Source organism: Perna viridis, chromosome 10 (assembly GCF_037379345.1).
Source record: "Perna viridis isolate PV_CMFRI_1.1 ecotype Kerala chromosome 10, ASM3737934v1, whole genome shotgun sequence".
NCBI classification, from domain to species: domain Eukaryota; kingdom Metazoa; phylum Mollusca; class Bivalvia; order Mytilida; family Mytilidae; genus Perna; species Perna viridis.
The window spans coordinates 23952691-24074586 of record NC_142454.1 but is presented as its reverse complement, the minus strand read 5'-3'; the positions used below and the strand labels follow the sequence as shown (position 1 = coordinate 24074586).

General features: G+C 32.1%; 1 protein-coding gene across 15 annotated transcripts; it reads right to left on the bottom strand.

Moving 5' to 3' along the window:
- Positions 1-8028: 8028 nt before the first annotated feature.
- Positions 8029-86155, bottom strand: LOC148605054 (inositol polyphosphate-4-phosphatase type I A-like). Of its 15 annotated transcripts, none has more exons than XM_088551228.1 (26): positions 86034-86155; positions 83160-83246; positions 79745-79925; positions 78399-78463; positions 76072-76153; positions 75304-75513; positions 67481-67525; positions 66618-66739; positions 65548-65664; positions 64418-64497; positions 58251-58268; positions 50595-50676; positions 49129-49331; positions 45696-45753; positions 44524-44668; positions 39877-39984; positions 38810-38830; positions 36673-37172; positions 36079-36330; positions 35180-35421; positions 26944-26979; positions 25744-25884; positions 24085-24182; positions 23496-23605; positions 9483-9637; positions 8029-8303 (listed from the first exon to the last, which is right to left on the bottom strand). In XM_088551228.1, the coding sequence occupies exons 3-26, from the start codon at positions 79857-79859 to the stop codon at positions 8171-8173; spliced, it is 3138 nt and encodes a 1045-aa protein (XP_088407354.1). In that variant the 5' UTR covers positions 79860-79925; positions 83160-83246; positions 86034-86155; the 3' UTR covers positions 8029-8170. The 15 variants fall into 15 exon arrangements, with proteins under 15 accessions (XP_088407354.1, XP_088407358.1, XP_088407360.1 ...); XM_088551232.1 differs by having other exon boundaries at positions 44548-44668; XM_088551234.1 differs by lacking the exon at positions 44524-44668 and adding an exon at positions 43949-44051.
- Between the last annotated feature and the right edge of the window lie 35741 nt (positions 86156-121896).

Below are 121896 nucleotides of genomic sequence, written 5' to 3'. Positions count from 1 at the left end.
TTTTGAGTTCTGGATCCATTTAGGAAACTTGAGGGGACTTATGTGACTTGCTTGCAAGCTAAACTTAAAACTTTTTATGCATATTTTTATTTTAAAAAGAAACGTAAATTATTAAATATACAACTTTTTACGAAAAACACAACAGACTGACCAAACAATAGAATTTTAGCCTGGCAACATTATTCAAGGGCATAAAGCACAAATTTCACAGTTTTAAGCAATTATAAACATCATGCCATATATACACTCAATTCATAATCAGAATTAATTATTAAGCTCAAACAATTCAAAACAAAAACTTTGGAAATAAATGTATATTTATATTAAAGAGGTATGGAACTTTTGTATAATGAACAATATATGGAACAGTCATATCTAAAAAAACAAAGCATGAGTGGATCATTTAGGAGATACACCGATGACTGACAGTCTGTGTATTTAGCCATTAACCCTATGTACGAGATTAGTAAATATTGGTGAAAGCTAGCAAAAGTTTATGAAAGTTTATTTGAATATATAAGGAAACTTGTCAATTGTGGACTGAAGCTAGTATCTGAAAGATTTTTCGGCTCAGACTGGACTGGTTGTCCATGAGTCAGAGTGATGTGTCGGATGGACACGCCTACCTTTGCGCTTACCTCGTGAGCTGACACAATGTTCAACTTAGCTAACTGCACTGGTACAAACCACGGTCCATTTGTTAGATCAAATGTCAAACTAATGTTTAAGAATTATTTGTCACTTAAAACCAAACAACTAATCTAAGGCAATTATGTCAAAACATTTCAAGGGCAGATAACTCTATCAAAAACCTCATTTTTCTAAGATTCTACTGAAAATTTTCTGAGCAAAGCCAGTGATACAGAAATTAAATAGTGTTATTTTCAAATAAAGAAAGTATCCTTGAGTGATATTACATTGTCAGATCGGTGTGTTTTTGACATGCATGTATCTGATTTTTCCCATTTTGCCTGATTATTACAAATACTTACACTTTATATTCACTAGATCTGAAAGCATGAAAACAAACCAATGAAAATAAATGTCTACGAACTAGTCTCTTCATAATAGAATATATTCTAGGAGAGTGTTAAACCGAAATTAAATAGCTGCGTAATTGAACCAATATTTAGGTACACAAATTGGTTTAAAGTAAGCCATAATCAAACTTGTTAGTATTTTAAGGTTCAAAGCATTGCAATCATGTTTGAAAGTATTTGAAGTTGAAGTTTATTTTTTAAGTAGCACTCCAGCTCTGAATCATGCAAAATGTGATTTATGGGTAAAAAGCCTACATATTTTTATTTTTGATATTTTGTTTGAATTTCCGTAGTAAACAGAAATTCACATTCAGTTTTTCATATATCCCGTGTTCTTAGGAGATAAAAATTATATAGAATGCACTGTAGATTTCAAAATTAAGGGAGATAACTCGGTAAATGACACTCAAATACAATAGAATCTATTGAATTTTCAATGTTGATTATCTCCTTAGAGCAGGCTGATTTGAATGAATAGTTATAAAATTCATAGTATAGACCCATAGAAGAACTTAATTACAAAAATAAAAATATGTAGCCTTTTTTGGGATATATCATATTTTTTAAGATTTTGCATGATTCTTATCAAGACTGCTACTTAAAACATATTATTCAAAGTGTAATATTCTCAACGAGTTTTGATCTAGATTTAGAAATGTCCGATCTTCTAAATTTTGTTCAACGTTTTTTTTTTCAAATTAATGAAAATTAAATATTTGTATTTATTCATGCTCGGCATGGACCTTTTTCCTATTGTATATTTGGAGCTTCTGAGGACAACTGAAGATGATCACATATAATTAACTCTTCTTATGATAGAATATTTGCTGAACTATCTAAGTTACAAGAGAACTCGAGGACATCGATAGTAGGCAGGTTCATTAAACACCCATTCGAATTTAATTTCAATTATTGATTGTGAAGGATACAGTAAAAAGATCATCAAGCGTGGTGAAACAGACATGTTGAACAATTTACATGAAAACGAAAGTATAAACACATAATATATATCATTATCAACTAAACATTTATAATGCATTATCTAAAACGTCGATCCTGGTTGATTGAAAATATCAATTATATAAAAAAGTTATAATCTATTTAATATTTCATCGTTTTTATTGAAGAAATATGTTCCATAATAGTGTTCACAGCCATAATGAATGAAGGAAAGAAAGCACCAATTCCTAAGAAATTTGATGTATAATTTCTCTTGAATTTGAATACGTCCATTTGAAAAAAAAAGTTTTACAATCTATGTCTCGACACAACAATGAAAACAGTATATACATATATGACAATAAGATAAATTATTTCATTATAAACAAGTATTGCTTGTTTAAAATTAGTGAATGTTAAATCATTAATTGTAACCAATTGCTAGAAATCAAATTAAAAAATGATAAAATTCTTGTAAATTGTCAAGACATATTCTGTACTCGATCTTCTAAAGGATTGACAGTAAATTTTAAGGGGGTAGACCGAGGGTAAGGGACATAATTCTTGAAATCAGTGATATGTTTGTATCATAAACAATTTCACCAAAGCGTATCAAGCTTTCGTTTGAAACTGAATGAAATCAATCCAAGTCACTTTGATGCTTGCATGAGATTGTGGAAAATACTGATTAAAAACGTTCCAATGATTTTTAAGAGTTGTGTCCCTTACCCTAGGTCTACCTCCTTAAATAAAAGAAATTGTAATAATGATGCGAAATGGTAAAAATCCGATTCACGCATGTCAACATCCCATCACTCTGACAATATAATTTCACTCAATTATGCTTTCTCTATTTGAAAAAAAAAATCATCATTATTTGCTCTATGCATCACTGGATTTGCTCAGAAAGGTTTCAATAGAATGCAAGAAAAATGAGATTTTTGACCGAGTTGTGTGCTCTGAATTGTTCATTTTTAGTGTATTTCAAAGAAATGATATTTTAGTTTACCAAAATGATATTGAAAACCTTGTATTTTTCTCCTAAGTTCTAATTGCGCAAATTGTCAAATGGTAGTTTTTACATACCATATTTCGGCCATTGCCTGATTCTAACAGAGACTGACACTTCATAATTTTCAGATATTTGTATTTTGCAGCTGTAGACAAAAAAGGAAATAGAGGTAACAAGGTAAACCTTGTAATCATTCAGAGCATGCTTATAAAGTTGTACCAAAAAAAAAGACTTTTTGAAAAATAATAAATGAAGAGAATTTGTCAACTATAAAGCAAACCTCCATCACAAAAAGAAATCAGTTGCTCCTTGAAACACAGGCACAACATTATATATGATTGGTATTTTTGCATTCAATAGCTGCAAGTGATTCAAGAAAAGGTCGTAGAAATCATTTGTTGTGGAATGTAAGATCTGTCGGAAGAATTGACTAGGATAAATCGGTATCCTCAAACCGTTCCATGCTTAATAATACATACATGCATGAATAATTTCGTTTGAGTAAAAAGATTAAACGACGTTGACCTTGATAATGTGTTAAATGCAGCTCACCAATAACCGTACAACTTCATATTCTTTCATTTTAGAAAGAGTCTTGTAACATCATTTACAGTAAAAGTACATGTTACACGTCACGTAAATGAAAGCTTAAGCATAAATGCATGTGGTTTCTATGACTTCTGACTTCTTTCCATATAAAATAATTGGAACCCGATTACCTATTTATCAAGACAAAACCACAATGTTGAAGAACTGAGTCATAATTTATAGAGTACAAGAAATGGACCACAATGCCGAAATATGATGAATGATGCAAAATTGGACTATTGTAGTTAAATAATTATATTCAGAATAAGGCAAATACATGTGATTGATAGTTTACATAATGAAAGTGTCAGCAAAATTAGTTTGTAAACTTCGTTTTTGGGAGTCCAGGTTACTTATAATATCATAGTTTCATGTGTGTTTTGTATTTTGTTTATATGACTTAATTGCTTTTGACTTCATTCCTATTCCCGTCGAGGAAAATAGAGCTGCTAACGAGTCCTCTCCACAGATTTCTGTTCTGGGCTGATTGTATTGCCACCATCCATGTCAGCAATCCCATTCTGTCCCTCTCTCTTTCCGCTATTTGTCTCCAGGTCCTTTGGCCTTTCTCTTTTACGTTTTTCTGCTGGTGTCAATGTTAAGGCAATCCGTGGGCGCGCATTGGTATTCATCCTTAAAACGGCCTTTCCATCTTAATTCGACGAGTAATGGGTTCACCTTGGGCTGTATCTCTCCAATTTTCGTTGGGGATCTTTTCAGGACAGTATATCTTGAATATTTTTTCTAAGACAGTTAGAATGTGTCAAGCAAAGTCTCGTCACCCTTTATCATTTTCCATGTCTTGCATCCATATAATAGTATAGATATAACGTTCGACTTGGGTTTTATTTCTGTCCTTCTGTTGATTCTTCTGTAACTCCGTACTTTGTTTAGCTTGAAAAATGCTTTTCGTGCATATCCTAGTCTTTTGTGCTTTAGAGAAAGGCAACATCATCTGGAATTCTATATCCTCAAGTTTTGTCATTTTCCATCTTATACCAGTGTTGTTATCTGTAATGGTTTGTCTCATAATCCAATCAATGATGAGGAGGAACAAAAAGCATTTGCTTTTCACCTGATTTAATGTCTAACCATATATACACACTTGTACCATCAACAAATGTACATCTATTTCCTACGTACATTATATTGACCATCTTGATAAGTTTGTCCGGTATTCCATATATTTTCATAATCTTCTATAGTGTTTCTCGATGGACTATGTCAAACGCTTTCTCAAAGTCAACAAAGAAGATTGCTCCAAGATGTTTCGGGTAACAAACATCTGGTAGGTTGTCCCTCGTCCAGCTCTAAAACCAGTCTATTCATCTCGTAGCCTTTTGTCAACTGCTGGGGTAATTCTTTTCACAATTATTTTGTCCATTATCTTTGCCGTTGTTGCAATGAGGGTTATTCCCCGCCTGATTCCACAATATGTTAGATCTCCTTTTCAGGCTATCTTTATTATGAGACATTTTTTTGAAGTCATCTGGGGCTTTTCCATTGGTCCATTTTTTTTCTAAAAAGATGACGTAATTCTTTTACAGTGATTTTAATGTCAACTACTAGCATTTCCACTGTAATGTTATCCACCCGGGCGCTTTTCCCCATTTTATTTACTTCAGACTCTATTCAATGCCAACCTGTGCAAGTCGATCAGTGTTTATGTCCAGCTCAATCAGATTTTCAAATGTTTCTGGTAGGTATATTGGGTCAGATCTTTTCAGTACTACATTGAAATGTTCTTTCCATCTGGATCTAATTTCTCCTGTTTCTGTTAAGAAATTTCCATCTTTATTCTTTACTGAATCGACATGTTTTAGTGTTTCATTGCATAGAAGTTTGGTGATGTTATGAACACTTTTTATATACCCAAGTTTCTGCCTGGGACCGCAGGGTACCCAGTAAAAATCTACCATCTCGAAGAGGACCCAATTTCTTGGACGCATAGGTCTTAATGCATGAGGCAATAATCGGCTTTCCCTTTCACAGCAAGCTGCTAGCCAATGGCGTGTCTGAAAGGGTAACAGACACATAATTTTTGTTTATGTATATATTATTATTATTTCTTGCTTCTGTCTCATTTTTGGGGTTACAGTTTTGTTGATCAGATTATGACATTTCTCTAATTTCTAGCAAATTCAACTATTACTCGATCCAATTTGAAAATAATGAGAATCTAGCATGCGAGTCATTTTGAGCTCGACAAGTGATTGGCTTGAATATCACTATTTATTTCCTAAAAAAAGTGTTTTTTCTTAACAACGTTACACTTGAAGTTTTGAAGAATTTGTATAAAGTTCAAACTTCAAAGTTCTTTTTTCAAAGAAATTTGTCAAAGGTACTCTTATCATAAAACCATTTGGTCCATAAAATATGACGTCTAGTGGACCATGTCTAGATTGAACCACTTTTGGGCTTTAAGGGGTAGACCTAGGGAAAAGGACACAACTCATACAAATCATTGGAACGTTTGTATTCAGCATTTTACATCAATCTCATGTAAGCACCAAAGTAACTTGGTTAGATTTAGACAGGCTTTCGGTTTACCAAAGTTTAAAATACATTAACAAAATTTCAAAAAGTGTCTATTTTGAACAGGTTTCCAGATTATTCAGGTGTTCTGTTTAGAAGGTTTCACTTTAGTATATAAATATTATTGTGTAAATGTACGCTGGTTTATAATACATGATGTATTGTCAGTATTTAAAAAGAGTAATTTATTAGCTATAAACTCCATAATGACCACAAATATTGTGTGATATTCAAAATTAGTTATGTAATAAAATGCACAATTTTTTAGCTATGAACTCCATAACGACCACAAATATAGTAAAATACTAAATAAACTTAAATAAATGTTTCCTAATGCACAATATTTGAAATGCACAAGAACAAATCACTTGCATGATGCACAAAATCCAAATGACACTTCTGATAATACAGGGTTGAATGTTATATTTTCAGGTGTTAAGTAGTACTCCAGTTAAGAATCACACACAATGTGACACATGGCTGGAAAGCCTACATATTTTTATTTTTGATATTTTGTTTTAAATGCTTAAGTACACAGAAAATATTAGTTGGCTTTACATAGAAACTGTGTTCTTAGAAGACAAAAATTGTATAGAATGCACTGTAGAATTCAAAATTAAGGGAGATAACTCTGTAAATGACACTAAAATTCAATAGAATCTATTGGGTAATTCATCTGGATTATCTCATAAGAGCACATAGATTGGAATGAATGATTATAAATTCACAACTCGGCGGGTGTTTCTAGAAAAGCAGAGGACGCTTACCCTACCGGTAACTTCCAATTGTCAAGTTGAAAGCTTAAATATCTGTACTGATTGTGGAAATGTAAGTTTTTCCATGAAAATTAAAATTATCAGAATTCCTATAACATGGAATAGCTAAAAATTTCTTTATATATGAAAAGATATCATCTGCCTTATATAACCTCTAAAATGAGACTGTTACGACAAGTGAAGTTTCTAATTTGTAATGATTCCTAAAAAAATATCCCAAATGAGATTTATCATTTTTCAAAGTGTTGAACAGTGTTTTAGTTCAAAATTTCATTATTTTTGGTATCATCCATTACAGTATCAGTTTTAGCTAAGAATATAAGATTGTGTGCACTTACTTGCTTAAAATTCAACCAAAAAAAAAAAATATGCATGTTTTTCCCGATAAAAGAGGATGGGGTATTAGTTAAAAAGGACAACACTAACAATTTCATTGATAAAACAATAGTTCTATCCACATCATGAAACCACTCAAGGGAGTGCTCTCTTTAGACAGCTGGTAGCATTTGGCAGGTGGTCAATAAATATATCCAAGCTATCAAGAAACAATCCTTCCTGATGTTTGGAATGTGATAGCAGGTGGTCAGCTAATGGGGGTAGTTAATTCTACAGGTTTCATTGTATTGTGCTGATACATTTGGAGTTAAGTGAAATTGTTATAACTGTTATTTAGTCCAATAATTATAAACATGGAACTACTTTCAGTGTCAGTCTCTGTGAGAATCATGGAATGGAGCAGGTGGAATATGGGATGAAATACAGTGTTTTTTTTTGCTAGTTATTCCATCAAGAATCAAGGAATAAAAGACAAGATTTCTCATTTCTCTGGTAAATTATGATTTCATTGAAATAAACAGCAAATCATCATTTCAGGGACTAAAAACTCTGCCAAAAACCTCAATTTTCAAACAATTTTAAGAAAAAATTCCCAAACCTTCAGTGATGCAAAGATTAAAAAGTGATCAATTCAAAAAGAGAAGTATTCTTTGAGTGGCAATTTATATCAGATCAGTAGGTCTTTCATATTCATCTTTTAGATTTTTTTCTACTTTCCCTGATTCTTTTAAAGACTTGTACTTAAATGCTGAAAAAAAAAATCTGTAATCATTAAGCTCTCACAATAGGTCTATGCACCACATAAACAACAATTAATTTTTTACTTGGATACTAACAACACTATAAAATCACAAAGCATTTCACAGAACAATGTTCATTATCATCGGAAAAATGAAAGCAAGCAACAGAGCTAGTAGAGCTGATACAATAACAAATTTGGCTAGTCATCCAGCAACATTTCCGTAAGTTCCATTTGGAGGTCGGTACAGTTTGGGTACATATAATAATTGGAAACTGTTAAAGGCATATTTCCTTATTCCAATGTTTTTCAGCGTATTTTCTCTCCGAACACCTTCACTGAAAAAGAAAATTGCAATAATGTACTTGATGAAAATTGAAAAAAAAAATCATTTTTTTAAAAAGATATTCATGTGAGTGGAATGTTTGTTATTCTAAATGCTACTTATGAGTGGAATGTTTGTTATTCTAAATGCTACATATGAGTGGAATGTTTGTTATTCTAAATGCTACTTGTGAGTTGAATGTTTGTTATTCTACTTATATTTCAATATAATTTAGCTTGATGACAAATTAAAGAAGACATTCACATATGAGCTGACCAATGGTAGATTGGTACATTTGCTCCAATCTTACACTGTGCATGCCGTAATCTCACACTGCACCTTATACATCATCAAATCACTATCAAAATATGACAAAGTTAATGTCTCCATGATTTGCAATTTCATAGGTGATCTCCTCATATCTGTTAACCCTCCCAAATTTTGGGCCTTGCATCATAAAATAAAATATAACATTTGTAAGAAGTTTTTGGTTAAAATTACTATATTTTCTTTGAAAAATACTAAGTAGTTGAATTTAAAAAAAAGGTTTTTGTACATACGAATCTCCAACATGAGACAGTGTCAATAGGGGAGAATCTCTCATATGAACTGTTCAAAAGGTTAAGTAAAAGTCTTTGTAAGAATCATGCAAATTCTGTAATAAGTGATACACCCCAAAAAAGGTACACATTTTCATTTCTGTAATTACGTTGTTTTGTTGGTCTAAATGATAAAATGTGAAATCATTCACTCCAATCTATCCGCTCTTAGAAGATAAATCACAATGAAAATTCAATAGTTTTTATTGTATTCTAGTGTCATTAACAAAGTTGTCTCCCTTAATGTTGAATTCTATAGTAAATTCTTTATATTTTATATTATATCTCCTATGAACATTAGTTACATGAAAAGCAACAGGTTAACTTCTGTTTACTATAACATTTTAAACAAAATATCAAAAATAACAATATGTAGGTTTTTCAACCATGAATCACATTTGCATGATTATTACCTTAAAAGGTAACTCTTCTGCTAAGCAATGTAATGTCACAGTGTTGAGATTGCAGAAAATATTGGTGTCAGTTTCTTCCTGATTATATAATACTTAATTACTGAATTACTGGTTAATCTTTTATTTAAAATAAGCTCAAGGCATGTGTGTGCATTGTCCTGTTTTCAATTTTAAACTAACCTTCTAAAACAATCTAGGGCCTGTGTAAACACATGTGATGCCAGGTCGTGGTCCTGTTGTAATATATAAACTTGTTCTAATGTCACTGACATGGCAGTTCTGTCTTTAGCACTTTTACAACTTGTGAAGCGACATCCTTTTAATTTTCGAGTAATCTATAAAGACAAAAAATAAATTGAATTAATTAATACTGATGAGAATTGCATATCCGAAAAGAATAGTATCAGTATTTAAACAATTTTTTAATTAATGTTTCATGAAGGCTTTGAATTGATATCAAAGCGAAACTTTTGTACTAAGAAGTTCAAATGAGGGGATTTGTGAACAATACAATGTCAGGGACACCTAAAAGATAAAACAATGTCAAGGAAATAAAAAAAAGATAAAACAATGTCAAGAACACCTATAGGGAAAAACAATATCATGAACACCAAAAGAACAAAACAATGTACTGAATATAAAAAAAACAGAACAACAAGACAATGTCATGAAAACCAAAAGTACAAAACAATGTATTGAATATATACATATATATAAAAACAAGACAATGTCATGAACACAACAATGTACTGAATATAAAAAAACAGAACAACAAGACAATGTCATGAACACCAAAAGAACAAAACAATGTACTGAATATAAAAAACAGAACAACAAGACAATGTCATGAAAACCAAAAGAACAAAACAATGTACTGAATATATATATATATATATATATATATATATATATATATATATATATATATATATATATATATATATAAACAAGACAATGTCAAGAACACCAAAAGAACAAAACAATGTACTGAATATATACATATATATAAAAACAAGACAATGTCATGAAAACCAAAAGGACAAAACAATGTCAGGAATACCTAAAGGAAAAAAAATGGCAAGAATACCAATAAGAAAAAACAATGTCAGGGACATCAAAAAAGACAAAATAATATCAGAGACATCAAAAGAAAAAAAAATACTGTCAAGAAAACCTAAAGGACAAAACAATATCAGGACACCCAAAAGACAAAGATTTAATCAAACAACACAAAAGGAAAAAAAAACAGGAACAACCAATACACAGTGTAACCAATACAAGAAACTGAAACACTGGTGCAAAACCCAACTGTTTTATATTAAATATATATTACATTTATGACATTTCATATGACATTGCAAAGAGAAATTCACAAACCACCAATGCCCAATGTTTGGGAGAAGGATGGCACAATGTCTTCAAAATGCTGTGACTGACAGATTGACTGAGAAAATTTGACGGGCCTGTGATTGTGATGGTGGACGGAACTTAATTGCTTTATGCACTACTATACAAATAAAGCATAAATTTATTTGACACCCATTATTTGCCCTTTAATGAACTCATTGCAGGATAAATATAAGTTGAATGTTTGATTGAAAGGATGATGGGCACCCATAGTACATTAAACTATCCTTTGTCTTTGGGTTAAAGACCTTATACACATACTGAAATCTTACAATAGATTTCCCCTTGAGAGAGAAAGTGGTCTGTGCTTTATAACATAAATTGTTGTTGATATACATAGGTTCAAAAGTTTTTTTTATATTTTTAAATCATTGATCTGGTCAACTTGAAGTTAGCCTCTGCTTGCCCTTGACCCAACACAGATGTCAGACCTCTGAATTTTAAGTCCAGGGACATGTTTAACTGCCAATAGCCCTAACAATGATCAAAATCCAACCCTTTTATTCTATAGATGGTACATACAATCATAAATTTTATTGAATTCTTACAGTAAAATTTGGTTTTGTGGTTAATAATTTGGCTGCTGCACCTCCTTCTATGGATACATAGGACACAAGTATCCTTACCCAGAGCATCAATTAATTTAAGTGACAACTCCTCACTGTACATGTGTATAATAATGTTTTGGGGCTAGCTGCAGCCTGCCCTGTGGTATGAAGATTTCCTCATAGTTCACTGAAGACCAATGGGTGGGCTTTGGCTAACACTTTCATCCTGGTTGGGTTATTGTCTCTTTGATATATACACCATACCTATTGTCATTATATTATGTATTCCTCTTGACCCCCTGTCAAACTGAATTTGAAAGCATTAACATGATTTAAGGGGCAAATCTAAAATTTCATTTTATGTTCAATTTTTAAACATTTTTGTATAAAATACATAAGAACTGGGTCAGTTAGCTTCAAATTTCATACATAAAACTTGTTATAAATGAAACATATAAACCATGTTTCATGAGAAACATATATTCATTTAAAAAGATTTGCAATTCGTATTTTTCTCTTTGCTGAATTTCAAAAAATTAATAGGTTCTCACACAAGTGCAAGAAATCCCAGATCTTCAATAGATGACAACTGTAAGAATGTATTTCTTCCATTTTACTGCCAAAACCTCTAGTCAGTGAGTAATTTGCATAAAATATGTTTTGCATTACTGGGCGCTGTAATCACAGTAATCACCCTGAAAATTCCATTATACAATAATTAATTCTTAAGTATTTGTATAATTTGAATATCTTAACATAAAAATTGTCATTCAAAGATGTCGACCTGTGTAAAAAAAAAAGGATTAATTTATTCATTGACCCTCTGAACTTTACTGGACTACTTTTACTTTGGGTATAGTGACTGACTATTTTACCAAGAACAGACAGGGTCATATGCACCTGTCTCATAGAAAAACAACAAAAAGGAAGAAACTTATATCTGATATCTGTAGTTGACTGAGACAAAAAGGGGATCATTATGAACTGTGCCCATGGAAAAAGGTTAAAATACAGAATGTAGAATGAATTCTTATAATGTTCTGGTAAACTTTATAATCTTCAGAAATGCTATCCCATCCAAACTTTCTTCATTTTTAATTCTATCCTAAAATATTTATATAGAAGAAAAACAGAGAGAGAAGCACAGACTTGTGAACTAAACAGATTTAAGACAAATACAATATACTCACTCCCCTGGAAAGGTCAGATGTATTAAATATGAAGGGAAAAAATTGTACACTTAACATGTCTGGAAAACTGTGAAACACTTTATTATAACTTATTTTTAAATTATTATTAAACTGTCCACCTGCAATATTATTAAAAGTGATTTTATGAATAACTGTGAAAAATAATCAAGTCAAAATATAATGGCATTTCCAATAAGTCAACAAAATAAATTTGGATTGTGATTAAATTTATGACATTATAGGTTTATTAGAAAGAATGAATATGGTCATAGAACTTAAAATTTGAAATTGAACATTTTCTATTATGCTCCAAAATCTACGATATTAAATACCCAATAAGAATCAAAATATTAAAAACCTTAAGAATTAAGTTTTTTGATCAAGTTGAAACTTTTGTCGACCACCATATAAAAAAAAAAATGCTTCACAGGGGGCAGCCTGATATGATCGTAGACGTCAAATCCTGCATTGTTAGGGCAAGTATGGACACAACATTATAACTTTACACAGCTTTGAATTTCGATTATGGTTAGATATTTGAAACAAGATAAAAGTTTGACCAGGACCAAAGTGTTGACTTTTGGCCCTTATTCTTAAATGGTTTGAGTCAAAACCTGCACAACCAATCCTAAACTTCCTGTGGGGATATGGCACCTTGTGGTACAATTTCAAGCAATCCATTCTAGATATAAAAAAAACAACTTTTTTCTGGACTCTTTGGGGTTCTTATTCTATCTTGGCTCAAGTCACAACAAAAACAAAAATTCAAATCCATTCTTTTAATGATATGGCAGCTTCTAGTAAAATTCATATTAGATCCATTCACTTATACGAACATAAGGAAAATGTTTGTTTCAGGCCCCTTTTTGGCCCCTTATTCCTACAATATAACCCTCAAAATCAATCCCAGTCTCCTTTGGTGGTATGGCACCTTGTAATACAATTTCAAGGAGATATATTCACTAATAGTCAACTTATTATTTGGACATCAGGAAAATGCATATTTCTGGCCCCTCTTTACCAAAAATCAATTGATGTCTGACATTATGGTATAGAATGTGTGGAACAATATCATAGACATTCCTATGCTTTTACTGCAGTTATATAGTGAAATTCTATGAAATTGTTGTATTGCAGTCCTTGAACGATTTGAAAGATCGATAACCGTTGACTGGTTGATCGCTGACCGATCAATGACCGATGGCCAGTGACCGATCTGATTGCAGTTTTTGTTATGTAAAATGATGGAAGATCTGTTTTAGATAAAAGAAATGTAAATTAAAAGTATAAATATATTACATTATGTAAATATTTGTGTTAAATTGACAAAGAAAACAACAAAAATTGTAAAATGCATTGACCGCTCTGTGGTCACGTGATGCGATCACCAGTTAAATGGATCGGTTTGACAAATCGATGACTGACCGGAAACTGATCGGTGATCGATGACCGATAGCAATGTTTGTTTCACCGATCAGTTCAGGTACTGTAAGCCACTTTTCAGCCCTTAATTCTAAAACAATTGGGGTCATAACCTACAAAACCAAAACGAACCTTTCTTTAGTAGATTGTAACCTTGTAATAAAATTTTAAAAAGATCAACCAACTAATACCCAAACTATTGCACAAAAATCAAGTTTCTAAGGACATGGTAACAGTGCCACACTAATTTACGATGACAAATTTACTGCAGCCATATAAAAACAGAGTCCTGAATAAAAAGTTCTGAGTTAGGTTTACAAAGAAATCCAATTTTCATGAAATCAAATGGTTTAATCATATATCTGGATTTGATTCAATTTAAAAGCAGGGACAATTTCTTAATAAAGTCCAAGAAGTAAACCAGAAATTTAGTAGCACTCCATCTAAGAATCATGCAAAATGTGATTCATGGGTAAAAAGCTTACATATTTTTATTTTTGATATTTTGTTTGAAATGTCATAGTAAACAGAAATTAACATGTGGTTTTTCATATAACCCGTGCTCTCAGGAGATAAAAATTGTATAGAATGCACTGTAGATTTCAAAATCAAGGGAGATAACTCTGTAAATGACGCTCAAATACAATAAAATCTATTGGATTTTCAATGTCCATTATCTCCTAAGAGCAGGCAGATTTGAATGAATAATTACACATTTCATAGTATAGACCCATAAAACAACTTAATTACAAAAATAAAAATCTGTAGCCTTTTTTGGGGTATATCACATTTTTCAGATTTTGCATGATTCTTACAAAGACTGCTACTTAATAAGTGTATCAAAACCTTCATTACAAACCATTTCACCAAGTTTCATGGAAATTTTTTGGAAGTTCTTTTTTTTTAATGATTTATAAAAATCAAACAAGAGAGCTCACATCAAATGAGAGACAAAATATATCAGAGTTGTGAAAACTGGTGGAAATGGTTTTGAATTATGTGTGAAAAAAGGAAGGACGGACAGACAGACACAAGTGTACCATACTACACCATACTATATCCAGTCTGAGAGACAGGGGTGCAAAAAAACTAAACAGTTATATGCAAATAAGAACGTCATGACATAAACCTAATATTAATGGAACTGATTGACAATAAAAAAAATAATATATGATTATAAAATTACAGCTTCTGACCCCTTAAACCTTGTGTTCCTTACAATTGGGGCCAAAAAAAACCCCCAAAAATCAATGCCAACATTTGGTGGTATGGAATGTAGTATTAAAATTTCATACTGACTCCTTTGGCTAATACAGTGAAACATAAATAAACAGAACTCTGAATAATCTGAAAACCTGACTAAACCAGACATTTTGAACAGTCCCTTCATATCAATTTAAATGTAAATTGAACCTTGTTTAATCATACACCTGTCTAAAGGAACCAATTTTAAAGTCCAAGAGAGGTTTTACTGTGCTCAAGCCATCAAGTGAACACTAAGTGTATAGTGGTGATGATAAAAACAATGCTTTTAAGTACCAATCCATATAAAATTCAGGCACTGCCCATATTAAAGTGATTCATGGAGAAGAAAAACCCAATGAACAAACAATGCTTTGTCAATCTACATATGCTATGTTTTTACATAACAGCTGTCCTTTATTCAGATCTGTACTATTGAGAAAATCATACAAATCAAACAAAATCAAGAATAATAGTGCAAATTTCATGTACAATTTATATAAATTTTATCTTAAAAGTGCAACACCCAAATGAAGAACTGTGACTGGTTATTTGGTCTGTAACTGATTCTGAATAAGAAATAAAACTGAATTGGGTGAGTTTTTGACATGCATGAATCACCTTCTGTCTGACTTTTATATACTGCTACTTAAAGGATACAGACTGACATTAGAAACAATTCACGTGATGAAGTCCAACCCAATAGCCATTAACACATATGGTATTATCTACCGGTAAATAGACTGAAATTCCCTGCCTTGGTCCTTCACATGAAACTGTTTATGTAAAACCAGTCCCAAGAAATGACCTTTGTTTTCAGGAAGAGTCAATGGATAGGAACTTATTACAAAAAAATATTGCTCCATGAAAAGCAGCTTGACAAGACAGTTATTATTAACATTTTTTTCATGCTACGCACATCATTTAGTCTTGAGATTACTTAAACATCTAATTCAACACAGGTTTTCCACATAGTACGAAAATATATTAACATAGGGACAGAGCCATGAGTGATGTTCTATACATCATAATATAACAGGTACATAGTCTGCAATATGAATGGCTCAAAATCATTCTGTCCAAAATGAAATAATTTGTAATTGATTGCTAGAGCTTTTTACGCAGGCACAGAACAGGTGATGTACGAAGAGTCGCATTTAAGAACTGAATGTTTCAATTTTTAATGTTTCATCAGCTTGTACAAGTGTTGACTATAGCACATTTCCAATGAAGTGCTAGTGAGCTTCATGTCCAAAATGTGTGACCAGTCAACGCTTTTACCCGTACATGCCAATGAAACATCAAAAATGAAATATTCAATTCTTCTAATAACATTTCATATGTTATTCTTGTTTTATTTCTACTCTATTTAAATATATACGTAGAAAATAGGCAATACACAGTGTAATCAATAAAAGAAGTCCACCTAATTGTGGGTGTGGTCTATGTAAAAAGCTCAAAGATATGTTTCATCGACTCACGAAACATCCCATGTAAAGCTGATTATCAAATGAGATAATCGTTATTTCCATAATATGCATAATTAATGTAATTATATCCCAATCGATCGAGATATCACCAATAGCAACATAGTGGTGCATAATCAACAAAGTCCTTAAATGAACAAGCAACTCATAGCAATATGTCTCCAGATGTCACAAAAAAAGAAGTTGAAGTGCAAAAGTCCTGGCAGCACAAGATGATCAACTATAAACAGTAAAAAACGATCTTACATAATTTGAATAAAATGTCAAGAGGTATTCCAAAGAGTGGCATCCACAAGTGTGACTGGACAGATGGATGGACACCCCTAATTCTACGTCCCCTTCCATGTAGCGGGGGAAGGGGGGGGCAAAAAAAAGAGGAAAAACAGCTACATTCCTCATAGGCAAAGACTAAGATACTATTATTTACATGATAAAGACAAATATATTTGGTCTGTTTTCAGAAAAAAAATTTTCAGCAGTTCTTTTTCCAAATTACATGTAACTGAAACTAGCAATCAGAGCTAAATGCTAAAAACTATGCGAGCCAGTTAAGTTAGGGCCACTTAAAAAAAAATGTCATAATTGTGATGTCCTAAATCACAATTACAATATAGTCATATAAGAGTAATCAAGGGAACCAAGATTCTAGTGGTAATCAAAAGAATGTAATCCAGGGACAAAGACCAGACATGGAAAACAGACATACACAACAAAGAACATGAAGTAACTAAAATCATACATACAAAGTAACAAAAGGAAATGAGCAACTCTGACTCCACTAAAAACTGGGAGCATGGACCAGGTGCATCGGTAGGGTAAGCGTCCTTTCTTTTTAAAGAAACACCCGCCGAATTGCTCATAAAAAGTCAAGTCCAGGGTAGACAAACGAGGAAAGGAAAACTATGACACATTGAATAAATCAGTTTTCATGTGTTTGGTAAACCACAAATGTTGATTTTCAATGAAAAGGAAACTTCCAATTCATTTGTATGATAGAGTTGTCAGACCCACAAATTCAAGAATCCATGAATTGATAACTTTTCCTTAAACCAAGAAAATAGGTACCCACTAATAAATGTATTTTTACACTATATAAGTACCATTATTTTCCTGGTTTGTCAAAATTTCATAGATAACTTTGGAAAAAAGTTCATGAATAATTTTAATTTGTGGCATGACCAGATTGCTTAAACAACATAATATGAACCAGTGACTCAGTTCTTTCCGGGCAGTTCAAATGAATCAGTTCTACAAAAGTGATCTTTAATTCAAGGATATTTTGAGGGGGGGACATGTGGATGTATATTATTACATCACTTAGTCTTGAATGCATAGCGAAAATATATGGGAAAAATGTCCACGAGACTTAAGACTTAGTAACAGTTAACTTCTGATAAAAGGGACCCTGTTGATCAAGCCTAGAAAAAAACCATTCATACACATTTATTATCTTAGAATTATTTCTATTGACTGTGAGTTTAAAAAAAAATACACCATTTTTTTGTATGGTAACCCTCAGTAAGTCAATCAATGTATAGACATTATGTAATGTCAATGAGGTTTGCAAATCAACTGCTGTGTTACAGCATATATAGGTTACAGACCACCAATTCAACCAATGAGCATTTGGAACGTACGCAAAAATAGTCCTACGCAGAAATTACCCCTGTTCCTCATAGTGCTGTGAAAAAAGTTCTCATCTTATTTTAAAAATTTAAACAGTTTCTGAAAGGAAAAACATTTCTGTACATTTTATAGGTGCATTTTGCTTCTTGTGATGTGAAGCCTAATCTCCATAATGATTTTTAAATATACCCCTATCTTGTGAAAACACTGGGATTTCCCATGCTATTTATAGACCCTTCACTTCCGGTGACCAGTACTGCACTGCAAGTCTGCTAACCCCACATGCCATTCTGAGGATTGTGAGCTGACATATGTAGAATCATGCTGATATATAGTCATCTGCAGGTTAAAGTTAAGGTAAAGTCCAGAGAAGCCATTGAATATTGTGAAATTAGCATAGAAGCCTATGGGAAGTGGAATTAGTGGTTTTTAGCCTATAATATACCCATCCCTTTAAGGCCTTTTGTATTTAAAATCAACTATCTCTGAACTCAAAGACAGTGAAGCATGAAAAATAAAAGGAAGTATCCTTTTTTCATTTCATTTTAAATCCTTGAATATTTTTAGAGTCATAATATTACTGAAGTTGCTAAATTGATATACATTTTGCACATACAATGATACGGTAACAAATAAAACTGTGCAATATTTAAAAAGAAAGTGGTCATACAATTAGGCATTATACATGGACAAGGCAAGGTGTATAGAGGGCAGTTCTGGACAAATCTGTGGATAAGGCATATCAGGATAAATCAGGATTCAATATCAGCTATAACAAGTTATATTATTATTAACATGATAATTATCTTTGACACATTGATTGTAGAAGTGAAAATTATAGTCCCAACCAGTCATGACCGTGAACTTGATGGAACCAAAAGACTTAATTCTACTAATTGGAACAATTGATAAAAATTATTTACAATTATCACTGTTTTGAAGAAATGATGGACTAGATTTTTACTATTACTGTGAATTAGGACATTTATGCAGCAGTTTTATTTTCCCAGTTATAATTCTCTATAACACAAAAATTAAACTGTCACAAAAACTTTTTCTTCCCAAAGATTATACTACAAGGGAAAGGGTGGTAGATAGAAGACTGCCACAGGAAACTGACTTCAAAAATCAGTAAAGAAAAGACAGTATGAACATTTCCCTGTAAACAACATATACTTATCTTTTTGGGGTAAAACAGCTCTTCGTGGTAGGAAAACCAAGATTTAAAAGGTTTTGAGACAAAAAATATAATATGGCCATCAAAGAAAGATTTCCAAATTTTCAATGAAGAAAAGGATTGTAACTCCTGAACAATATTCTGTATACAACGTTTTTAGATTGTTAAGTGTCAGTCCCTGTAAGAATCAGGCAGTAGGTGAAACATGGTATGAAAAAAAAAACCCATCTATTTGTTAGTGTAATTTGACTATCAAGGAAAAAGGATAAGATTATCCATATCATGCTGGACCTTTGAGTTACAATTTCATTGAAATGCACCAAAAATGAACATTTCAAGGGCAGATAACTCTATCAAAAACCTCATTTTTCTAAGATTCTACTGAAAAATTTCTGAGTAAAGCCAATGATGCAGAAATTAAATAGTGTTATTTTCAAATAAAGAAAGTATCCTTGAGTGATATTACATTGTCAGATGTGTTTTTGACATGCATGTTTCTGATTTTTCCCATTTTGCCTGATTCTAACAAGTACTTACACTTAATATTCAATATATCTGAAAGCACGAAAACAAAACAATGAAAATAAATGTCTACCAACTAGTCTCTTCATAATAGAATATATTTCAGGAGAGTGTTAAACCGAAATTAAATAGCTGCGAAATTGAACCAGTATTTAGGTAAACAAATTGGTTTAAAGTAAGCCATAATCAAACTTGTTAGTATTTTAAGGTTCAAAGCATTGCAATCATGTTTGAAAGTATTTTCAAGCAGCTGAAGTTTATTTTTTAAGTAGCACTGCAGCTAAGGATCATGCAAAATATAATTCATGGGTAAAATGCCTACATATTTTTATTTTTGATATTTTGTTTGAAATGTCATAGTAAACAGAAATTAACATTTGGTTTTTCATATAACCTGTGCTCTTAGGATGCACTGTAGATTTCAAAATTGAGGGAGATAACTATGTAAATGACGCTTAAATACAATAGAATCTACCGTATTTTCAATGTTGATTATCTCCTAAGAGCAGGCAGATTTGAATGAATAATTACACATTTCATAGTATAGACCCATAAAACAACTTAATTACAAAAATAAAAATATATAGCCTTTTTTGGGCTGTATCACATTTTTCAGATTTTGCATGATTCTTACAAAGACAGCTATTTAGACATTCATCAGAACACCTGTTTTTTAAGCAGTGCTATTAAAGGACAAGACATTCTAAATGTCCTTAAACTAATATTGACAAAAATTCAAAATGTTAAGTCCTAGGAAACTAAACTGGTAAATTCAATTACATAATATACCATAAAAGGTACATTAAATACCTGCATATATAGTAGAAGTGTATATATTGATTTTTAATTCAAATTCATTGTGGTGATTCTTGCATGTAACAATAGACCTTTTAAAATACAACTGATAATGAAATTCAGGCAATATTTGATAAAATCAAAACATAATAGCAGAAACTTCACAGATCATGATATCACAAAAGATTAAAATAAATAATATCCTCAGTTTTTTCTACAACATTGTAAATTTGAAGATAATGAAATCAAACTTTTTACATTCTTCTTTCTCACTTATTGTACAGTTGCAATAAAAGGCACACAGTACAAAACTTCAATTCTTAAAGATATGTGCTGATGTTCCTGGTTGAGATGGCACAGCAAAAGTGAGAAAAAAATCTGATTTTAGTTAAGGTGACCAAGAAAAATTCAACAACTGTTGTTGTATAACCTTAGATTCTGTTAACAACCAAATTTTCTGGCAATAAATATAGATTCCCCTTCAGTAATGAGTTGTTTAAATTATTTCTCCGATTGATATCATGGTAAACTTAAAATTTTCAGTGAGCGTGTTAAAATTTTAATTTTACCACAGAGAGTGGAGAAATAATTTATATCAAGAATAGGCTTAGGTTCAACCACAGCCTGATTATAAGGTAGACAGGTGCTTTTGAAAATACATGTAAAGATTACCAAATATTATATAAGGTAAGTACAATTAAGGTATATCTTGTTAATCTTTCTACCAATCAGGAAGTGGGATATTCTTACAGATATTTAATATCAATATTAAAAATGGTCATGTCAAAATCAGCCATAAAGGCTCAGGAAATTCTTCTTTGTCAATTATGCAAGGTGGATAAAAGATTGAAGTGGAAGTGCCTCGAATGTCAGCTGCTCATGTGCAACAAGTGTGATGAAAAAATCCTTCCAAAAATCAAAACTGCCAAGAACCATCAAGTGATAGATATTAAGGATATTGAAAGATATGCCCATCTAAATACTGAAGCAGACTTTTCAAATGCCAAATGCAGGCAACATGAGACTCAGGTATGTTGTCTTCATTGCTCATCATGTGAGCAACTGGTCTGCCCAAAGGTTATAAAGGTCATGACTTCACTGAGATAAAAGATATCTACTTGAAGAAACTTGAGGGACTTAAAGAGAAGTTAAGATTCTTAAAACCCAGAAAACGACAATAGAAGAACAAAGAAGAAAAATTGTAAAGCAGAATACAAACGAACTTGAAAAATGTGAGAGTTTTGAAAGAAGTTCAAGATCAAAGAGACAAATGGAAAGTAGTTGGAGAAAACTTTGCAAAGGATATGTTTGCAGAAGTTCAAAAAAGAAAAGATGAGATAACTCAAGAATCCATTACAGATAAATCAGTGCTGGATGAAATTAAATATCAACTTGAGAAAAATGAAGAAAAGCTGGTGAAAATGCTAGACAACCAAAACACACCTTTTTTCACCTTGAAGAGGAAATGTCTGTGTTCCCTCCTCTTAAATCTGATCCAATGCTACAGTTTACTCCAGCAAATATTACCCAGAATACATTTGGAAGACTTGCAGAGAATGGAGAGAAGGGCGAACTGGTGCAAGGAATGAAAATACTGATGAAAAGAGAGTCTCTCATTGAACTGAATCGGTATCGTCATTTAGCTTCCTTAGAAAATGGAATAATTTACATGTGCGATGGCTATGAAGATGTTGAGATAATGTGTAAGCTAAATGAGAATGACATTGCAATGCAAATTAAACTCCACTGTAGAGTTGCAGGTATTCAGTTTTACTGCCAGAGCTCAGTTTTGATAGCTGATGGAACATCAACTCTGAAAATCATAGAAAGTAATGGATTAATAAAAGATTCCATATATCATGCCAATCCATTTTGTATCCTAGCAGCTCATGTCACTATGAATAACAAGGTCATAGCAGGAGCAATACGTACTATAGATTCATCAGCTGCCGCTGACCGCAAGATTGTTATGAAATTTGACAAAATGGCAACTGGAAAGGATATGGGAATATCATAAGGATTTAAAGAATATTTTCACTTTTCCTAAGTATTTCGCTACAACCGACAATGGAAATATGTTTGTGGTTGACTGGCTTTCAAACAAAAAAGATGGAAGAGTGGTAGTGTTGAAAGATGATGAAGGGACACTCAACACATATACTGGGCATCCATACATTCATAAAGAAGGGACTCTATTCAATTCATTAGACATTAAAACAACTCCCTGTAATAACACTATCATTTGTGATTATGCTACTAGTACTTTACATCTCCTTAACAGCTCTGGAGACTTTCTGACATACTTTGACACAAAGGCTATTGGTGTAATTGACCTCTGCAGCATCACATTTAGCAAGAGTGGTACATTGTATATAGGAAATACTCCAGAAAATCAAAGGCAAAAGGCTCCAAAAACTGGAAAAGCAAAGTTGTTTGAGCTAGAATTCAACAAAATATTCCGAAATATTCTTTCTGTGTTTGGAAAGAAACTTGAAATCAGAACATGAACCTATTTGTGACTCAACAAATTTGTTCATACTCTCATAAAACATTCACTAAGTGGTCAACAACATAAAAAATACAAAAAAAATGCAAAAAACAAAAAACAAAAAAACAGACCCATAGCAAATTACATCACAAAAAAAAAACATATCATCTCATTCTACTTTTTGTTTCATTTCCAGTCAAACACATATCAAATTTGGTGAAATTTTCAATCAATTCTTATTTCTATTTTTTTTCTTAAAGCATAGGACGAAAGTATAAAAACAACATACCTCTGCAGCCAGCTTCAAAACTTCTATATTCTTGCTCTTCTTGGCCATCACCTGATACTGCAGTTTCTTCATTAAGTCATCCACAGTCCCTAGTCCAGTTCTACCCTCATCTGTAATATTTTATAGAAATTTATATTATCTATTTTGGTCATAACGAAGGAACCTTATAATACTGTGAAAGTTCCTATATTCGTGGATACCAATTTTCATGGTTAAAGGAAAAAATGTTGAATTCAAGATAGAAAAAATGTTGAATTCAAGATAGAAAAATTGAAGTTAGATCCAACAGCACTAGCAGTTTCCTGTTTATTACTTGATTTTAGAAACTATTTTGTGTTTATGGGGGTTAGTCATGCCATCATGACTAAGAGGGTTAGTAAGGTTTACCCTGCCTTCCGTTAATCAATTAACAGTACACTTTAACCATGCTTGTGTGACCCATCATAGTAAAGATTATTTTGAAAACGATTCCCTTAATTCAAAATTCCAAATAATTCCATATGCAAATGATATCTTGCTTTAAAAAAAAATCAATATCTGTTTTTTTAGTAAGAAGTATGTGAGTTTTGTAGGCTTGTTATATCCATACCTGGGTCTCCTATTTTACTTCTGTATTTCTCCACATATTTATGTAGAAAACCATAATTATCAAAGTTCAGCTTGTCTTGTAAAGATGTATCACCAAATCTAAAAAAATACACCAGAAAAAAAAATCATTTTGTGATGTTTTGTGAAACACATGACATTAAAAACATCTTCACACATGACAACATAAGCATTCTGCATTGTGATTTTTTTTATTATGTCAAGAATGAATTTTTTGAGAAAAACCTAAATCATGAGTGCTAAAAAAATTTACATTAAAAATTTTTACTTTGGAAGTTTGAGTCAGTCGCATGTTTTAGCAATAACAAAACAAAATGTTGCAGACTAAGTTGTGCTAAGAATACCTCCACTCAACCATTTATGTCAACACAGTAAAATTCATCTTGCAAAAGCAATACACAAAATATCTATGCATTCTCTCCAATACCTAAAATATTACCAAGCAGATCAGAAACAGAAAGTTAATAAATGACAGACCTTAAAATATTTGACAAAGTTCAAGAGTAATCAAGGGAACCAAGGTTATAGCGGTAATCAAAAGAATGTAATCCAGGGACAAAGACCAGACATGGAAAACAGACATACACAACAAAGAACATTAAGTAACTAAAATCATACATACAAAGTAACAAAAGCAAAAGAGCAGCTTGGACTCCACTAAAAACTGGGAGCATGGACCAGGTGCACCGGTAGGGTAAGCGTCCTCTGCTTTTCTAGAAACACCCGCCGAGTTGTTCATAAAAAGTCAAGTCCGGGGTAGACAAACAAGGAAAGGAAAACTATGACCCGTTGAATAAATCAGTTTTCAAGTCATCATGCAAAAAAAATACAGCAAATATCTAAGCATATTCCTATCAACAGAAATTAAGAAATCTGATATGAAAATGTTCATTATGCATCATCCGAATCATTACTAAGTTGATAGGAAAACAGGAAGTAGATGAGTGAGGTATCTGAAAAGAGGTTACACAGTAAAAGTCATCATGCAAAAGCAATACACCAATTATCTAAGCAATCCCTCTATTAGAAGCTGAGAAATCTATTACAAAAATTTCATTTTGTATCACCTAAATAAATCAATAAGTTGTTCAGTAAACAGGAAGTAAATGTACGAGGAAACTGAAAAGAAGAGACACAGTACAGGTATACCAAATATCTAACTATTCTTCCAAATAAAGCAGCGATATCTGCTGCAAAAAATTGTAACAGACGGGCGGACAGATGGACAGACAAGGCGATTGGTACACAAATATTGCAATAATTTGTGAATATGCAGTATTGCCCTGAGCCCAAAACATGTCTTACATGTCTACCTTACCTATCAGTACAGTATTGCCCTGAGCCCAAAACATGTCTTACATGTCTACCTTACCTATCAGTACAGTATTGCCCTGAGCCCAAAACATGTCTTACATGTCTACCTTACCTATCAGTACAGTATTGCCCTGAGCCCAAAACATGTCTTACATGTCTACCTTACCTATCAGTACAGTATTGCCCTGAGCCCAAAACATGTCTTACATGTCTACCTTACCTATCAGTACAGTATTGCCCTGAGCCCAAAACATGTCTTACATGTCTACCTTACCTATCAGTACAGTATTGCCCTGAGCCCAAAACATGTCTTACATGTCTACCTTACCTATCAGCTACAGAAGCTTGTTCATTGATGCCAATATTGAAAAATACTGAAGATACACTGATTAACTTTCCCCTCTGCAAGGGTTCAGGTAACATCAGGAATATGTCTTCTTTTACTGGCACTGATACACATATACAATGTCTGAAAATAAAAACAACATTAGAAATAAACCATATTTTGGTGTGTATTGTGCACAATTTATTACACAAAATCTCAGTATATACAGACAGCAAATTATGCTTTAAACTACTATGTACAAAAAAGTTTTTTTCACTGATCTGGAAGGGCAAAATACCCTGTGACACAAACATGCACAATACACATCAACATACAGTATACATGTTTAGCAATACTATATACCCTTCAACAATGGAAAGCCACAGCTAGATTTTTACTCAGATATGAAGTAAAATTTTCAGAAACCAAGTCCTGACTTTGAGAGTTGGTATATAATCTATTAAGTGGAACAATTAAACAATGAAATACTTCTTCATCTAAGAATTGGGCAAAATGTATATAAGGTGTTTCACATAAAGGAAAAAAGGACAGATATTTTATTGCACTAACCAATTAATTATACCTGATAACCACCAGAAATAACCATCAAAGTGTTTGTAAAATTTGCCTTTTTAAGATATTGATAGGTCAAATTCAGTTGAAATGCACTATAGAAAAATGGCAGGAAAATTTTCCTGCACTTTTTCCCTATATAAGCAGTCACAAAATATCTATGTCATAGATGCTGCAGGATAAACTTTAATAGCTTTTTGATTGTTTTCTTGATGAACTGAAATATTTTAGGCAAAAATGACTAAATTGGGGAAAATGATGTGCAATCCATTGCCTGATTCTTCCACAGAATGGTACTTAACACACTATCATTAGATAACTATGATATCTAAGATATGTTGCTAAATTGAGGAAAAGTTTGTTAATACACATTAATTAGGTTACACAGACCTTGTTTTCTGAAAAATGTTACTTCATATCTGAGTAAACTATAGCATGTATATAGCTGTGGCTTTTAAACCTTATCATTGGGTGTGTGAAGTTTGGGGATCTTAAACTTGTGCAAGTGTTAGAATCTTAATGTCTGAAAACACAGTAGTAATCAGTAAAAGACATGCATATATTGAGATAATAATCAATAAAATAATAAAGCATCTGTACTAATAAAAATCTATGGTAACTTTAAAATACCTTTGGAAATCTGGATAAGAACCACACTTTAGTTTTCTGAAAAAATAAAATTAAACACATGATGACTGAAATATATACAATATCAAGGTGTTCAGTTCACAGATTAAAACATACTGAAACAGTTGTAAAATGAAGTTTAGACATAGTTGGTTTTGAAAGGTCACAGGTTTATCCAGAATTCATTTATGACTGGTTGCCAGTTCATTAAAGGTTCAGTAGACCTATGTGGCTAGTTTGTTTAGGATTCCAAGTTTGTTTCAGAACGACTTAATAGGTATACATTGCCAGTTCTGTTTTGAGAGGTCACCAGTTTAATAAGTTTCAGAAAGTTTGTTCAGATTATGTTAAGACAGGTTGCCAGTTTGGTCAGGTTAAGTTCTAAATGATTGTCAATTTGTTCAGGTTCAGTTTTGGAAGGTTGCCAGTTCATTCAGGTTCAGTTATGACAGGTTGTCAGTTTATTCAGGTTCAGTTTTGGAAGGTTGCCAGTTTATTCATGTTCAATTATGATAGGTTGCCAGTTCATTCAGGTTCAGTTTCAACAGGTTGTCAGTTTATTCAGGTTCAGTTTTGGAAGGTTGCCAGTTATTCAGGTTCAGTTATGATAGGTTGCCAGTTCATTCAGGTTCAGTTTCAACAGGTTGTCAGTTTATTCAGGTTCAGTTTTGACAGGTTGTCAATTTGTTCAGGTTCAGTTATGACAGGTTGCCAGTTTGTTCAGGTTCAGTTTTGGAAGGTTGTCAGTTTATTCAGGTTCAGTTTTGGAAGGTTGTCAGTTTATTCAGGTTCAGTTTTGGAAGGTTGCCAGTTTGTTCCGGTTCAGTTTTGACAGGTTGTAAATTTGTTACGATGAACATCACTCCTGAAGTCAACAAATAAAGATGAAAACCATTAAAAAAAAATGGTTAAAACAAAAGTCATTTGACGCACTGGTTTGCCAGGTTCAATGCGGATATTTAGGTAGGAGTTTATAATATTCCATATGACAATTGGTTTGATGGTTAACCATAAATTTGAGAATGTCAGTGTTATCATTTCACTTTGTTATGGAAGAAAATAAGTAAGCATGCTCATATACCCAACATGCCCCAATATTGGACACTGAGTTCAAGGAAGTATGCGATCCAATATATCAGGATGTCTGTATAAATTAATTTGATGGCTACATACATCCACTTCCACCCATTAAAAAAAAACTGATACAAAACAAGTGTGGAACCAAGCCAACAGGGATATATCAAGGATTTTAAAAAATGTAAACCTAAATCCCCCATCCTGAAAGTGGACCACTTCAACAAGAGAAAATTAATCTCCTTTTGGTTTTTTGCAGGTAACAACTGCAAGTACAATGAGACCTGCCTGAACTAAACCTTGAATTACCCCCCCTCCCCCCCCAAAAAAAAACAAAACAAAAAAAAAACTGCTTAAACCAGACACCTTTAACAGTCCTCTTGTATCAGTTATAGGTATTTTGAATATTAGTAAACTGAACACCTATGTATACCAAACCAGGTCAAAGTCCAATAGGAAATGGACCAACTCATATCTGTACAATAGAAAGGCAAGAGTACTCGTAGATGGGAAGCATGGCCAAAAAATACTTCTAAAACAGGGTATACCACAGGGAGGAGTATTGTCACCAACTCTCTTCATAGTCTGTATGAATGACCTACTTCCAGAGCTACCAAATAGTGTACAATCAGCACTCTAGGCAGATGATCTTGTTCTCTGGTGCTCTGAAGAGTATGCAACTACTGCAAGGTACAAGATACAAACAGCATTAGATATGGTGGTCAAATTGGCCAATGAGTGGTGTGTCACTGTCAATAGAGAGAAAACAACAGCAACCCTTTTTACACTCACACTCTCACCTAAAACCCAATCTGTCAAACTGACCATGGATGACATCCATATCACAATGAAAGATCAGCAAACATACCTTGGTGTAACCTTCGATAAAAGACTTACATGGAAACAGCATATAATGACAGCAGAAGCCAAAGCCAGGCGAAAACTAAACATGATGAAAAACAACTTGCTGGTACACACTGGGGTGCTAATGAGAAAGGTTTGAAATCTGTCTACGAAGGAAATGTACTCTTACATCTAGAATATGGCTCTAGTGCTTGCTGGTACACACTGGGGTGCTAATGAGAAAGGTTTGAAATCTGTCTACGACGGAAATGTACTCCCACATCTAGAATATGGCTCTAGTGCTTGGATGACAGCAGCTAAGTCTCACCTTCAGACTCTAGATAAAGTCCAGAATCAGGCACTCCGCATCATCACAGGAGCCATGAAATCAACACCTATTGCTAGTATGGAGGAAATTACAAACATACCACCATTAAGTAAGAGAAGAGAATGTAAAGCTATGATACAGGCCAGCAAATATCAATGCTTACAAAACCACCCAATGAATGAGAGACTGAAACAACTATCCTCAGGCAGATCCAGCTTCACTCTAGAAACAAGAGCATTGCAAAGAAAACACCAAGAACATCTACCTAAGCATGTCAAACCCACAGATTTTAAAATGAATGACAATCTATGTGCAGAGAAGGAGGACAATGTACCCATTCAGACAACAGTTCTGTTACTCAGTGCCAAAAATGAACAATCAAACATCGTCAGAAAAACCGTTACAATGAGCATGGTGGGAGAAGAGTATAAATCAGAATTGTGGGCAAGAGTTTACACAGACAGTTCAGCCACAAATGCGACAACTAAAGGAGGGGCCGGTATCTACATAGAATACCCAAATGGAGTACAACAGTCAATGGCAATACCAACAGGATTACATTGCTCCAACTACAAAGCTGAAGAAGAAGCACTCATCCATGCGGCAAATTACATCAAGGAAACTGCAGAAAATATGCAAGTAGTATTCCTAACAGATGCCCTCTCCGTAATACAAGCACTGACCAACAACAAGCTACCACAACTTGAAAGAGCTATTTATTCCATCAAGAGCCTTAAAACTGCCATACAGTGGATACCTTCACATTGTGGAATCAATGGAAATGAAAAAGCAGATAAGCTAGCAAAGGAAGGCGCTCAACAACAACATGAAAATCCTGTCTGCTACACAGAGATGAAGACCATTATCAAGTCTCTGCACAATACCACTCAGAAGCCAACTAAAAAGATTTGAGCAAACTACAACCTTCAGGCTCAGGACAGGACACAACAGACTCAACCAACATCTGTACAGAGTTTTGAAGGTCATACCATCACCTATGTGTCCCTGTGGAGAAGCAGAGCAGAATACAGAACACTTTCTGCAGACGTGCCAGTTACACCAGGCACAGAGAGAGATTATATGGGATAAACCAACCCCCATTACAGAGAAACTGTATGAACCTGTAGGAGACCTACAAAAGACGGCCAGGTATGGTCTATTTTGTTGATGTTTTTTTTCTTTTGAAGATGGTACAGTCCCTGAACCAATTCGCGCAACAATTTGATGGATTGATGATCGGTGACCGATCTGATCACAGTTTTGTTATGTAAAATGACAAATGATCTGATAAAAATAAAACAAATGTAAAATAATTTTGTCAATCGATGTTTGAATCTACTGCATTATGTATATAATGTGTAAAATTGACAAATAAAACAATGGAAACTGTAAAATACATTGACCACTCCGTGGTCATGTGATGCAATCACAGGTTTAATGAATCGGTTTGACGGATCGATGACTGATTAGTGACTGATGACCAATCGCAATGTTTGTTGCATGGACCAGTTTAGGTACTGTACAATTACACTCATAGTTAGGCCCATCACATTTAATAATATTTTGTCCATATGAAAGATACAACATATCTCTAGTATACAGCATAGTTTAGGTGACAGACAGTTTGTCTTTAGTAGAAAAGAAGATGGGATTTTGAATCCTGATGTGTTAATCTAGCTTGTGTAGGATGTTGTATTGAAAATTTCACAGTATTTGAGGAGGAGATCTTACAGACTTAAAAATCTATTTTGCAAAATAAGTGTAAATTATATTGCAAGTTTTGACATCACAATACGTTCACACTTTGATATTTCAAATCTTAAAATAAACATGAAGTTGTACAGTGTGTCATGCTAGTTATATACCCACTCATACAGAAAGTTAATATCAGACAGAAATCAAGATCCCTTACAATGTATGTCCAATCTATACTAACACATATACAAAATTTGAAATCAATCCATGCAGTGTAAGGTGAGATTTTTGTGTTGAAAATTTTTCGTTTCATATAGTAATAGATAGGAAAGTCCCAGATAGATTTCGCACAGCAACCAAAATTGCTTACAAAACACACCCCATCTATATAAAGTCACACACCAAATATGAAATATGTTCAGCAGGAGCCAATATTTTTGTGAAGATAATTTTGACGGAACGACTGCCCGATGGACAAGGTGATTCCCCTAACCATTTTTTCTTAAATATAAACCAGCATAACAGACAGCTGGAAATCAGATGCCAAATTACTTAAGCTGATTATAAGAATAAGTCATAATACCTAATACATGTTCCAGGAATTAAGTGTCAGTCCCTGTAAGAATCAGGCAGTAGGTGAAACATGGTATGAAAAAAAACATCATTTTTATTTTATTATTTGAATATTTTCACCATCAGAATCAATGAAAACAGACAAGATTTTCCATATCATGTTGGACCATTGAGTTAAAATTTCATTGAAATGCAAAGCAATGAACATTTCAAGGGCTGATAACTTCGTTAATAACCTCATTTTTTAAAGATTCTATTGAAAAATTTCTGAGTATATCCAATGATGCTGAGATCAAATAATGGTCTTATCAAATAGAGAAAGCATTCTTGAGTGATATTTTATTGTCAGACAGGTGGGGTTTTGACATGCATATTTCTGATTTTTTTTCCCTATTTTGCCTGATTCTTATAAATACTTACACTTAATAAAGAAAAGGATATATGTGTTATATAGGACAAGTTTAGCAAAATATTATGGTTTATTACATCATAGACAGATTAAAAACTGATATAGTCTACAAAACAGGGATTAATATTGAATCAGTCTGAAGACATTTATTTTGCGACTCAAATAAAAGTTATAATGACTACGTGAAGGTTTAATTAGCGTCTCTCACATTTAGAAAATATCAATCCATAGATTTCTATGATTAGTTTACTAACTTTCACTACAGATTAAAGAATCTTTGAATATCTAATGAACATCTGAGCAATGCAGGAATTAATGAAAGAGGTCAAGGGTAGAATAACAAAACAACAATTAAAGTTTGTTTTTGCATTGCTTCCCCAAATCAAAGGGATTTAACTCCTACAAAAATCAGTGGATTAAAATTCCTCATAATATGCAGAACTACATCATGGGCCCTCATCATCAACAAAGTTCAAAAACTTTGGTGCAGTAGTTTGCAAGGACTTGAACTTACAATTAGGGATGGACAGACTGACAGACTATCAAAGGTGTCTCCCTACCAAATTGGGGTGGGGGAGAGACATAAATATTTCCACCACCATAATATACTTTACTTCCTTTTTCTAAGGAGGGTGGGTAGTCAGAATAGGGGATATAGATCACATAAGAATGTGAACAAGCAAACCCTCATTTCTTGTAAAAAAAAACTGAAAAAAATGACAAATATCTTGTTCTACATGATAAATATTTTAAGAAAAGCATAAAATAGGCAATTTTGCATTGTAATACAGTTTTGTAAGATCCCAGAAGTAAACAATAAAATGCAGATCGGTCTCAGGATTTCAGTATGTTCTACATTGGAAATTCCAGAAAGCATAATGAAACTAGAACAAGACTTACAAACCCTATAAAAGGTTCAGAAAGCAACAAAGGGCATCCAAGAAAAAATGAGAGATGAACAAATAATCAAACAAACATCTCCATCAAAAGACACTTCCCACTTAAATCCTTCTTATTTTTAAATGAATACTTCCGTTCTTTTTAATGGACAACTGGGTAAAAGTTACTATTTTTTGACAGATTCTATCTGATTTATTAACCGATGCAGCTAAACAGGATTCTGAGTCGAACAATTTTATGGTAAAAACGCTCAAGAGTATAATATATAATCAGATTACATGCCTTAGTTTTTACCCAACCATCTCCTGTAGTCATGTTAGTACCCTTGTTTGGACTGACCACATCATGTTTTTATTCTGTTCCCTATGTTAACAATGCTTTTTTTAAAATTCAGAATCAGGTGTGTCTGTATGTATATAAGAGGTTTTTGATCAAACCTAAAAGACTCAAAAAAAATATTCCAAAATTACGGGGAAAAATTTCCCTGAATTTCCACTAGTAACATGGGAATTAAGTACACTGATAACTTTAAAGTAAGGCCAACTAAAATCAATTTCTCAGTTCTCTGATTCTCCACTGACTCACCTGAAGGTGTTATTTTATCCATTTAATTACCATACCAATAAAGTAAAACCAAAAATACACCCTTGTCATTTTATGTGGATCAAAATAAAATGAGTAAACAAGAAAATTTGTGAGTAAAGCTCAATTGGTGATACCCCCGCTTTCTTAACAAAAAAAAAGGATGCAACGTAAGTAATCTAAGCATTCAGATGTAAAAATAAAATAGGAGGTGCTCAATGGCATCATGTAATAATATTTGTGAAATTTTCCTCACATTATGTTTCAGAGGTTTTAGAGGAGTTGCAGATTGAAGAAAGTCCTGCCTTGGTCAACAAAAGACAAAATCCATACTTTAAATCAGGAAACTCCAAAATTTATTTAGATGGAAAAAAAAAAATAGGAGGTGCATAATGACATCATGTGATAAAGAAGCTTTGAAAGGTTTCAGAAGAAATACGGATTAGTACAGGGAATGGACGAATCAACAAACGAACAGATGATTAGACTGAGAAACCAGACATTTACATTTAATGGCATAATGCAAAAAATACAAAACTTAAGACCAAAATATATACAAATTATTTTAGGATTTAAGGAGGACTCCAGCTCAAAATCAAGCAAAATTTGATTCAAGGATGGAAAGCCTACATATTTTTATTTTTGATATTTTGTTTAAAACGCTTAAGTAAACAGAAAAAATGTGGCTTTTCATAGAACCCTTGTTCATAAGAAATAAATATCAAATAGAATGCACTGTAGACTTCAAAATTAATGGAGAAAACTCTGTAAATGACACTAAAATACAATAGAAACTGTTGGATTTTCAATGTGGATTATCTCCTAAGAGCAGTCAGACTGGAATGAATAGTTATACATTTCATCATATAGACCTACAAAACAACTTAATAACAAAAATGTGTAGACTTTTTAGGGTGTATCACAAATTACAGAATTTGCATGATTCTTACAAAGACTACTACTTAACAAGTAAAACTAGACAAAATCACCAAATATCATAAATCATTTTACTATAAAGCTGATCTTTTTTATGCCATGATTTCTCCAATGAAATGTACATCGACAGTTTGGTATTAAGTGTAAATGCTCAAAGAAATAAAATTCTTTTTCTAGACCAGTGTTCTTAAAAATTATGCGACAGAATGTCACATTTACAGAGGTGATAAATATGGTATTATCACTTTATTAGTTTTTCATATATATACATTTTTGTAAATCTTGGTATCAATTACAAATTTCCTGTGTAATTTTCAATCAATTCTTGATTAGTGTGATGTCAATTACATTTTTATTACCATGTAGTTAACCCTCATTGCACAAAGATAGAACTGGTCAATTTATTGTAGAAGGTAGAGAAATTTTTTATTGTGGAAGAAGAAAAATTATGCAGTAGCATGTCACATTTACAGAGGTGATAAATATGGTATTATCATACCAAATAATACTATTTGTACAAGCTTGGACAATTGGATTACCTCATTTGAATGAGACAAAATAGTATAACTTAATTTAATGAGGTTTTTAATACTGTGAAGGTACTTTTATTCCTGGGTACCGATTATCATGGTTTAGGAACAATATCAGTTTGTGGGTTCTTCAATGTGTGGTTTTGTATCTCTATCAAACAAACAAATGAAAAATTTCCTTTTCCTTGTGAACCAAATTTCGTGGTTTACCAAACCCACAAAAAACATGAAAATTGGTATCCAAGAACAATACTTTCACAGTGAAGTGAAATTTTATACCATTTCAAGAGATTCTTGAGTCATCCAAGACAAAATTAAGACCTAAGAAAAATTCTGTTGTTATTTCATGTACTTTGAACTTTGACCTACCCAGAGAGTGATAAAACAGGTTTTTCATCAGCATGCTCTTCACACTTTAATCTGAACACAACCTGTGAGAGATCATCGACTGCCACCATCATGTCTTCAATCATACCACTCTCATCGCTATAGCAACTGAGCAAACCTTCAAACTCTACCAATATCCCTATACTGCACAACTGATTGAGGAAATTTGGGTTAGAACCAAGCACCGTTAACTTTGTCATAAATCCTGTAATTAATGAAGTCACCTGAAAAAAATAATTGTAGTAAAAATCAACAAATGTGCTTCAGCTCATGCTTATACACAGGCAAATATTTTTCACGTGAAATTCATGTACTAAACACAAATTTCATGCGAACATTTCGTGTGAATTTCACGTGAAGGCTCAATTCACCCGAATTTCACGTGAACTCTGTCACTTAGTTTATTTGCTCAATTCATGTGAAATTCGTGTGAAAATCATGTGAAATAATTTTGCCTGTGTACCAGTTGCAAATGCTTACTTCTTGACAAAAAAGAAGTCCAGTAAAAAACAGGATTAGGACCTATAACACAAAACCTTATACAACTCACTGTATCAATACAAGACACATTAAAAATCACACACATGTATATACCAAATTTGAAATTATTATCTCCTGCAAAAGGTGAGAAAAATGTTATCAATATTGATTTATGAAAAAAAATGGATGGACAAATGGACAGATAAGGTGATTGCAGTATAGAATCCTCTTACAAATGGAGACATAATTTTATATTAAATATAACAAATGTTTTCCTTAGTAGCACAAATTTACTGTCACACATTAAACTTCATACAGAACTTTATTTTAAGCTTAATAACATGCTCCTAATGAGGTCAAAAATAGAATGTTGAATTAACATATCAAACACTTATACTTACAGCATGAGAGAAGCATACATCTCTTCTGTACTTCACAGTATAGTTTAACTTAGAATGGCCTTTATTTTCCATTATATTTAGGAATGTCATGAAAGTAACCGCCCTGTTGTACAATACAGTGGTGGTAGCCTTCAGCTTTTCCACATCATTTCTTATACTATCAAGCCATTTTGTTCTGTTCTCATACTCTAGACTATCTATAAGAGATGTCAAGCACACACAGGTGGCTTCTGTGTTCACTCTACTCAATTCCTGTAAAATATAAGAAGCAGTTAATAATACAGAGCCTCAATCAGTTTAAGCTCGTAAGAATATGAGGTTGTTTAAAGATTGAAAATATAAACTATACTTCATAATTGAGAGAGGAGCACTGACTACCAATTTCAAGTCTTTTGGATGACTGCCTATGTCCAAAACAATACAACCTTCACTTCTGGTGAGCATGATATCAGATGATCACCGAGGCAGTGGCCAAAATTTGAGAAATAACACAAGCTGACAAAATTTTAATATGTGATGTAAAAAACTCCAGTTACTAGTCTGATACACTAAGAATATCACAATCTATGACCTTTCTATTTACAAATACCATACCCAAGGTTCTAATGAAGGATTCTTTTTAAAATTTGTTCCACTAAGGCATTTTGAATCACAAAGCTCATCAACAGGATCTGTAGAACTTTCTCCACAAGAATCTCGATGACTTTTGGACAGTTCAATAGTCTTCTGATACAATATTTCTTCCTGTACAGCATTATACAATTCCTCCGCATCCTGGAGCAACTTATTATCACAGATATTCACCAGGTCTTTCACAAGTTCCATAATTTGTTGGGCAACAATTTGTAGATCATTTATACTCCCATTTATAGCAAGATCACACAGTTTTTGACATTCTCTGTCTATATTTGTATTATGCTTATAGATATTGTTTATCAGTTGACAGGCCTTCTCAAGTTTTGTATTTCTACTCAGTGTCCCATCAGCACTGTAAAATTCTTTCTGCTGTTGAAGCATTTTTGCAACCCCTCCATTTTTATACTTCTGTGCATAAGCTGTGAAAGCTCCAACAGTCACAACATCGTAACAAGATGCTGGAAATATATTAAACAACATGATATGACTATTTGCAACCTTTGTACTACCCTACATTGCTTTGTCCTTTAAAACTTGAAAAAAAATACATAACTAAAAGTAAAGGTCATTAAAGGATACTTCCCGCTCACCGCTCAAGTAGTAGAGAATCATCAATTTAGTCTAAAATCAATTCCTATAATATGGAATACAAACTTGAAGTTTCTGTTAAAAATTTTGAGTGGCTGTGATAAGTAGTTGCAGAGAAAACTGTTAAAAAACAAAAAGTTGTGGACAGACGAACGGACACCAAGATCACTATAAACCTCCAGCAATTAGGAAGCATGAAAAACATGAAAAATGCTTGTGACTTTTAAAAAGTTCCTACAAATCTATTTTGGTAATAAATTAGAAATTTATCATTACTCTCACAGAAAAATACTCCTGCCAAATACTTTACATTTCTTTCAAGTTATTATATCTGTCTCTAAATTGGAAGAAAAAAAGTATGTTTTTTTGTGTCTTTTAAGAACACTGAGACAGAAGGAATGTTCAATTTCTAGGAGACCTAAAACTGTAGAAGATAAAGTTTTTACAACAGATCATTGAAATGTTGACTAAGTACTAAAGACAGAAAGCATGACACAAAATTGGCGTAAAATGGAAACATTGACAGATCGACAACACAGTGAGGACAGACATAAGCTTTGTGGTAATGGGTATTAAATACAGTCAAACCTGATTTAATATACATGTAACCTACATGTAATTTTCTTCAATATAAGTTTTTATTTAACAGTTTTAATTTTCTTGATTTTTAATTTGTCAAATAAATAATTTCATGGAAATTGATATATCTGGGTTTTCTAAAAACTGTAATACACACTTTTCAAATTACGAATAACATTTTGTTTTATTGAATAGTTTTAAAATGAGACTCTGATTTCTCTTTTGATTTTCCATGATTATTAAATGTTCTTGCTGTGATATGGCCATGGTTGCCAAAACAACATTAAAAACAACAACAACAATCAATCAATCAATCAATCAGTCAGTCATTTGTTGTGAAAGGATTTTCAAGCTCATCCAGTTAAAGTCCATTTTTTATAACAACTTTGTTTCACTATTTGCTGTAATTTCTCTCAATATATTGACCTCTCAATCCAGCCATGTTCTTTAATTTGCTTCCATAAAGTTAAATTTTAATAAGCATAAAAGATATTATTGTTAAAGACTGCAGAGTATTCAATTCAGTAACAAACTGATAATTTTACATAGAGCTATTCCGGTATGCAGAAAACAAAAATATGCAAAACAAAATTTCCACAGTACATACATTCACTTAAACTGAAGAAATATCCCTTTTCTCCATACAGGACAAAAGTTTTTATACCAGTATCCCTTGGGCAGGACAAATCTCCTATTTTCTACCTAATGTATTAAGTTAAGGGTGGCATAATCGTATAATGATTTTTTTGTTTTTGTTATTTTGGTTTTGTTTTCAATTCTTTACTTCCACACAAGTGTTAAACCTATTATATAGTTTCATATTTCTTTTTTAAAATCTTTTCTTTATTAGTATACATGCATTATTTTAATAAGCAGCTAGCCTACTACAAGTGACGAGGATCCGAATATCAGCTAATTTTATACTTACTTCTGTTGAGTTTTTGAGAAACTAAAGAGCAATGTAATTATAAAAGCAAGTAAGTCCATATATCACCCTTGAAAAAGATAAGCAAACATTCTTAAGGCTAAAGTTCCATTTATTCTATGTTTGTTTATATCAACTCATTCAAGTATAAGTTCATCCAAGAATCAGGCAGAGAGCAAAAATTCCACATTTTCTTGTATACTTTCTAATCTTATATGTAAATATACTCAGTAAGTTCCAATAAGGATACATTTAATAAAAGTTATTAAGTAAAAAAAAAAGTTGACAAAAAGTGACTTGTTATGTGGTGAAATGAAACAGTGGGAAATATTTTTCATTAACAGACCTTACTTTCTTAACATTAAATGCAATTCTAATTACATATACTATTTTTATCATTCATGAGACTTTCTTACCGATATAAAGCTGTTGAAAAATTTTCAGTGTATTACTGCATGATTCTTAGATGAACCTGTGCTTAAATATGCACATGTCTAGGACTGTTTCAGGAATATTGGTATTTGAAGGGTGGAAAAGACTTCTTGAGTGTACATGAGAAAGACTGCTTTAAACGCTTATGAATATTATAAGAAAAGTAGCATAGCGGAAGGCAAAAGCCTTGAATGCCAGCGAACTAAACAATTCAATAAACATTCATTCTTAAATGAAATCACCTAGTTTTATGTTGACATGGATCTGAGTAAGACATATTTATCAAATTCCCATGAATTCATTAAGATTTTGTGGTTCAAATACAAATTTAACTTGACAAGAGTGTCGGTTTATGACATTGACTTGATTTGGATAAAACCTAACAGAACTGGACTATATAAACATTATAGAATAGTTTTCTACCAATTTCTATACAATAAAAGGCAAGCTTTGGAAACCTATAACAGGGCACAGTGCTTTCAAAACTGCTCATTTATCTATTTCTGAACAAAGCTCTAGCTTTTTTTCAGATTAGTTTCTGTTAAAATATGAAGCTACCTTCCATTTGCAGAATTTTTAGTCACTGCAACTATAAAGAACCAGCACCAGCAATACACCTTTCATAACTTTTTACTTACTGGAATCATCTTGTTCATTTATCACAGTCATTCTTTGTAGATGAAAATTCAGGGGAGCAAACTCTAACTCCTTATCTCCCTTTTTAGCACTGGCTTTAAATGTTGGACCTAGAGTAAAGCAAGCATGTAATTCATTAAATTCATTAAAATAAATAAAAACTTTGACAATGTGGAAGGCTGAAAAACCTTCTCTTAGTTTGTATGCACAAAATAAAGTATACCACTAATTTTAATAATCAGAGTTAGGCACAGCCCACAACCGAGCGTCACACTTTTCTTAAATTTGTAAAGGCATTGAAAAAGGGACAATGACTAAAAGGGATGAGACATGATCCATAAATGGTTATCCATTTTTCTTTTTTATAATAATTCAACGTTTAAGATCAAGATACTGTAAATAATTCTTTTTTCCATTTTTTCTTTGATTTTGAATTGCATATTTCAATTTTAAATAAATTTAAAGGCTACTTTCACTTTGAATTCACTTCCCTGTCTGATACTTATTCCGGTTTGACTGAACATCTATTATTAGCCTCACATGTGATGCTCGGTATAACCAAAAATGTAATGCTAGATTGATAATCTAAGATTTGTTACATATTTGTTTCAGCAAGAATCATAAAAAAATAGAAATAAGTGAAGAAAAAAATATATCACTACCTACTTCTAGTGAAAGTAAGCTTCAGGTATTTTATTGATGGAATGAACGATGATTTTTCAAATAAACTTTATTAGTATATGATTTAGAGGTGTAATTTATAATAGAATGTGTTGGCTAAATAAGAGTTTATGGAATATTTAATTCATTCCATTGATATTTTTTTGCCACCAGAAGAAAAATGTCACTAAAATATCTTTATGACCCCATAGGTGAATTTTAATACTTGGATGCAGTCTAAACATTTCCATAATAAACATATATTACCAATCTGACCAAAAATCTTTCCTAGCATGATTCATACAACTACTTTTTAATGTCCCCTTTACAATATTAATTCTTTTGAATACAAATATACAGAACTCTGTAGAAAAAAACTGTGTACACTGTACATTGTACAAGTTCTCTGGTAGTAATTCACATATGCTTCATTATCAATGCAGTGCTGTTAATTTGTACACACAACTTTTAGATTAATCATCAATGTAAATATTACTACAACAAAGCTAACATATTTAAGAACAGGATGATTAGTGATAGATGCATGTCTGCACATAGCAGGCTAATCAACAAGATGCTACATCAAGTTTGGCAAATCAAAAAATGAAATAAATAACAATTTCGTCATGTGTAATGAAAATTCCTAATTCTGCATTATTATGTCTAGTCAGTGCTGAGGCAATGCAGACAAATACAGTGGAAGCATTATTGTTCCTGGGTTTATCAATTTTTGTAATTTTTAAGGATTTTACAAACACAAATTTTGGTTCCTAACAAAATGGAAAGGAGAAGAGCGATAAAGGATCTATTTGGCCTAAAATTCAACTGAAAATAAATCATAAAGTCTTAAATGATTCAATTGTGAATTTAGAGACTTGAATCCATCATAAATGAGAAAACATAAAGACTTCTGATATTTCTTGCATTGAAAAGACAGAAAAATTCCTTGAAGTTGACCAATATTCAGATATGCCGTCAACTTTTGTTATTTTTTGTCACTTTTTGGTCATATTTTTGGCAAGATAATGGTGTCCACATCCAAGAAACAACTTCATATTTAGAGAATACATCCTTTATTACACAGTTTATCATATGTGAAAATATATAGATGTTTCTCAGGTGTCGACATAGTTTTCTGGATGTAAATATGTCAGAAAAAAAAAACAATAAAATTTACAATTCTTGGCAGTTTTGCTTAATGACGTAAAAATGTTGTACTATTTTGATGACATTACAATGAACTAATGCCAAAAAATATTATTTTTCCTTATTTTCACATATTTTAATATGTTATGAACAGCTTTAATGTTCTTACAACAATTTTGATATTTTTTTGAGACAATATTCATAGCTCAATGTGTCTACACCTTTCCAAAACATTTGTAAGATATACTGTAAAAGTACTAATTTTCGCCATTTTCGCAATGGACGGAACACTGCGAAAAATCGTACCCGCGAAATAGATTTTTAACACTTTCTAATACTAACCATTTTTTGAACCCGTGAAAATTGATACCAGCGAATATGTTTCATTGACATAAACCATGAAAATTATCAACCGAGAAAATCAATATGTTTTACAGTAGTTGTCAAATTCAAGAATCTATGAACTAATATTTGTTTCCCTTAACCGAGAAAATTAGCACAGATAAAAGTACAACATATTATTTTCACTACCAGTTTTGTATTAGAGAATTACTGTTAACTGACCTTACTTGAATCATGAATTTTGCAGTGGAAGGGAGACAATCCTGGTGTATTTCATTGAACAAATATAATACCTTGATGGCAATAGTGTTAGATAAAAACACCAATAAATGGTAATCCTCTAATATAGCTTATGTTTATGTAAGTAAGTAGCAGTCTTTCTAAAAATCAGGCAGAAATTGATTCATTAATGTTAAAAACCCACTGAATAAACTTTTATTTCTTGTTCAGAAACAGTTATAGACCACATGACCAGTCACAGTGTATCATTTGGTTTTTGAGCTTTTGAGATAAAAATTTTATGCATTGTACATGAAATTGGCATTATGGAAGAGTTATCGTTCTTGACATTTGGTTGATTTTAGTGGGAGATGAATGTGTGATTTTCTAAAAAATGCAGATCTGAACGCAGAAATGATTATTATTATGTGAAAGTATAGCATATATTGATTAAAAAAGCATCATATGTTTGGTGGGGTTTTCTACACCAGGAATCAACTATACCATTGGCAGTGTCTGAATTTAATGTGCATTGGTACTTAATTAACAGGTTCCAAAAAATACATAATGCATATATATAAACCATGCTTAGCATCCAGATGTATATACAGACATGCTAATTATCAATTTGCTTACAAACATTATGCAATTTGTTAGATAACTGCAAAATATAGGTAGCATACTTTAAATATATAATCCTTCCTTGCAAGCAGTTGATTGATGTGAGAAAAAAAAAATGAAATGTGCCAAAATTTACTATTTTATTTTATGTCCTTATTTGACTTTATTGCTTATTTTGGAGGAATGTCATTGTACTGTTATCATGAATTTTATTACCATTGTTGTCGGGACCTTTCAGAGCTTACTTGAAGGTGTGTTTACATTTATTGAAAACCTTCGGGTGATCTCTGTAAGTATTTGTTATTTTTATAGGGGTTATATGATGGTGCATTTGTTGAGTTTCACCACATCTGTTCCCTTTTCTTTTTTGGCCAAACAGAATTTTTGTGATCTCCATTTGTAAGTTAGCTTACATTACAATAATACAGGCAAATTTTTTTTTAAAAACAGAATCACTAGAGAATTATTTGACATCTCTACCATATCTGCTAGCTTTGCAAAGTATATTTTAAAATCTAAATTAGGTATTTAAGTCTAATGCCTTAACCAGTTGGCCACCCTGTCCCCATTTGACATTTGACACAAGAAATTTTGTAACAAGTATTTCTTTTTCTACAAAAGACATGTGTGTACCTTGTGCACAATATCACAATGTAATTAATTCAAAAATTTCAAAATACAATGAGACCTGTCTATACTAAACCCTTTTGAACTGGGCAATAACTCTAACAAGAAGACAACTTACAACTTTGACCCAAGGAAAGTCACCTCCTTTTTACTCTTTTCCCATAGTTTTTGAAATATATCTTGAAGTGACTTTATCACTATGTTCTATCAAAAGACACAGTGGCCAAGTTTTTTAAAGAATCAAAAATACTAAAGTACCTTTTGTGCAGGAATTATAGGGAACATTCATGCCATCTTTCATTAAAATCTGTCAAGGAGTTTCAGGAAAGAAAATGTTTGAAGAAAAATTTACAGACGATGACAGGTGTCAAGTCACATGACCCTTTGGGACAGGTGAGTTATAAAAAGTTCAATGTTTTTTTGTTTGTTTTTGAAGTACACAAGTACATAAAAAGTTACCTTTGAATGAAGAAACACTTTTGTGATGCTGTTCATATAACATTACCAAGTTCATGCAGTTATCTGTTGTTTCTTGACATGCACGTTGACACCTGGTGGGCATCTATATCAGGGGAGATAATACTATGTTAAAACATGACCACAGGTGTATGATTATGTGCTTCAAGTATAAAAATATGTGTAAATTAAAACCACACATAATTATAAATTAGTTTAAAACACAGAGCTTCTATCTTTTACCCTAACTCACTGTTCATGAATAAAATAAAAACACTTTTTTAACACAGCATTTAAAGATTGCAGCTCAAACTGCTTTAAAACACCATTTGTGTTATTGGAATTATTTATTTTATTTCAAGAGAAAATCAAATTAACACATACTTTACAATTTGTATGCATTGAAGATAGGCAATATGGAACATTTATCATTTTATTGCCCCCCAAAAAATCATGTTTAAAATTTGTACATGGGAGGGGTAAAAAAAAACTAAAAATAAAAATATCATCATACCCTAAAATATGCATTATTAAAATAGTAAAAGAAAAAAGCCCAGTGTTTTTTGCATACAGCGTACATTCAAACAGTGTCTTGTTTTTACCAATACTATGTACTGTGTCCCAGATATCAGCCAAATAATTGAAGGCTTTCGTATAATCTGTTACCAAGGTAGCACAACCGTCTATTGAGGTCACCTGTTCATCACCATACCAGTAACACAGCTATTCATAAAATCATTTTCTTCCATCACTAATTTATTTCATATAAACAATTACAAGAATGTAAATTTTGCAATGCATCTATCTTTGTCTTACTATAAACAAATGATACAGAGAAACATATTTAAGGATGTAGACCTAGGGTAAGGGACACAACTCTTTAGAATCATTAGAATGTTTGTATTCAGGCTCTTTATATCAATCTCATGTCAGCATCAAAGTAGCTTGGTCAGATTTCATTCTGTTTCAAATGAAAGCTTGAAAGACTTTAGTGAAAATGAATGTGATACAAACATATCACTGATTTTATGAGTTATGTCCCTTACCCTATGTCTACCTCCTTAAGTTCAGCTTGTGATAACCAAAGAAACAAAAAAGAAATATATTTTGAATGCTACAAAATCATAATTTTTATAATCATCCATATTGACAATAAAATTACCTGTTAATTTTTATTCTGTGAATATTCAGTGATGTACATTTCTATGTGACATTTGTTACAATGGAGTAAATTCTGAAATTTACAAGCTAAACCCCTGATAATGATACATGTTTTTTATTGGTTAACATGAAGTTTCATGTGATAATATGCTATGTATACACCCTAATACAGATTGGACAGCAAACAATAACACTTCCAATATATGCCCCATCTATATATAATCAAACACCAAATTTGAAAAAAAATCCATCCATTGGAAGTCGAGATTTTTGTGATGAAAACAAATTCTCTATCATCATACACAAAAAAGCAGTCCCTTAAAACAGGACATGAAATCAGACAGCATTCAAACTGCTTACAATGTATGCCCAATCTAAATAAAGCTACACACCAAATTCGAAATTAATCCACCCACTGGGAACCAAGATAATTGTGACAGAACTCAGTCTCAAAGGTGGACGGACAAGGTGATTTCAATGTACAACCCACGAAAATTGAAAATTAGCAAAAAGATTCTAGGATTATGATTCAATGACAGGTCCCTTATCTTAAAAATACACTTTATGGAAGTTCTTTCCTTAATATTACCTGGCCCAATGTCTTCAGCTGGTTCACCATTGCTTTTTCTTCTTCTATCAATAACTTTCTAAAATACAAAATTTTGGTATTTTCAAATGTAACACTTTATCATTGATATACCTCTACTCTAATTAGATAATGAAGAACCCTAAAAAAAAAAGACATAGGAGGGCCTATTTAAGAACCAATAAATATTTTTTGTAGGCCCGAAACATACATTTCTTTCTCAACATTTGTCAACAAACTACCAGGAAACCAATTTTCTTTGTCCTGACGGGACAAGTATTGGTTGGTCAAGTTGATCCAGTTTTAAATAAAACTGAAAAGCAGTAACGTATTATCCTATTCTCAATACCAAATGTATTTCAAAAAATCAAAAATATTTTTCTGTTGAAATGGACACGATTACAATACATTTTTAGTGTGATAATATGATTTTTCACATACAGCATTTTTGTGGTTGCAAACTTTCATTATTTGCTCTATAAATATGGGTATCAAATTTTTGCAGTCTTCATTTATCGCAACCTCAGATTCAATTTAATTTAATTATATGTACATATACTGTGTGACATTTTCCCAAACCATGTGTTATTTAACAGAAAGATTATGAATGCCCTGACGTTCATTAGTTTCAGAAACAGTTGAAAAGATTGGTTATGGATATATCAAGAATAAAATTGTTCCATGTATTAAGGATGAACCCTGCTCATGTTCAGACATTTTTGTCAAATTTTTGAAATCCTCTGGTTTTACCCATTTCATAGCATAGCACTTTTCTTTTTATATTTTCATTAAAAATAAAAAACCTTAGTGAGTGTGCTCACATACCCACACGTCCCCATGTTGGATACACAGGTAAATTTGTTCATAAGAGAAATACATGTAGAAGGACCCTGATAAAAAAAGAATAAGAGTATTTTTTAAGGCTTTAAATCTTTATCTTCTAACTAAATTCTGTTACTCAGAATGGCAGCTTAAAACTCTACAATATGACTTCTTTGATTATAATTAATCCATAGTAAATATCATTGTAGCAGAACAAAATATATACTTGACCTGTAACTTATCATGGTTAACTTATATATCAAAAATCATGTCATAATCTGCAAGTGTTTAGTAAAAAAGTCTGAAAAACAGTTATTTCTGTGAATTTAGCTAAGTTCAAGGTCCGTAATTTCAGTAAAAATCAATGGAGCGGAACCAACTACAAACTTGTCATGTGACTTACCATGGTGAATTTATATACTAAAAATCCTGTCAATATCTAAGTTTAAGGCTTGTAATTTTGGTAAAAATCATTGGAGCAGAATGAAACGTAAACTTGACCGGTAACTTATCAGGGGGAACTTATTTACTGAAAAACATGTCAATATCTGCAAGCATTTCAAAAAAATTCTGGAAAATTGAAGATGGACTGACAGACTGATGGATGGGTAAAAAATATGATACCCTTCGCAATGTTGTTATCTGAAAAGTTTTTATGAAATTCTTTTTGATTTCTTTGGGGTTTTCAGAAGATAAACCAACTAAGACAAAACCTATAAAAAATTCAGAGAAATACTTTTCCCACCAAAATTTCAAAAACTTATATCTAAAAAAAAAAACACAGTGACCAATCATTTTTTTTTTTTTTCAAATTGATCAAGCACGAAAGATCTTAAAAGATTTCACAACCCTTTGAAATCCTTGTTATTTTTAAACAGAGCGGCAAACGAAAACAAAATATCTATAACTGAATGAAATTGTTTCATGTATTTACAAAGTACCTTCTGACAGAATGCAATTCTTTCATTTACATAATATTTTTGAAGAACAATATCAGTAATGATATACTGAAAACATATTAATTTTGGCTACCTACTAATTTTAGTCACTTTCCTTTAAGACAAGAAATTAGTTTTTAACACTACTTAACAATTATCATTTTTTTAAACCACAAAAATTGATACCTGTGAATATGTTCACCTGACAGATTCAGTGAAAATTAGCAACTGCAAAAATTAAGTAGCTGCCTTTGTAAGAATCATGCAAAATCTGAAAAATGTGATACACCCAAAAAATGGCTACATATTTTTATTTTTGTAATTAATTTGTTTTATGGGTCTATACTTTGAAATGTGTAATTATTCATTCAAATCTACCTGCTCTAAGGAGATAATCAACACTGAAAATCCAATAGATTCTATTGCATTTGAGTGTCATTTACAAAGTTATCTCCCTTAATTTTGAAATCTAGAGTGCATTCTATATAATTTTTATCTCATGATAAAACAGGTTATATGAAAAACTGGATGTTAATTTCTATTTACTATGACAATTCAAACAAAATATCAAAAATAAAAAATATGTAGGCTTTTTACCCATGAATCACATTTTGCATGATTCTTAGCTGGATAGCTACTTAATACATTTACAATATTCACAGACCAAATCACATTAACCTTATGAACAGATTTGCTTGTTTCTAAGAAGTGTTCAATATCCTATGAAAGCAGTCCGAAACCATTTTTGTAACACCGAAAAAAAAGTCTATAGATACGGTCTAAGGGAGATAACTGTGAAATATCTGCACTTAAATAAGGCAAGTTTTTGTTTTTGCAATTATCTAACCTATTCAACGGATCATAGTTTTCCTTCCCTTGTTTGTCTACCCCGGACTTGACTTTTTATGAGCAACTCGGCAGGTGTTTCTAGAAAAGGAGAGGACCCTTACCCTACCGGTGCACCTGGTCAATGCTCCCAGTTTTTAGTGGAGTCTGAGTTGCTCATTTACTTTTGTTAATTTGTATGTATGATTTTAGTTACTTTATGTTCTTTGTTGTGTATGTCTGTTTTCCATGTCTGGTCTTTGTCCCTGGATTGCATTCTTTTGATTACTGCTATAACCTTGGTTCCCTTGATTACTCATTCTGATAGTCAAATTTATAATGGATTTCACTATTTTCAGTCTAGATATTATGAATGGATTTATAATAAAAAAATTACTCCGTTTATACTTATTGAATCGTGGATTGCTGACCAATAACATTAATGACATCACAGTACTAAACCAGCGGTTGATTTCACAAAAAGTTGTAAATGTGAAATAGATAGAAACTAGTGATAAAATTCACAATTAAAGTTTTTCATGAAACCAACCATCTTTGTCCCTGGATTACATTCTTTTGATTACCGCTATAATCTTGGTTCCCTTGATTACTCTCTCAAATAGACTGAAAATTAGAACCTAGACAAAATGTCCTACTATTTATTTTAAAAAGTTTGCACTCAAGAGCAACTCTTGCAATCAGTACTTTGACTTGATTTAACAATGTTCAAATATTCTGAATGTGCCTCTGATCATTTTTCATTACAGCTTCATGAAATTTTTAAATCATATACAATTATACACCTAAATTAACCTGAACACCTACTCCTTTTTTTACCACAGAATACATACATCAACTGCAAGGGAATGTCAAAAGTCAGCTTTGCCTCAGCCATATATTCATGCACCAGCAGCTTGACATGCCCATCGGAGGTATCAAATCTAAAAGTTCTTGTAATAAAACCATGGTATAATGGACGTAGCGTGTCAACTTTCTTTGATCTTCGTCTTGCTGGTGCTCTGTTCATCTTCTTATCACTCTTACAATCGTCGGCCTGAAAATAAGAATAATATTACTTTGTAAATATGCCAAAAACTTCAAGCAGTTTGCAGTTTTAAGCATAAAACACTTAAAATCATGTACATGTACTCTTTTTTCAAATATGGATAGGAAATTTTGTATATTTTGGTATAATGATTAATGATTTCAATCAAATGAATTACTAATTTATAATTTATGGGCAGATAACTCTGCTTTAAAAAATCTTTTTTTTTCTATTCAATTGATATATATTGCTGGTTTCAAATTTAGATAAATTAATGGTGGGTCTATGCCATGCATACAGGGCTTAGATTTCTTTAAATTCATAGGTTTTTAAAAGAGATTTGTACCTATATAACTTAGGATATACCCTTATCAGTAAAAGTATTGATCTAATTAAAAATCAAGCATTACTGGTCAGTCATCTTTTTTGGGGGTGTTTCTGAGACCTTATAAAAACTCTAAATAAGAATTAACATACAAGTTAAAGTTACCTGAAAACAAGAAGGTTTATTTTCCTCTTGATATTAAATACAAGACTTGGAACCTACATATTTAAACAAGTTTCATGGAAATTTGTCAAGAGGTTTTGAAGATACTGAGCAAAATGGTGACATTATTTGGTATAGTAGTGAAATTAGATGCCAGATAAAGTATAAGCTTTCATCAAAATATCCCATACCTGAAGCTTTAAACTATACCCTTCCAAAAGCATGAAGAAGAATACCAACCTAGTCATGAAGTTTGCTAGATTTTAAATAAGGTTGTTGGTGAATACAAAGTTTCATTTTTGCATGCTTCGAACCTTTTCAAATGTTCCTCTTGGGATTACTTCAAATTCAAAGCTTTTTATGCAAGTGTTTCAAAGCTTTTCATACAACAAGTTAATGATTTTGGCAAAAAGGCATTTAAAAGGCTCGACATATACACCGATAGGTTTAAAGACAGTCTTGCAGGAAGGCATTATTTTTGGCATTTATATCATATACATGTGGGAAAGAGAATAATAGTCTTCTTATAGTATGGGAATTTCATAAACATGATAAATGAATAAAATTACTAATATGTTAAGATATACTGCATATTTATAATCTACTGGAAATTGTACTATAGAATTTTCAACATCACTTAATAAGTGAAACTTCTTTCTAAACGTGTATTTTAACACCTATACAAAATACAACTTTAGATTAAAATCATATTATTGAAAAAAATAAATGTTTATGAGAATGTATAATTGAATCTACAGTAAGTAACTAAGCAAGCATATACATACAGTGCCATTATGCAGACAGATACTAGTGTCATTTACCCAAGCCATGACCTTTACTGTGCCACAGTCAACTGGATCAGGTCCTCTGCAAATAGGTAAAAATTAAAAAATAAAAGAAAAGCAATTAATCTAAGCCAAAACATGTATGGTATTTTTAATATATTATTTTTGTGTAAGGTTTTCCATATTGGCTTAGTTATTGGTCCCAGGCTAGCCATATTGGACTGAGGCATAGCAAAGTCCAATATTTATAACCGAGGACCAATAACTTGGCCAATATGGAAAATCAATTATACCTTTATTGACTAATTAGTCTAATACGCTAGGCCAATATGGATTTAAGCAGTCCAATATGACGTATTGGATGGGTAAAAGTCGTATTGGACGGCCAAATCCTGTATCGGCGCCCTTTTGTATTTTGTATTGTATTGGCAGTTTTGATCATATTTGGGCTAATATTCGAACGTTAGTAGATAATACTTTTTATTAAAACTGTATCTGAATAATGAGTCTTAAAGTTGAGACAAAAATATTTCAGGGAGTCCATTAAGGCTAGAAGTGATGTTCTGTCAAGATGATCATTACTGGCATTATTGACTAACGTTTGAAAAATAGCCTATATATGACCAAAACTGCCAAAACAAAATACCATAGTGGGCCAATAGAGGATAAAGCCATCCAGTACAGTATTTGGCTATCCAATACGGCTTTTATTTGTGTAATATGTCATATTGGCCTGGTTAAAATCAATATTGGCCTAGGCCAATATGATGTATTGGACTAGTTAGTCAATAAAGGTATAATTGCATAAAGTTTTCCATATTAGCTGAGTAATTGGTCCTTGGATAGCAATATTGGACTTCAGCTATGCCTCATTCCAATATTGCTAGTCTGGGACCATTAACTCAGCCAGTATGGAAAACCTTTCCCAATAATATGTCACCATCAAGATGACAAAAGTTGTCATTTGAAATTTCTTATTTTGTTTAGTATAGCCGTAATAGCCTGAGATAAATTAAAAGGCAGACAGAAAAATGAAAAACAGTTAATATATTCCACAAAATAACTTTTTTATTGTTATTATTCAATTTGTTGACTAATGAATGGAAGGTCATACAGCAATACACTGAAATACCTAAAGATAGATGTGAAATAGATAGAAATGAATACCTACAATGTGTAAACGACTAACCATGATTGAAACAGCGATAGACACCCCCCTAAAAAAAAAAAATACAACAACAACAAAAAATCAGCATCCCCCCAATATATATATAAGTTCAAATATATGATAAGAAAGATATGGATTTGACATGATAGACTATAAGGTAAATTATTCTATATTTCTAAGAATTAAGTTTCATAACTCAAAAATGTAAAATCAGATTAATACAAAAATCAAAAGGGATATTTTAATATCACACTGTGTTTGGTTCAAGAAAACTTGGAAAGAGAAACAGAATTTTGAAAAGAGCACAATAAACACCTGAAAAAATAGCAAAAAAAGTGTCAATTTGAAGATAATTCTAACATACTCAGACAGCAAATTAAATGGGCTCCACTACATATATATAAAACCAAGGGATTATACAGATTATTCACAATATATCAGTTGTGAAAAAAAGATAGAGAGAGAAAATAAAAAACTAAACTTACATTACCTGCTAATCGATCAATATACCGGTAGTAACAAATGGAAGGAAACGTGAGATGGTAATGTGCTAATAAGCTTAAATAGAAAGCTGAGGACAAGCACAGTCAATTAACTGTTTCTAGCACTGTAACTAGTAATACATGTACATAATTTCCTGTTACAGGAAACCATTAATGTATAGCGGTAATCATGGTTTTGTCATAAAAAAGATTATAAATATCTCATGTAAACAGTGATCATGCATTCTTTTGATTTGATAAGATGTGTTTTATCTGAGTTATTTATACACCGGGCACGACAACATGCAATTGTCAGCACAGACACTGTGAAATCTGTCGTGGTTTTGTCATAAAAAAAATTATAAATATCTCATGTAAACAGTGATCATGCATTCTTTTGATTTGATAAGATGTGTTTTATCTGAGTTATTTATACACCGGGGCACGACAACATGCAATTGTCAACACAGACACAGTGAAATCTGTCGAAACTGTTTGTTTGGTTTAGACAGGTGTTCTGTTTACACAGTGTCAATATACATTTAAACTGATACTAAAAGACTTCTACATCATTAAGGTATTTTACTGCTCAGATAGAACAGTATTGTAGCAGTGCAAGCTACATATCACATATAATCTAAAGGGCATGGAAATGACACACTTGGAAAATTGATAAGCACATTATTAATAAGGTATATTTTTTCATTTTCTGGGACAATTATGTAAAAGTATTTTTAATTCATAACTTAATTTGTACCATGCTCATAAAAGATGCTTTGTGCTATATACCCTTCCAAAAAACCTATGCGGAAACTTGAAGGATGAGGTACAATAAGGCCCATATTTATCCTCCCCTCATTAGAAATTTGATATGAAGTTTTTTTTCTGTTTAGAATGAGAAATAAGAGATTTAGTATGATATTTTCAAGCATATCATTTATCAATGATTGAAAATATGTCCAAATTTGATAAATCTGTGCATTTTTTTTATTGATTGATTGATTATTGGGGTTTAACGTACGAGCAGCAATATTTCAGCTATATTCAGTCAATTTTTTTTTATTAGATGTGGTGAAATTGGACATTTTTTTTTTAACATTTTTTTTAATTTTTGAGTGCCTCTGCCAACTTGACCCACACATTTTGTTTATGATTTCTCAATGTCACTTTGATAGGAGTCCAGATAAGTTAAGATATCCTTTTGTCTCATTGATAGATACCTTTAAAAAAAAAAAAACTTAGCATTGAATATTGGCATTTTTCCTAATTTTTTTGGTTTTTATAATAATATTATAATATTTATTGGGCAAGTATATGGAGAAAATAAAATAGTTGTTGTTTACATATTTTGCTAAAAATCAACAAACACCACCAAAATAGCTGTTATTGTAGATGGCACTGTGCCAAAGCAACAGGTTTGCCCAAAATGTTCCCTATACACCAGAGTAGCTTGATTTGTTTTCCCGTTGATGAGTATCTATGGGTTATACACTAACAACACAAGCAATATCAACTTAATTTCGAATACTGGCCTGGCCGAAGATTCTTAAATGCTTATAGAGAATTGATATCAAGTAGCAGTCTTTCTAAATATCTAAATATATATATAGAGGGTCACATGACCAGTCTTAGTTTTACATTTGGTTGTTGAGCTTTTGAGATAAAAATTATATAGACTGTACATGAAATTTGCATTTTGCAAGAGTTATCATTCTTGATTTGGCTACATTTGGTTGATTTTAGTGGGAGATGAATGTATCATTTTCTAAAAAAAATGCAGATCTGCATGCAGAAAAGATAGTTATTATGTGAAAGTATAGCATATGTAGACTATAAAAGCATGGTTTGTTCTTCACTATGAATCACTTTACCATTGGCAGTGTCTGAATTTTACGTGGACTGGTACTTTAGAGGTGTCTAGCTTAGACAGGTTTATTCAGGTTTAACTGTATCATCATATTGTATATTTTCAGAACCTGTGCAGTGATGTACATTTCCTATCTGACACCTGACACAATAAGACCAATTTTGAAATATACACACCTGTTGATGTTATCTAACCACAGTTCCTTTAGTTCATATCTATACTTTTGTTGATATCTAACACTATATTATCGTTTATCTTTCTGACATACTGTTTGGTGTTGGAATTCATTATTATGTTACTCCTTTAAGCATGTCCTTAGATTTTTCTTAAAACATATCAATGTTTCCTGAAGTCATATTTGTATAATAAAATGTGTAAGTAGCTGTCTTTGTAAGAATCACGCAAAATCTGAAAAATGTTATACACCCTAACAAAAAGGCTACATATTTTTATTTTTGTAATTAAGTTGTTTTATGGGTCTGTACTATGAAATGTGTAATTATTCATTCAAATCTGCTTGCTCTTAGGAGAAAATCGACATTGAAAATACAGTAGATTCTATTGCATTTGAGCACCATTTACAGTTATCTCCCTTAATTTTGAAATCTACAGTGCATTCTATGTAATTTTTATCACCTGAGAGCACGGGTTATATGAAAAACCACATGTTTATTTCTGTTTACTATGACATTTCAAACAAAATATCAAAAATAAAAATATGTAGGCTTTTTACCCATGAATCACATTTTGCATGATCCTTATCTGGAGTGCTACTTAATATTATGCAGCTTGATACAACCATAGATGTCAATCCTGAACAATTAGGGCAAGTATTTACACAACATTCTCGATAAAACTCTAAGTTCTGATTTAGATTGGATATTTGCCACAGGCAAATGCTTGTTTCTGGTCCCTTATTTTGGCCCTTCAGACCGTAATGGTTCAAGTCTTACTCCCAAAAATCAATCTCAGCCTTTTGTATATACTGATTAGGTGGAACAATATCTTCTTAAGAAAATAATTTCCTAGATGTATATAGATTTAAACAAAACAAATGTATTTTTTTCAATATGAATTTTCCTGCAAATTTTATTTGGTTAAAATTACTTCTCATCAATTATAAAATATTGTTGAAAGGATGAAGATTTTTGACTTCTAAATGTGTTAAATAAAACATGCTTTACACATTTAAAGCTTCATGACACATTTTGCCAAAGCTAAAATTTTCTTATACCAAATTTATAACTGAACAACTTTGAAGGCCAAAAAAAAGTCCCTCAAATGTTCATTTGATTTAAATTCTAGATCTTAATTTTATTTGTAGCGATGATAGAATATTATCAAGTTGAATAATTGCCTAATTGAAAGAGATTTTAATTTATATACAAGGAATTACATATGGACTATATTCTGTGTATTCGTCCAGAAACAATAGGGAAGTTCCTGATATAAACCCGATGCATATGGTATTATGATTCTAAAGAAACAAAAACCCCCAAATGAATAGGTCCCAAAAACCAATACTAAGTCTTCTCGAATTTGGAACCTTGTATTACATTATTATAAAGATACACCAATTAATATTTAATCTACTGCATGAAAACCAAGTGTTTATATAGATCACATGATGACACAGAGTGTATATAACATGGTAACAGTGCCACACTAATTTACCACTACAAATTTACTGCAGCCATATAAAAACAGAGTCCTGAATAAAAACAATTTAAATACATAATTACTTTCAGCATAACTAGGTTTACAAAGAAATCCAATTTTCATGAAATCAAATGGTTTAATCATATATCTAGATTTGATTCAATTTAAAAGAAGGGACAATTTCTTAATAAAGTCCAAGAAGTAAACAAGAAATTTAGTAGCACTCCAGCTAAGAATCATGCAAAATGTGATTCATGGGTAAAAAGCTTACATATTTTTATTTTTGATATTTTCTTTGAAATGTCATAGTAAACAGAAATTAACATGTGGTTTTTCATATAACCCGTGCTCTCAGGTGATAAAAATTGTATAGAATGCACTGTAGATTTCAAAACCAAAGGAGATAACTCTGTAAATGACGCTCAAATACAATAGAATCTATTGGATTTTCAATGTTGATTATCTCCTAAGAGCAGGCAGATTTGAATGAATAATTACATATTTCACAATATAGACCCATAAAACAACTTAATTATAAAAATAAAAATATGTAGCCTTTTTTTGGGGTATATCACATTTTTCAGATTTTGCATGATTCTTACAAAGACAGCTACTTAAGAGATCGGACAAGAATAAAAAACAAAACATCTCAAATCTGATTAGAAACATCAATTATATGATGTTGAAAATTTGCATACAAATTTACCCTGCAATACATGTGTATATGATATATACTGGGTAATATAGTTTGCTATGAAGTTGCAATAAAAAATTGTATACATAAGCTCTGGCCAGGGTTTCATTAAAGATCTCAAATTGAGATTTTCCTTAAATCCTTGAGTTTTTCCCTCAAATCATCAATTCAAAGTGATTTGATTGGTTGAAATTTGAGTTGAAGAAATCTAAATTTGAGATTCTTTATGAAACCAGACCTGGTTGTTTATACCACTGTTTAATGTTAGTTTATTGAAAAGAAATTTAATACTGGCTAAAAACTACTTTAATGAGATACCAATTTTAATGGTTTTTGTCAAAAAAAAAAAAATCAAATTCCCAATAAAAAGAAGCATTTCTATTTAAAAAAAACTGTGATGTTTTAATTCATTTAAAAGATTCAAACAGCCAAAAAGATGAATTTTTAAACACCACATAAATAGGGCATCTTATGGGACTTAAAATGATACCTATCACATGGCAAATAGGTTTTGGTAGTAAAAACAACACGAAATGACCATAACTTAAGTGTAAATGATTGAATCAAAATGAAACTCAACCTTGATAAAAAAATAAATAAATCACGGAAACTCCATTTTATCATTGTTTTATCATGGGTTGTCTATTTATGTCGCATTGTTTTACCCCGAGTGATAGTGAGGGGTTAAACAACCACATAAGTGGCCACCCTGTGGTCAAACAATGATTAAATGGAGTTTCAATGATATTTTTAGATTCTAATCGTACTAGTTTCTCCATATTTTTGAATAGACACAGCCAATGTGTTTCATAAAATGTTGGTCATGTGTTTATCACTTTTTTACCATGGCTATGGTCTAAAGAGCTTTGAAGCGTGTCATATTAGAATCTGTATTTGAAGATACTGTATATCAATACAAAGGTTGAAAAAGATCTTTAAATATCTTCTAAAGTTATGATATGGAATTATCAAGGTACATGCAACTTTTCAGAGGATATCATATAAGTACCAGTGCACATAAAATTCAGACACTACCAATGGTAAAGTGATTCATGGTCAAGAAAAGCCCATCAAACAAATGATGCTTTTTTAGTCTACATATACTATACTTTCACATAACAACAACCTTTTCTGCATTCAGATCTGCACTTTTTAGAAAATCATACATTTATCTCCCACTAAAAGCAACCAAATGAAGCCAAATCAAGAACGATAACTCTTGCAAAGTGCAAATTTCATGCACAAAGTATATAATTTTTACCTCAAAAGCACAACAACCAAATGAAAAACTAAGACTTGTTATATAATCAGTTACTGCTTATGGACAAGACATAAAACTAAATTTGGTGGGTTTTTGACATGAATGAATCACCTTGTGTAATTTTTAGGAAGACTGCCACATTATACATTGCCACTTAGTGTGACAGCAAAAATAAAAGAACCAATAAACTGATCAATAAACTAACTTAACCACTACTGTGCTATAATGAGTAGAAAGAATAAATGCAGAAAAAACCACACCCACAATTTATACTGTAAATTTGGAATTTTTGTAATGTTTTTATTATTTCAAAATATTGAACTGCAAGGTTCCAAAACACAATAATTAAAACTCATGTTTATATGGAAATTCATACAAATTTTTCATACAAAATTTTGATTTTTTTAAATACAGCAAACTTTACAACAATATTTTGGTCTAAAATTGCAATTCATAAATTTACAGTATTCTAAACACTAAACAAAAAACAACACATCTATAAAGTGCAAATAAGTTACCACTTACAGAAATCTTACACATGTACTAGAAGATAAGGAAATTAAAACAAAACTATAAAGATAAAAATAAAAAAGATATCTATCTAAAACAATGTTTTAAATGTAGAATCCATAAGAAGAGCAAGCTGATTATGGAAATTTCTCACATGGAAAGAAATTTCATAGTAGATGAGATAAAGTTGTAGATTCTGTTTCTTTATCAAAATACTTAGGCATCATTTGGCATTTGTGTCAAGGCATAAATTCTAGATATCATCTGTCTAATACATCAACAGTTGTAAAGGAAGAACAATGTTAGAAAGGTCACAAGGTCGCTTTCGACCAATGAGACTTTATAGGCAATGTGATACAATTTCACAACAACCAATCACCTCTTTCTATTTTGGTCAATCAGTGCCTGAGAACTCAAATCTCTCTAGAGACAAGAAATTGTTCTCACATGATCAAGAAGTGTGAAAATCCATAAAAAATAAGTGAAAGTTTCTTCCCCTTTTCTGCCAAATTTTTTAACCTCCTGACCAGTGTGAGATAAAGAGTTCCACTGAAGACAGACTTTCATGTTTTTGGAAGATAAAAAGTTCAAATTCCTCATTATCAATATGAGTTCTTTCAACTTTATGACTTTTAAACAAAAATAGAGAAATAATATAATCCCAAACAGCATTTTGTGTCATACTCTATTTATATACCCTCAATAATTGAATTTTCAATTTCAAAATATTTGGCAAGCCTTAGGTATTCCATTTGAAAATTTAACTATATAGAGTGAAGAAATGGCATTTACTAGTGTAAGATTAATTTTTTTCAGTGTACTCATGAATGAAACATAATAAACAGAAACTGTACAACAAACAAGAGGCTCCAAGGAGCCTGAATCACTCACCTGGTTAAATTTTTACCTTTTAAGGGCAATAACTCTAACAAGGAGTTGTCATACAATTTTGACTCCATTTGATTCATTGGACACATTTGTAAGCCTTATAATACGGATCATTTCAGCAATTGAAAGCTATTGGTCAAACCTAACAGATTTGGAGATGTACGCAAAAATCTGCTGTCTGACCCCATTGTTCTATTTTTAGAAATGGCGGCAATGATTTTTCAGTGATCGAAAATCGGTCATTTCATTAAGGATATCCTATACAACAAAAATGCCAACTTTCATTGAATTTTGCAGAATAGTTCCTGAGGAGCAGATTTCTAATAACATCAAAAACAGCTAAAAACGTCCAAAAAGGGCAATAACTCCAACATGGGTCAACAGATTTTCACCAAATTTTGACCACACATAAATCTCATCATGCTGAACACTTTTACCCATGTCAAATTTGGCTAAACCTAATGGTTTAGGAGATATATGTGAAAAAACTACTGTCTGACCCCTATGTTCTATTTTTAGTAACAACGGCCATGTTTTTCATCGGATCAAAAATCCCCACATCAGTTCAAATCACGATACCCCAAGAAATATTCATACCAAGTTCGGTCCCAATTGGTTGGGTGGTGTCAGAGGAGAAGATTTTTGAAAGAAATAACATTCAAAATAGCAAAAAAACGTTGAAAAAGGGCAATAACTCTGACACGGCCTAGCATATCAAAATCAAAATTTGACCACAGATAGATCTCATCATGTTAAACACTTTTACCACATCAGAATTTGGGTAAACCTAATGGTTTAGGAGATATATGCGAAAAACTACTGTCTGACTCATATGTTCTATTTTTAGTAACGGCGGCCATGTTTCTCGATGGATCAAAAATCCCCACATCAATTCTATGCACAATACCCCAAGGAACATTCAAAGTAAGTTTGGTTCCAATTGGTCAAGTGGTGTCAGTGGAGAAGAGTTTTGAAAGAAATAACATTAAAAATAGCAAAAAATGTTGAAAAAGGGCAATAACTCCAACATGGCTTCATAGATTAAAATGAAAGTTTGACCGCAGATAGATCTCATCATGCTGAACACTTTTATCCCCATGTCAGAATTTGGCTAAACCTAACCGTTTTGGAGATATATGCAAAAAACTATTGTCTGACCCCTATGTTCCATTTTTAGTAATGGCGGCCAGGTTTTTCGACGGATCAAAAATCCCCACACCAGTTCTATGCAGGATAACCCAAGGAACATTCATACCAAGTTTGATTCCAATTGGTCAAGTAGTTTTAGAGAAGAGTTTTGAAAAATTGTTAACGATGATGACGACGGATGCCAAGTGATGGCAATAGATATACAGCCATATGTGCCACACATAAGAATCATATGTATTAGTTAACCTATAAATATTTTTTTTTTCACAAGCATACGTTTATCATATGAGAATTATCAAATGTTTACCATAAAATTATCATATGTAGCACATTTGATTGTGTAAATGATTCATAAAAGGACGTAAAAAATATGAAGGCAGATTATAATAAGATTTAAACTTGATTTAGACAGACCACACTGTATTTTAAAAATAGTTTATCAAACTTGATATTGTCATGATAGAGCCTTAATATTGAAGAATTAGATGGAACAACCCTATCATTTTTTGTTGGGTACAACAATGTACAATGAAATTCCTGTAGGAACATAACTGACAATATTTTAACATACTAAACAACAAAGATATTATTACATTTTTGAAATTTAGGACAACAAACCACAAACTACCAATAGAAAGCGGCAGATGGCAAAATATAGAGTGTAATCAACGAACATGCCCTGTATGCAGAGAGGCCATTGGTGACGAATACCACTACCTGATGGAATGTCCAAATTTTCAAAACGATAGAAAGCTTTACATTAATAAAAAATCAATATCTAACTGTAATATTTTAAAATTTAGTGCTGTTATGAATCAAAAAACAGCAATCCAAACTAAGAAAATTGTGCAAATTGATTAGAATTATAAATGACACTCTAGATTCTCTCTGATCTCTAAAAAACTATGATTATGTTTCTCTCCGCAACTGTACAACTCAATGCAATTTGTAATATGTTTTTCTGCATACCTTTGTACTACATCGGTTTTATCAGAATAAATTACATATATATATACATAATGTTACTCGCTTTGTCATTCTATGTACATGTACATGTATAACTCATAAAATAAGCTGATATAAAGCAGTAACTGAAATTTCTTACAACATATGCCATGTGAAGTCACATCCAACACTTGAAATATTTCCTTCGATTGAAAGTCAAAATAATAGCGATGAAATTCAAAGAGATGGATACGGTCATTTCAATGCACGAGTGGAAGTATAAAAAATCATCAGTTTAAAAGATTTTAAAGTGAAATATTCGAATAATTTTTTTGGGGGGGTTACTTACTGGACTCAGTATTACTATAATATTCTACAAGTACCTCTCATGAGCAGCCATTTTCCAGCAAGCGGAACATCTACTCAAAAAACAATTGAAGTACCAAGACTCATTTACATTCATAGCCATTTTAGAATATGCTGTCAATATTCAATAAACCATTTAAAATAAACATCATCACGATCATAAGCCACTGAATAAAAATCCACGAACCACTTATAAACATGACCATAAATCACTTTATAAATTTCCATGAACCACAAACCACTTTATAAACAGAGAAAAATCACAATAAATAATCAGTGATGTTTATCAACAAACTCTTAAATGATGAGGATGTCAATAGTTACAAAAAAGGGAAGTGACATCTACTAGATTTTAATTACTTTTAATCCATTTTAATACAAAAGACTAGAAGTAGATTAGTTGATAATGTAACCACTCTTAAGTAAAGTCCTGTTGTTTTACTCTGGTCAATTCAATTAAACAAGAGGCTCCTATTAGCAAACAAATTCAGCTGAAAAACAGTTAAGGAAGGATAATGTATGTTTATTAAAAAAAAACAAAAACAAAAAAAAAACTAGAGGCCCCTAGGAGCACAAATTCACCAGACAAAATCACCTTGATGAATAATAAGGTCTTGTATGTTTGTTGTATGCATAGTAAATAAATAAACAACAAGAGGCTCCTAGTAGTCTGAATGCTCAGCTGACAATCACTTGATAAATAATGTCCTGTATATTGGATGTATGCAAGGCAAATAAATCAAACAACTAGAGGCTCTCAGTAGTCTGAATGCTCACATGACAAACACTTGATAAATAATAAGGTCATATATGTTGGTTGTACGCATGGCAAAGAAATAAACAACAAGATGCTCCTAGTAGTCTGAACACTCACCTGACAAACACTTGATAAATAATGTCCTGTATATTGAATGTATTCAAGGCAAATAATCAAACAACAAGAGGCTCCTAGTAGTCTGAACACTCACCTGACAAACACTTGATAAATAATGTCCTGTATATTGAATGTATGCAAGGCAAATAATCAAACAACAAGAGGCTCCTAGTAGTCTGAACACTCACCTGACAAACACTTGATAAATATTGTCCTGCATATTGAATGTATGCAAGGCAAATAATCAAACAACAAGAGGCTCCTAGTAGTCTGAACACTCACCTGACAAACACTTGATAAATAATGTCCTGTATATTGAATGTATGCAAGGCAAATAATCAAACAACAAGAGGCTCCTAGTAGTCTGAACACTCACCTGACAAACACTTGATAAATAATGTCCTGTATATTGAATGTATGCAAGGCAAATAATCAAACAACAAGAGGCTCCTAGTAGTCTGAACACTCACCTGACAAACACTTGATAAATAATGTCCTGTATATTGAATGTATGCAAGGCAAATAATCAAACAACAAGAGGCTCCTAGTAGTCTGAACACTCACCTGACAAACACTTGATAAATAATGTCCTGTATATTGGATGTATGCAAGGCAAATAATCAAACAACTAGAGGCTCCAAGTAGTCTGAACACTCACCTGACAAACACTTGATAAATAATGTCCTGTATATTGGATGTATGCAAAGCAAATAATCAAACAACAAGATGCTCCTAGTAGTCTGAACACTCACCTGACAAACACTTGATAAATAATGTCCTGTATATTGAATGTATTCAAGGCAAATAATCAAACAACAAGAGGCTCCTAGTAGTCTGCTGAATGTGCACTGGGCAAACACATGAATCATTAATAAGTGATAACCTGAGGGAAAATTTGAGCTGCAGCAAAGTGGACAATAAATAAAGACTTAAAGTTGATTGGCTTTCAATCTTTTACAGCACTTTGTTACTTTAGGAAATTTGTTCATCACTCGTTTATGAGAGCAAGTTTTATAAAAATGTAAAAGAACATATAACATTTAGATTTGGGGGCCAACATTAAAAATTGAATTATTTCCCTTTGTGTATAAGGTCAATAGAAAGATATGTATGGAAAATATTCTAATTTACAAGAACAGACCATAGCTATATAATACATAAGTTTTAATGCTCTATAAGCATAAGCTTGAACATTTTTCTCCCCAAAAAAATTTTCTGCAAAAAGGCAATAAATTTTTTAGGTAAGCCCATTTTATTGGGTCTATCAGAAATGGGAAAGCAAACAATGTTGCAACTTGTATGTTTGGACCTGATTATACATGACTTTCATGTTTTCCATTTACACCATTTCCATTTTCTGGTGGAAACTGGTTTACGGTTTTATGCTAGACAAAGATAGGATAACAGATTCCAAAGCTACAGGAACAGTTATAGTTAAGAAGAAATATGCCTCCGAAAATAAACATATCTGAAATGCTTCTATAATATATGCATCATTTCCAAATTCTTTGTAGTAATTTTATGTGGAAGTATTATAGTTCATGGGGTACCAAATTTCATGGTTTTCATTGGTTTTGTAAACTACAAAATTTGGTTACCAAAAAAATGGAAATTTCCCATTCAATTGTATGATTGAGTTGTCAATTCCACAAATTCAAGAATCGACAAACTGATCATGTTCCCCTAAACCACGAAAATTGGTTCCCACAAATAAAAGTACTTTAACAGTAATTAAGTTTTAGTACAATTGATTCCCATTGCAAAGTCTCCAATCTTATGCTTGTTAACCCCAGTTGACCTCTATGTGCATGTAAATAAAGAAATTCACAGAACAGAAGTGAATGTTAAAGTTGTCTATTATATATGAACAACAATCACTCATGAAACAACATCAATCACTCATGAAACAACAACAATCACTCATGAAACAACCTAAAAGTACAGACAATTGTTAACTTACTGCAGGGGTAATTTCAGTTCCATTTGAGGAGCAGTTAAAATATCTTGTACAGTGAAAATTACTTGGCCCATCTGGGACATCTGTGATAAAAAAAAGAATCATATTAGTAACAGTTAATATTCTGAAGGGCAATAAGTCTTGAATACTAAACAAAAAACCTTCATTTTATTTTTGACCTATAAATCAGTCAATAATTTCTAAATACAATACAGTGATCTATTCAAATGAAATATATGTCTTATATATATATTTATTACCAAATTTAAAATCCATTACAACAATACATAAACAAATTCTACAAATTAAAAATCCAGAGGACTAAAAGTCACAAGAATTTGACAAACCTACAAAACTGATAATTACAAACAGAAGTACCTTCACAAATGAAAACATGACATTCCTGTCATTCTTTCCTTGATATGGTACATACCGTTACAGTCATTCTATCCTTGACATGGTACATACCATTCCTGTCATTCTTTCCTGGACATGGTACATACCTTTCCTGTCATTCTTTCCTTGACAGGGTAAATACCTTTCCTGTCATTCTTTCCTTGACATGGTACATACTGTTCCTGTCATTCTTTCCTTGACAGGGTACATACCTTTTCTGTCATTCTTTCCTTGACATGTTATATACTGTTCCAGTCATTCTTTCCTTGACATGGTACATACCATTCCAGTCATTCTTTACTTGACATGGTACATACCATTCCAGTCATTCTTTCCTTGACAGGGTAAATACCATTCCTGTCATTCTTTCCTTGACATGGTACATACCTTTTCTGTCATTCTTTCCTTGACATGGTACATACCGTTCCAGTCATTCTTTCCTTGACATGTTACATACCGTTCCAGTCATTCTTTCCTTGACATGGTACATACCGTTCCAGTCATTCTTTCCTTGACAGGGCAAATACCATTCCTGTCATTCTTTCCTTGACATGGTACATACCGTTCCTGTCATTCTTTACTTGACATGGTACATACCTTTTCTCTCATTCTTTCCTTGACATGTTACATACCGTTCCAGTCATTCTTTACTTGACATGGTACATACCGTTCCAGTCATTCTTTCCTTGACATGGTACATACCGTTCCTGTCATTCTTTCCTTGACATGGTACATACCGTTCCTGTCATTCTTTCCTTGACATGGTAGACTGTCATCTTGATTCTTGTGTTCGTATCAATACCTGAGGCATCACCAAATCCTATTGTCTTCAGAAACTGGGGGTTATTGTTCCCCTGAAATAAACAGTATGACTTTTTTAATCCAATTTATTCTCACACATGTGAACATAGTAAGGTATTTATTTGTTCACTTTTCCCTTTTTATTTATTTTTTGTTTTGTAGTTAGGTTTCTGTCTAGTGATTGGTGGCTAAGTGCAATAAAGTTAGTATGATATGATAAGTTGAATTCTTTTACTCCAGCCATTTTTCATAAAAACCAATGAAGATGGGATGCACTTCCTTTTGTCTTTTCACTGCATCAAATATGTAATGAGAATGATTTTTATATTGTTAATATAAAATTTCAAATCATGAGGCAGGTACTTTTTGTTTTTATTTTAACATTAAAATGGTGATAAAATTGACAATGAGACAAAAAATAGAAAAACGGAAGGCCTGAGAACCAGCAAATCATTTTCAGTTGGCCTAAGTAGGCAATAATTTTATAATATGTAAATTTGGAAATTATTAACTTTATTTTTTCATGCATATCTACATATGATGCCCAATCTTCCTATAAAATTTCATCAAAATATCTTGTGCGATATAAGAGTAGTTGGGCTTACAAGGTTTTAACATGTAAAACCCTTAAATTGGACCCCCTTCCTAGTCCTCTGACACTGACTATAATCCTTCATGCACATCTACATATAACATCAAACCTTCCTGTCAAATTTCAAAAAATCCTGTGAGTAGTTTAGGAAGAGTTGCACTTATAAGAAATGTGGATACAATGTGATCCCTACATACCTTCCATATTTGCCATTGAGCATAGATACAAGGACAAACAGATGGACAAATATGGCTAGTCCAATAAATTTCCACTTTGTTACATAGGGGTATAATAATATTATAAAAGGAGCAAATACTAAGACCGGCTCCATGTCAATATCAATATGTCCCCCACCCCACCCCAAAAAATGGGGAGAACAGCACTTTTCTGAAGTTCGAATACTAATTTTCTCACCTCTACAACTTCTGTATGACTATGCTGGACCCAGGTCTGTTGAACTGGTGGATTAACAGTATAAATAACAACCAGTGGATTTGGAGGGGAACCAGAGCTGTCATTCCTAAGATTCTCACATGCTGCAAAAAAAAAAAAAATGTCAGAACTTTTCAGGTATAAGCAGATGCCCATACAACTACTTTTGTGTGAGTTTGTTAAAAACCATTTTTAGAGGAATTCATTAAATCTATTACACAAATTGTTTTCTTCTTTTTTTTAAATTGACCCATATATGAACATGCATGATACTTACAAAATAGTACCCTAAACATTCAGCCTATGGTTATGATTGATTGATTGTTGAGGTTTAACGCCCGAGCAGCAATATTTCAGCTATATCCAGGCGATGACAGGAAATGGAGGATAAAATGAAAATGAAATAATGAAATGATAATGAAATGAAGAATGGGATGGGACACAAGGACAATGGGATCGACAAATTTTGATTGCCACTGGAAATAGGGAGAGGTGGGTAGGGTCGGGAAATTTAGCCTCCTGTGGAGGAGCCCCGGCCACGATTCTGAACACTATTTAGTCGCCTTTTACGATTAGCTTAGTTCTGCTGCGGGCCTATTCTTTTGACACCCAGACCCACGCAGGGCACCTGATTGTTATTAGAACTATTTATTGCGAGATTGTCTTTTAAGTTGAAAATGTGTTTTAATTTTCATGATGTTCAGAAAATTTCCAAATCAAAATCTTAAAAGTCCAATAATAAGATATTTTATTATTGTTATTTTAAGTCAGTCATATTTCTTGTAATAATAAAAACTTTGCAACTGATATTACAGTATCAAATGATAAAAATAAATAAATCTTACCTAGACAGATTTCCATAGCTGGCTCCTCAGAAGCATTGGCATTACCTGAAAAAAATATATCTGCATCAATATAAACATGATAAAAATATTCATGATTTGAGAAAATATCATTCATTCAATATCATGACTTGTAGGGAACAAGTTATTGTAGTTTTGCTTGTCTAATCTACCCCTCAGGATATTCCAAATCACCTGTCTAATCCATCCTCTGAGTATTCCAAACTACCTGTCTATTCCAACAACTGGGTATTCCAAATCTCCTATGTAATCTAACCACTGAGTATTCCAAATCACCTGCCTAATCCACAACAAGTACTCCAAATTTCCTATATAATTCAAACCCCTGAGTATTTCAAATCACCTGTCAAATCTAAATCCTGAATATTTCACAATATTGTGTAATGCAACAAATTCTGTCAGCCCCAAATTTGACAGTTTCATCGTTTTTTAATCCCAGAATCATTTTTTCTTATCATAACTTTCTAGTCCAAACTTTATAACATTGTACATTAGACAGAAAACACTTTAGTTACTATGGCAACATTTCCTTCTTCATTTCCTTGTGTCAAAAACTGATTGTCATATTTTTTACAAACAATATTCAAAATTTGCTGACTTAGAGAAATATGAAATTTTGCAAGACAATAAAAAGCATTACCCATGAATAACTAATTATCCAAAGCAGTATATCCCAAAATTTATGGTACTGAAGTATTGGTAAAAGTCTTGAACATTGTATGTATCTTGTTTGATAACATATAGAATGTTAATAAATGATACCATCCAGGGACAATCAACATGTATATGTATCAAGCCACTCTAGGAAGTATCCTGAAGGAAAGTACATTTATCTATCTCTTAACTTCAGCACTTAAAATTTCTTCCTTCATAATATTTGTAAATATAGTACAATAAATAAAGTTATATGACTCTGACATATGCAAACAAACAAATAGTTTTATATAAGTGCGTGTGTTCCTGTCAGAATTACTGGAAATATTGTGGGAATACAGTGGGTTTTTTTAAACAGCATTTTTCACATAATTTTCGAAATATGTATCATTAAGAAACTATTTTTGTCTCAAGAGGAAGCAAAATAACTGAAGAATTAACCACAGCACATAAACTTTTAACAGCTCTGCCAAGCCCCACCTAGAATGCAACAGAACAACTGCCAACAACTGTGAACAAAGATGGTACATGTATACAGACCTTAAGGTCATTATACCAAATTAAAACTGTTTGAAGCAATTCAAATAAGAAGTTCTTGCAGTATGATAAACATGAAAAAAAAAAGATTATTTCAAAATGTAAAAGTTCCATAAATTAAGATTAAAAAAAAACATTGAATTGAAACCTATTTATACTGACCTGGATGTCATTATAACAAACAGCTGTTTAAAGCTTGACACAATTTAGAAAAGACTTTTTCGAGATATAGCCCACATGAGAAAAACAAACCCTCCCTCTTTTTTTTTAATTTTTCTTCAGCTTCTCAAACAAATATTTTCATGAAAGCCTACACCTGAGAAGAAAAAGCATTTACAGACACACTGACAGGAAATCTATAAACTCATATTTTGCTGTTGCAAAGATATGAAAACACAATACAAATGTATTAAGTACTGGAATCTGTAAGAATCAGGCAAAATTGAAAAAAATAAAAAAACACAAGAATTTGACAGTGTTTGACATAGTTTAAGGTACATAAAAGACTAATTGAAAGTTTGTTCGTCTTTGAAGTTTCAGAGAACACAGAAATGGGAGTTCAAAGTTATACTCCTTGAGACATTTAGGTTTTCCGCACGTACGATACAAAAATGCACACTAAACCAGTAAACGCTCACCAAACACACGATAAACAAATGCTTCTATCGTGCATTTAAACGAACACTCCTATGGCGTGTTTAAACGCACGATAAACGAATGCTTCCAGTGTGAATTTAAACGCACGATTAACAAATGTGCTTATCATGCATTTAAACACAATACATGACACATGATAGACGAATGATGAAAAAAACAAATATTTATGAAGAACGTAAAAATAAAAAATAGAATGAATGAAAATACAAAAATAACAGCAAGAAATATAAAAATAACAATTGAAATAAGAAAATAATGAATGTACATAAATAAACAAATGCTGCTATCGTGCCTTTAAACGCATGCAAAACGATGTGTAAACAAACAATAAACGATGCATGAACGCTTAACTGGGAAGTCAACGTTTCAAGGAGTGTACAATAGAATGATGTCTCACTTAATGCTATCGAGTCAAATGGCCACTCCTCTATATAGTACCAAAAGCACGCTGAACCTAGTTCTACGCAATTTTAGTGCACAACATGTGTAAATGTTGATCAAAGTTGTCAACATAAAACTGAGAATGTGTAGTTTAAATCAAATTTTTAACTTAATAATTTGTGAATAATTTGCCGCCATGTTGTCAGTTAGCAGAAATAGTAAAATTGTGGATTTTTATAACTATAAATTCAAGAAAATTTTGTGGAAAATCTTCTACTATAATCGTAACATCAGTGTACTGATTTCGAAGCCTTACTTTTTAAGCTTTGCAATGGTATGTGACTTTAAGTTGTCATTTGTCCTGGGAATCCTCAGTTAAAACATATATGATTTTAAAGTACACATTCTCAGCTTTATTTTGACCACTTTTAAATGGCCACCCCCCCTTATGTAGTACCAAAAACACACTGAACCTAAACATATGCATTGTAAGTGCATCATTTGTGTGTATTATGATTAAAAGTGGTCAAAATAAAGCTGAGAATGCGTACTTTAAAATCATATATGTAATTAACTACAAAAGCGTATGAATATTGTTTACATGTGTGAGTAATTTGCCTCCATGCTGTTAGTTAGCAGAACAGGTAAAAATGTGGATTTTCAGTATTATTTATTCGAGTAAATTTTGTGAAAAATTTCTACAATCTCATACCATTAGCATAATGATTTTGGAAGCCTTACTTTCCAAGCTTCGCAACGGTATGCAACTTTAAGATATCATTTGTCCTGGGAATTCACTGTGAGACTTTGAAAATTACTTTTTTAACATGTAAAGTAATGGAAACGTTAGAAGTAGTTAGTGAGACCACAGGGGAAAAGTGAGTCATCTCCTATTGATGATGAAATTGTAATGCATTTAATATATAATTTATACTACAAATTACTAATAATTAAAACAATTAATGTAATTCTGCATTTCAGAAAACATTTTTGAAAAAGATATCATGGAGGCTTATGTGTGTTTTTTTTTCCCTATGATTCATCGAATGCCTGATTCTTATAGAGAACAGTACAAAACAGTAGATCAGTAACATTGTAATCCAATATTTATAATGTAAATCATAAGATGCTTTCATAAAAATGGACAGTGCTCTTGAACTTGAAAGTTTCTACAAGAATGAAAAAGTTATAAATACAAGTGTATAATCTAGGCTATATTTTTTTCACAGAACAGATTTTTTTATACATCAAAGGGATAAACATGAATATCTCAACAAATATCAGAATAACAACAAAAAAATGAACACAAAAATAATACCGTCAATCATTATGATTTCATCAAAAATTGAAGATTCAATGCAAAGCAATAGCTTTTTTAGTGTAATGTCATAGTATAGTAGAAATTTGTGTTAAGAGAAATTGATACAAAAAAAATACTCGATACCCTTCACATCATACTTTATTAAGTACTTTTCTGACTAAGAATCAGGCAAAATGTGTATAAGGTAAAAAAAAGAATGGCTCGATATAAGGAAAATAATTGTGTCCTCAGTAAACAGGAAGTTGTCATCAAATTTTTCTGAAAATATATCCCACCACATGGCGTATCTTCAGAAAGGATGTGCAAAAATTTCAAGCAGCTGTGAAGATTAGTTGGTGAGAAAAATGTGACAAAAAACTGTTACAGAATGACACACAGACTAGGGAAAAACATATCCCCTCTCCTTCAGAGCTGGGGAATAAAAACGCAGAGATATTATTGCATTATTTATACCTTATAACCTCCAGAAATACTGTACACAACAAAGTGTTCATAAAATTAACCTTATTCAGATACTGATAGGCTAAGAGTAATCAAGGGAACCAAGGTTATAGCGGTAATCAAAAGAATGTAATCCAGGGACAAAGACCAGACATGGAAAACAGACATCCACAACAATGAACATAAAGTAACTAAAATCATACATACAAAGTAACAAAAGTAAATGAGCAACTCGGACTCCACTAAAAACTGAGAGCATGGACCAGGTGCACCGGTAGGGTAAGCATCCTCTGCTTTTCTAGAAACACCCGCCGAGTTGCTCATAAAAAGGCAAGTCCGGGGTAGACAAACCAGGAAAGGAAAACCATGACCCGTTGAATAAATCAGTTTTCATGGTGCTGATGGATACACCATAACGATCCACGAGTTCATGATGACGACCATAAAACTTCTGTAGTGATGACTTTTGGAAATTTGGAAATCTATGAAAAAATGGTGAGAAAATTTTCCCACATGTTCTCTATATAAACAATATCTACATTATAGATGCTCCTGGAATAATATTAATAATAATAAATCTGGATGAACTTAAATAGCTTTTCAGATGTTTTCTACACGTATTGAATAAACTGTAAAAGGATCAATTTTTGCAGTGCACTTATTTTCATTATTTTCATGATGGACAGAAAAGTGTGAAAAATAGTATCCGCAAAACTAATTTTTTAACACCATATAAGGCTTATCAATTTTTGAAACCACAAAAAATTGATACCCACGAATATGTTCACTTGAAAATCCGTAAAAGATTGGCAACAACAAAAATTAATACGTCTACAGTATTTGAGCAAAAAATTACCAAGTCAAGAAAATGATGTGCAACCCATTGCCTGATAGTTACACAGAATGGTAATTAAAGACCTATATGTTAATGTAATAATGAGTACATTGTATTATAAATGTATATTAGAATAAAATACTTAGCCAGATCTAGAGCTCAATGAGCAGTGTGGAGCTATATCTATTTAAACAGATCTAGTGCTCAGTGAGTAGTGAGGAGCTGTATATATATATATATATATAACGGATCTGGAGCTTAATGAGCAGTGTGGAGCTACATCTATAAAACGGATCTAGACCTCAATGAGCAGTGTGGAGCTACATCTATAAAACGGATCTAGACCTCAATGAGCAGTGTGGAGCTACATCTATAAAACAGATCTAGACCTCAATGAGCAGTGTGGAGCTACATCTATAAAACGGATCTAGACCTCAATGAGCAGTGTGGAGCTACATCTATAAAAAGGATCTAGACCTCAATGAGCAGTGTGGAGCTACATCTATAAAACGGATCTAGACCTCAATGAGCAGTGTGGAGCTACATCTATAAAACGGATCTAGACCTCAATGAGCAGTGTATAGCTACATCTATAAAAAGGATCTAGACCTCAATGAGCAGTGTGGAGCTGCATCTATAAAAAGGATCTAGACCTCAATGAGCAGTGTGGAGCTACATCTATAAAACGGATCTAGACCTCAATGAGCAGTGTATAGCTACATCTATAAAACGGATCTAGACCTCAATGAGCAGTGTGGAGCTACATCTATAAAAAGGATCTAGACCTCAATGAGCAGTGTGGAGCTACATCTATAAAACCGATCTGGAGCTTAATGAGCAGTGTGGAGCTACATCTATAAAACGGATCTAGACCTCAATGAGCAGTGTGGAGCTACATCTATAAAAAGGATCTAGACCTCAATGAGCAGTGTGGAGCTACATCTATAAAACGGATCTAGACCTCAATGAGCAGTGTGGAGCTACATCTATAAAAAGGATCTAGACCTCAATGAGCAGTGTGGAGCTACATCTATAAAAAGGATCTAGACCTCAATGAGCAGTGTATAGCTACATCTATAAAAAGGATCTAAACCTCAATGAGCAGTGTGGAGCTATATCTATAAAACGGATCTAGACCTCAATGAGCAGTGTATAGCTACATCTATAAAACGGATCTAGACCTCAATGAGCAGTGTGGAGCTACATCTATAAAACCGATCTGGAGCTCAATGAGCAGTGTGGAGCTACATCTATAAAACCGATCTGGAGCTCAATGAGCAGTGTGGAGCTACATCTATAAAACCGATCTGGAGCTTAATGAGCAGTGTGGAGCTACATCTATAAAACAGATCTAGACCTCAATGAGCAGTGTGGAGCTACATCTATAAAAAGGATCTAGAGCTCAATGAGCAGTGTGGAGCTACATCTATAAAAAGGATCTAGACCTCAATGAGCAGTGTGGAGCTACATCTATAAAACGGATTTAGACCTCAATGAGCAGTGTGGAGCTACATCTATAAAACGGATCTAGACCTCAATGAGCAGTGTATAGCTACATCTATAAAAAGGATCTAGACCTCAATGAGCAGTGTGGAGCTACATCTATAAAAAGGATCTAGACCTCAATGAGCAGTGTGGAGCTATATCTATAAAACAGATCTAGACCTCAATGAGCAGTGTATAGCTACATCTATAAAACGGATCTAGACCTCAATGAGCAGTGTGGAGCTACATCTATAAAAAGGATCTAGACCTCAATGAGCAGTGTGGAGCTACATCTATAAAACCGATCTGGAGCTCAATGAGCAGTGTGGAGCTATATCTATAAAATGGATCTAGAGGTCAATGAGCAATGTGGAGCTACATCTATAAAACGGATCTAGACCTCAATGAGCAGTGTGGAGCTACATCTATAAAACGGATCTAGAGCTCAATGAGCAGTGTGGAGCTACATCTATAAACGGATCTAGAGCTCAATGAGCAGTGTGGAGCTATATCTATAAACGGATCTAGAGCTCAATGAGCAGTGTGGAGCTATATCTTCATCTATTAAACCGATCTGGAGCTCAATGAGCAGTGTGGAGCTATATCTGTAAACGGATCTAGAGCTCAATGAGCAGTGTGGAGCTATATCTACATCTATAAAATAGATCTAGAGCTCAATGAGCAGTGTGGAGCTACATCTATAAAACGGATCTAGAGCTCAATGAGCAGTGTGGAGCTATATCTATAAACGGATCTAGAGGTCAATGAGCAGTGTGGAGCTACATCTATAAAACAGATCTGGAGCTCAATGAGCAGTGTGGAGCTACATCTATAAAACAGATCTGGAGCTCAATGAGCAGTGTGGAGCTACATCTATAAAACAGATCTGGAGCTCAATGAGCAGTGTGGAGCTACATCTATAAAACGGATCTAGAGCTCAATGAGCAGTGTGGAGCTATATCTATAAACGAATCTAGAGCTCAATGAGCAGTGTGGAGCTGTATCTATAAACGGATCTATAAAACCGATCTGGAGCTCAATGAGCAGTGTGGAGCTATATCTATAAACAGATCTAGAGCTCAATGAGCAGTGTGGAGCTATATCTACATCTATAAAATGGATCTAGAGCTCAATGAGCAGTGTGGAGCTACATCTATAAAACGGATCTAGAGCTCAATGAGCAGTGTGGAGCTATATCTATAAAATGGATCTAGAGGTCAATGAGCAGTGTGGAGCTACATCTATGAAACAGATCTGGAGCTCAATAAGCAGCGTGGAGCTATATATCTATAAAACAGATCTAGAGCTCAATGAGCAGTGTGGAGCTATATCTAGAAAGCAAACTCAAAACTAAGCAGGACTATAGAGTGATACAGATAAACCAAATAATAGCCTCCAAAATAAAAACCAGAAATAGCACACTCCCACCTCGAGTCATAAAAGATTACCAATATCAGTGTTTGTTAGAAGTAATAAAATCCTGAAAAACCGCACCAGACTGTGTCTCGAATGCCATTCCTGTTTCTGTTGGTGGAGGCTGGGACACTGGGTCTCGTCCTGTCTTGGCCTGTATTTGTTCTCGAAGACTCTGTAGCTGCATCTTGAGACACTCATAGCTGGACAGATGTAAAATTTGTATCCATTCATCTCGGTCTTTTTCTGTGGCACAGGCAAAGCGGTATGTGGGCTCTTCTCCTTCAAATACTACCAATTAAGAAAAAAGAAGTTGTTAAACAATGGTTGAGCTTTGCAATGATAGATGATTAATGTAAAATGTAAGTCTTCTGAAAAGCCAAGTAGTGAATATATATTTATACCTTTTATAATGAGTGGAAGTTGAAAATTGCAAAATATCAACCCAAATTATTTAATTTCAACATCATAACAGACTCGCCAAGGTGATGTTGACATTAAACAACTTGGATTGATATTTTGCAATATTCAATTTTCAATTGGAGGAATTTGTTTTCCTGATTTGGGATATCAACTGATTGTGCTTCTATTTATAACTAATACTTTGTTCACACCATGTATTTCATAATAAAAGGACTTATTCCCAACAATTCATTTTTACAATTATTCATTGCTCACAAAATAAGCAAAAAACAGTTGCTCTAGAAAATAAGTTGGTCTACAGTATACTAGTGTCATACCGGTATGATATTTTGACCCCTGCAGCATATCAGTGTTTAAATATCATATGACACTTTAATCACTATAAACATGTGATAAATTTCAAAGTGTTGAAGTCTGTCCACTTACCAATGAGGAATGAGTTGTCAATTTCATCATCCAACTCTATAGTACACCTTTCTAAAACAAGTACACCAAGTGGATCTGTTCTCTGGAAAGTTTCGAAAAGACATTTTCACAAAATACAGTTTTGAGAGCTTTTCTTTGAAGACATAGTTTAAAATTGCACATGAAATCATATGATGAAGATGCAAGTTATGTTTTTTTTGGCCAAATTCCTGTTTTAACAGGTTTAGCTGCATAGGGCTGATCCATTTAAGGAATGTTTTTTAAATTTTCAACAGTTCATATTAAGTAATATGATTTCTAGCAATTTTTACTTATAGATAATGAAGCATTAATGTAAACTGATCCACAACAAGTTATTTCATTAAAGAAGTTAAAAAATTGGAAATATTTCTTTATATTTATAATTTTCCTTTCCTCGTTTGTCTACCCCGGACTCGACTTTTTATGAGCAACTCGGCGGGTGTTTCTAGAAAAGCAGAAGATGCTTACCCTACCGGTGCACCTGGTCCATGCTCCCAATTTTTAGTCAAGTCCTAGTTGCTCATTTACTTTTGTTACTTTGTATGTATGATTTTAGTTACTTTATGTACTTTGTTGTGTATGTCTGTTTTCCATGTCTGATCTTTGTCCCTGGATTACATTCTTTTGATTACCGCTATAACCTTGGTTCCCTTGTTTACCCTTTCTGATAGTCAGATTTATAATGGATTTCACTATTTTCAGTCTAGATATTATGAATGGATTTATAATCAAAAAATTACTCTGTTTTTACTTATTGAATCATGGATTGCTGACCTATAACATTAATGACATCACAGTACTAAACCAGCGGTTGATTTCACAAAAAGTTGTAAATGTGAAATAGATAGAAACTAATGATAAAATTCACAATTAAAGTTTTTCATGAAACCAACCAGCTAGACAAAATAACCTGGTTTGCTCAAACAGAGGCAGCCAATCAGAAAGCATGTTAAAAATAAAATCAAATTGTTTAATTTTTTCTATACTAGAAAGGCTAAAATTTTTTTCCACCCTCCAACAAAAAAGGTCAAATTTGAATTTGGAAGTGGCTATTTTTTAATGATATATATTGTCAATGGTCTGTGGCAAAGAAGTGAAATTTACGTTTTCCTTGAATATCCATATCATACTAATTTTGGGATATACAAAGACATATAAGTCCAAACTAGAAATGTAGATTATGATCCAGTTAATCTTGTAAAAACTAGAACATTGAGTGAACATTCTGAATGATAACCTCACTACAAGGTCTCAGTCTTGTATTAATTACCCCACAGGCTTTTCTGTGAACCTTAAAATCTCATGATTTTTTTTAAAAATAGACAAGGAGTCTCTATCACTTTCAACCATGTTTTATTTTTTATTTAGGAAAAGTCAAAAATTATTTTTATGTAAATTTTTGATAAAAAAAAGGCACAAACTTTGGTATATCAGAACAAGTCAAACTAAAAATAGACTTTTACTACTTTCATTTTTATATTGCGCTCATATTAGAAATAGACCCCTTTTCTGAAGCATTATTTTTTTTTAAATACTGTTTATTCTCAAAAACATGTTTTTAGTGTCATAGCTTGATTCAATTTTGTATTTTTGATATGAAAAAACGATAATCATTTGCACAAAAATAAAAGCAGCAAAAGGCAAAAAGGAAGCACACTATATTTGTTAGGCTTCATGTTTTTATGTACATCCGCTCAGGAATATGCAATACAAGACTGATACATAAAAAGGCAAAACTGTAAGTTGGTATTATCTTCATTAGCAAGCATCTGATTGCATGTATGATTACTTCTAATTTGGTGGATTGCCATTGCATAAAATTTCATCTGAGTCCATTTAACAGTTTAAGAGTTACTCATAAAAGTCACAGAAATAAACAGATAAAAAAAGACTTTTATATACACCCTGACTTTGTTTATAGGAATATAAAATATAAAAGTAAAATGGGGCTTTAATGGAAAATAAAGTAATACAATGTACACCCAACCATGCACAAAATGTAATGGAGAAAAAATGGGATGGCAAAATATTCAAAATAGCCTAACTGAAACACTATGTTTGGATTTTGAATGTTGCAGAAATTTACTTAACCTGTATTTAATGGTACTAAACAACTGTGTAAAGTAAGAAAAAAAATCATTGATCAGTTCTCAAGTTATCATCTGGAAACAGACAGACAGATGGATCACATAATACCTTGTCACTTCGTGTGGAGGAGTATAAAACCCTAATAAAGCCTTTCATCAAGTACGGTAAATTTGCAAAGTTAAAATTCACAAAATTGATATGGGTACACATGTACTTACTGATTCCTTGTTCTTGTAATAAAACAGTAAATTTCCCTTCAGCTTGCAGTATCTGTCTATATAGGCTGAAATGAATCATTTTTCCTTAATCACCAAAATAACTGCATACATAATATTATATCTGTTTTTGTACATATACAGCACATTTTTATTTTGAAATGAATAATGGGGTACATGAATAAGTAATGGAAATGAGTGAAACAGATTCTATTTTCAATCTCAAGTGGATTACTGCTTTTGCCTCTAAACTGAACAGAAATAAAGTATATGTATTTCAACTAAGGGTGTTCTCTATAGCTATCCATTGAAATGCTCTTTGACCTATTATATTTTGCATTGTCTATACCTGTATATTATTACCACATGCTGCTCCTGGTTCATTACCTTATTTAAATGTTTGATATTTATTTATGAACAATAATAGCTTAAACCATGTTTTTTGATGCATGTTTTAGTGATTATGTATTGTTCTCATTTTTACATTGGTGACTTTTATTTACAGCACCCAACTTTCATATCCAGGGGCATTCAAAGGCAGATTCTGGGTGTGGTAACATCTCACAATTATGGAAGGCCCATAGATTGCCATTTTTTTTTCAGTGTTTAGTAGGGTTATTGTCTCTTTTACACTTTCTCTGTTTTCACTTTCTTTTATATTATACATGGTGATAAAATTATGCCATTAAAGACATTCATTTAAGGCATGTCTTTAATTTTTGTTCAGGTTATACCAAATAACCTGGTTTGAAACAGTTTACACTTATAAACCACTTCATGGTTTATAAACAGTGTAAACAGGCCCAAACCAGGTTATTGGGTATAACCTTATTAAAAAAATTAGAAACATTCTCAAATTGAGATTAACCTCATATCCTTTCTAAACTCATACATATGTACTTCAACCAATCAAATCAGTTGAAATTGAAGATCTGAGGAATCTTTCTATCTAAGATTTTATTATGAAATCCAGGCTTGACCTGGTTTCCTAAAAATCTAAAAATCCTCAAACACTTCCTTAATTCTGATTTCAATCAATCGGGTAGCTTGATTTGAGTATGAAATGAGAAACTGATACTAGTTTTTGATATACAAGGATAGTAATACTATAAAAGTACTATTGTTCCTGGGGTACAAATTTTCGTGGTTTACGTGGGTAGGCTAAACCACAAAATTTGGTTCCCAACGAAAAGGAGATTTCAATAGATGTGTATACTGAAAACTTCAAAACCACAGATTCAAGAATCCACGGACTTGAGTTTCTTTCCTAATCCACAAAAATTGGTATCCATGCATTAAAGTACTTTTACAGTACATGTACAGGTACTTAATAAAGTGAATTATCTTACTTTCTTCCTTCTTGAATATTCTTCCTTCTGGTTTATATTTCATTAACAAGACCCCTTCTTTGTCAACAACTCCACTCTCAGCTATCTGGACTAGTTCTTTACTATTGAATCTCATTGTGGAATTAACATTTCTTTACAGTCCCAAACTTTGCTTGCTTGTCTTACTATCACAATGGCAAAACTGAAAGAGAAAACATTGAAGTGATTGACCAATTTATAAAGTTCTCTACAGCTCAGAGGAATGAACTAATATCACAGTGGAAACTTTCATATGACACACATGTTCATGTACATGTGAAAATGGTATATATGGGTTAAGATTTTTAAAAAATGATTTGATTTAGCCACCCAAGACCACGTGGTAGAATTCAATGAAAGGGAAGCATGGCTCCAAATCAAAGCATGTTGTAGTTCTTAAGAAACCTCTAAATCTTATCTTTGTCAATGGATATCAATAGTAATGATGATGGATAAGTAACACAAAACTTTGAAAAAAAAAAAAAAATGCTTCAGTCAGTGAATATTCTTAAGTTCCGTGGTACATGTACATATAACTCCATTCAAAGTATATTAACTTAATGAGGTCACAAAGAGTGAAGAATTTTCTCAGACTTAAGTCAATTTTTGTGACACCAGGGCCAAATGAATTTAAAAGCTCACTATGATTGCACAACATTGCTATCACCCTTCCACATATTCAAAAATAAAAGCAAAATCCAACTTACTGCAGTGTGTAAGTATGCAATTACATAAACTGGGTGATCCTGTCATGTCTAAATCTTTTCAAAAGGAGTATGATCTGATGATTTTCTGGTTTCAACTTATTTGATTTAAACCTTTTATAACTTTCCTAAAGAATAAAATCACTTTTAGGATGAAAGGTAAAAACTGAAAGATTATGTAATAAATAAAGTTAATATATACATCATTTTAGAAAAAGAGATCATGTTACTATTATGTCATTTCAACTCGAGTACAAATGGAAAAAAAATCAAGGAAAATATCAATTTCAATTTGTGTATGTAAGATGATGTTTTGTGTATGTACAATGATGATGTTTTGTGTATGTACAATGATGATGTTTTGGGGATAAAGTAGGTCTTTCTTTTGATTTTAAATAACAAACATCAGATAAACTTTGTTAGGTGCATGGAAATTGAGAGTTACAGGAAAATGATTTGGAATGAGTGAAAAACCAAAATATGACCATGAGAGCCAAAGAACACCTAGGTTTAATGAGTGTGTGAAAAAGTGCATGAGTTAAATCTTTAAGTGTTCCCGGCACATGTATTTATATTTTTGTTATTCAGGATAAATAATTGATTATATTATTTATCGTATTTATTTTCTCAAACACTCGTTGCTATTTTCAGCATAGGTTTTTAATTTTGTAATTGGTGGAATGATATTTGTGGTGTCAGACGTTTAGGCAGGAGAAAGTCTGAGAGTGAAATTACTAGATTATTTCACAGTGTGAATTATCATGTTTTTTCACACAGGGAACATTTGATAAATCACTACCACCTATATAATAAAAATATTGAATCTATCAGACAAAAATTATTATGAAGATTCAAATACCTATGAAAAAATATCCTTGTATATTAACCAGATATTTAACTAAGGAAGTTCATCACAGGTAATCTGTCATTCGGTCAAGGGAAGACCAACTCTAAACCCTGAAGTTAACTATTTCACTTGCTGTAAACCACCATAAACTGTACTATAATGACTTCCTTATAAACACTACAACATTTAATGTTTAATGATTAAAAGTAATAAAAGGAAGAAATAAACATTTTACAAGTACATATATGTTTGAATAAATTTCAAGTTGAACTGACCTTTAAAAAAAAATCTTCCTTAATTTATAACTCCACAAATGTATGCACTTAGACTGGCCGACTTTAAAATTTTGAAATGCAATTAAAGAGGAAATCAATAATTACAGGCATTTGTCAAGCTGCAATCAATTAAATAATGATTAAAAATAATCAAATTTTATGTTGTTTACTTTGGATTACAATCGAATAGGATTACCCAAACCTTATTTTTGATTATTATATATCATACATGTATCTCATGTATGCTTACATGTACCTTGCTACATTGTGTATATATATTTGCAACTTTGAGGTATTTGAAGAGTTAATTCAGAAAATATTAAGATGCATAATAGTGATATATTGATCAGTTATCTCCCCATAATTTTTAAATAGCACAGCTGTTTTGGCCTTCCTCTAAAATTATAGCACAGAGCCCATAGTGCATTTTAACTAAAATTAATTACTGATACATTTAGCACAGTGCTACGAAACCATAGCACAGCAAAGTACAGTGCTACATGTATAATGGCCTGAGGAGAACACTGTTGATATTGTGATATTAAATTAAATGACTCAATACAGATTCAAATTGATTTTTTACATGTAGTTTTTAGTTCAATTCACATACATGTACTATGTACATGAGTGCATTTTTTATCTGACACTAAACAAATTTCAAAAGAGTTTTGAACCAAATATAAAATGCACATGTATATGGTTTATTATCTACTTAAGGAATGACTGTTATATATATTAGGGGTATGAGGAAATAACCTTGGTCACATGGTGCACAAAAAATAAACCACCAGCATTGAGGTTATTTTAAATAGACCGAAAAAATATAACAGTCACTATTTCGTATGATTTAATTTTAGTATAAAATTTTAAGGAATAAATCAGCAAAAAACAGCTATGACATCACAGTCACATTACAAAATTTGGTCTATAAGTTGTTGGACAAAATTTTTTATCCAATCAGAAAGTATGTTACATCTGAAATTAAATTATATGAAAATGTACTCTCAAACAGCAGACACTGTGGCACCTAGTACTATGCATTAAAGATGTTATTCAAAGATCATTTTATAAGGGTCTTGTGTGCAAATAATATAACAAAAAACAAAACTGATGAATACATGACAGAAAATGAACAGTGATCTTCTGCCAGGTACTTGACACTGATGTGTTTGACACAGAAAGTTATTAATATTACAGTAAAGCAGGTAATTTTTGCAGGGTGCTTACTTCAGTTTATTTCAACAGTTTGTCTAAAAACTCCATAATAAATTCTGCTGAACATGTACTTTGGCATTAAGGAGGTAGACCTATGGTAAGGGATATAATTCTTGAAATCAGTGATATATTTGTATCGTATTCAATTTCACAAAGCTTCTAAAGCTTTTGTTTGAAGCAGAATAAAATCAATCCAAATTAATTAGATGCTTATATAATATTGATGTAAAATGCTGAATACAAACGTTCCAATGATTTTTAGGAGTTGTGTCCCTTACTCTAGGTCTACCTCCTTAGGTACTTAGTGTACTACATAGCATTCTGCCGAGTTAGAAACACTAAAATTTTTTGTGTACCTTATTGCATCAAAATCGCATAATTTTACACCAGCCAAAATAACCCACCATCTGTAACAGTAATCAAATAGGACTGGCTAGGTTTACCTGTAAAATGAGACAAACAATCCTAATAAAAAATCAACATTGTAACGATTACACAAGAAACAAACCCCTTAAACATACCAAAAATACAAAAATGTACATTTGTTCATGTACCAGAAAAGTGATTTTTTCTTAATGTTACTTTGTGTATTCATACTAATACATTTATTAAAGTCATGGTGTGGCCATCTCTACCATAAGAAAAAAACTATTCACAACATCTTAGATATCATGACCATTTTTTAAGAAAAGCAGAGGACACTTACCCTACCAGTGCACCTCAGACCCAGTGATTAGGATAAGTAAGGATCATGCATCGTTTATCACCTTTCACCTGAAAATGTCCAATTCAAATAATATTTTATTTACATAGAGTTCAAGAATGGTCCATTGAAATACGGATTATCATTGACAATGGCCCATTCTTAAAATTTTATTTAAATCTCAATCGCTGAAAATCCATTAACCCAGTTTTCAGTGGTGTCTTAATGTTGCTCATTTATTTGCTTTCTGTGTGTATTCTGTCATTCATTTGTTACATGCATACATGTACATGTATGATGGGTTTTGTCAAGTCTCTTCATTCTAGCTTTCTATCCTGAATTATGGATATCCTATTCCTTGTTTAATCAAGTCTCAATGCTTTTTTTTTGGTACTAAGATTGAGTTTCAGTGAATGTTTTTTACTCCGTTTTGAGTATTTTGTAAAGATGTTGTGAATCTAACATGAATTCAAATAATAAGAGGAAGGAAAAACCTTTTAATGATGCCTAAGAAACATTAATTAAAAACACCTTTGATGAATTTTGTTGGATTGATTTGATATACATTTTTTTGTATTATACATTCCAATATTTGTAAATCTTGTTATGATATTCAGTTTTAATTGTTCTAATGCATTATCCTAATTGTCATGGTCTGAAATGTGAATTTGGGTTAATATACAAATGTAACTTTGATAGTATTATCCAAATTGAAGCATAGCTTTTTTAAGATATATTGTAGGACAGGCAGTTGTTTACTTTTTAGAATTTACAGCTGTCAGTTGCATCTGAATTTTGTTTGTCACATGCAGTGATTTTGTTCATTGTTTTAAAAGCAGCCCCAATCCTTTATTTTGGGAAATTTTTTCCATACTGGGATATACATGTACATGTATGGCACAGGGGACAGAAACGTGTCATATGCTGATCTGGAAATGAAAACTAATACTGAAATGACAAACATGCACTCCAAATATTCATTAGGTTACAACTTGTCAAAAAAAAAAAAAAAACATTCCCAAGAAGTAAACAAAGTACCGGGGTCAAGAAATAACACCTCGCGGAACATTTCACTGGCTTCCCTACCTGGTTTTAAAAAAAATATGTCTGACAATTTGGAATTTTACTCCCTTTGGGAAAAATATTTTTCAACATTTTGGGAAAAGTCTCCGGGAGAAACAGCCGATATTTGTCTGCAATAAAAGGTAAGAAAGTCACTGACATGATATGTATAAACTAGTCCCACCAGCCATGAAGAACTGTAATATTTCTGTTCTATATACAAATTAATCTAACTCGCTCAACTGAAAAGGATATCAATGTTGCTAGGGATGCTCTTAAGGGTTAAAATTGTAAAGTACATGGTTGGCAAAGTGCTACCAAGTTACAGTGATTTTTCTAGCGCTCGTCATTTTTGTCATTGATGACACTTTTCAGAATGATGAAAATAATCTATTCTGATTTCGTCAGTTTTCAAAATGCTGGAAAAAACCCTGAGTTATCCACCATTTTGAAAGCAATGGGAAAGGGGATGGGGCTTGGATTTTGGAGAAAAAAAATTTTTTTTACACATTCATTGAAAGAAAAAATTGTTTCCATTATTTAACAAGGCAGATTTTCAAATAAAAATATTTATTTCGCTTGTTGCTGAAATGTAAAAAAAGAATTTTGTACTTGCAAAACAAAAATTCTCATCTAATCCCCACCAGATTGTGCCAAAGAGGTTTTTTAGCAATGGTACATATATGGTAAAGCTCAAAGTGCTCGCTGATTTAGGCAATGCCTACTCCATATTAACAATAATAGAACAGGGCAGACTCTATTATGAATTCATTTTTCTTCCAGGTTTTTTCCAGGCTTTCTTCATTTCAGATTCCACTGGTCTAATAACAAGGCAGATCCCATGTATGAATTCATGTTTCTTGGGGACTGGAGCATTTCAGGTTCACTGGTCTTATAATAAACTAATGTCTAAATCTCTATCATTTAATATGCATTACATGGAGATTCTTTAAATAAAATGAACTGATCAGCAGTCACATCCTGTAAAACTGAAGCAACAACTGATTTCACAGATCTGTTTGATAGATTTACTATAATGTATAAGACTACGATAATCGCCCTAAGATCGCTAAAAACATACAGAGAAATTTGTGGAACAAATATATTACATTGTTTGTACCTAGGCTTCCAGGTTAGAGACTATGACTGATTTAAAACAGATTGATGTCTACATTGTATGTCTGATGATATACATGAACATTAGTCATTACAGATGAAGAATGAAATTGCACGTTATTTCAGATACTGTCTTTCTACTTGTGTGGGCTACATATTGCTATTCATGTAACATTTAGTGTATAATGCCTATGCTCCTAGTTTGACGGGGCTAACCAGCTAAACGTTGAACACTTCACTTTCAGCAAGTTCAGGTGAATCATTACTACATATTAGTCACATGACGTCCGCCGTGACGGTTGTAATAGCATACGATTGGGGTCATTATTGCGATTTACCAAATACTCACTACTCATAAACATAAACTCTGATTTCGATTATTAAACTATAGACTATAAGCGGCAGCTTAGAAAAGTAAACAAGCCCATACAGGGGTATTATAGTGTAGGGGAAAGAAACCCATTACAAAAGGTGTGGAAAATTTTTTGGGTATTTAGTTATACCATTTCTGAAACGGACCTTCTTACTTGACTGACTAAAGTACTTTATCACTACTATCTGACGGTGTAGTATACACAAAAAAATTCGCCGTTCTAACAGCCTGTGACATAGTCTGATTATAAATATACAATTTCATCCTTCTTTACATGAATAAGGATTTTATTTTAATCAATACATATGACAAATATGAAAGATAGCTGTCAATATTCCTACTTTTCATGCCTGGTAGTTCAAATATTCAATTGTTTGTATATACCTCCCAAAGTGGTTATTTTTCGTGGCTGGTCGTTCAAATATTTGATTTTTTGTATATACTTCCCGAAGTGGTTTTGTTCTTTCAGTTGTTACAGTCTGGCATTGAATTAAAAATTGGACGATTATATACATAAACTAAATGAATGGAATGTATTTGGATGCAGGGGTTCTGAAACGCCCCTGCATCACAATACATTTCATTAATTTATGTTGTTCATATCAACATCCAATTAATTCAGCATCAAGTTTAAAAAAAAAGAAATAATTTAATCATGTAACTTTTACACTAATTTTGGAACTCAGTTGCATGGTTAACCCATTAAGACATGGACTTCATATTCCTAATAGTAAGTATTATATAGTCTCTGAATAAAGCTATATCCAACCTCTGAATTCCACTGAGTCCATGATTGAGGTATTACGGCTTTAACTGGACCAATATAGGTAAAAATTAATGAAATCTTTATTGAGAAGTTGTGAAGGATATGATAACAGTTTTAGGTGTACATCTTGAAGACTAATAGATTTTTCAATTTTTTTTGTGAGCACATTTTGTTTTTGTTTCGGTTTATGTAGTATAAACAGGCTCTTTTCCTTTGTTATTCGTATGTGCCTTTATTTCCTTATTAAGGTATAATGCCAGTACCTTAAACAATCAAATACAAACTAAAGATGTAATCAGAAAGTCAACATGAAATAAAAACAATGAAGAGTATACAGGTTAAATGATGCATATATATACATATATGCGTGCATATACATAGTCTATATGTAAGTTTCATTAGGTGCTTTCTGCATTAGCGTTTGCCCCGGAACTCAGGAGTAAATTACACTTTCCAAGGCATTGCATAACAGGAACGTGTTATTGTCTCATGAAATTGTATGTATCGACTTCGATTGGTGTCAATGGTTTTCCTAAAAGTACTTCAACAACTGGAGATTTTTAAAATAAAACATGAAGTCGACTGGATTATTTTCCTTTTAAAATAAACTCTTGTAGTTTTTAAAAAGATTTTTTTATGTTTGCTTTAAAATAAGTCTCATGATTACACCAAGATTTATATCACAGGGTCTGTCAATTAATACTTGTCATGTCTAATATAGTCATTGACCGGGCTAAAATTCATTCATAAATATATAATTAACTTCTATATTTATTCAGATATAAAACTTCATCACAAATATGTCCACGGTATGGCGAGTTAATACCAAAGTTTATCTTCCTCCTCATAAGACCTGAAACACAGAAAATTAGTTTAATCAATTAAAGTGAGAACACTCAACCAAACACATTTATATTCGGTTACGTCAGGATGCATCAACCGAATGTGAACATTTCAAATGGTATTATACAATATTTTGATATGCAAAATTATCAGTAGTACTACATGATTTGATACTTGAAACATTTTACTGGAAATCAAAAATATATATTGTCCATATTAATGTAAATAATATAACTATAACTTTATGATTTTTACATTAATTGTTCAAAGTAATTCATTCACGACCACTAAGACAGACAACTCTGTCTGAGCTGAAGGCATTAATTGCCAAACAAACAAAGGGGGACAATTTGTAAACAAACACAAAATATATTGATCTTTACTGATGGTTTTAAAACGACCAAATTAAGTAGTAACACATTTCTATACAGTTAAGAAGCCACAGATATTGCTACGAAAGTGAAATTATACGAAGATATTCAATATTATTCCTAAATTTCTTTTCCGACAAAATTTGTCGTTGGAACTCTCCGTTACTCCCCATTATAACCAAAATTTCAACTGTTGATTTCGGCAATATGCTCCATTATACAGCTATAAAAAATTAATAGGCAAAATTTGTAGGCACATATAAATTTTCGTTTCCAAAATAAGCCTGATATATGCATGGAGTTAAGAGAAATCACACTTTTACATCGCCATTCTACACCTATTTATCGATTCGCCATCTTGGTATCCTGGGTTGCACATCCCTGGCCCCCTACTTTTGCGTTTAATTAATTTATCTAACACTATGCCACGTTACGTATACGGATAAGTTTCTTATCCGGAAACTTAAAAAAAGAAGAAGCAGATTATCTCGCTTGAACCGCAGTCACAGCTGATTTTTCACATATTTTGATGTGTTTTGCACCAAAAACCATGGAGGCGACAATTTTGCATTTTTTCATTAAAATATTTTATGATACACTATCGGTCATTATTTACTGCCCCTTTCCGTTTCCTAATTTTAAAGTTTGAATATTAGAAAAGAATTAGCAATCAATGTCTGAATGATTGAGCACATTCTGGAATGGGCAGGCGCGTAGCTGAGGCCAAATTGAAGTATAGGCAAATTTACGGCAGGGGTTCAGGGCGGAGCCCTGGTAGGGGGTCCCGCGGAGATAGCGTTTTAGAGCATCATTTATGCCTTTCCTGAATGTATTTTATCTTAAAAAAAATAAAAAAAAAAAAAAAAAATGGCAAAATTAAGTGCAGGCAAAAACTTTTTTGCCTAACGGCAGCTACGCGCCTGATGGGAATGATACATGTACAAGTGTCATTCAAAAGAGCATTGCACCTATGTGCGTAGTGTGATTTCGCTTTGGTGCGTGGTATTATTTCAATAATCATATTCTCTTAATATTTTCTAAAATTGAATTCGTTTCCTACAGTATCCTCAAGTTCCTTGCGCAGATCAATTACAAATGTAGAAATAGTTAAATATTGTAAAAATATACAAAAAAATACACTTTATTCGCCATATTTTCAAAACAAATATATTTATACATCGGTACGTGTTAAATCTCATGTTAGGCTAGTAATCACAAAATACGGTTAAAACAGTCTAATTACAAATGCATGCTTATTAATGTTGTTATTTTCAAATGGCTTTCAATTCTTTCCTGGTCTTTAAATTGAAATTGACATATTTACTAAACCTTTTGTATTAGATCTAACAGGAATTTGATTTTTTATATCCCCATAACTTGCAAATTGTGAGTATTTAATGAAACTTTCACATAATCTTTATTACATATTTTAATTTCCATTGTGCACATCCTATTTTAGATTATGATCAAAATCAGTTTGGAGGTCAAAGGGTACCATGTGTTTAAATGGGAGCGTGGGATATCAAGTTAGTGAGTATTGCTAATAGCCAACTTTTTCAAGTTTGCAGATGAATTGATCGTTTAATGCTCATAGAAATGTTATGATTTTGAAAATGGGAAAGCCATTTGAAACATTTGAAAGAAAAAAGGCCATTATAAAGATCTGTTTTATGTGTTTAGCGATGGCTTCCTTTCATATTTAGAAGATTTAAATAGCAAGCGTCGTTAGATACGCTACGTGGAGCACTAGTACGCACTTTGCAGCTCAACTGTGAGAGTGTCAGCGATTCCAAGCACGTTTTTTTGTGAATTTGGTCCAGTGCGCTGTGCTCACTGTTATAATATATTGATGCCCAAATTAAAAACTCACAGTGATATATTGAGGGGTAAATGAGCGATTAAGGCGCTGGACTGGAAATCACAAGGTCAACACCTCTGTGGGTTCGAGTCCCACATGTGTCCAGGTTTCCATGAACCTACCCTAGCCCGGGGGTTCACCGACTTTCCAGCTTGGAATATTGGGCTTTCCTCCCCTGCAAGCCTGGCGACCATGCGAGAAGCTCACATTAGCCAAAGCTAAATCTTGATTTAGTACTAACTGTGCTCCTGTACTTGCTGACCCATTCCTTCACTCCTATGAGGCTGACTTTATAGCTGATATGATCCAAAAGAACATCGTTTAGCTAGATCCTTCAATCTCAGTTTCCGATTTATAGAAGACGTATCATCGTTAAACAATCCTAGTTTTGGGGATTTCATACATCGCAACTACCCAAAAGAACTTGAGATAAAGGTTATGACAAATACTGTGAAGTCAGCCTCACAGATACGATGGTAAAGGAAAACTATTGACCAAACTATACAACAAACGTGGTCAGTTTTTATTCTGTATTATCAACTTTCCTTTCATCTTTGGCAACATCCCTCCAGCAAATGGCTATGGAGTTTTCAAATCATTACTCATACGTTATGCCAGAGCTTGCCGTAACTACTCCGATCTTTTGTGTGTCGCAATTACAAAGCTTCTGGCACAAAGTTATGTGGCTACAAGATTGAAGTCATCACTACAGAAGTATAATGGTCATCATCATAAATTCGTGGATCGTTACGGTGTATTCCTCTGCACAATAAAAAAACCGATTTGTTCAAAGTGTCATAGTTTTCCGTTCCTCTTTCGTCTACCCTGGAGTTTACTTTTTATGAGAAACTCCGGGGGTGAGTCTATAAAGGAAGAGGACGCTTACCCTTCCGCTGCACCTGGTCAATGCTCCAAGTTTTTAGTGGAGTCCGAGTTGCTCATTTACTTTTTTACTTTGTATGTATTATTTTGGTTATTTTATGTTCTTTGTTGTGTGTGCCTGTTTTAAATGACTGTTTTTTTTGTCCCTAGATTACATTCGTGTGATTTCCACTAAAATCTTAGTTCTCTTGATTCCTTTTTTTAGTTCACCTGGCCAAAGGCCAAGTGAGCTTAAGCCATCACTTGGCGTCCGTCGTCGTCGTCGTCGTGGACAAATTTAAAAAAAATCCTCTCCTCTGAAACTGATGGACCTACAGGTTTTAAACTTGGCATGATTGTTCTTAGGGTGTTCAGCACAAAATGACCGTCAGGATTTTTGATCCATGAAAACAACATCGCCGCTGTTACGAAAAATAGAACATAGGAGTCAGATTGCAGTTTTTTGCATATAACTCAAAAACCGTTGCCTTTAGCAAATTTCTGGCACGAGTACAATTGTTCAGCATCATGAGATGGACCTATGCCAAAATTTTCAAAACGATTGGTCAACTGATGTAGGAGTAACGGCCCCTGAAACAGTTTTTTTTGCATTTTTCGCATGTGCAACTTTGAAAATCTTCTTCTCGATATCCATTGCACAGAATTCAGTGAAAGTTGGCATTTATGTTCCTGAGGGTATTCCACACAACTTGACCGTTGGGATTGTTGACTCATGAAAAAACATTGCCGGCGTTACTAAAGATAGAACATAGGGGTCAGATAACAGTTTTCTGCATATAACTCAAAAACCGTTGCCTTTACCAAATTTCTGGCATTGTGTAAAATTGTTAAGCACCATGAGAAGGACCTACGCCGAAATTTTCAAAACCATTCATTGACTAATGTAGGAGTTCCGATCCCTGAAACAGTTTTTGTTTTGTTTTTTTGTTTTTTGTTTTGTTTTTTTTTTTTCACATGTACAACTTTGACAATCTTCTACTCTAAAACCATTTAAGATCATTGAATGAAAATAAGCATATTAGTTCTTTAGTGTATTGTGCTCAAAATGACTGTTGTGATTTATAATCAGTGAATAGATATGGCTGCCTATACTAAAAATGAAACTTAGGGGTCATAAGACAGGTTTTTGAAAAAAAAATGTTGCCTTTAGCAAAATTCTGGTTCAGGTCATGAAAATGCTATGAAAAGCATTTCCTGCATTTGACAATTTATTTGAATTTAACTTAGCCTCTATCATTCCTCAAGTTTTTCAAATAAGCAAATTGTTAACCAGATGAGCGATCCAGGCTCTCTTGAGCCTCTAGTTTTACAAAATAACTGTCGAGAAATGTTGCTTTTTCGAATAAAGTTACATCCAGGAAACTATGTCATCACCCAAGAAATATCTTGATATATTCATGTATAAAAAAACTGTGCGATTATGAATGTATTCACTAAGAAAAAAAATGTGTTTAAATCATTTCCATGCCAGAAATATAACCAGAAAGTAAATTGACAGAACATCTTAATTGTGGTAAACTTCAAGCAATTCTTTTGTTCATTAAATGCAATGATTATCATAAGTCTTTATGCTATCTTATTTGTGATAGACCCAAGTACCCAAATTCACAATTAAATCATTCCACACTTAATGATTAATTTTCAGTTTGATTTAAGGTCAATGAGACCATTTATCGCCCCTTTTCCTTTAAACACTTTGCTGAATTATTGAAAATTGAAAGAAAACTAATTTCATAAACCATTTTTGATGTAAGGAAGAATAAAGCACATATTCGGAGCTGTTGAATATCAAATTCAATTTATTTTGCATCGTGCCAATTTCTGGTAAAATAGTTTGTTGTTCAAAGCTAGCACTCGATATCCGACTGAAAACACCCACTTTACAGCTCATTATCATTCAATACTTTTGAGAACTGTAAAGTGACACTATTTTATAACGTAATCCTAACATAATAATAATAGAATACCTTATAAAATCTGTACATCGGGCATCAGGTATTATACAGGCTTATGTAATATATAAAATGTGAAAAAAACATCGCTTTTCCTCTGACAATTTTCTAGAAAATTTGAAATTGCATACATTGATAGTCTTGGGACTGATGTAAATGAATTTACCGCCTTCATTATGTAGTAGCAAATCAATTTTATAGGAAAAGAAAGGAACATTATATACGATAAAACACCATTTATAACAGAGATATCACTGCACCTCATCAAGTTTGGATCATGGAAGGAAGGCTATGCAGCAAAGGCTTCGAAGGCCACTCGAACAAAGATTTAATTACAGGAAATGAATTACTGCGTAAGATTTTAAACAGGAATATATATCACAAAAAGATGTAAACAGTCTCAAAATGTATAAATGTATATCAAAACAATATGTTCAAACAGTCTAAAAATGTATAAATGTAAATCACAACAATATGTTCAAATAGTCTCAAAATGTATAAATGTATATCACAACAATATGTTCAAACAATCTCAAAATGTATAAATGTAAATCACTACGATATGTTCAAACAGAGTAAAAATGTATAAATGTAAATCACAACAATATGTTCACACAGTCTTAAAATGTATAAATGTAGACACCAGTGTTCAATACTTTGTTCATGTTGTCAAATACTAAACGCTGATCATTTGTTTATAGCGTATGCTAAAATGTCAAAGGAGCTATCAAATGTTCGTAGTGTTTACAACACTTTACAACACTACAAAATTTCGAGAGTTTAAATATGTAATGTAAATATTTAAAGTTAATAATGCAAAATTTGTAAATTGAAAACACTTCAGATTACTAAGTGTATGTAACTGATAAATATACAAAGGCAAATATTTTTCACGTGAAATTCATGTTAATCGAGCTTCACGTGAAATTCATGTGAAATTCACATGAAATTAACATGATTTTCATGTGAAATTCACGTATGAATTTCACGTGAAGGCTCCATTCACCCGAATTTCACATGAACTCTGTGACTTAGTTTATTTGCTCAATTCAGGTGAAAATCAAGTGAAATTTGTGTGAAAATCATGTGAAATAATTTTGCCTGTGTAGACACTGTAATAGACTACGAAACACTACAAGCCAATGATAGTTATGAAATGTTTAAAAGTTAAGCACTACTAGTGTTCGTAAGTTTTTTTTAATTTTGTAAATGTGAATGTACAGTGCAAATATTACTGTCTTTGCATTTCCAAAAACATTTCTAAAGATTTTGTGAGATACAAACATGTATAAAATATGAAATACACGCACTGAAAAGTATTATAATATTTTAATGTTGAAAACCATGAAAAAGAGTTTGTATATGGGAAAGTTGAAAATGTGAATGCATGTTGGTATCTTATTTGTAAAGGTTTTAATGTGAATTGTTTGATATTGGAAGTAATACGTTTTTTCAATTGGAAAGAAATGTTATTCATCATTTTGTAATGCGATTATGATATTAAGTCATAAGGAATATCACAATTATATTTTTTCTATCTATTTGAAATAACCTCAGTGCCCATGGTGCACATTTGAAAATAACTTGCTTGACAGTATATTTAATGTGAACCATATGGTGGAGGTTATTTCTTCAAAGACAGAATAAACAAAACAGTCAATCCAATCATCGAATGCTCCGTTAAACTCAATTACAAGACTCTTTAAAAAGGCAACAATGAAAATAAAAACCATCGTGACAAAATCGAATGCTTACAGTTGTAACTTAGTCTCTTTATACATGGACTTTATTAAACAAGGAAACGCTGATTACAATTTCAGAACAGAAGACATTACTCAAATCTCCATATTAATATTGAACTTTTGGTATTTAAAGCGATATTCCCTTAACTTTTTTCTTGCTTAAGTTCCTTCTTCCTTCTTACAGAATGCTTACCATTGGTCACTATTTCAGTTTATTTTGAGACCATTCTTACACAAGTTCATTAAAAAAGAAAAGTTTTGAAAATCAAATTACAGACACGAAATTGATTAGACAATGAAATGACTATCTGAAAATATCCAGATGGCTAAAATTATTTAAACACAGCCACATTATTGATTTATATTTCCCCTTTGCTTTAAATTACTTTATTATGTAAAATACCTTACCAACATATTCGTGAACTCCATTCCACAAAATGTTGTTCAATATGACTCTTATTATGTGAACAAAATGGAACTTGTATAATTTTTTGTTTGAAAAAAAAACGTAGTTCATATTAGAATCCAAAAATAATATGAAAGAAATCTAGCAATCGTGACATATTGAATGATCTATTTGAATGTGTGATGACGAAATCTTCCCTCTGAAATTAAATCACAAGTTTATTGTATGAATACCACTTCCGTCCATTTGGAAAACCCTTTTATAGACTACATTTCATCTAAAAAAATTGCCCTTTTATAGACTACATATCATTATGTTTTATTAAACTATTTTTGCCTGCCATCGTCATTAGAAACCTGTTTATTTATTAGAAAATATTCTTTAATTTTGAAAGGACATATGATGATTGCATAAATGATTTAACTCAAGCAATGATATAAAGCGAGCGTCCCATGAACAAACGTATCACTTCAGATAAAATATGTTTTATAGCCCTCATTAGTTCATACCACAATTTTCTATTGTGACTAGAATCGCAATGTTGAATCTGACACCTCACACCAAAAGGATCGTTTAACTGCTAGATTAAAAAAAAATCGATTGCTTCGTTCCATGCCATACAGACGTATTGTCTTACAGTACGTATGGTCTGGGGCAAACAACCTGTTGTGGAAATCAAATCTATATTAATTTAATTTCTCCATGGTATAATGCCTAGATATGGGTTAAGTGCTCGTGTATAGTCCAACTGGTTGACTCACTATCATATGCATACAGTCATATGCATAGCATTCGTTTCCTTTTAATGAGGTCTTAGATATTTGAAATTTTACTTTTGACTTTTCGAACCATTAGAACGTACAATTTAAATGCTAGGAAAAAGAAATCATTGTCTTTTTAACCCTTTCTTCTGATACTAAATGTAATATTCTATCTTGTTATGATAAACACGTCTTTGTCTGGTAATAGGCCATTTGTATAATGGTATTGTATGGAATCCTTCATAAATGATGTAGCATTTTATCTAAATCAATTTTCGCAGTTCTCGGTATTTGATTTACTATACATAGCCGACTCTTGCAAGTTAATCAGGTTTGGCTGCCGTGAGCACTGTTAAGTTGGGAGAAATAAAGATTTTAATGTTGTTCATCAAAAGTAATTTGATAGAAATCTGTGCCGTTTGATAAAATGCGACCAGTTCAAAGAATATTTCACCATTGAAATTCAACTGCTGCTTTCCCTCGCCCAAATTTGTTCTTAAAAGGTTCTTCCTAAATATGAAAATTTAAACTTACATATTTTTTTAAATTACAACAGCAGATTTTACTTTACCTGGTCGTCCCCACTGTCCTTTAACAACAATAATTCCCAACAGCTTAAGTAAAAGTCCTAGACCTAATTAAGTTAAATTCGCAACGGCTTTCCAGTTAGTAGAAATATACTTGGCACAAACCATGGCACACATTCAGCGATGAGATTGAGAGAGACGTTTATGGGTAATCAAGGGAACCAAGATTCTAGCAGAAACCAAAAGAATATAACACAGGGACAAAAACCAGACATGAAAAACAGACAAACACAAAAAAGAACATAAATAAATTGAAATAATACATACGAAATAACAAAAGTACATGAGCAACTCAGACTCCATTAAAATCTGGGAGCATGGACCAGATGTACCGGTAGGGTATGCGTCCTCCGCTTTTCCAGAAATACCCGCCGAGTTGCTCATTAAAAGTCAAGTCCGGGGTAGAAGAAAGAGGAAAGGAAAACCATGACAAATCAGTTTTTATTCTGCAGATGGATACACCGTAACGATCTACGAGTTCATGATGATGACCATAAAACTTCTGTAGTGAGGACTTCAATCTTGTCCCTAAAGCCTAACTAAGAAATCTAGAGCAAATACAAAAAGGTCTGCGTAGATACGGCATGCTCTGGAATGAGGTATGAGATGTGATATGGAAACAGGTACTGAATTGATGGATTGTTGGGGTTTAACGCCCGCGCAGCAATATTGCAGCTATATTCAGGCGATGAACATAAAAGGGATGATCAAATGAACATGAAATGATGATGTTGAAATCAAAACAGGGATGGGACACAAGGATAATAGGGTCGAAAAATTTTGATTGTCACAAGATAAAAGATAGGGATTGGCAGAGTCGGACAATTTAGCCTCATGTGGCGGAGTGCAAAAGTTCCTACTGCTATCGAATACCACAGCAGGGTTCTTTACGTGTGAGTAACGTGGCATCTTTCCCAACACGGTGCACCACTATGGTTTGCGGTCAGGTTTTCCGTATTATAGCCTGACAACCCCAGCATGTAACACGCCAGGGGTACCCCATTCCACCACCTGGAGCACACAACCCAGTTGCTCTGTGAGCAGAGCACCTAGCCCCCGGCTAGGCTTCTGAGCACTATTTAGTGGCCTTTTACGACAAGCTTAGTGCTGCTGCAGGCCTATTCTTTTAACACCTTGACCTGCACGGGGCCACAGGTACTGAAGGGATGTTGCCACAGATGAAAGGAAAGTTGACAATACGGAATAGTCTACGTATACGTTAAGTCCAGTTTTAAAGTAAACTTCAACTTCACTGTTATTATTACCACACCAATGGCGACAAGGTTTTATAAAAAGCAACATAAAATGAAAAGATAACTAAACATTATTGACATGCATTTTTATAATTTCTCTGTCAATCCATAAATGGATTTTACGAGAATAGAAAGTAAAACGGTACACCTTTTGATACAATCTTAACACTACGCGTGCGTTGTCTATGTTTTTGCTCTGTTGTCCAGGCGTCATACTAGAAATTTCCTTGATCTTAGCAAACCGATCTGTCAATTTGGAAAAGTAATGAATCATGACACGTTTTATAGCAGGACTTATATGGATTATGTCATTTTATTACCGATACTGTTGAAGTATAATGTGTCACAGGAAATTGAATTTGCAAATGATGGGAGCATGATGGCCATAGCAAAGACGTTCACATTTCACATTTGCAAATATCAGGTAATTGGGGACTAAGCATTGTTATCTTCAATGAAATCGAAGGATTAAATTCTATTTCAAAAAAGTAAAAAAAAGGGAAATGAGAAGCAAGTATAAAAATAGTAAAAATCGCTGATTAATAGAAAAAAGGTGTTTTTAATAGCTCATATATTTCATCAGTCTTTTCTTCGTTGTTATTTATGAAAGGAAAATCAAGGAAACCAGGATTCGACCAGTAATAAAGAATAACAAAATCAAATGAAATATGATCCTCAGTAGTAGATTCAAGGAAAAATTCTTGAATAGTATTCAAGACTTCGTAAATAAGGGAGAACAGAAAGAAAATGCAAGAAACACACTAAAACTAAAACCGAATAAACAACATAAAAACTTGAGACATACATTAGGTACTTCGGTACTATTGAAGTTCTATAATTCGCAAATATTACATATTAATAGGTAGATTAAGCATGGGAACCACGAATCTAGCAGAAATCAAAAATGCACAATCCAGGGATAAGACAAGAAAGGGAACGGACACACACAACAAAGAACATGAAAACAAACAATACGTACAATAAAATATAAGTAGATGAGCTACTCAGACTCCATTATTTTTTTTAGCATGGACCATAGAGTAAGCATCATCTTTCTTTATAGAAACACCTGCTGAGTTCTCAAAATAAATCAAGTACGGGGTAGACGAAAGAGGAAAGAACCGCGGAAACAATTCGTGATCGAAATTAGAAAATTGTTACATATTTATAAATTGGCGCAAACAGAAACATGGATTTAAAGCCTAATTTTAAATTGATAAATTTGTCAATTTATTCTTGAAGTATATATATATTTTCAAATAAAATCATATATTAAAGAAACTTTATGGCATTTTTAGATGCAAATAGGAATCCGAATCTAGAAAAAAAACTGTAATTATATGATAACTGGTTATAAACTACCTTTTCGCATCAGCTTAAAGAAAAGAAATGCAATACAAGTAAAAACCAATAGGGACGAGACACTGTTTGAGCAAATTAATGCATTTAAACATAAAGGCAACCAAGCAAAAACAAAATGGTGCTTTTTCAAAGTAGAGGTCGTTTGCTCTTAACGATCAATCGCTTTGTTTCAGTATCTTTTTCTTTGTTTGTGCCTGTTTTCTTCTCGTCATTTTAATATACCTTTTCCGAATTCTTGAAATCGCCATTACTATTTCTTACTCATATTTCTTTTTATTATACAGAAACTAAAAGGATATTTGCGGAAACGAGAATTTTTTTTAGTAATAACTACTATTATATATCTTCTATGTGCATCATATATCTTCAAAAAACACAACTTTGAATGCATAAATTAATTCCCAGAAATCAAATCTGACATTTACATGTTTATGTAAGATGGATAACGATATAAAATCTTTAGTAATTGCTTTAATAGGATTAAAGAACTAAAAAAAAACAATATTTCATTATTACAGTTTCATTAAACAGTTACGTAATGACAAAAAAAAATCAAGCTCATCTCAAAAGTATAACTCTTGAATGGTATAAACTTCCCATTTACGCCATGTATCATTCCACATTCCACATTGAGATGGTTATCCATCTGCACCATGAAAACTTATTTATTCAACGGTTCATAGTTTTCCTTTCCTCGTTTGTCTACCCCAGACTTTTTATGAGCAACTCGGCGAGTGTTTCTAGAAAAGCAGAGGACGCTTACCCTGCCGGTGCACCTGGTCCATGCTCCCAGTTTTTAGTGGAGTCCGAGTTTCTCATTTGCTTTTGTTACTTTGTATGTATGATTTTATTTACTTTATGTTCTTTGTTGTGTATGTCTGTTTTCCATGTCTGGTCTTTGTCCATAGATTACATTCTTTTGATTACCTCTATAACCTTGGTTCCCTTGATTATTCTTCCACATCGTCCCATTTCCACCCACAGTGTAAAAATATCCATTCTGGAGAGAATGCTTATTGCATTTGTTTTAATATATGCACGCATACAAATTTAAGATATGTATTTTTTAATTCGTGTACATTTAAGGAAAAGTTTTTAAATTAAGGGTTTTATTAATTTCTTCATACCGGTTTGACTATTTTCCTCATTCAAAATCTCCATCCTTCCATACAAAAATTGACAGAATGATATTGCATGTCTTTTGTCAAAACTGCTTACAAATATCTTATTGTCTTTTTTCACGAATAAGTCATCTTTATTAAGAAATCATGTAAAGATGGTTAAAAATAACAATGATAGTCTATCCTAAATGCAAAATACAGCATTCCTTATTTCAGATGTCTGTTAAACATTCATTCCTTGAAGTTGTCCAAGTGCAGTTAGGAAATTAGTTTGCGTTACAGTTTGATTGCATTCTTAATAAAATCTTGATATTAAAGTACATAAACCCTTTGTCAGCAGAAAACAAGAGACTTGTAAATCATATATTTGCTGAAATGATAGTATAATAGATTAGGACAATAATTACAGAGGAATTTATATTAGTTTTGTCAGGACGGTTTGACCAATATCCTAAGTACATTATTTCCCAGGAAATTGAACTTGCAAATGAAGGAAGTTTTGTAAACATCTAAATGATATAGACTAATAATTTTGGCAAACAACATTTTAGCAAACAGATTTTAAGGGAAAAAAAACGAGATAAATTTGCCGTCCTGTGTATAGGTAGAAGATATTTAAAAACAAGCACAGGCTAAAACATAAAACAGACAACCAGGATTAAAAAATGCAAAATGAACTCGATGGATATAGAAAATGATTATCCTACTATGATAAGGCAAAAAGAAAAGCTAGATTAATATCTTGCTATAAAAGAGCAATGGAAATACTAAATCATTATCCTACTATTGAATATGCTAAATGATAACGATACTTCACTAGAATGTAGGAAATTCTAAAGGACCACCCTGTTATACTACTGCATCGGAAATGTTGAATGATCATCCTGCTAGACTACAGCATATGCAATACTACTTGATTTACCTAATAAACCAGAGCATAGGAAGTACTAATTGATTAACCAACTATACTAGAGCATAGAAAATACTAATTGATTACCCTACTATACTAAAACATATGAAAAACTAATTGATTACCCTACTATACTAGAACATAGGAAATACCAATTGATTACCCTACTATACATGAGTAATACTAAAGTATGCTGATAGATCACCCGTCTATACTAGAACTCTACTATAGCCAAGTAATTTGCATGATATTTTCAATTTCAAAATAAGACAGGCCTATATTTCCTACAGAGCATTTTATTTATTTATTTATTTTTGTAGATCTAATACATTTAGATGTTTAATCGCTTATGGAAAGACAGTTATTCTGTATATCATAACAATCAACGTATTTTAAAATACACGCGTTGTAATTTCAGATTTGAAAGGTAAGTAAGTGATTTTCAATTGGCTATTTAGAGGGAGATTTCTTCCGAATGTTTTGTTTTTTACCATGCCTTCTTTCTGCTTATTAACTTTAAGTTTACTTCCTGCATGGGACATATCGGTTAGTTCATATATAAAACGGCATTTGAACTCTCTTTTGATTTTTATATCACAACTCATACATTACATCTAAACCAAAAGAACATATTTATTCTCCAGGTATACGTTTTTCTAATTCGTCTTTCGCGGACGTGACATTTTTATTTTTGCATGTCTCTGTTGTGCGTGTCATTCTTTTTTGTATAGTCATTAATCCTGGTTATGTCCTTTTTGATTACCGTTCGAATCCTTGTTTCTTTGATTTCCCTTCCAGAACGTCAAGAAAACTATGCTTTAATATGGAATATTACAACTGGAATTAAACAATTGACGATGTGTTGATTTGTGCGTGGTAATACTGAAATTATATTGTCGAGGTAGACTTGATGTGACTTTTGTAATTTGTGCATGGTAATACTGAAATTATATTGTCGAGGTAGATTTGATGTGACTTTTGTAATTTGTGCATGGTAATACTGAAATTATATAGTCGAGGTAGATTTGATGTGACTTTTGTAATTTGACTATAATTCTGTTAAAGCATAAAACTTGACTTTTTCCCTGATGCATTTTGAAAGTCTAAGTTTACTCGATTTTAAAATGTTAAAATAGTATGCAAACAGTGCCATCTTAAGTACAGTGTCATTTATAAAAGCACTATATAGATTTTAATATATAGTTTAGATCTACTTCCTGTCTGTTTGTTCGAAGCAATTTGTCCATTGACTAGATGGACTGCTTACATATCATGATTTGTCCATTGACTAGATGGACTGTTTAAATATCATGATTTGTCCATTGACTAGATGGACTGCTTAAATATCATGTAATAGTGTTTATCTGATCGATCGAAATTAAATTCAGACACATAACCGACTAGGTGTAGTACTTGAAACATGTAAATCAAACTTTATCACTTTGGTTAACTTCGTAAAATGACAGGGCAATCCACAATTGCTCTGCAATAGGATGACATTAAATCCTGTAGGATTGTTCTTACTTTGGGTTGACCATAGTTGTTTCGACCAACCTGTAGTTTTTCTAATACTTCAGCAATGGGTACTCTCCGGTTACAATCTAGAGGGGAAAGACCATGTCATGTGTAAAAAATAAAAACTAGAAAAAGCAAATTAACTATAAGTTAACCGATCTCAGAAGATAACTTATAAGCAATTTGGACTCTTTAAAATGTCACTACAGCATTATATATTGTCTTATGTAAATGACTCAGTTGTAAATCTGAAGTAATACCTTAGCTACATGAGACACCAATGTTCAACTCAAAGTGACATTTCAATCATGCAAGTATACTAAATTGTAACAAAAGTAATAAATATATATGAACATAGACTTTCTGCATACTTTAGCCACAGTGCCATTACGAACCTAAAGAGTTTCTACGTGTATTCGTTTGGAAAAATATTGAACCGTGACCTTGGTATATTTTTCAATGAGTACCAAGGCTACATCAGTTTTTAAAGACCCCAATGTGCAAAAACATTGTCTACTGTACATGACAAATATGTTGTCGTACCATCAGACAAAGCCTAAAACAACATTGTTTTTGTCTGCAAAACGTTTTACATCCAATGTTTATTATCAGAGGTAGACGTAGAAAATAGTAGCAGTGATAAGACCTATACTATTCTTTGTTGTGTATGTCTGTTTTCCATGTCTGGTCTTTGTCCCTGGATTACATTCTTTTGATTACCGCTATAACCTTGGTTCCCTTGATTACTCTTTCACATGATGTGACGAATTCTACCTACAACTTAACTTAAAGGTTTTTCAGGTATCTTAGGCCAATTATAGACATCAGAACGCTAGGGAAATGACATTAAACAATACAATACAATGTTCCAATTACAGCATGGTGTTTGAGACTGATTCGAATGTTAAAGAATATGAATAAACAAATACCACTGATTCATTATACCTTTGTCACGACCAATATCATTAAATAATGGCTAAACCTATATTTGTACTTTCACTTTGAAACAGGTAAGGGGCATTTTTTTAGTTGCATATTATAATACGTTTCAATAAATGAGTATAGATAAGTATAAACTATATAATGATAGTAAATGCGAATGCATACTTTCTTAAAGATTAAATCAGTTCACATGACATTTATAAATTATTTCCGTTAAATAAAGACACATCTTAAGTTTGGTTTTTACTTGTAAGGAAATCAATCGACTTTTCAATGAAGCAAGTCTTGTAACCTTTTGATAGACAATGATATTTGTAAGACAATACAAATTTAATTGCACCCTAATAATGTCATTACCGTTACATAGATAAATTAATTGTTACACAAGTATGATAATTAAATATCAGTCTCTGTAAGAATCAAGCAGTGTGTGAAACATGGTATTAAAAATCATACCATTTTGATTTGTTTAATTTTGACTATTTGTATCAACTGAGTCAAGGAAAAAAGAAAAGTCTACCTTTACACTTTGGTAAATAGAGTTATAATATCATTAAGATGCACTGAAAATGAAAAGGGAAGATAACTCTGTCAACAACCTTTATTTAGTTTGATTTTGATGTATCATAAATATTTATTTATTAAATATTAGGCACAAAGACCAGACATGGAAAACAGACATACACAACAAAGAACATAAAGTAACAAAAATTATACATACAACGTAACAAAAGCAAATGAGCAACTCGGACTCCACTAAAAACTGGGAGCGTGGACCAGGTGCACCGGTAGGGTAAGCGCCCTATGCTTTTCTAGAAACATCCGCCGAGTTGCTCATAAAAAGTCAATTCCGGGGTAGACGAATGATGAAAGAAAAATTATGACACGTTGAACAGATCAGTTCTCATGGCCAGACAGATACACCGTAACGATCCACGAGTTCATGATGACGACCATAAAACTTCTGTAGTGATGACTTCAATTTTGTAGCATCCTTTATAAAAATCCTTGAATGAAATTGTATTGGCTGATTGTTGGGGTTTTGACATGTTTTCGATTTCCCCCAAAATGTCTGATTAAAAAAAAAAACCAAAAACAAAAACAAAAACAAAACAAAACAAAAAAAAACAACCAAAAACAAAACAAAAAAAATTACACCTAAAATATGTCTCTTACTCAAGAATAACTTCTCATATGCTAAGACCTACCATATCTTGAACTTTGTTTTAATACCTGAATTGACATTTACTTAGTAAGCATGAAGAGGGGACATACTCTCACATTTGTAGATCATATTGTTTTGGGAAGATGATACCTGTATGTTCGTAATGTTTTATATTAGTTATGACTTAAATGACGTAAAGTGGAAATATTAAAGTTATACAATACCATTAGATGATTTTTTAAAAATATCAAACTTTAATTTTAATTTTTTTTCATACATGTGCTAGAAAGTGTTCTGCCGTATGAGGTGGTGTAGATATAAATGATGTATAGACCAAGTTAAAGAGGAAATAAAAAATATAATCGCCAATCAATCAGATGCATTATAAATTATGACGTTGGTGTTGTATATATAAAATGATTCACATCGAGTTGAATCTCTTCATAAAAGGAATATATTGTATTATATCATGAATATATTATGATACGTTTCCGTTTTACTTTGTCACCCCATGATATCAATGGACTTTCTTTTATACTACTTTGATTGCTATATATTGCTCCGTGAATATTTCAGCAGATATAGGCACAATCATACATCGAAATCAAACTCTGAACATTTATATAATAGCTAGATAAATCTTTAAAGTACTACACGCTTAAAACATTATGGTTGATGTCAAGATTAATGGGTTATTCTTAATATATTTTCTGTAATTTCAGTTTTATGGGTTTTCTTCTTGGTCTTCCGTTTCGAATTCTTATTATAAAAATCTGTAACATGTCCTTATACTTTTCTATTATGGCCTTCATCTTTATATTGCATTATCTACGATGTACTTTGTCTTTAAAGTGCAAACATTTTAAGAAATAACTGATAAAATTGTCCGACAAATGCAATAATTGCATTGGAAATGATATATCTGCCGTCTTCCATTTCGGATGGTTACTTATCAGAAAGCATGGGACATCACAAGTCACTTTCTACGCCGAAGGCCCATGAAAGTTATTTCTGTTCAATGATTATGTTAATATGAGTATTTAAACATGTATTTCATATGCTTTCACCACAATTGACATAAATAAGCTTTGCCAAGTCGTTCTATGAATATAATCCTTTATATAACTGTTTTGTAGCTTTAGGTTTCATGTTTATTCATTTCACAAGAACTGCAATTCAACGGAGTATAACATTAAATGTTTTTGTCGAAACCTTAAATGAAAAACGTCTCAATAAAAATGTTTTATCAAGTAGTCAACGTAAAGCTTTGTTATAAAAAATGTTGATCCTCCTGATCGGACATAATGGTTAACTGTAACATTAAAGGGGGAAACAAAACTTTTGCATTGTTAATTGGTCTTTGTCCCTGGATTACATTCTTTTGATTACCGCTACAACCTTGATTCCCTTGATTATTTTTTATCATATATCTCTAGTACTGTATATATTGTATTAAAAACAAATTCTCTAAATATTGACATGAGCAAAAGTTACTTTACTTGTTAAATGTAAGTTATCCAAGTAAAGATGAAGTTATTGCATTCTCAAAATTCCCAAAATAAGTCAGTTGAAGAAATGTTAACAATATTTCTTCATTATCTACGAATTTTAAAACAAATAAATATGAGATGAAACATTCATTCGAAATCTAATAGAGAAAGACGTTTTTATGTTTGCCAATGCAATGAATTACTCGCTTGTTGATGTATTTGTATTGGAAGTATGTTTAAAACTCTATTGAGCTGCAAGTATCAGTGCATATTGATATAAAACAGACATATCCATGCATGTTGATAATTACGTCACTTCATAGAGAATACAGACATGTATTTTATAGGCTTAATGCTGTGTTCATTCTGTTTAACCTGTAGTGAAATACCATTGATTTTGAAAGCATGATGTTAACACTGAAACAGAAATATCGCATCGCCGTGTAAAAAATTGCAGACGATATCTGGATGTTAACAGTAACAATTAAACTTAAATGAACAATAATAGGTAATTGAGCGTGGAATTCAGGTATTTGGAAGAGACGTTTGTCAAAAATACATGTAGTTATAAATAAATCGCCAATAAATCATATACTGAGTATATCATGATAGTTAGATAGGAATTGGTGCATGAGAGTCGAGTCGCAGTATCCGTTTTACTTCCAATTTTTTACATTTTATTCGTGAAACAAATATTTCCAAGGATGCAAAACCCATTAGTTTAATCTTTTAGCTATAATTACCTCCGTTGTAACCAAAGTTCAGGTTTTGACTTAAATATCCTGTGTATACAAATAATTTTTTTTAAAATGGTCTTTGTTTTACAGGTTTCTAGATTGTATAACTTAAATTAAAGGACCCCCAAAATTAATCTTTTAACTTGGTCCAATTGCAAAAAAAAACAAACAAAAAAAAAAAAAAAAAAAAAAAAAAAAAAAAAAAAAAAAAAAAACAAAGCTGCGTGTAAGAGCTCCGTCAGTGTAACGATTAATAAAAAAATACCAAACTCTTCTTCAACATCCACTCCAGTAGGTAAACCTAGATTAAGGCTTATAACTATCGAAATCAATGATATGTTTGAATCATATTCAATTTTATTTAATCCTATCAAGCTTTCATTTGAAATGTTACGGTTAAGGTAGACGGTTATTAACCAAGACAACAACGATTGAAGGGGGATCCAAGTGATAATAAGAGCTCAAAGTATTGTTATACATTTAAATCGTTGTCTAAAGTTGGCACTTGGTCAAATTGGCTCAAGAAATATTTGAATGAGGACCTGATTTAATCACCAGCGACTACTGAAATCGACATTTGAATTATATTGTATTGAGTAAAAGATATAGTCAGCCATTTGATAAAGTAGATAAAGTCATGCATTATATTTAATATATGTAGGTCAATAATTTATCTTTAGCAGAACAACACAGATCTATCACTTCAATCTTAACAAAAAAAAAGAGCTGAAAATAGAATAAAAATCTGCAGATAGTATTTGTATTTAGTCCATTTTCCCCTTTTAAACATGGCTATTGTTCACTATTTCATTATTCTCATCATATATCTGCATGTAATTACACAATTACTCGCATTCGGGGAAAAACAATGAGATTTCAAAATGATATCAGAATTCGTCACTTTTAGAATTGAGACTTTTTTAAATTTACGTGGACAGCACAAAGAATTCACACTTTGTTTTTCTAGACAACGGGAATATTCGAACTATCAGGAATTCCATATTCTGACTGATTGATAAATCAACAGTTTTGAGAAATGAAAAGTTTTGAATTAACCGATATTTTGTTTGCCTTGCCAGTCAACATATTTTGTTTTTTCAAGACAATAAAAAAATAAATAATTCCAGCTACCAATTGGTTGGTAAATCAAGATACATCCTTTCCGAATTACAACTGAATTATATATACTCATGGGTGTAAAATTGTTTTGATTTAAGGCTGAAATATATTGATGATACATTCGTATTTTTTACTTCTTCTTTCACTTACTAGGTATTTTCTATGCATTGCAATTATGTATTTACATCACGGATGGGTTTCACTACAGCTGTGGATTGGAATGGTATAAACTTTTACACCATTTACACCATAAACGATCCCCCATTAATTGTCGCCATTTCCATTTCCCACATAAAATTCCCAATTTCCACAAAGAATTTCCATTTTTTACAGAAAAAAAACTGTACTCGAGTACTCAAACTCTGACACAGGAAGCCTTGGATACTCCTTTGCCTTTTTAATAATATCAGACACGATTCCTCCCAATTTGGTTTTCATTTTAATCCCACTCTCAAAATACTAATAATCATATTTGTTATCAGAATAGCTTGATGAAACCTCTTGAATAAATTATTAATCTCTAAAAGGTCATATTATTGTTCTTAAAAAATACATAATTTCCGTGACAAACTGCTTATCTGTTCTCGAAGAAGCCACTTAAAAAGTACAACAAGGTAACGACCTCGTTTTATGCAAAACAAGGGGAAACACAGAATAATTATGTTGCAAATCTATATTGATATTGTCATATCAACTAACTAGAGACTCTAGAGAACATGTAACTCCGAAATCGGTTTATTCATGATATTTACAACGTAAATAGATGTCATCTAACCAAAGAGCCTAAAATGTCTCAGATTTTAAAGATATAGGTCAGAACACATGCTAAAACTCCTATGTTCTATTTTTACCTACAGTGACCATGTTTTTGATGCATAAAAAATTAAATATAATTGCTATGCGAAATACCTTAAGGAACATCTATGCAAAATTTCATTTAAATTCTGCTCAGAAGTTTTAGAAGAATTTTTTGAAAATGGTAGAGGAACGACGACAGACTCCAAGTGATAGCAAAAGTTCCAATGGCCCTTGGTGCCTGGTGAGCTAAGAAGGAAAGAGTTAAAATGACTTATCTAGATAATTTGTTTTCAGGTTTTAACTACTAGACACTGTTTGAAAGCATACTGTTAAATTGTTAAATGGAATGAATGTATTCCATTCATAAAAGAGCAATGAAAACAACGACGGCGACAACGAACATTCGGTAAAATATCTTGATATATTAAAGTGGCAAATTTCGTGCTGGAAATTTGTCTTTCATCTTTTATCAACAGCCTTTAAATCAAATATATAAGAAGATATGAATTAAAAAAAATTATTCTCCACCGAGAAGTTGTACTCAGCGCAATAAAAAAGATAAACAATGTTGTATGTTTTCCGTTTACACAATATTGCATTTGTTTGTTTTGAGAGAATAAGAATAATTAAGAATTTAAGGAGGTAGACCTAGGGTAAGGGATATAACTCAGTCAGTGATATGTTTGTATCATATTCAATTTCACCAAAGCCTATCAAGCTTTTATTTGACACAGAATGAAATCAATCTTAGTTACTTTGATGCTTACATGACATTGATGTAAAATTTAAGATGCACCTCTTTTAGTGACTGCTGTAGTTTAAATGTCCTACTAGCACTCAAATCATTGCATTCCAGTAACTAGGAACATGGGGTCATAAATAATGATCTATAAAATTTCAGTAACATTCTTAGATTAATACAGAACACAAGAAATAACAATGAAGTATTATTTAAACATTGACATCAATAAAAAAAAGCTGTAGAATTCTAAGATAAGAAAGAAATTACATAATATATATCTTTGAACAATTCCAAAATGTCTTATCTATTTCAATAAAACAGGATTTAAAGTACACTTCCTGTGAAGAAAGACATGATATGAGTTACACTTGTATCAGTGCGGTAACTTTGGACAAAAAGTATTTTTGAACTTTGTACAACGTATATTCAGTTAGAACAGGGATATATCGTTGATTTTGAGTGGGTATATACAGTGAAACTTGTCTAAACAAAATCCTGAATGATTATCCGAAATTCTGTCCCCAGACACTTTAAAAAATCTTCTTTTTTCAATTTAAATGTGTTCTGAACGAACACCTGCATAAATAAGAAAGTAAAGTCCGAACGAGGAAAGAGTAATCAAGGAAACCAAGGTTATAGCGGTAATCAAAAGAATGTAATCCAGGGACAAAGACCAGATAAAGAAAACAGACATACACAACAAAGAACATAAAGTAACTAAAATCATACATACAAAGTAACAAAAGCAAATGAGCAACTCGGACTCCACTAAAAAAAACTGGAAGTATGGACTAAGTTCACCGGTAAGGTAAGCGTCCTCTGTTTTTCTAGAAACACCCGTCGAGTTCCTCATAAAAAGTCAAGTCCAGGGTAGTCGAAAGAGGAAAGGAAAACTGTGACAAGTTGAACAAATCAGTTTTCATGGTGCAGATGGATACACCATAACGATCCACGAGTTCATGATGACGACCATTAAACTTCTGTAGTGATGACTTCAATCTTGTAGCAAAATAACCCTGTCCCAGAAGCATATTTGTTAGAGTTCTAGCACGATACAAAAAGTCTGTGTAGTTTCGGCAAGCTTTGGCATAACGTATGAGTTGTGATATGAACACTCCATATGCAGGTGCTGAAGGGATGTTGCCACAGATGAAAGGAAAATTGACAATTTTGAATGAAAAGTCATCACGTTTGTCGTGAAGTTTAGTCAATAGTCTAAAGTTATACTAAAAATATATTTTCGTTTTGACATTTTTCTATTTCAATTTTTTTTTAATTGGGCGACCGACAATTCCATTTAGTTGATAAATTCATCAGAACAATTTGAATTCACATTTACTTTGATGCAGTTACGTAATTTTCAATTATTTTGTTTTCTGAAAATAAAAATGATACTGCTAATGTTCAATATGGGTTTTCCCTATCCGATACCAATGTTTATTTTTAAAATCAATATCGATACCGTTATGTCAGACAAAGAAAGAGTTTGTATTATTAGTCAAACTATTAAATATTAGTTTTTGTAAGAATCAGGCAAAATCAGAAACATGCATGTCAAAAACCCGTCGATCTGACAGTATAAATTCACTGAAGGATGCTTTCTGCGGAAAGACCAATATTTAAACACTGTATCACTGCGCTAGTTCAGAAATTGTTCGACAGAATGTTAACGAAATATGTTTTGACAGGATTATCTGCCCTTGAAATGTTCATTTTCAGTGCAAATCATTGATATTATATCTCAATTTACCAAAATGATATAGTCAGTCTTGTTTTTTTTCCTTTATTCTGGTGACACAAATAATCAAATTAAAATTTAAAAATAGTGTTGTATTTTCACACCATGTTTCACCGACTGTCCGATTCTTACACAGACCGAAACTTAATGGTAAATAAGTAGCTTAACATATACGTTCTTCGACAATAAAAACAAATGTCGAGCAAAATCAAACGACCGATAATTCATCCAATAAATTTTAAAAGAGTTATCAAGAAAACCAATATTTTTGAGAAAATCAAACGAATGTAATCCATGGACAAAGACTAGACATGGAAACAGAAAAACACAACAAAGAACATAAAGTAACTAAATAAATAAGCCACTCAGACTACACTAAAAACTGGGAGCATGGACCTTGTGCACCGGTAGGTAAGCGTCCTCTGCCTTTCTAGAAACTTCCGCCGAGTTGCTCTAAAAAGTCTAGTCCGGGGTGAACGAAAGAGGAAAGACTATGACACGTTGAACAAATCAGTTTTCCTGGTACAGATGGATATAAGATCCACGAGTTCATGATGACGGTCATAAAACTTGCATAATGATGACTTCAATCTTGCAGCAAAATAACCCTGTTCCAGGAGCCTAATTATAAGAAGTTTAGCGCGATACAAAAAGTCTGCGTAGTTACGGCAAACTCTGGCATAACGTATCAGATCTGATATGAAAACTCCATACGCATGTCTTTTTAATAATGACCATTTTTGAGCTCTTAGCTGTGAAAGTAAGTCAAATATAATGAATTTCAATGACGTTATACTATTTGTATTTATCACATATCCAGTAAAATATTATCATATATTAAGAATGAAATATGCATTAAACGTAATTGTTTAAACCCTATATCGTTTACCCTATATCGCATACCCTATCTCACATCCCTAAACCTATATCGCACCACTACACGGAACACACTTGAAGTATAGATATAATCATATAGTAGAATTGTGTTTGTTAATATTTTGTGTTTTGTTTTTTTTTCTCTCCACGACGAGAATTTGTGTTTGAAGTTGAAATATATGATGTTATGAACATGGTATGTATAATTCTGTATCATATGTGGTATCAACACTTGACCTATATTACCTAACCGTTTCTCGGGTTGATACTGCATCTGATACAGATTGTGGCATGTAATATTCAGTATATATAAACACCTTAAAAGAAACGTGTAAATAAAAAAAATATAAAGCCTGAGGTACACAAAGTAACATACGTAATGCCAATTTTCTATTGTACTTCGTCTGATATTGCAATGTTGTTTCAAACTCTGTTTTCTTTGCATTATATGCCTTGGACTTTTGTGATTCCCTTTTACAAAAATAAATAAATAAATAAATAAATAAAATAAATAAATAAATAAATAAAATAATAAATAAATAAATAAATAAATAAATAAATAAAATCAAATAAAAAAAAATCAAAAAAAATCATTTTTTTTCACCACTTTCATTTTCTTTGAAGGCACTTACATAAATAATATAATTCAATCGAAATCAACTTACTGTAAGACTGAAACCAATGCAACGAATATAAATTCACATTACTGTTTCTGTATCAGTATCAATTATCACCCTATGTTTATATCTTTAGCAGGACAGAATTGCGTAACTGTAACATATTTCAAGAAACTCGAATACAAGGAAAGTTTCATTTACTTTGATTGAACATTTTCTAGCGTTAACCTAAGAGAAAGAACATAACACATGTCACTTTTACATCACATCTTTGATATTTTCTAACGTTTCTTAGATCCATTTGATTAAGATGCAGTGTTTTCAGTCAACGATAGAGGTGCGTATGTTTTAAGCTCTAATTGTTTTAGATATTAAAATATCGTCGAACGGTGTTTCCACTATTTTTAATAAAATTCAAGTAGAGGTAAAGAATAAACTATTTTGAAATTTACTTTGACATAGTAACAACCACAGATGATAAGAATTTTGTTTTTATAATAAACGAATATTAATACACAAATCAAAAGGCAAAAACAATAAGGACTTTGACTAAAATGCAGATTGGAATTCTTGACAAGTATGTATTTCAGAAATTTGTATTTCTGCCGATTTCGAAATGAATTTATTGTTCGTTTGATACATGCGCTTAAACTTTACTTTTGAAAAAAGGACGAATAACAGTAGATCATCTGATTCAAAATGTACAGTCCCGTGCAGGTCCGGGTGTCAAAAGAATAGACCTGCAGCAGCGCTAAGCTTGTCGTAAAAGGCGACTAAATAGTGCTCAGAACCCTAATCGGGGGCTAGGTAGCTATGCCCACAGAGCAACTGATTTGTGTGCCGCAGGTGGAGGCACTTTTTCTAGTAGCAATCAAGATTTGTCGACACAATTATCCTTGTGTCCTATCTCTTTTTTCATTTCATCATCATCATTTCATGTTCATTTTATTATCCATTTCATGTTCATCGCCTGAAAATAGCTGAAATATTGCTGCTCGGGCGTTAAACCCCAATAATCAATCAATCAATCAATCAATCAATCAATCAATCAATCAATCAATCAGAATGTACATTTCTTGATTCAAATTTTCAAAGTTTATTATGAATGAAATGAAAACAATTTGTTTGAATATTGATGTTTCGTGACGTCCATCATTTGGTGCCCTACGCTTATAAAGAACTCACAATGCGCTAATCTTGAAAACTTAAGGGAAATTACAAGCAAAAAAAAAAAAAAAAAAAAAAAATCAAACAAATTAACAAACAACAAAATATCACTGATGTCTTGGTTAAATGAATGAAAACAAATGAAAGAATAATTAGGCACTTTACACATACTTTGTTTTATTACTTCGATTCTGGCTGTACATTATCAAATTTGTTAAACAAAAATTAAATATTGAAAGAGTCTCTTGAATTTAAAAATTCAGATTCAACAAATGACAGAAAAGACGGGCCATTAAGACAAACACATTTCAATATCGTTTCAACTCCAATACGTCTCATTCGTTCAGTGTACAAAAACTGCTCTATGCGTTATTTGTCATCGTATAAGTTAAAGTATTTCGACTGTAGATAATTTCGAGACGTCTTGACAAAGACCGAACATAAAAAGAAGATATACATTTGTCAATTAACGATTTAATCTAATGCCTTGTATTGGTAGGTGTTTGCTAAAAGACCAATATCAGAACACATTACCGAAGAAAATTATTAGTAATCATTTAATTGCCATCGCTTATCTAAACAGACCAATTTCTATTTTCCCCTCAAGAGTAAAAAAAAATATATTAGTCTAGCCAGCCATGAAACAGATTGAATATCTATGTTTATTGAAATTTTCTATAATTATGAGTTTGTACTTAAAAAAAACGTATCTTCTAATTAAAAAAAAAGTTTAATCGCATTACAAATGTAGGCCCTTTATAGGAAAAATTATAAAACTAAATGTACATACTAGGATTTTGTACGGTGTCTTTAGTGGAGAGGTGCACGAAATGGCCAGGTTATCCATGTTGGCGATCAGACCCGGCAACATTTATTAATACCTTTTAAATTTCGGCATTAAACATTTTGAAAATTAGTGTTTTATCTATGCTTGTCTAAGTTATTTCCCATTTTGTCTTGGGCTTAAAATTGGTCCTTTGTTTACTTTGGTTTAGAATAATAGATGATATTGTATATACGAAAATTTGATTTGTTTATATTTTGTTTATTTCGATGTGTAGTACACATGGTTCAAGTAGTAACATTTTATCAACAGCATTAGTACAATACATCTAGGAAGTTCAAGATTGAAAAACAAATAAAGTATATGAAAGTACTCAAAACCAAGTAGATCTAAATAGGATGCAAAAATCAGTATAAAAGTTCTACCGAGTACTTTTCGAAGGAGCCTCATTGAGGAGCTTGAAAAAAAGACTTAATTTCGGTGTAATATGTTTTTTTTTAAAAGCAGGAATCCATGCGTAAATATTCTCAAATTCTGAATATTTGAACACTGTTTTGCTTAAATGTTTCATATTCTTTAAATATTTAATTGAAACCAATGTCTATATAATTACTTAACAGTTCATCGTATTATAAATGTGAGAATAAAACTTGAGTAAAAAATAAAGATGATAATAAAAGAACTGCAATCATGATCAAATTTTGGATGGTAGTATCAGATAATACATGACCTTGAAAATTCTAAAATACACCAAGAAAATCAGAAGAGCCAATAAAGTCCTGATAACGGCAAAAATATGAAAATAAAGAAATAACCTTAGAAACATCACAAACATGATTCCAGTCTGACAGGAAATTTCTACATCCTTCGAACGTCTTCGGGATAACTATAATTAGCATAGCCAAAAACAAAACCTAATATTTCCGAATAAAAGACAGAAAAAAGTTAATTTCATGCACGCTATAAAACTATCGACCCACACACAAGTCGTCCTAAGCCTACTAGGACGTTGGACGTCATCGATCTGTCGTCCTGTTACAGGTTGCACCCCCTATATTTTCAGAAGTGTATTAGTTAATGACATGACTTAATATTAATTATTATAAAACAAAATATAACAAAAAAAAAAAAAAAAAATCAAAAATAAACACAAATAACAGTCTTAACTTGTACTAATTCTACAGTTAACTATATATTTTTTGTCAAGGTGGTAATTCATGTTCTTCAAAGCATCCGATTTACGCCCTGTACCCAATTAATGTCTTTGGTTACAAATTAAAAATAGTACTCATTCAAATAGAATCACGCAGATAACAGGCTAGATCAACCACTCGTGTTATTATTAGTTTTGCAAGGTCATTTGCATCAATGGCAATAGTTATCATCAACGTAAATTCTATTTGTAAATGAGATGACAATGGTCATAGACAAAAACGGGTAATTTTATGAATCAAATTGGTTTCCAGGCTTAAGACGGTTATACGGTTATTACAGAATAAAAACTACAGGATGAATATATCGCAATTTACATCTAAATGTAAATATACATTTACAAATTACATGAAAAACCGCTTAAACAAACAGCTTGATTGTATCGTGTTCATTTCCTAAATGGTAGGTACTTCATATCCACACAATATACCATCACCTATTACCATTACTAATTATTTTCATCTTCTTCCATAGAACATTCCCCGTTCTACATCGAAAATACCAGTTCCATTTTTTTTGCAATTGTTTGATTATATGATTATGTTATTTAGTAACTTTGCTTCGCTTTTTAATACGACAACATTAATAATCGATTTTGATTAATATAGAAACATTTTTATAAAAAAAAAATAAAAAAAATTGTAAACCTATTTCACCATTCCCAATCATCAATACGGAAACCCCTCTCCCCGTCCGCCATATACAAATAATTATAAATTTTGTCTACCCCAGACTTGACATTTTATGAGTCACCCGTCTGGTGTTTCAACAATAGCAGATGACGCTCACCTACGGGCGTACCTAGTCCATGCTCGCAGTTTTAAGGATGTCCGGGGTGCACATTGTTCCAAGTTGTTCATTTACCTTTGTTACTTTGAACGAATTATTTTGGTAATTGGTGTTGTTTGCCTGTTTTCCATGCCTGGTCTTTGTCCCTGGATAACATTCTCCTACTAGAATCTTGGTTCCCTTGATTACTCTTACACCATATCAGTACCGTGTCTTGGTTCCGTCAATATTTTATTTCGTAAGCATGTTCAATCTTACAATGTAACGACAATAAAAGGATTTTCACCAACGCTATTTTTACCAAAGCAATTGGTTACACCATCAATATCTATAATAATTTTCTCTTACATTTTATATAGTAACAAATTGCATAATGGTAAAAGATTTTCCTGAGCTCGAGTTCTAAAAAGGTAAAATTTTGATTCAAATGATAGAAAACAGGATATCTCTGATTGAATTCATTTAAATATTTTCTATAACTATATCCGTCTGCTTTGTATGAGACAAATGTATTATATTTTATAATACAAGTATAGTTTATTATGCAATTCTGATAATATTGTCTAAGATTTATAACTTCGGCGATTCTTGATATGAATACAGTGAAACATAACTGAACCAAACCCTGAATAAACCGGTAACTTTCCTTAACTAGACACTGCATTGAAAATCTTTTCACGCTAGTTTCAGTGTATTTTGAACCTGAGGAACCGAATACATGTCTTAACCGAATAAATTCTACAGTTCAAAAATTGGTCGGCTTAGAAAAGTTTCATTGTATATCCATTGTCAAAGTGTTTTCTATCATTGATCTAATTTTGTTTCGAATTTGTTCGGCTTGAAATGCTAATAGAAAAGGAATATTGCTGTGTGTGTACCAGGGATGATAAGAAACATTGATTTCTACTACCAAGGAATTCTGGTTGAACCCAGGAGGACATCATAAGTCTGGTCATATACAATTAGATGTTATTATTCTGTTTGTATACAATAGGTCTGGTGGTAACACTTTTTCTGGCACTGCTATAGTTAATATAAATAACTGTGAATGAAGATGAAGGGTTGTTATCCTTCCATCAAGTTTGGAAATAATCCTTAAGTTTCAAAATGAAATATAATACAAAATAAAACAGGAGTTATTTTTACAGGAGGGAATAAGCCTTAGCTTATTGTAATTTTGTTTTTTTCAGACTAATGGATTGTAGTCTATTGAGTAAACGACGCAGTGAATAAAAACCTACGTCTTTCCCTTGCATACAACACTCACTTCTATCAAAAAAAAGTAATAATGATTCCACTTTCGTCGCATTCATTTCTTTAAAATAAAAAAAATAAACGAGGTAATTTCATTCAGTATTCCCCGTGGAATATGTCATCTGTATGAGTTAAAACCATTCCGACTGTAGATAATTGCGAGACGTCCTGACACCTAGTGAACGTAAACATAAGATATATATTAGTCTTATCATTAACAGCTCAATCTTCTGGCTTATATTGGTAAATGTCTGCTGAAAAAGCAATATATGGACATATAACTCATATACACAATTACTCCTTCAATGGTCATCTTCTAACTAAACACTTCAATCAATGCTTATTTTCACAAATATTTTTGTCTATATAGTTTTTTTGTATCGCGAAAATTGTATTTCGTGTTGCTATAAGTTTGAAATCATCACTACAGAAGTTTTATGGTCGTCATCATGAACTCGTCAGGATCGTTATGGTGTATCCATCTGCACCATGAAAACTGATTTATTCAACGGGTCATAGTTTTCCTTTCCTCGTTTGTCCTCCCCGGACTTGACTTTTTATGAGGAACTCGGCGGGTGTTTCTAGAAAAGCAGAGGACGCTTACCCTACCGGTGCACCCGGTCCATGCTCACAGTTTTCAGTAGAGTCCGAGTTGCTCATTTGCTTTTCTTACTTTGTATGTATGATTTTAGTTATTTTATGTTCTTTGTTGTGTATGTCTGTTTTTCATGCCAGGATTACATTCTTTTGATTACCGTTATAACATTGGTTCCTTCAATTACCTTCGTATGTAGTTGATACTAATTTTGCTGTTGAGATTTTACTACTTGAAACACGTGTACAGCATATCAAAATTTTCAATTGTGATATGATTGGTACTTTCGTTTTTCGAAAATTGACAGATTTGAGCCACGGAATCTATAGGTGGAAGCATCAAGTCATAGGAAACATTTCTTATAATCTTTGCCAGTATTTGCTGGTGGGCATTTATGTGGAAGACTTCATTTGAATGACGAAAATTCTGTAATATGTGACACATCCCAAAAAATGTTATACATTTTTATATTTGTTCTTTAGTTGCTTTTTAGGTCTATATGATGAAATGTTTAATTATTCATTCCAATCTTTCTGATCTTAGGAGATAATCTACATTGAACACCCAACAGTTTATATAATATTTCATTGTCATTGGTGTCAGTTATGTCCCTTAATTTTGAATTTTACAGTACAGTCTATATAATTTATATGAACTTATGAACAAAAAATATTTGAAAATCTACACGCTACGCTATTTTCTGTTAACTTAAGCATTTAAAAAGATATCAAAAATGAAAATATGTATGCTTCTCAACCATGTATCACATTTTGTATGATTCTTAGCTGTAGTGATACTTAACAAGGTAATATTCCTTTATCCTCTGCTCGGTGTTATGATATATCTAGCGTTCCATTTTTTTTTATTTTTATAAAATTACTGTTTGCTTTATTGATATATCGAATACTTAGTATGTTAAACCCTAACCATTATTGGCAATACGTACAAATGTCTGTTAAATATGATAATATAGCAAAAGATTGCAGGGCATCATAAATATACTACCTCTTTAAAAGTAAAGAAACATTTTAATCGTTATTACTATTTGATATCCATTTTCATTTTGAGAGATGCAAAAACGAATTGTCCAGATCAATTTATTTCATAAACGTCATGTAATACAATAAACAAATGACAAATGCAACCAAAAATTTCAGAATATTTCGCATATACACTAGTAATGTTTAAACGTATTTCTCTGTCTGTCATATTCATAGCATTCGGTATTCAATGAAGAATTTCTTTTAAACAGTCAAATGTTCTACGTAAGCATCGTGCGAAGGTTGGTTCTTAACTCTTAGTAGATTAAATGAGTTTCTTAACATTTACTCCTTCGTTTCGAAAAAATAGTTTTGTTAAGGAATAACGTTTAAAACATTTTCTTTGCATTAAGAAGAGAACAATAAACAACGACAACAAAATGAAAACGAACATAAACAAAACAAAAATATATACAAAAAATAAACATATGCGTATGTGATATAATTATCTTTATCTAAATCTTAAATACATTGTGTGTGTATGAACCGTGTTTGTTTAAAGTGATATTGGTGGTGCCTAGTGAATCCTTTGTCGTAGATAATGTAAATAGTGAATTTATCCAATTACAATTGGCTTTCTGATATTTTTGTTAACTTCTCAAGTTAATATATACTTAACTGTTTAAATGGACACAGAGACGTCACGGAAATGATATTTTTGGAATAATATCATAATATTCAAACAATAACCGTCATTACAAATAATACACATTAATTTTGTCTTCTGTTGTTAATATATCTCTTTATTTTCGTTTACCTGGTGACTAAAAGAAACCAATCAAGGACTTTTTAATTGACAAATTAATAACATGTCTACGAAGTTCAAAGAAGGTTCAAAATGTTACTGTTTCATTGTCAAAGTAAAAGGAAAAACACCTTTTGATCATGAGTAATACTTTAATTAACTGTTTCTTAAAAGAATGTCCTTGATGGAACGCCATGAAATATGGCGCTTGAAACATTAGATGAAAATTGAAAGAAACGAAATTTGATCCATCGACTTCAATCAAATATATTAAACATTTTAGATATATATTCCGTAATTTCATCGCAGTTTAGAATCATTGCGGTGGACTCCTGATTGCAGCATGCTCGCCTCCTTTGTAGCCAAGTCAATGCATTTATGCTTAACACGTGGTATTCAGGAGAGTGACCACTGGTTAACTGGAGTTTGAATAATTTGTCTAAGTTTGGGCAGGGCTTTCCTTTCTGTGTGTTGTTGCTTCTGTAGGCTACCCCAGTGAAAATCCAACTCGTCTGGTCACTCTAGTACAAGACAGGATGTGTGTCAGATTGTTCTCATGTTCTCGCTTTGAATCATCAAATAATTAATCAATCAGTTGACGGTATCAAATTACTAAAACAAAGACAGCGATACTCTCCCTTTTTATAATGCCACTGTAATACATTATAACCAAATCTTTGTTATGATTCGTTTACCTTTTCGAGGACAATACTATTTCCCCTTCACAGATTCATATACTTGTATCGTGACAATAGATTGAGTCTTACCTTATCATGTGAACGCTCCTTGTTTTGAAATTCTATGGATCATGATATTTTGCTTTATTAGTTTTGTTGTTCTTTAGTTACATGTTTCTCGACTTATCGCGGTGTCTGTTCCATGATATCAAGTAGTACTGCAGCTAAGAATCATGCAATGTGATTCATGGGTAAAAAACCTACATATTTGTATTTTTGATATTTTGTTTCAATTGCCATAGTAAACAGAAATTAACATTCCGTGTTTCGTATATCCCGTGTTCTTAGGAGATAAACATTATATAGAATGCGCTGTAGATTTCAAAATTAAGGGAGATGACTCTGTAAATGACACTCAAATACAACAGAATTGGATTTTTAATGTTGATTATCTCCTGAGAACAGGTTGATTCGAATGAACAATTACACATGTCACAGTATAGACCTATAAAACAAACATAAATACAAAAATAAAAATATGTAGCCTTTTTTGGGGTGTATCGCATTTTTCAGATTTTGCATGATTATTACAAAGACTGTTACCTAAAAGGTCTTATGATTGTAATAATTATGCAAATCAAAGGTATATTATAAATTATTGAATATTTTGATAAGAAAGAAAAACAGGAAATCATTGTTGATTTTCTGCACGTATACATTTTCGAAAAAGAAATCTTCAGCACACTAGCAAACGGATTTTTATGTTAACACTTCTCGTTAATCTGTTTGTGTCTCATCGTGTAATTATATCATCAGACAAGTTTAACTAGTCAGCACAGCCTATAGTTTAATAAATACAAGACCATCAATTATACATATTGCAAATTTATTTCGATATGCTGTGCATATGTTACATTACGAACATCCAATCTGCGACTACCTTCGAATTCGGGGTTAGTCGCAGTCTAAATGTACTAAACCCGAGGGCCTCTTTCATTTTTCGTATTTCTTCAACTTTAAGTG

Excerpts from the sequence above, each read along its gene's own strand:
- LOC148605054 (XM_088551228.1), bottom strand. The coding sequence starts at position 79,859 with ATGAGATTCAATAGTAAAGAACTAGTCCAGATAGCTGAGAGTGGAGTT. Across the intron at positions 76,154-78,398 it reads ATTACAAGAACAAGGAATCA|AGAACAGATCCACTTGGTGT; the intron begins GTAAGTACATGT and ends GAAACTTTCCAG. Across the intron at positions 75,514-76,071 it reads TGACAACTCATTCCTCATTG|TATTTGAAGGAGAAGAGCCC; the intron begins GTAAGTGGACAG and ends CTTAATTGGTAG.